Source organism: Thermobia domestica, chromosome 5, assembly GCF_964235325.1.
Source record: "Thermobia domestica chromosome 5, izTheDome1.hap1.1, whole genome shotgun sequence".
NCBI classification, from domain to species: Eukaryota; Metazoa; Arthropoda; class Insecta; order Zygentoma; family Lepismatidae; genus Thermobia; species Thermobia domestica.
This window is the reverse complement of record NC_137458.1, coordinates 251,194,515-251,338,693: the sequence shown is the minus strand read 5'-3', so window position 1 is coordinate 251,338,693 and position 144,179 is coordinate 251,194,515. Positions and strand designations below refer to the sequence as shown.

General features: G+C 36.6%; 1 protein-coding gene across 1 annotated transcript; it reads right to left on the bottom strand.

Moving 5' to 3' along the window:
- Positions 1-44,269: 44,269 nt before the first annotated feature.
- On the bottom strand, positions 44,270-134,560 carry LOC145686540 (endocuticle structural glycoprotein SgAbd-2-like). Its single transcript, XM_081759976.1, has 3 exons — positions 134,461-134,560; positions 91,560-91,741; positions 44,270-47,589 (listed from the first exon to the last, which is right to left on the bottom strand). Exons 1-3 carry the CDS (start codon positions 134,467-134,469, stop codon positions 47,292-47,294), a joined length of 489 nt encoding a protein of 162 aa, XP_081616102.1. The 5' UTR covers positions 134,470-134,560; the 3' UTR covers positions 44,270-47,291.
- Positions 134,561-144,179: the final 9,619 nt, after the last annotated feature.

The following is a 144,179-nucleotide window of genomic DNA, read 5'->3' as shown; positions in this document are numbered from 1 at the left end:
ATTATCATAATTCAAACTAAATATCGATCTAAATATATCTAACTAATACGGATACATCCAGAAAGTTTATTTACATATTATAAATCATACTATTGTAGCAAATCATACACGGAAGAGCAGACGAAAATGATTTCTTAACAGAGATATCTGACGGATGTTTCTGCACTATTACCATCAGGATTCTGAACGGCTACAACCAGGACTAAAATGAACTCGTCCAAAATTTCAAATTTGTCAAACTTCTCCTCTCTGATAGAAGTTCGTTGACCAAGCGATGCTTCCAGTAACTAGGACGCGAAAAAGGGGTGTGTCTTGAAAATATCACACTCTATTGTACCAGCAAATTCGTCACAGATACGCTAAAATTTTGCTTGCTCCGAAACTATTGTGCAGGCGGACTTGGTGTCTCCATAGTGTCAGTGTATGTCCCTAACTATAACTACACTAGAAAGTGAGACTAGCTCTGCAGATATGCGAAGAGTGGAGCTCATAGTTATTCTACCCAAATAAAGGTAGCTACATTGGCCCACTGTTTCTTTCCCACGCTGTGGAAGAACAAGGTTCCTTTAGAAAAGCAAGCTTTCTTAAAGTTTTTTTTTCTGAGGACTTCTCTGCCTCTACTGCAAGCAAAATAGCATATGTGAACTTCAGAATGTTCTGTCTTCTCCAATCTAATATTTAAATAATATTAAAATATCGCTGCACCAATATGACGTCCAGTTCTGTTGTTAATCTATGTTTAATTACATGCTCTAAATAAACAATATATATACATAAAATACCAATAAAAGTTATCTGCTCCCGCTGTTACGTATGCAAATCACTATAATAAATATGTAAATTCCCTAATTAAACGATTAAATATTCATAAATTGAAGCAAAAATGTAATATGCAAATATTATATAAACACAGTTCATGTGCTGTTCACATTGGTTTGTAAAAAGGATCGAAAACGATCGATGTTATATAAGGAAAAAAAATCAGAAACAAAAAATACAGTGCTTGGCTTCATATATCCATTGCTTTCTACTATAATAATTGCTGAAGCTTATGTTTATTATAGACCCCTATGGAGCGCTTACATCACAGGGCAATCAACCCATAAAGTTGTGAGAAAAATAGACATTAAATTTGTACTGTGAGCTTGGATTGTTTGGATTGTACGCATAATTATATGGAAAATTTTACATTTTTTTCCCTTTTACGTTGGTCTACTTACCTTGATTTGGAAGTTTCAAATTTCATCCTTTTTTCACTGAAAAGTATTGATAATTCAACAAGGAAATATTTATACTATAATAATTTAATTGAAATTCATCGTAATTTGACACATGGCAAACAGCAATGCGGTAATTGAAGGAGAAGAAGAAGAGTAATTCCCATTCACCTCTGAACACTTTCCAGGAACCTCGTTCCCTTTCATTTCTTATTTATAAACAAATAAGAAATCATCAGTTTATCAGGCTTTAATTGATAATTTATTCACAAGATTCTCTATCGAAGGCGTGGTAGATGAAGTTTCTGTTCTTCATGAGTCGACATTGCCAACTGACATGGTCGATATGGAAAATTTGTTGTATGGTGATAGAGAGATGATACTTCTTGCTGAGTACTTCAAAACTGACGAAGAAAAATCGTTATTAGACTTAAGTCTAACAAGCAGATTGTCGATGAGGAGTTGCAGAAATCGGGTAGAAGTATTATCAATTTCCACGACAGAGTGCGAACGGGGATTTCCCCTTATGAATTTACAGATGACTGATATTAGAAATAGACTAAGTGCTAAAACATTGTGAAACTTGTTCATCAATGTTAATGGCCCACCCTTAGACAAGCTTAAAGTAGACGAGCTAGTTATTTCTTGGCTGAAGCATGGACATCATTCCGTTGCGGATGATTTACCACGAAACGGTTCTGGAGGCCAACAGGAAATAAACCCGATTTCAAATTTATTTTAAGGTGGAAAATTACGAGTTATGGAAAATGTATACTTGTATTACTAATGGCTTATTTGTGTTATTCAACTTTGTACCTAATTTTTAGTAAGTCTCTTCTTTGCTTTAGGTAAAATACTTTGAATAAATTTTCATAATAATTGCAATTATGCGTATTTGTAACTTAAATTTAACATTGTGTTTTAGTGATTACACAAATTACAATTATGAGCATACTTTATGGAGATACTCTCACATTGGGTACCCGAGCACCTTTATACACTATGAAAAACTGATTTTTCAAGTCTTTTGTGAGAAAAATACTGTGAACTGAGAGAACCTTTTCCATATTGTAAAGGGGTATTTTCCTACGAATAGAAGTTTCTTTTGGAATGCGTTCAGAAATTGACACCTGCAAGAATACTCTCTTAGTACAAGTATATTTTAGGCACACACTAGTTTCCCCCCATCTCGAACTGTTTCAATTTCCTCACACCATTTTATATCGTGAAGGTCAGATCCACCGTTATTGTAACAGAGTGGTGCTTGAGCGATTGACTAGAAATTCAAACTCCGATTAGTGACAATTTCAGTCTTGATTTATTACAAGTGTAAACTCTTTAGTCAGTACAAAAGGGGCCATGGATCATGTTCAGAGTTGATGACGATGGATTTTGGTAAGTTAGATTTGATTTTTTGATTTTTTTTGTTTTGCGTCCCTTTCAGCAGCGAGGCTATATGAGACGTGGACCTACTGATTAACGTGGAATCCGAACCACATGAGCTCCCGCCGGGAATCGAACCCGGGTCTCTCACGCCAAAGGTGCGTACGCTAACCGCTTAGCCACGGAGGAGCTCTTTGGTAAGTTAGAGTAGGTCACAGTGGATGAGAGTGGTTCAGGGTGGGTGGTGGGTTACGGTGGGTCAGAGTGAGTCACGGTGGGTGGTGGGTCATGGTGGGTGGTGTGTCAGTGGGTCGTGGGTCACGATGGGTGGTGGGTCAGTGGGTCGTGGGTCAAGTTTTCATTGACCCACGCAAATTACGCACACACTTTGGAATTATTTTGAAACCGCAAAAGAATGAAATGATACACAACGTAAACCAGTTAAATACTGGTTTACACCAAAATACTGTGGAAACTGGAAACTTAAGGAACAACATAATTTTTCTAATATGAAATTTAGGTAAAAGGTTAAAGCTGCATAACTTCAGAGTTTCGTGGAGAACAAAAGATCCAAAAAGGTAGAAAATTTAACATGTCAATTAAACGAACTGTGCAAAGACGAACCGGAAACTTTTTTTTTGTGCCATACTAAATTTCGTGACGTAGATAGGACGACTACTGAGCGACTACATATTTAGTACCAATAGTTCTTGAAGATCGCCGCGAACGGAGATTGGCCTAAAACAACTTTAAACATACCGACCGATTTAGCCATTGTGGTGCAATATTCCATGTTTCTAATATTAATTTTGTACTGGTATCACTTCCAAAAATTCAACTAAATGTAATAAAACAGCACTTTACTTTCAAAAAAGCTGCACGGCAACTGAGTAAAATCCTGTTACTGCGTACCGTCTTTCTCCAATATTAGCAATGACGAAACCACTTCTGCTCTTCAAAGTAATGATGAGTCCAAAGTACATGGAGTTCTCGTATGAATGCTTGAATGACAATCTTCACTATTACTTGAGGAATATATATACACTTATACACTTTCCTCTAACTCGCTCTCTCTCTCTCTCTTTCTGTATAAACATATACCTTCTGTAAGTCAAAGCTCCAATCTCACCGTATAGATTACACAGCTCAATCTCGAGGAAACTAATCTGAATAATTTTTCGTAAATCCTGATCTGGTGAAATTGACCCTTTCCCAAAATTATCAACGCTTTAATCAGTTTCTATGACACGTCCAACAGGCACATAGCCAGGATTTCGTGAAAAGGGGGGGTCCGTGACATGAAATACTGTGGTCATCACAAAAGGGACTCGATCACTCTAAACTATTTTACTGGAACATTGGTTCGTTTAGCCAGGATTAAGTAACGGGGGGAGGGGGGGGTAGTCATGAAATTCTGAAGGCCCAGGAGCTCGATCAATCTAAACTACTTTACTATCAACATGTATTTGTTTCTTAGGACAATAAAATGAGGATATGTTGGCAAGTATTTTAATAACAAACTATGAAGAAATTTCGAGCAAAATAATTAAAAAAAAGTATTGAAAAAGATTTTGCAATATTTACGTCCTTCTCCTGTTTATTCAAATATTACAATTTTCCTTTCGTTATGACCTCAATTATTGTAAAAAGTACATACTGAATACTGTCTTGTAAACTATCTTCTAATATAAATAAAATAAAGAGTTTGTTTGTGTGTTTGTCTGTCTGTGTGCGGCCTGGGGACCAGACGAGTGGACCGAGAGTTACCAAATTTTGGTCAGGGGTGCCTTGGCCCAGGCCCCAGATCAAGACGAAGCGTTTTGTTTTCAAATTTCGAAACAGTGGGGTCTCAGGGGGGCGTTTACCGGAACCGGCTTGGGAACCAGACAAATTGACCGAGAGTTACCAAATTTTAGTCACTAATACCTTGGTCCAGGCTCCAGACCAGAGTTAAACGTTTTTGTCGAAATTCGAACCAGGAGGTCTCAGGGGGGCGTTTACCGGGACATGTAAAAGTAGTAGAAAATGTCCGATATTTATTTATTTATTTATTTAACAATCACCACATACAGCTCAGAGGCCATTTACATTGAATAACCAACAACATTAACAATGGAAATGATTTGGGAAGGTATCGGCCAGGGCCTGTTTAGTAGGTGCCATCCCGGCATTTGCCTGGTAGGACTGAGGGAAACCCTGGAAAACCTCAGTCAGGATGGTAGGCAGCGGGATTCGAAGCCACGACCTCCCGAATGCGAAGCCAACGCTCTACCACTTGAGCTATTAGTGTCGAATTCATATTTTCGCGGTCGCTGAAATCAATGGTGAAACTCCAGTCGCATTAACTTCCAAATTCACGCTATTCGGCTCCTGGCTGGGGGCCACCGTAGGGGGGGGGTATGATACCAAGACATATAAAAGTAATCCAAAATGACCGATATTAGTGTCAAATCCATAGTTTTCGCGGTCGTTGAAATCAATGGTGACACTTCCATTAGCGATGACTTGCAAGTATGCGGGCCGGGAGTCAGCGGGGGGTGGATATTGAGACATGTAAAAAATAGCCCAAAATGACCGATATTAGTATCAAATCCATAGTTTTCGCGGTCGCTGAGATTAATGGTGATACTCCCACAGGCGTTGACTTCCAAATACAGCCCCTGTGCGAAGCACGTGTATATTCAACTAGTTTTACAATATATGCGTTCCTTTCTCTGTTGAATCAAATGCTAACAGAAATTTCTTTCAACATAAGTTTTTGTTTTTATTATTCAGTCAACTACTGTCGGTTCCAAATGACAGGTTAAGGGAGCAACAGAAAATTGTCCTTGAAATAATTTGTTTGATACTGCAAGGATGCGATGATGAAAAGTTATGATTAAAAATGTCCACGCTGTTACACAACGGCACTTATGCTTTCGAAAGCTTGAAATCTCCCTGACTAGTAGCAGGAATTCTGAGAATTCCATAACTTTTCTTGCAATTTCAAATTCTCTGACTCTTCCAGAATACCTCGCTTACCACCATATTGCAAATCTCCTCATAAGAAAGAGTAAGCAAAAGCTTCCTGTAGTTTTCTTTTTAATTTTTAACGCTGATCCTTCTTTTTGTCATATCATTTTGTTTTATCCTTCCTTAATTTTTTCATTTCTGGTCTCGAAGGGGGGTCCGGATCCCCCGGACCCCCCCCTTGGCTACGTGCCTGCGTCCAAGACTTGAAGAACAAGCCTACTTCTGAGTTGGCAAGATGGTGGAGGGCAACCAAAACCCGACGCCAAACACAATTTCCATACATATATATATATTTTTTTTCAATTTACTGTTCTGAAGCGGCATATCAAGACGTTGCTTTTTTGATTAATGCTTTGGATGGCAGATTTACTTAAATCTCGGATTAGAAAGAAGAAAAAAAAAACTATAATTCTGCGCTTGATATTACCGTGCTTCCGCTTTGCAAAAAAGCTGACACTTGAATCCCTGAAGAAGCTGAAAGGAGAGATTTTAGCTCGGATGGCTTCTCCTCGGTGAAAGGGGGTAAAAATCTGCCTGATTAATAGAAAATTTTCCCTAACAGTCTAGCACTTTCACTATGCCTAAAATTAGTGTGGATGAGTCGACCGAAAAGGTAAATCTAGAGAAAAAGAAGACCAATATAATTCTAACATCACGAGAAGCATTTCCTGCAAAAGAAAAAGGACTTGAGATGGAAAGAAAGAAAATACAATTTCTTTTACATGTAGAAATAAAAATAAAATCAAAATCGTGAGCATATATCCGGCTATCTTTTATAAATTGATGCTTCAGCAATGAATTTACCATACCTAACCATTGCCAATTTGCCCAAATGAAATAGAAATCTTGAATGAAAAACAGAAAACGAAAGATGGCGTTTTCTAAAAGATTGTTTAATTTAGGTATAATCAAAGGCTTTTGGATGGATTTAAAGTATCGACATATTATTCCCAAAATTGTATAGAAAAAATTAACGAAGGTCAACAAATGTCCTAACCAGCAAAATTTAGAAAAATAGAAGAAATACGCCCCTCATATTTTTTTACGGACAGAATTTTAAAAATTATATGTACTAAACTAAGTGAAACCTTGTTAGCACCGAAATAATAAATGAATGGATCTTGATCGTCTTAAATGGGATAAAATATATATGCAATCTCCAATGCACTAGGACATCGACGTTCTTCTTAGCTGGTAATCCTATTCCGAAAGTCTGGACTTTTCTGCCCTTTAGAGAGAGGGAGGGGGGAGTTAATTGCTTACAAAGAGGCCAACTCCTACTTAAACATGTGTCAATTGATAAAAAAGAATCCGAGTTTTTGTTCCATTTTACTTAGTAATTTAGCTACTGTACAGGCCATATTACTGTATTAGAAACTGTTGACATCTAATAAAATATACTTTTTTCTTAAAAACGTGTGAGTACATATTTTCTTGAAATTAGACAAATTAAATGTAAATCATTTGTATTAGGTAAAGCTATTGAACCAAATTATTTTACTACTCCTAACGCTTATATAGCTATAATACGTCAATGCGATGTACTCGCGATTAGGAATTACTATAACTAAACCGTAATGCAAAACTGTAAAAATATTAGAGTATAAAAATCCGTTACGAGTGCAGAGTGAGGACAATAACAGTTGTTTCTCAATTGCCTCATGACGATGAATCAACACCGAAAAATTTTAGGATTTAGATTTCTGTGCTTTCACCATCAATGGCCATTTATGAGGGGTGACGCCCCTCGGCGAGCACACTATCCGGGGAAAGGGAAGGAAGAAAGGATTGGGGAAGGAAAAAAGCGGCCTGGGACCTATAAGTTAGGTACCACCCCGGCATTTGCCTGGTGTGAATGAGGAAAACCCAGGGAAACCTCATTCAGGGTGTCTTGCCTGAAAAAGCGGTTTACACTTTTTTGACCAAGTTCGCCACCGGGAATTGAACTCGGAGCCGCTCGCACCGAAAGCGAGAGCGTTGGCAACTACGCTACGCGAGGCCACACCGGAAATGTTAGTGTTTTCACATACGCGCATTAATACTGGTAACTTTCTGCTTTAATACATTCTACTCCAACTGCAGATGGTGAATTTTGAACCATAACTTAACGAGGAGTTTATAAAGACAAGGAGTACAGAATATATGGTTAACTAACTTGCTGAAACCTTATGTAATGCTAAATACTGTTCAAAGCTTTCCCAAAATGTTTTTAATAACGACGGTGTAATACTAGTTTTCTTGTGTCAAATTACACTGTTCAACAAATTTTGATCGAAAGTATGTAAATTCTTTGAAATTGAGATTTTTACATTCATTTAAGCATAATATGAAAGGAAATTATAATAGAAGAATTTTCTTAGCTCAGGTTGTAAAAAAAAACTCCCTTGTACAACAGTAGCTGTATATACAAATGTATTAATATTTATAGAACATTTAAGCAAATTCCTTGTAAAAACCTACATTTAACATTTTTTTTTCTATTTCACTGTGATGTGATAAGCTGGGGAGTTAAGAAGTACCCTAACCTACAACTTTCTATACCCTTGTACTTCCTTTTTAAAAATTGCGCAAATACCAGTTTCACAGCGATACAGAAAATAAAGTAACCGTGTTCAAGTTAAACATTAAAAATTCCGTAATAAAAATCAGTATTAACATCAAAACATGCAAAATATGTACAAATACCTTTTTGTGCAAGAACTACACTGCAATGTAGACAAAAGTTTCAAGTGATCCCTTGTACAGCATTATTTTTATTTTATTTTGAGCGTCTTCGCTTGGCTTGCCTTTTGTAGGTTACATCTGGAGCATCCCTTGTAATAGTCCAACAGTAGTCGGCCAATATGTTAGAACTCCACTTTCCCTCATATCTCTTCTCCATGGCTGCAATATCTTGATGGAAACGCTCACCATGTTCGTCACTTACTGCTCCACAATCTTCGGGAAAGAAGTCTAGATGTGAATGAAGAAAGTGGAGTTTCAGAGACATATTGCAACCAAGATTTTCGTAGCACAATAACAACTTTGCTACCAGTTGTTTGTAATTTGTTGCTCGGTGTCTTCCCATGAACTGTGAACAAACACTCTTCAAGCTTTCCCACGCAGCTTTCTCCTCACCTTGGAGAATTTCGTCGAACTTGTGATCTTTGAATAGTTGCTTAATCTGTGGCCCTATGAAAAGACCCTCTTTAACTTTGGCATCACTTAATCGAGGGAATTGTCCTCTTAGGTACTTATAGGCCTCATCCTCTTGGTTCATGCTCTTAACAAAACTTTTCATAAGACCTAATTTAATATGTAGAGGGGGAAGCAAAATTCGATTACGATCTACCAGTGGTTCATGCTGCACATTTTTCACTCCCGGCTAGAGTTTCTCTGGTACTCCAATCAGTTTTGCGGTAATGAGATCCACGATCTCTACTGTCCCATTCACATATAAAGCAACAATACTTTGGATACCCTAGGGATGCACGCGAGACGCGAGAAGTCTCGTCTCGTCTCGCATTTGCGAGACGAGACACGAGGCGAGACTCAAAATTTTATGCGAGACAAGAATAAACCATACGAGACGAGACGCGAGACGAGACTCGGTTAAGTCTCGCACGAGAAGTCTCGCGAGACTTCTCGCAGTCTCGCAACATTTATGAATCACATTTAATTGTATACTTAGTGACTTTACATTTATTGAGTACTCTAAGTTGAGCGTTAATGTCTCCAGTAACAAAAAAGTGACTGGGGCAATAGACATTTTATGAGATTTATTATTATTCAAGGTTGATTTTCAGAATTAAAGCCTTCTTTAGTTTCTAAACATCATTAAAAAAGAAAAGCTTTGTAAATTGGAAATTTATTACAGCATCGATTTAGGACTTTATTTTGCGACTCAAACACATACACGCGAGCGCGCACGAATACATGAACTTCTGTTTTTGGTCTGAAAAGCGAATAAGACTCCCTATTGCTGCAAAATGTGATATTTCTGTTGTTTCTGTCTTTTTCACATTACTGCTAGCGATTAATGTTGGGGGATGGCGGGGAAATCCCCTCTCGTGAAAGTTTATCCCCGGTCCGGCTCGTAGAAATAACATAATATTTTTACATGGAATAAATATTTTGTTCTATATATTTATCAAAAACATCCCCCTCTAGTTCGGAAGTTTAATTCAAACACTGGTTTGGTAGGATGGCCCTATAGGTTTGGTGGGAGATGGTAGGAATGGCCCTATATCTGTCAGTAATTTTATTTTCTAGATATGGCAATACTATATAAGTTGAAAGCGAAAGTTAATAAAATGCGATAATGCAACATTGCTATAAGCGCGAACGAACCAAAAGAATTGGGTCGTATTGTGTTGTGAGGAGTTCTTTTGTTATCTACAAGCGCTTTTGGTGGTATAAAAACATCTTTATAATGGAAAATCACCCTTCAAGGAAACGACCAAAATGAGTAAATGTTGATAGTGGCTACGATATTTTAGAAGAGCCAAATGGGGACCCAGTTGAAAGTGAAACGGATTCAGGTACTGTTTCTGCAAGTTCGAGTCTTGATCCATCCGAAACAGCAGGGCGTAAAAGTAAGTTCCAGGATTACTTTGAAATTGCGACGAATGCTGAGTTGGCTATTTGTAAATTATGTAAGCCTAAGAAGATAGAATTGAAAATGCATTCTCGTAACACAACGGGGCTGAAGAAACACTTGCAAAATATTCACAAGAAAGAGTACGCTATTCTCTACCCCGACAGCGACAAAGCTAAGAAGAGTAGCTGCAGGAAGGAGGATATAACAATATATTTCCCTCAGAAGAAGGAAACTAAGGTAAGTGCATAGCATACTTGACAGTGTCTAAAGTGTTGAAAATTAATTATTACTATTCCCCGCGGCGAGCCATTGATATAATTGTTATTAATATATAACATTATTATGTTTTATATCAGTTATTTAGGTTAGTATATTAGTATATGTTATCCACAAGTCCGTTCACACAAGTAATGTTATTCCTTGGTGGCTGGTGTAAAGGGAGAAAGGCGACAATATATGGCAGCACTGTTCTCCTAAACAAGTAACGTATTTTTATATTTTGTCTGCTGCTTCCACAAATTTAATGCTAGAGAGTTTAAACGTTCTGAAAAGAAAGTTAAAAACTATTCTAAGGGAACAATCCGTGTCAATTTTGGATATTGTGACGTTAGAGCATTCCTCGGACTAGAAGCAGGCAAAGACAAGGTTGAAATCCGGTTAAATAAAGACAAAGAAATTTAGATATAGATTACCACATTGCGCTTCGACAAAGCCGACTGGCCAGGATATCGAAATTACCTTAGTAGCATTTTTGCAAACTCTATCAGAAACGGAGGAAGATCTTCATAATTCTTTGGATAGAATAACTACAGCACTCCATGACGCTACCAGCCGTTTTATACCGACTAGTACATCCCATTGTTATCACCCAACGCTCCCACCCCATTATTTACCACTTATCAGACGTTCACAAGCACTCTACAGAGATTACAAACGTACAGGAAATCTAGAGTCATTGCATTTGCATCGTCAATTTCAACGCACAGTTCACAATTATGTTAAAGCATATAAATTCCGTCAATGGATAAAAGCTTGTAATAATTTGGGAGACGATGCACACCTATCCAGATACTGGAACCGTATCAACATGCTTACTGGTCGCAAGACCCACACTACCTATCCTCTCCTAGAAAATGAAAATCCTCTTCAGACAGATAAAGAAAAAGCAAACGCCTTCGCAACCTACTGGACTTTTATTCAAGCTTCTGTCTTTCTGTCTTCCTATCACGTACATCCGCTTCATCTTTAATTTTCTTTCAAACCGCCTGGCTTACATCTACATCAATGACAGTGTCTCTTATCCTGTTTTTCTTCATAGCGGCGTTCCGCAAGGCTCTGCCTTGTCCCCACTGCTGTATCTGCTTTATGTCGCTGACATGTCGTCCTTACCGCAAAACATTCATACTTTTCAGTACACCGATGGCACGGCTTTCCTGGCGTTAACAAAAACTATCTCTCAAATAAACAATGCGATGAATGAAGCTATCCGTCGCTTTAGCGATTGGTGTCGGACGTGGCACTTAACAATAAACGCTACCAAAACTCAGGCCATAGTCTTTATTCCACCAAAACGTCGATCACGAGTTCATCGAAACCCAGCTCGTCTTGCCCTTACCGTCAATGATACTGCCATACAGCACTCAAAGACAGTGAAATATTTGGCCATAACATTTGATCATCATCTTACATGGCGTCCACACCTCGCTACTGTTCTAAGCAAAGCCAAAAATAGATTAAATTTACTTAAATGTCTCATAGCTACAACGTGGGGTCTCCATTCTTCTACACTCATCAACACCTACAAAGTCTTCCTCCGTCCCGTTCTTACATATGGTTTTACCTCATGGGTATCAGCAAGCGCAAAACATTATGAAAAGCTGTTAATAATGGAACGACATGCTCTCCGCCTAGCACACCGCATTAAATTACCAAGTCCAACCCGTGAATTGTACGACCGCATCACATTTCCTCACCTTCTTTATCATATTGAAGCTCTTCGTATTAAATAGTGTATATAAGTCAACGATATGACAGCGAACACGCTTTATTTTTTGAAACCGTTTACAGTGACGCTTCCTACACTCACAGCCATCACCACACGTCTACACCTCTCTCACTGCTTTTCGCATTATATAAATATACCGTACCTCCAAATCATCTGGACTATAACATCATCAGTATCCTCAGCACATCACACGTACCGGCCCATATCTCACCTTCATATCATGCACAGTAAACCTGCTTGTTCCTACAGGACCTCCTCACGTACAACAAAAGTAAATAAATAAATAAAACTTATGGATGTTTAATAAAGTTAATAAATGTCTCTTTGCCCAACAGAAATTCATTTTTTTTCGCCATAATAATGTTAAATCTCTTTCCCAAATAGAGGGTGTAGCCCTCGCAATGGGTGCTAGCTACACCATAGCTAGCTAACTTTAAAAAAATACATATAGATATAGTAAAAGGATCCGGGTTTGGTTCAATGAGTTCAGAAAAACATATACGGAAACGTTATATTCTTTATATCCTAATTACATTGGCGACTTTTTTTTTCGGGGCAAAAATGTGCCCGCATGGCATACTGGAAAATGTTGCTGGAGAACTCTAAGCTGGAAAACAATGTTGGATTCAGCAAACAATTTATGCTGGTTTTGTTGTAAATTATGCTATGCGAAAATTAATGGTCCAGCAATCAAATTCCAGCACAACTTTTCTTTTAATTTGGAGCTGAGTGGACACAAGTTCGGATACCAAGTTGAACTCTAGGTTCCGTCTCCTTAGGATGTTATGAACATTCATCCCATGGAAAGCAATGGCAAACCACCATGGGTTCACCTTGCCAAGGGACTTTTAGGTCAAATATCTGCTTTCGGACAGAATGTTGCATCATCATTCATTAACAGCCATAGAATAAAACATTGCAAAATTTTAACCCAGAATATATGCGAGACTGCGAGACCATGCGAGAAAGTCTCGCGCGAGACGAGACTCAAAATTTTATGCGAGACGCAAGACGAGACTTCACATTTGCGAGACGAGACGAGACCAACATTTAAGGCTGCGAGACGAGACGAGACTTTCTATTTCTCGTCTCGTCTCGTCTCGCGTGCATCCCTAGTATACCCTAACTGCATACTTAGCAACAGTGCTATTACTTTAGGGTCACCACAAATGAGCCTCTGAAAATCGTAATATTTAATGGCTTAAATTAAATGTTTCAAGTTTTCATAAGATTCCTTCATATGAACTGCGTAGCCTACAGGAATTGAAGGAAGTTCATTTCCAATATGTAAAAGCACTGCCTTTAAAATCACCTTGGACGAATCTATAAAGAGCCTCCACTCCGTAGGTTCGTAATTAATTTTAAGTGCCCTCATGAGAGCATTTACATCTGTACATGGCACAAGTGTGTCTTCCATAGTAAAAATGAAGTGAACATCTTCCCCCTATTCCGATACACTGAAATATTTACTTTTTCCTGCAATAAATTCCATTACTTTAAGCGTGACGCTAAAATTTCGGCTTTGCTTTTCGAGAGGTCCAAGTCTCTGATTAGATCCCTTAGTTCCTCTTGAGTAAGTCTATGTGGTTCACATGGAGGTTCTTCTACAACAAACGTAAAGTCCTTCGAAGTACTTGATTCAGGAGCTTCAACTTCTTGATCATCATCAGAAAAAAGATCGTATTCTTTAGGTGGGTCAGGAACAGGTAGTCCTTCTCCATGTTGAACAGGGCGCGTTGCAGAAGGAATGTTAGGATAGATCAAGGCCCGCTTCTTGTTCGCGTAAATTACCTTCTTGACGGAAGGAACCATACAAAAATAACAGTATCTGATGTGGTCGCTTGGCTCCCTCCAAATCATGGGTACTGCAAAAGGCATTGAGCGCCCCTCCCAATTAATCCAATTTCTTAGGTTGCTGGCACAAGTGATACACAAAACATGGGGTGCCCAAGATTTATCTTGGTCTCCAATTTTACAACCAAAGTAATATTGATAGGCTTTTCTTATTAGTGGTGTTATAGTCTGTTTTTGTGAAGAAAATATCACTCCCCCACACACGTAGCAGAAGCTATCCGCACTGTTTACACAATTTCGCGGCCTTTTTGTTTATTGAAATCCTCAAAATGTCACTTGAAATAGTTCCGACAACTATTTAAAAATATACATTCGAAATACCAGTATTTTTGCGTACTTGTAGTTGTATTTTTATGTCCTGCACTACACAAATGTCACACCCAAAACGCTGATAACTGCACTAAACCTGTCTTTTCTAACAATAGCACTACTGAGATAAGGAACACAATGAAACCAAGCGTTCAAATAGTTTCTCCAGTGTTGCCGGATCAGTGTAACATTTTACCCCAAACGAAGCGAATATATTTATTTTTTAAGCGTTATTATTAGACATGCCTGTAAAACGAAAAGTAGAGCTAATATTCGAAAATAACTTTCAAATTCGTGATCAGCACCACAAAATCAATAAGAATTAGCTGATTTTGTTCAATTTACATTTTCGTTGTTGAACAGTGTTATTTAAAAGAATACGTCGGAATATCGGGATTACAAATAAAGCAAGCTGCATGTAGACAGAATCACTTTGTGTACCTTGTACTAAACTGGCGTTTCAACTCTTCAAAGCTGCACCGCCGTCTCTTTTCAATCAAACGAGTTCAAAAGTGGCACTAGAATCTTAGGATGAACTTCAATGATACCCACAGATTTAAAAGGATTCGAAGACTTTTTTTTTTTTTTTTTTTTTTGCTGGATTAGAAACTATAGTTTGTGGTACCCAGGACAAAGTATTTAACCTCTGACAAAAATTGAAGGTGCAGTGAAATTGAGAAACGTCACAGATAAAAGAAGAATATGTTAGTGGTCTGAAGAAATTAGGGACCGTTAACCAGGAAATAGAAAAGTAATTAAAGATTATCTCCGTCTTATGAAAATTGATGGTAGGTTCACTTCGTTGTAAAATGTTGATCCAAAGTTCGAGTTCCAACTGGATGTCAACACACTGTGTTACATTGCTAGGGCTTAATTGTAACAACTTCCAAAACAATCGCAGGAACCTGATAAAACTATTGAATACTAATAGTACTAATGCATAACAATTACATGAATAAAGTTTGGACCTCTGAATGTTACTCTAGTAAGCCTCTCGTAAGGACACCGACAAAAGGAATAGAAATATATATCTTCTTGATAAATATTGGTTTGTTCCAATTGCCTAGAGTCAAGTGGTACTTGGGGTCAAGAAGGAGCCAATTTTATCAATGAAACTGGCCATCGTATAACACTTAAATCGGGAGATAAACTATCTAAATCATTCCTAATTCAACGGATCAGTATCTCCGTACAACGGGAAACGTTTCAGCCATTTTGGATACGTTACCCGCCGGTAGAGAATTGGTGGAGATCTATCATATACGGAACCCCATAATTATTCAGAAGAATTCCTATTTTTTTAATTATTATATTATTATTTAGTGCAAAATGCATGGAACGTTAAATTTGAACAGGCAATAAGAAAAAAATCACTAATTATAAATTCGTTACCAGACATTTTAAATTGTTGTATGTCAATTATGTATTAACTAAATTATAACAAAATTTTATTGTTAAATATTCCCAAATGGAATGATATTTGAGCTATCAGGTTGTTTGCAAAAAAATAATGGTCGTTTTTATATAGCCTATGATTTTTATTTATTGATATTTTAATAAATATTATTTGATTCCTACTAAAAAAATCTCTGAACTCGCACTCCAAACATTTCAGCGTCTAAAGAGCTTCTCGACTTCATTGTGTAACGTAGAGATAAGAATAGGTTTTCCAATCTCATATTTTTAATCACCCTAGTTATAGGAGCTAAATACGCGGTTCTGATTGGTTGAAGTTATCCGTTTGTTCCCAAGTAGTGTATATAGAGCAGAAATCAAAGGCCTCTATCTGTTGGTCGATGTGGCTGGTCATGCTAGCGTAACGAGCTAGTAATGATAATCAGTTTTGGTGTGGGTTCAAATCCGACCCAAGGAAAGTTTTTCTTTATTTTCAGAACACTTTTATCATTCTTCATTTGCCCTTGTGCGTAGTGATTTATTTACGTTACGAAACATAGCTGAGCGAGCGGCAGCTAGCGAAAGGGGTTAGAAGCCCAGCAGGGCTCGTTTTGTTTCATCTTTACACCCATGATAATACTATGTGACATTACGTAACACTCGGATGATTCAACTTCGAATCTCATCCGCTTCCTTGTGACCAAAATGGATAGTTTTTTAAGGGCACTTGAAAAAAATATGCCTCATATTTTTACGAAATGTAACCCAAGCATAATTATATTTTTTTATTTTTTTTGAACACACAAATTGACAATTTTATTCTGTTACTATAATACACAATACGCGTACCAGAAAATTTGGACAATCGCAAACTACAACCAATCACAAACGTGTATTTAGGTCCCATGGCTAGAGTCGAGCGGGAAAAAAATATGCTTCCCAATCTGTGGAACGGCATCAACAATGACATAATCAACAGTAAGATTTTCAGTAATATGAATTTCTACGCCACAGAAGAGTACATGATCGAAGAAATCCTCATACACGACGAATATAGTGAATGATTTAAACAAATATTGGCTCGTAAAGTAAGTATGTATCCACGAATGCATGCACTACCCTAATACGAGAGAATTTCGTGATTAGATATTATAAATAGTAAGGTAGCATTAAAATTAATAATTTCCAGAGCACATCAATTTGCACGCATATTATCAATCTGCAGGCAATTATTTGGACATGTTCCCTGAGTAAAATAACTGCCCAGAACATCTAAGGGAATCACTTCAACAAGAAAAGTGAAAAAAAAAAAAAAAATTGACAAGCTATTCTTAATCTGCATCATTATTGTGTCTTCACTAGACAACTCGTAGCTGCTAATGTAATTCTTTTAATTATATAAGGCTAATCTTTTATAACATCACTTAATTAGTGAAAATTTATTCGACCTTAATTGATTGACTAATTCATTATTATCTTACATTGAAATAACTTTCTCTTCTTGTATGCAAAAATTAGCAGTTTCAGACGCAAAATAGAAGTTTAAATATCTCTTTAGATTTTATACAATTGGTTAAACTCTTTGGTAAATATTACAAAAATAACAGCAATATTTAGAATTTTATATTATTAATTCGGAATTCTTAATATTTCAAACAAAATTAATCTTTATGTCAGTCCCATCTATTAATAGATTGCGTTGACAAAGAGAAGAAGATAACAGAATTTTACATAATTATTTCGCGTATGGGAGATAGTTAAAGAGATGACAACTAACATTTTTAAAAATCACATGCAGAAATGGATAATTATTCCAACGGGACAAAACAGTCCGTTACAATCTGAATAGATGTTTCTATCCCACTCTCATTGGCAGATCTCCTCAATAGTAAGTTCTAGAGTGTTGTTTTTGCATTAGAGTTGGTGCTTTCGATCTCCTTCCGACAATCATATTTTCCTTGGCAGTAGATTATTTGTAGAACTTATTACTTGTATCATACGGTAATAACTTACTTAGCCAGGTATGATCAAAAAATACGTTCAATAATTTTATTAGAAATAAAGTAATAAGCTTACATGGAATTTGATTTAATCTCCTTCAAACTATTGTCCTTGGCTAACAATGCCCTTATCACAACGGTGAATCCATGATTGGTAGCATGTCTGGAATAGGGATGGCCACAAAGATCCGGTTCCGGTGGAACCGGTTCCGCGAGGAACCAGTTCTCGGAGATCCTTTTTTCAGAACCGGTTCCAGACTTGGATCCCAAAACCCGGTTCCAGAACCGGATCTTAGGAATCGGTTCCAGATCTGGCCTTGAAAACCCGGTTCCAGAACTGGATCTTAGGAACCGGTTCCAAACCTGCATCCGGAAGCCCCCAAAGACCCGTAAAGGAGGCACAAAGTTCATCTTCAATACACTGCAAAGAGGACCATGCGCTTGTGCCCTCCCCGCCCTGACCCGCTTGTGCCTCCAGAAAAAAAAATTTGATCCACCAATGGGTGTTTAGCCAATGAGTTTGCCAGTTACCCAGTTTATTTAGCCAAATGAGACAAGCGGCCGCCGCCTGGGCGCCTGCCTGTTGCTTCCACCATTTCATCTAGCACACTGTTCAGTCTGCCAGCAGCTCGGGTTTAGCGTAGGTATGGTCACAAAGTTTCGGTTCCAGCGGAACCGGTTCCTTGGAGATCCGGTTTTCAGAACCGATTCTGGAACCGGTTCCAGACCTGGATCCGAAGAACCGGTTCTAGACCTGGATCCGAAAAACCGGTTCCGGAATAGGATCTCTTGAACCGAATCCGTTCAGACCCGAAAACCGGTTCCACCAGGAAGGGTGTTCAGCTGCCCTTTCAAATGCCAGAAAGGGTATCAAAACGTTTACCTTTAAGCACGGTTTTAATTTTGGAGAAGAGCCAGAAGTCACATGGTGCTTTATCTGGAGAGCCCAGTGAATGTGGACAGACTGGAATATTTTTTCACCCAAAATCGCGCTGATCAAAAGCAAGGTGTGGCACGGCGCATTTTAGTGGTGAAGAAGGAAGTAATTTGCCAATTTAATCGGTGGTTGAAATGCTTTGCACGAACCCATACCAGATGCTTAGTTCTTCGGTAAGATCTTGAATAGTCATTCGCCTGTTTGAGCAAATCGTTTGTGCCACTTTGTGAGCGTTTTCATCTATTTTTGAGGACACAGGACGTCTCAATCCTTGCTTGTTTTCAAGCGACTCCTTGCAGCTTCTGAATCGCTCATACCGCTTGTAAACAGTCTTCAATGCCAACGCTTCATCGCATCCACTGATGTTGACATTTCTTGAGCTTTTTTCGCACTTTTTTGCAGCTTAGAACAAAACTTAATGTTGGTGCGCGATAGACACTGTTAACATGCCCTCACTCTTCTGCCTCTGAAAGCCAACTAACATGAACAACTTGTCCAAACTCGACACTGACTGTACCAAAGTCTTAGGCTACCGGGCTTACTAGTTAAAATGGACACACCATCAATAGATGGCATTATGCAACTACATTCACCGTTACGTTTTGATCACACCCAATGATGCCAACCCGTGGGGAAAAAATCCCATATTGTGGGATTTTTTGGCAATTATTTCTCGAAATGGGGTAAACGGATTTTAGTCAAAATGGGCACAATTTATGGGATTTTTTTATATATATCTACAGTATTCCATTGACACCAACAAAATTGTCAATGGACGAGCAGATAAATGTCTTCAATAACCCTTAAATTAATGCTATTTTTTAAACTATAAAAATGTATGATAGTGTTAAAGTGATTTGTACAGTGACTCATAAATCTAAAGAAAATAAGCATTAAGGAGCACCAATTGTACTCTGGTATTAAAAGAAAAAAGAAAAAACGAAAGAAAGAATAGAATCAACGGAAGAAGGTAAACGAGAAATATCAACTTCCAAACGTACTGTACGGACTGACTGAAGAATGAAGTTCGTCAACTTTTATTACCTTCAGTGGAAGATTATGACACAAAAGCATGATGGAAATAACACTAGTTAACAAATTTAAACTTTTTGTTTGTTACATGAGAAAAATCACCTGATCTTAAAGGAACTTTTTGCGCTGAATTCGAATATGCACTCGGTTTCTCTCCATCACGTACAGTTTTCCCGTAACAGAGGGATTTTCGGGAAATTCCCTCAAAAATTTCCCTTTTTCAGATATTTTATTCCCCTAGCTCCTGTCCCCTTACATATAGTAACATAGAAATTATACCTAAGTATACCTTGATTTATATTTAATAAACCCTAAAAGTTTCGTAAAAATCGCTTTGTTCTTTCTAGAGAAATAAATATATTTGTATGTATACTGTGTGCACTGTTTATTGCACCTAATAGTAATGCTTTCAGATCTCCTGAGTTGGGGTAAAAACGATTTGCTTTATTACTACAAACACAGACATAAAAATGAATATTTACAATAGTCAACAACACATTTGTATTGCTCTCTGTAAATTAGAAACGTGTATAAAAATAGAATGTACTTCCAACGTATATTTTTTTAAAACGTACAGTATATGTATATCTTAATACATATATATACAATTCTCCAAGTTTTTTCGTTTTGTTCATGAAATGGTTATCAATATTTGTTATCAAATGTTATGTTATGTTATCAAACATAATTTGTGCGTCGTGCTACGTCACTTTACTTGCATGGGCCAAAGGGAAACGGAGGTTCATGAAATTTGCTGTACCAATGGTGTGGAGAGAACCCACCAACCATCTGGATGATTGTTATTTTTGTCTCACAGTAGTTAAGGGACATTCTAAAAAAAGCAAATACACAATAAGTTATCCCAACGTTAAATCCGCAATTAGACCTATTCCGCACGGGGATGAACTTCCACTTCCCGAGCCCCCTACCAACTGGGAAGAGATATGACCAAAAGACTCTGATGATGATCATGACCTTGATGAACCATCGACATCAACATGTACATTTAAGGATCCAACGTTCATCCCTGACTGTTCGCGAGCCACATTTCATCCGGCAATGTGAACTTAATGACCTAGTCCGTGATTTGCACCTGACAAAACAAGAGGCGGAACTTCTGGGATCAAGGCTCCAGCAGTGGAACTTATTGGATGCAGAAACGAACATATCAGTGTACAGGAAAAGGCATGTTCAATTTTCAAGCTATTTCTCAATGCAAGATAATGTGTGCGTATGTACGGATATAAATGGGTTGATGGCGGAGCTAGGAATTCCTTACGTTCCAGAAGAATGGAGGTTATTTATCGACGCGTCAAAGGTCAGCCTTAAAGCTGTCCTTTTACATAATGGAAATAAAAAACCTTCTATACCACTTGCGCACTCAGTAAAGATTAAGGAATCCTATGACACCATGTCAACTTTGCTAAATCTTATAAATTACAAGGACCATTGTTGGCAAATATGTTGTGATCTCAAGGTAGTTGGTATTTTATTAGGACTGCAGTGCGGTTACACGAAGTACCAATGTTTTTTATGTTTATGTGATAGCCGAGCTGATGACAAACATTATGAAGTAAAGGAATGGGAACCTAGAGTGAATTACGTACCTGGAGAATGCAACGTCAAATACGCTCCTTTGGTAGATCCTAATAAGATATTACTACCGCCACTTCATATCAAGTTAGGACTTATGAAAAACTTTGTCAAAGCCATGGACACATCTGGCAGGGCCGTGCTGGGATACTAATGAGGGCGGTGGACAAGTCTACTAAAAGGGCGCCAATACAAACGGGAATATATATATATACAGGGGTTGGACGAAAATCTAAAACGTTTGCAAAAGTGTGAAAATCAGACCTAGAATAGTGTGGGGCCTCCTTTTGCGTCCAAAAGAGCTTGGATCTAACGTGGAATGGACGTATACAGCTCCTGAATCGTGGTGTGTGGAATTTTGTACCATTGTTCCTCCAAAACATACTCCAGTTCCTTAAGGGATGCTGGTGGAGGGTAATGAGACCGAACACGCCTTTCAAACTCAGACCAAAATGGCTCAATGATGTTCAGATCTCGTGATTGTGGGACCCTAGGGTGGTGTAATAGCTCCTGGTCATGATCCTCAAACCATGATTTCACCGTTTTTGCAGCGTAACAGGGTGCCAAATCATCTTGGTAGATGCCATCACCATCAGGGAACAATATTTGGGCCCCCTAAACGGCCCTAATTAGAACCTGGTCCCCCTAAATGGCCTCATACGCCTTAGCATTCATCATTCCATGCAGGGCTATGATGGACTTGCAGAAAACCACGATATCACTGCCCATACTGTAACAGAACCACAGTTAGGAACAGACAGTCTGTACATAGGCCTTCGACGGTGCTTTCCATACGTAAACACGACCGGTTGTTGGAAACAAGGTTAAGGTCAATTCATCGGACCCATTACGTTTTTCCACTGCTCATGAGTCCATGCCTTGTGGTCTTTGAACCACTGGATACGCCTCTTCGTATTTACTGCTGTGACCAGGGGTTTGGCGATAGCGGCCCTGCCATGAATTTTCATTTTATGAAGTTCCCGTCGTACTGTTTTCCATTAAACCGGGTTCTGTAGGCCGGGATTGAGTTTAGACGTAATTTTCATTGCAGTGGTCTTCTTTTTAGCTGCTACAATCCGTTTTAATACCCTCCGGTCCCTATCTGACAGGATTGTGTTTCGTCCACTGTTGTGCTTTGCAGACGTCGTTCGCCCATGAATTGTGTATGCCTTCGTGACATTGGACACAGTGCCTTTCGATACTCCCACAATGTTCGCCACTGTTGCCACTGAAGCTCCACCCAGACGGGCACAGGTCGCCCATTTTACCGCACCACTTTCACACCACGACACTCACACGTAAACTGATTACTGCTTACGGAAGAAGAAGGTCCACATGACACATTGAAAGCAACAAACGATCGGCAACCGCAACACGTGTTGTACAGTGGAGGGCCAAACTTACGAGACCTGTTTGAAGTGTTTGTAGATTTTTTGTATCCCCCTGTATATACAGTATATACTCTGAAAGAAAGTGTGGATGCCTTTCTATATCAAAATCACCACCAAATTTGTTTTGGTATTAACGTAAATAGCTAATTTGTGGACACCTTGAATCGAAAGCCTCTTTACTAGAGAAAAACATTTTAGTTCCCCTAATAACATTTCTGACAAATAAAAAGAAGCTAAATGTATCAACAACTTAATATAGCTCTATGGCCTATGGACACAGGAGGTTCAGTGCCGCGTTTACAAAAGCTCTCCATTGATTTCTGTCCTTAGCCTACTGGACCCAGTTTCTACTTTATATTTCAATCTCTGCGAAAACCATTTTCATATTGTCCTCACATCTGCGCCTCGGTCTTCCTAATTTTCGTTTTCCTATTTGGATTTCCAGTTAGAACTTTGAAAGCGTTTCTAATTTCTCCCATTCTGGCTACATAACTTGCCCATTTGAGCCTCCTAGACTTGATAACCCTAACAATGTTTTTGTAAACGGTATAAAGTTATGCAGTTCCTCGTTATGAAGTTTCCGCCATTCCCCATTCCAGTTTCTCTTGGAGTTCGAATACTGGTTTAAGAATGTTGTTTTCAAATACTTTGTCTGCGATTTTCCCTCAGGGTCTGCGATTTTCCCTCAGACCATGTTTCGCAACCATACAGCACAACAGGCATGATTATCATTTTAAATTTTAAGTTACAAATTCCTCAACAGAATTCGCGACAGCAAAAGATTTTCAACTGAATAATAACACGAAATCCCTGCTTTCAGTTGACATCAAATTTTTTAGTGATTATGGTTTTGGTCTGTTAATAATGATTCTAGATATTTGAAAGTATCCACTTTGTCGAAAGAAAATATTATTTGGTATTTTAACGCATCCATAAAATGCAGTATTACAATCCCGACAAACTTCCATTTATTTAGTTTTCTCTGCATTTACTTCTAAGCCCATATCCCTGCAAGCTTAACGTATTACGTATTCGTTTGTGAACGAAAAGCCCTGAACCTAGTTGGTAATTTTTAATTCGTTCCCTGTAAAAGAACGTAAAATTTCCCGACTTGACTCCTCCATTTCCTTTTTATCTAACTTCCTGATATGCCACTAGGTCCATCTTCTATTTCTAAACTCATTCGTTGCACATTTTAACGCGCCTGCTCTATAGAGACCTCTTATCTTCCATGTTCCAATTCTCATGTCGATTTTACTTTGCTGAGTTTCTGCCAAGTTATCAGTTCTGATCCGAGAATTCTGCGAATTTATCTGAACAAGCCTTTTTTTCTACAGGATGAGTTGTTAGCGCCACACCAAATCCCCAAGCTGGAGGATCACCCCTTGTCTGTTCGCGATTGCTTATTCAGTATATTCGCAGCTAACCTCTACATCTAGAGGCCTTCTCCTCGATCCACAACCTGAGGACGCGCCATGTCGTGGCGATAGGAAGACCACATTTCACAGAAATTAATATAGCTATATCTTAGAAATACAATAGGTGCTGATTATCCGAACACTGCTTTAAAACACACAGGAACAATCAATATACTCGGATATATGGATGTATATTAAGACTGTGAAAGCTTTGCTGCCGTAAAAACCGTAAATTAGAGACTAGGGTCAATGTAGTATTTCATGAATGCATTGTACTTTTGACTATCCGAACTATTCTTGAGGTATTACATTGTTTCGTTTCATAGCTACATAACTTTATAAAATTTTTCTAACTGATTATACTCTTTACCTGTTCTCTTCCAATAGCAACTGTATGAATTTATAATACAAAACTGGAATACAGAAGAATATTTTTAAAAAATGAAGGGTAAGGGAAAAAAACAAGGAATGTCACAAAACTGCATTTTTGAGAAAAAAGGCGTTTTAATATTGAAAACCGCGTAAAAAGAATAGGGTTAGTTAAATCTTTACCTCTTTTTACATGGACATTTCTACATCTACGCATGCATGGCATATACAGTCAAATAGTACCAAGAGTCATCAACAGATAGGGACCATGCACTCGGAAAAGCACATAGATGGACATTCCTTGTTTTTTCCCCAATGTGATATTTCCCAGGGCATCTCATGTAAAGGGCGCCTTGTATTCTTCACAGCTTCTTTATTAACAATCACTATTCGAATTTATTATACAAAGCTGGCACACAGGATAACTAAAACCACTTATCTATAATGTGATGTTTCGTAGGGCGCCTTATGTAGAAGGCGCACTGTATCTTTCACGGATTCTTTACCAATAGTAACTGTATGTATTTATTGTACAGAACTGTGGTATACAGAAGAGTAAATAAAATAGTTCATCTTTGCTGTTGTTTCGCAAGGGCGCCTAATGTAAAGGGCGCACTGCAACTTTCACGGGTTCTTTACCAATAACATTGTAAGAATTTATTACTAAATCTTGTACCTTTATTTATACTGTTATGTTTCTGAGGGCGCACCGGGACACGTCCCGGTGTCCCGGTGGGCCAGCACGGGCCTCACATCTGGTGAAGGTTTCAAGTATTTGCGAGATAAGTTCCCTAACCTGAGTGATACTAAGATTTCAGCGGGAGTGTTTATTGGTCCCCAAATTAGGAAAATAATGCTTGATGATAGCTTTGACAGCAAGTTAAACAGTGCTGAGCTAGCTGCCTTGACAGCATTTAAGTGTGTTGTGCGCAACTTTCTGGGCAATAACAAAGCTGAGAGTTACACAGAAATCGTACAGGACATGATACAGAAATACAAAGAGTTGGGTTGTAGGATGTCTTTAAAAATCCACTTTTTGCACTCCCACCTCAGCTGCTTTCCTGCTAACCTAGGTGCTCTCAGCGACGAACAGGGGGAAAGATTCCACCAAGATATAATGGCAATGGAGAAAAGGTACCAGGGACGATGGGATTCTTCAATGATGGGGGACTATTGTTGGGGTCTTGTTAGAGAATGCAACATTTCTTACAAAAGAAGGAAGTAGTGTACGTTTTTGTAACCCAATGGAAGTTTCATATATTGTGATAGTTTTGATTGTCTTTTCATGACCTTTTGGTACATTTGTATTATTGTTTATTGTAAATTGTCACACTTGTAAATTATATTGTATTATATTTTATATATGTGTTTGTGGTAATAAAGCAAAACGTTTTACCTCAACTTAAGAGATCTGAAAGCATTACTATAAGGTGCAATAAACAGTACACACAGTATACATACAAACATATTTATTTCTCTAGAAAGAATAAAGCGATTATTACGAAACTTGGAGGGTTTGTTGAATATGAATCAAAGTATACTTAGGTATAATTTCTATGTTAGTATATGCAAGGGGACAAGATCTTGGGGTGTAAAATAAACAAAAAGGGAAATTTTTGAGGGATTTTCCCGAAAATCCCTCTGTTACGGGAAAATCGTACGTGATGGAGAAAAACCGAGTGCATATTCGAATTCAGCGCAAAAAGTTCCTTTAAGAACAGGTATTTCCTTTTATGTAACAAAACCTTTGTTAACTAGTGTAATAGGCCCTAAACTCAGAACAAAATGCCCAAAATGATTGTCGCATACCTATAGCTGTTTTCCTGTAAGAATATAATTTGATAATGATTTTGCAGGATACTTTTAATACTGATACTATGTGTATAATTGGGAAATGTATATTTGTGGTAAATTTCATAGGAAAACAATTATAAATAAGAAAATTAGAATGAGTAAAACAAAATGTTCCAAAATGGACAAGAAAGTTTTATTTTCGTTTTATTGTTCTTATTTACTGCTCTTTTGACATGAAATTTGCCACATTCATGTCTTTGCCGATTATACACATACTAACATTATAAGAAGTACCGGGCGAATTCGTTATCAAATTATATTCCTACAACAACATATTTATAGACATGCGACAATAATTTTGAATATGAGTGTACCTATTCTCATCAGCATTTTTAATTGTCTCTTTCAATTAAGGAAAATACGTGTTCATAAGCTGTTTAATAAAGGTAGACGATCGGAATTTTTTAATAATTCACTCATATATTGAAGAAAATGAGTGATATGCATTAAATTAACTGTTCATGTTTTCTAAGTTTACATTCTTTTCTTTTCTTTTTTTAGTATAGCGCGGAAAATTCAAGAGCAAAATGGAAATGTCTGCCTCTTGAGATGGTATTTTATAACGTTTTAGGTTTACATCAGTGATCACATCTTGTAGTTGGTATTAGCGTATATAGTAAGTAAATTATAGATAACTCTTTTACTGTCTTTGTTTTACCTAAAATATTCCGTAGTACTGTTTTACATAAAGAAAACTCGTTTTCTTCCTTTCTCAAAATCGTATTCTATTAGGTGCAAAATTTGTTGTGGTTCGTTCGAAAAATCTTATTTTAACGTCATACCTATTATTTCAATAGAACTTTTCAGTCTTAGCACTGCACATATATATTTCTAGATATATTTTTTGCAGCTATCTGTGCATCAGCCCTTGATAAGGGTGTTCAAATTAAAAGAACCTTTCTCGGCATAATTTTCCGAATTTATGAATCCTGATTTAACAGTATGATTCCTTCCAAAGTCGTATGCACTACTAAATAAAGACTAATAGAAGCAGTACAGTGGCGTATTTACGATTTTATTTCGGGGAGGGCTTTGCTAACTTTCGAGGGGGCTTTGACTCAAAATGTGAAAATTCTGAAAGATATTTCATATACTTTACTATAGTAAGTAAGATTTCGGGGGGGGGGGGGACTTAAGCCCGGAAGCCCCCTAAATACGCCACTGAAGCAGTAGCTTCAGAATTGAAAGTTTATTATATCTATTAAACCACCGTAATTTTAAAACGTTTTCTAGATACATCTAGTCTTAATAAAATTGCATTTTCAGTTCCTACTGAAAATACTGAGTTGGCATTTCCTTAGACTCTCTTGGTTATTAACCTCTGAGTTTCGTCGTTCTATTAACATTTCTCGGTTTTTGGTGTAGATATTTCTTAAATTTCTACCTACTTTGGTATGATATATATGTCAATCTATATAGGTGCATGTCACAAGGGCTTAATTTTTAAAGCATAATTCTTTTCACATTATATGACGATAATCCCATGAAAAATAATGTAATCCTGGAGCGGATAACACCAATTTTAAATAACGTCGTGAAAGGTCCTCAGTTTGTATTATTTATATATAACTAAGGCTACTGAATTTACAAAATTCATTTTACACACTGCGTTATGATATTACCTTTTATTATGGTACGCAACTGTTAAACGTTTACACTCTTTAAAAATTGTACGTATAATAGTCTTCACAAGATGGATCCTCTGTTATATGACATTATTTTTTTCTCGTTGCTATGACAACTAAGTCTACATCGTCGAATCACTATTATAACAAAATATCATCGCATAACAACCGAAAAGTAATTTCATCTTTTCCTCTTTTCATATTCTTCTTCTTCCTTTTTACAACAGCTTGTGCATAATTTTTAACTACATTTTGCCCATAGATAGAAAATAAAGAGGTTAAAAATACAAATGGGAATGAAAGACATGTGAAAAAAAAGTATCGTTGTAATTAAAATTGTTTAACTAGCTTTTTTTTCTTGCCTATGCAACACGAAAGTGCAATACAGCACTCACAAAAACTCTCCTGGTCTTAGCCAACTGAATCTAGTTTCTACTTTGTATTCCTATTTTTGCGACATCCAATATTGTCCTCCCATCTGCAGCTACGTCTTCCTAAAGATTTTCGATTTGGTTTCCAGATCAGATCTTGAGAGCGTTCGTAATTTCTTTCAATATGGTTACATGATCTCCCTCCTAACATAACAATATTGTGAAAACGGTATCAGTTATTTATTTCTATTAGTACAAACAAATTGTTTAAGTAGTAAAAGTTGGCATGGGTGCCCGAAGCACGGTATAAATGCCACTCTGGATTTTCACAAGGAGTTCAATTCTTCGAAATACATGTTAAAACATATTAGATTTACTTACTCATTCACTACAGTAGTATTCAATATGTTTACTGTAATTAATAAAGTTATGCACTGTACGCCGATAATTATCATTTTACGTGAAGTATTTTGTGCATCAAAGTGCCTTTTCTTGTGTGTCTGTCTTTAGCCCCACCCTCTTCTAAAAAAATCCTGCAGGCGTCTTTGATTAGAACTATTACATCTACTATTGTTTAAACTTTCAGCAGGGGCGGATCCAGGACCGACTTCTGGGGGGGGGGCGGTGGGTTGTCATACTGCTTCTTTTAAGGGCTCCAAACTTTGGGATGGGTTTTATTTATATATAAAAAATAAGAAAATTTCCTCTTCTGGGGGGGGCGATCGCCCCCCTGGATCCGCCCCTGTCAAGGGGTAACAATTTGCAAAACAACATTGCTAGGGTATATGCAACTTGAATTACTAAGCTTCAGGAATGCAGTTTTGTTCAAAAAACCTAGCCACCTTTCCACATAAAGCTTTGTGCTTTGATCAAATCGAGAGTTAGCGAACCTTCTATAATTGAGCTCGATTGGCCTTTGTGTGTGCCTCCGCTCTACGATCACTTCCGTAAAACGTACCCGATTGAACGTTAACTTGGTTTTCAACTTAATTCCATATGCAGAAATCTTTCAATGACACATTTGAAACGGATCATATAATATATATATAAAAAAATCTCTAGGTAACTTACTTCGGGTAATAAGATAACATTATTGTGTATGAAGACATTGCTTTATCTGATTACAATAACTTGCAAAAGTTTCTATAATATAATTCTATAATTTCTATTGCTTACGGCTTTGTAGTCCAGTTAAACGATTATTAGTTTCACACATTTATATTCTTTCTAAGCTTCAAGTAAAATTATTTTATATTCTTGAAATAAAGGCTAAACATTTAATTTACAAAAACTTTCACGTTTTGTCTTAATGGTAATACATTTAATGTACTGGCGTTCCAGACATCTCTTGAGCAAAAAAAGAAATTAAATAATTTGTTAAAATCTGTTATTTAAGATCACAGAAAGTTGTACGGTATTTGTCGATGTCTCTCTCATCTTGTGTGTCTTTGTAATGTGAATGTTATGGCACCAATTACTTTCAAAATATTATAAATATGACAAATATGACACAATCTAAAGCAAATAAAAATGTATAATTTGAAATCAATTATCTCTTTTAAAAAAGGAGAAAGAAATTGTTTCAGAGGGATAGAAACCAACAAGAAAGGCGACAATAAGCCTGGAGGTGACCTATTGTTGGAACTCGACACATGCTTTTGAAGGTACAGAAGAATAATGGGTGTAAAATTATTTCTTCAATCAGAATTTTCACACACTTAGAAAACTTAGCATCTATTTACCCTTGCTGGCGCAACAAAGCTGGAAAATGTATACTAGCTTTTCAGACAGAAGAACCAGACGTGTTCTTCGAAATTAATGTGAAAAGTATATTTTGTCTCTTTCCACTACCCTCTCTCGTTGTTGCTTTTACAAGTAAAACATTGTCTTTTCGATATTTTTATTTTAAAGGAAACAAAGATTCTTTTGGCATCGGTGAACGAAGTTTTGCGAGCTTGCCTGCGAGAGCAGAAAAGCATCTACATAAGGCAAAGGAAACATTGTTTCTAACGTTTCTGGAGTACGACAACTCTCTCTCTCTCTCTCTCTCTATATATATATATATATATATATATATATATATATATATATATATATATATATATATATATATATATGGCGGTAATAATCACACAATCTCTTAGATATAGAGGTGGAAAGCATATGGAGCTCATGCATACAGGAATGTATATGAAGTAAAGATAGTAGAATACAACTTTGGCTCTACCGACACAAATTGAGAATTATTTATTTTATATTTTGACAATTAGAAATTTATTAGTAAGTTATGTTAATGAACTCAGACATTCCTGTAGGTAAGGGTTGGAGGGGAAGCAGTGCCGTAGCTAGAGGGAGGGGCGAGAGCGGCGGTTGCCGCGGGCGCTGAACGAGGAAGAAGAAAGGAAAAGTGTCGAAAAAGAGTTAACGATGTGGCACCCCGTAAAAGAATTGGCGTCCTATTAAATCAATATTGTTGTCAGTTTGCAAAGAAATACATTTGTTAAAAAAATATCTTCCTCGCTACACTCACAACCCAAAATTTTCAATAAGAGTCACAACAAATTCTTACTTATTACTTAAATGTTATTATGTTTTGTTAATGATGATGTGATATACAACGTGCCGAATAATGACTTATAGTGTACTCAGCAGCGTCCTCGAAATTGGAAACGGTCAAAGTCTGAAATACGTGTTCAGCGTTTTGATGGTGATGACTTTGCTGAGTTAATCCTAGTTTTCTACCCAATCGGATTAATCACGTTGGTGCGAATGAAGATGTGAAAATCAAAGGAGTGAAGAGACACACGCAAGCTGCTGTTTGCGTGAGATTATTAAAAATGAAGGTAAACAAGGGGAATATTAACATCTTAGAAATCATAGAGTAGGGGTTAAAACACGGAGAAAAATTCATAATCCAGTCGGCATGTAAGTGTGGATTTTACCAGGTTACGCGCGTCACCACATTAAGTAATGTTGTTTCATCCGTAGTACGATCTACACCACCTTCCAGTGAAAATTTTGTATTATATGACCACCATTTCAAATCTAGAATTAATGCCATACCCATTCCGACGGTGGTCACTTACGTATATAATGTTGATACTACCTTCCTACGACTGAATCCTCTTAGTTCTTTCTAAATCTGTGACTCCCTACCCTACGAGAGTAGTAACACATCATATCATTTTGTGAGGAGGAAAGAGAGGAAAGATGTTTTTAACACGACGCCGAACTCCAGACTTGGCATGGTGTTCCCACCTTCTGTACTTTTATACATGAAGTTACATTACTTAAGGAGCACACCCGCGTAAATACGATGTATCTACACGAAAATCCTATCCTTTTTTTCTTAGTGAAGGGTCAGAACGTAGTCCAACAAATTTCGTCTTTTCCAAAGACTAATCACTACCAGTGATTTTTTAAATTCCCTTGACATATGAAATGCTTCCAATTCAAATAAATTTTTTGGGATCATTTCTTCATCAACTAGTTGCAACGCCAGGATATCTTTTCTGTGCATAAGTGTTAGTCGTGCTGTTTTTTAATCTATCCACATACGAACAAAATATAAACTTCCTGAATTTCCGTTATATTTCACAAAGTATTTTTACCGTGAAAGAGCTAACTAACTAACTAGATGGCCTATAGAACCCGGAGGTTCAATGCCACGTTCATAAAACCTCTCCAATGACTTCTGTCGTTATCCAATTGAATCCAGTTTCTATTTTGTAATCCTATTTCTGCGAGATTCATCTTCATATTGTCCTCCCATCTGCGCCTAGGTTTTTCTAATGGACATTTTCCGGCTGGATTTCCAGTCAAAACTTTGAAAGCGTTCCTCCTTTCTTTCATTCTCGCTACATAATCTGCCCACCTCAGTCTCCTAGATTTGATGACTCTAACAATGTTTGATAAAGGGTATAAATTATGCAGTTCCTCGTTATGAAGTTTCCGCCATCCCCAATTGTCCTTCCTCTTGAGTCCGAATATTTGTTTCAGGATTTTATTCCCAAATACTTTCAGTTTACACTCTTCCCTTAAAGTAACCGGCTATGTTTCGCAACAATACAGAACAACAGGCATGATTACCCTTCTATATATATTGAGCTTCAAATTCCTCTATAGAATTCGCGACAACAAAATATTTTGAACTGAATAATGACACAAATTCCCTGCTTTGAGTCGGCATTTAATTTCTTCGTGGATATAATTTTGGTCAGTTAATATTGATCCTAGATACTTGAAAGTATCCACTTTATCGAAAGTATTATTTGAAACTTGGACGGATCCATAATTTGCAGTATTGCGATCCCAGTGAATTTCCAAGTATTTAATTTTTTCTGCATTAACTCTAATTCTGCAACCTTTTAATAATGTCTCTGCATTTCTTTCTATCGTTCCCCTATCATCGCCTATCAGATTTATATCATCAGCATACGCCATAACCTTGTGAATACCATTCAGCTCTAGACCCTGGTTGCTATCTTTGATTTTACTTATAGCGCACTCCAGAATAAAGTTGAAAAATAATGTCAATAACGTATCTCCTTGTTTCAGGCCATTCACGGCGAGAAAGCTCGTGGACAAGATTTTGCTTACTTGGACTTTAGTTTGGGATACGTTTAAACGCATCTTAATTAATCTAACTAGCTTTTTCGGCATTCCAAATTCTGAAGAATGTTTTACAATATTTATATCCTAATAGAATCGTAAGCCTTTCTAAAATCAAGAAATAGTTGATGTACTGGTGTATTGTATTCCCATTTCTTTTCGAGTGTTTGTCGAATGGTAAATATCTGATCCATAGTTGGTTGGTTTCGTCTAAATCTACACTGATAATCACCAATAATTACATCCGCGTATGGAATTAATCTTGCTAATAAAATGTTTGAAAGGATTTTATAGGATGTTGACATAAGAGAAATGCCTCGATAATTATTACAATCCTCTTTCTCGACTTTATTGTGAATTGGAACAATGATTGATTCTTTCCACTCTTCTGGCAATTTCATTTTGTTCCAGGTAAGCAGAATGAGTTTGTGTATCTTGTTCCACAATTTTCCCCTCTAGCTAAACTTAACTCAGCCAGAACTTTGTCTACACCCGGAGACTTGTGTTTCTTTAATTTCTTTATAGCAATTTCTACTTCTCTTCGTCTAGACTCTGAAATTTATGGTTCTGCTATGCATTCCCCTTTCCCCACGAACATTAGTTTTTGGATGCGTGTTAAGCAAGTTGTCAAAGATATCTTTCCATCTATTCAAGATGCTATCTGGATCCGTAAGAATTGTTCCATTCTCTGTCTTTATAATATACGCACGAGGTTGATACCCTTGATAACTAAATTTAGTGTAGTTATATCATTTCGATTTTGTAGCAACGGAGTTAGTTTGGTTCATTCCTGGTCGAACCATGATTTGTTGGTAGGTATCTCCGCTTGCCTTAATTTTTCTCTTCCTAAAATTTTTAATTATATATCTAATTTGAACCCAAGTATCCTCAATATTTGTGCTCTCAAAACTTTCTAAAAAGGAGAATTTATTTCACTTCAATCTGATATTCCCCACCCGCTTTTTTCTTCTCTTAATTCTTTAGACTAAACCCCTCCATTTTCAGATGTTTAATATTCTCTTTATTCAACGATAATCTCTCTCGGTTTCCACATTAATTAGTAGGTCCACGTCTCATATAGCCTCGTTGCTGAAGGGGTGTTAAACTCAAAATCAACTCAACTCAACTCAATCTCTCTTTCTTGTTATCACTGGTACCAGATAGTGATCAGTGTCACAGTCTGGTCATCTGAACGAGCGAACATGCTAGACTGTCTTACGTGATCAATTTGATTGTGTATTCTTCCATCTGGCCAGGTCCATGTGTATTTATGAACGTCACAATGTGGGAATTTTGTACTCTTCACCATAAGGTTTTTGGATGTTCAAAAGTTCACGAAAGTAACGCCGTTGTCATTACTTTCTTTATTCAGATTTTCTTCTCCTATAACCAGTTTGAAAATATTCTGCCACCCTACCTTCGCATTGAAATCCGCTAATAGTTTTCATATGGTATCACGGGACTTTGTCGAATTCCCGGGATATTTCTTCTTAAAGTGTCTTTTATACCGTCATCCTTATATTTTGTTGGAGCATGTATATTTAAAACAATAATATCACACTATCGACTCTTAAGAGTGATAAAAAAAATGACTATCATTAAGAAGTTTAACCCGTTTAATTGCTGATATTAAAAAAAATGGAAATTAAAATGGTATTTATGTGTTCACATGCAGAATAAAATTACAAAAGTTTACTGAAAATTAATGCTGTCATCCATTTCAAACATTTTAAAAGCACATAGTTTCTAATGTATTGAAATTTCATTTCTTATCGATACTATGAAACGTTACAAATACTTGTACTGTAAATTTCCATAATTGATCTCCAAGTGGATCTGTATACCAATCAAAGGTAGTTTTGTTAAGTTTAACAAAAAGTCCAAAATACGTCTCTTAAACAGGTCTTATTTGCAAAAGAATGCATAATGAGCGCTTTTGACTATTGCAATGGTCTGTCCAAGCAGCTTGATAAAGACATCAACATAGTATAACAACAAAAGCTGCTTCTTTTATATGAAAAAAAAATGGAAGGAAAAGCTTGGTGTTGGGGTCCGCCTAATTCTACTTCGCCCCGGGAGCCGAAATCTCTAGCTACGGATCTGAGAAAAGAGTTTACACCTGTTTTACATGTTTTTCACTCCCCTCAATAATTTTTCCTTTCAGCTCCTCACAAAAGTTTTGTTACCCAGGGAGGAAGGCTTCTTCTGCTTCATTCTCCATGTAAAGGACTCCATATTCTCCAATTAATATATATACAAGGTCGGATCCAGGATTTTCTGGGGGATGCACCAATAACTACCAGTACGTTTGAATTGAATTGGAATTTTAAAATGTCTTTAGGCATCTGTGGTGTGAATAAGGAAATGCTAAGTGTCTGTTCTCGGTGTATCCTTTTCTTCCAACTTTTAGAAAAATGACAAACTATCGATTTGGCAAAACTTCCTTTTGTTTTAAGCTCAAACGGAAACATAACAGCAGAAAGTTTCGGAAAGTAGTGCTATTTTCTCTGCTAAGCTTCTCGTTTTAGGTAGTGTATATTTATAACAAAGGGGGTGCACGTGCACCTTTGCATTCCCCCTAAATCCGGCCATGTCCCTATATATATATATATAGGGTTAACATGGTGACATAAGTTACATGAGCTGTAGGGTACATCTGGAAGTTTTTGTGGTACAACTACAGATGTTCTATGTGTGTTCTTTTGGTTACACGGTAAACATCTAGTTTGTAGTCCAATTCTTCCCAAACACGCATCAAAACCTGACCGTCCACCAATGCAACAGCATCTCTGATTCGTTCTTTCAGTTGCATCAGCCTCAGAGGGAGGGAGGAACATACGCTTTATCTTTTATGAAACCCCACAGAAAGTAATCACACAGTGTGAGGTCTGGACTTCGTGGTGGCCATTGAGTAATAGCCATGTTCTCATCAGTTGAACAGCCAATCCACCGTCTAGGAAGAACTTTGTTAAGGTAACCCCTTACATCGGAATACCAGTGTGGTGGGGCTTCATCCTGCACAAATATGAAATTGTCACTATCTTCTTCAAGTTGTGGCATCAACCAAAGTTGCAATATGTCCAGGTGTGTTCTTCCAGTAACGGTTTCTTCTTGGAAAAATAACTGTTCATACACCTTTTCGGGCGATACAGGGGAGTCCCTAATCTGCTCCACAACCTCGTGAGGGTTTTTACTTCCCCATATGCGCACGTTATGCTTGTTTACGACACCACTATTGTGAAAGGTTGATTTATCCCCAAATGTAAGCAGGTGAAGGAAGTCATCTTTTTCTTCACAAAGATTTTGTATGAACACAAAAAACTCTAAAAATTGTTGTTTGTCACTTTCACTGAGACTGCAGTAAGTGCAATCGATATGGATAAAACTTGAGACGTTTGCGTAGATTTCTCCAGGCAGTCTTTCGAGAGATACCAAGTTCCTTTCCTGTACGTGTTGTTGATTTCCTCGGGCGGCGAGCGTAGCTCGCGCACGAACGCGCTCAACTATTTCATTTAATACTGGAGGTCTTCCCGTGGATTCTTGTTACACAGACAAAATGTTTCTTCAAACTCATGCACGCAATCATAAATGGACTGCCGTGTGGGTGGTTGTTTCCCATACTTTCTCCTAAAATAACGTTGCACTACAGTAACTGAATTTGTCTTGGCATATTGCAGAACACAAAACGTCTTCTCAACTTGACTCGCCATATTCCTCCAAGCCACGCAAGGATCAAGTTCGAGGACAAGGCCGCTTACGTCACACACGCGGCACTGAAACAAAAAAAAAACTGTCAGCCTCAAAACTTCAAGTATGTACGCAGGTACCACAGGTAAAATCTTTTTGCTCAAAAAATACAGAACATTTAATACCTAGTATAACTTATATATATATAAAACATGTTTCCTCATCTTAACAACCCTAGATATACATATTCTGTTACACACATGTTGTTTTGAATTAAGCTCTTGAAAGTTTTATTCGCTTAAAGAAACAATTTAAGATGTAAATTTAATTCCAAATGGTCTAAACACTGATAAAATAGTAGCGTACATCTTTTGCCTCGATTGACGAAATGATAACACAAAAGTGTTCGTTTGATTCCGGTTATTAATGTTCTTAATTGTAGCTCCCAGTAAAAATTTGTTATCCATTGTTAAATGAAATAGCATTTCATAGCCTACATATAATTACTATAGCAATGAATTACTCATTACTATGCAATGACGACACAAAAGTTTTACTCTATCTGGTTGTTCTAGTCAAATATGAAGACCTCTATTGCGATTTCTGAGAAACTTTACAACTTACCAAAATGAAATTCAGTGTTTGGTAGTCATTTAGCACACTTGCCTACTTATTAGTGGAAGCAGACATAAAATGTATCGAGAACTTCAGAACTCTGTAACAGATATCAATCGAAGTATGAATTTCATAAAAATTGCAGTTTTGCAAAGAAAATACTCGTAAATGCCAGTCAAATGGAGTTGACGAAAGCGTTGAGTGGAACGGGCAAATCAATATTGGAAGAAATCTAAAAGCAGAAGAAACTAGCAGGTTGTGAAAGTGCTCTCAATGTTAGTCATTATAGTGCTATAACAATTCAGCAAATAAGGGAAAATTACGTTAATCAAGAATTTGGAGTGCACTCAAACTTACACGTGATTATGAGCCACGAAAGAGTGTCATGCATAGAAACTGAAGAAAGACAAAGATGATTAAATTACTTTGCAAATGTGATTCCTCATGAGAATACAGAAGATCGAGTTCACTTCCGGAAAGAGGAATTAGTGACCTACGACACCACCGTCCATAATTATTAAAAAGAGCATTTGTCGTTCTAGAAAATTTAGTGCGTTTGTATATATCCTAAAGAAGTCAATTTTCATGCCAAATTTTGGGAGTGCTCGAGTGAGCCACTGCAATGGTGCGAGAGAACTTGCCTTTGAGGAAGAGGATATTGGTCATGGGTATAGCCAGCAATAGTATCGCATTCTGCAATTTCTGCTAACTTTACTGAACTGAAAGCTGCTATTTAACTTATTTCCCACGAGGAGATTGTTGGTGACCTTTGAGGGTGTTAGCACTGGTAGCGTGTCGTCGATAGCTATGAACACTACCTATAAACATGACATCATTTCAATTTTGTAGCGTTTCCTTTTCATGTGCTTAAATAAATTCTTACGCATGTTAGGTGCGGGTAACCCAATATTTCTTCCTTATATATGCTATAGCAGGCATTATTCTTTTGTACTTATTTTATGGTATTATCAAATCAAAGAAATAATAGATGGATAAGAGATCAAACTGGTATACAAGATTTTGCTTTTATTATTTTTTGATGAATATTTATATACTTGAAACCGCAGGACACAAATCCGGCATCTATTTTTCTCCTAATGTCATATTTCGCAGTGATATCAGTATGTTTTGTTTTCCTTACACTTTAGGTTTTCCTAATGGAATTTTAATATATTTATTTTATACTCGCTAGATAAAAGAACATTTGTCGTTGACTAAACCTGAGTTAAAGCCGTAAATAGAGATCGCAGGTTTTGAAAATTTACATCAAAAGTGTAAATAGTTTAAATGTAACCTGAGCAATAATACAATTGTAGCAAATTCAGGAACCAGGTAGACTTACGCCATCAAATTTCCCGTAGTGATTTGTATGTGTTTCTTTTACAAGACTGATGGAATCTGCACATCCTTTTCAAAATAGAATATCTTGCTGTTTATTCACAATACTTCACGTCATCATTTGCAGTATATTATATGCTGTCTCATAACGTTATTATATTTAAATAAGGAGAACGTATGAATAAACAAACTAATAAATTGTGGATCAATCTCAAATTAATTTGGTGCCACTGGCCTAAGAGGAGGCGTTATCTTGGAAGTCCACCCATCTAAGGATAGAAGTTAAACTGCAGTTTTAAACATCTCGAACACCTCAGGCTCCGATACGTTACGAAGCTTTTCCAGACTAAACATTAGCTGCGCTTTGATATTATGTACCACGAAACCACTCTCCGCAAACCCTCTATTATTCTACAGTAATCTCCATTCTCCCTGCTGGTTACGTTGTACTATCCACCAAATAGTCCCGAATTTCAACTTCTTGAGGACTTCTTCATTGTAATCTCTCCACTATGCATCACTCCATTTTATATTGCACTGTAACCCTCCTATAATAATAAGTTTCCCTCATGTCCATTGCGCACAGAGCAACCCCTGGACAGAAGCTAATAAGCATTCACCACTCTAACACTCTTCCCTCCGTTGTGCTATGTTGTCAAGTGCACCTAATCATTTCATCTTAGCTACTGATCTACTATAACCGCTACACTGATTATGGTTAAAGGTTATAATGTCTTGAAATTATAATGATCTCTTATAATAAAATTATGTAAAATCTCCTTGCTCAACGATAATTCACCTGCATCCAAAGTTTCTACCAATTTCATATCACATAACATATTAAAGTACCATAACATAATAAAGTTATAATAAAGTAGATTCCCTTAGCCAAAACCTCCTTTCCCTTATATATTACTTTTTCCTTCATATCCTATCCTTGAAAGAAGGTGTAATCCTAGCTAGTCTATGGCTAGCATTTAAAAAATCTAACTTTATGATTGTATCTTTACGTATTTCTACTACATATATAAAATATATATAGTAATTCATTTGCTATACGTAAATGCAAAAGGTCAACGGATCGGAAGTTCAAATTGCGCGCGGACTCTTTCTGTTATGTGTGTGAATATTACCTTGTACCAAAGCAAGTGAAACATGACATTGTACCTGGAGTCAAATTTTCGTGTAACTTATAAAGTTTACTTTGAAATTGCTGTTGGTTATCTTGACAAAACATGGACATTCTTTCGGTCTACGCTCAAACATTGGTTGAGTGCAAATTGTAAAAGCATGTCGTTTGCCATTCTTCGAGTTTGGAAAGAACCTTCCAATCACCAAAATGATTGTTATGTTTGCATGATCGACTTGTCACACTTCAAGAAGGGCAAGAACAGATGATAGCTTTAATCTCCTGATATATTGCCCTTCCGTGCACCTGTTCCACACACAGAGAATCTCCCTAAAATTCAAACAGTATTCAAAGAAGAGAACACTGTTTCCGTCAGTTTTGACGAGTCTTTGTTCGCAGAAAATAGTAAGAAAACTCATTTTCTAAATCAAAAAGAACTAGATGATCTTTAAGAGATCTAGAATTGCCCAAAAATAAATCTGAACTTCTCGCATCGCGACTAAAGGAGTGAAATTTGCTACTACCTTTCTGTAAAATATCTAACTACAGAATCAGGCATCAACGACCATCAGGCTATTTTGCTGTGGAAGGTTCACTGTGCTGCTGTTGAGATACTGCTATATACTGTTCACACATACACGTTCGAGCACTTACCGTAGAGTGACACTAATTAATCTACAGTGTAGGAGAAAAGTAACACCCTATTTTGAATTGTGAATCTCTATTGATGTTATGTGTAGATAGCAATGGAAGTTATCTTGTTTTATAAACAAAGTATGCAATTTTGTTTTTTATTTTTCTGATCCTGTAAAGTTTTTATTGTTCTTTTGAAGCCACAGACATGCCAAGATGATTAACCATTGAGGAGAGAGTCGAAATTACAGCAGGATTTAAGATGTAACAGTCTGTAATTCAGATCCTACGGTGGTGGAAGGGACAACATGGGAGGCAAGCCGTTCTAGATGTAAAAACGATCAAAACTTGCCATAGAAAATTAATAACTACCGGAAGTGTTGTGGGCATTAAGAGATCTGGTAGACTCTCGATTTCGGTATAACAGGAAAAGGTGACCAAGTGAGAGAGATGTTCCAGAGAAACCTTTCAAAATTAACAAGGTAGGCTGCAAGAAATAGTAGTATTATACGTTATTCTGTGCTTACAATCCTCCGCATAGAGTTACATTACAAACAATGGGAGCTTCATTATTTCAAAAAGAATATCCAGATGATTACGATAGGCATGTTGAATTTTGTGAAATGATGCTCGCGTGGCAGAAGATCATCCACACTCATTTGAAAAAAAATCTGTGGAGTAATGAAGCTGTGTTTCATGTAGAAGGGTTCATTAATCGTTGTAATAGCCATTATTGGGTAGAAGGTAATCGCAAAGAGACCGTTGAAAAAATCCAGGGTAAACCGAAAGTGACATTGTGGTGAGGATTAACTACTTCTCGCATTACTGGACCTTTTCTGTTGAGGAACACTATGAATGCCGAAAGATACCTGGAAATGTTAGAAAATGTTATAAGTCATACAATTTCTGAATGGGACGAATCACATGAATTGTTATTTATGCAAGATGGAGCTTCCCCCTCATTACGCTTTGCCAGTAAGACAATATCTTGATGTACGCTTCGCAGGACGCTGCACAGGTCGCCAGGGTCCCACAGAATGACTAGCGCGTAGTCCACACCTCATCCCATGCGATTTCTTTTTATGGGGATGGGCTAAGGGAAAAAGTGTATTGTAGCAAATCACAAACTCTTGGCAAAATTGCGAATAAGATCCGTGAGGTCATAAATGGTGTTCCTGCTTAGGTTTTGAGGAATGTTGTAGAAAATGTACGTGTTCGTTTGAGAGAGTATCTAAAAATACTATAGCACACGTTGGGTAGTAACTTTTTTAAAGATAATGGTATATAATAAATTACATGTGTATAGAAAATTGAGTTTATGCCTACAATATTTTAGAAGGGAAAATATTAAAAAATAGAGAGTTACTTTCCGCCCATTCTGTATATCGTCATTGCATCCTGCTGCTGCGGAAAGTAGAGAACATTTTATATATATAGGACTCTCAGTCATTCCGATTTAGCCGGATTTACATAATCTCTACCAGAATTGTTCGGCATTCCAAATGTCCTTGTTTTCTTCCAAAACATAAGTGAATATCATTGGTGCAGTATATTTTTAAATACTCGCTCGTTTTAGTTATCAATGTTCAACTGATAGGAATAATCTACTCTTATATTAGTCACCGATACTACACTGATAGAAGGAATCTATTCTTTTAATAGTCATCAGTACTCAACTGATAGAAATAATCTATTCTTTTATTAGTCATCGATTTTGAACTGATAGGAATAACCTACTGTTTTATTAGTCATTGATACTCAACTGATAGGAATAATCTACTCGCTTATTAGTCATCGATACTTAACTGATAGGAATAATGTACTCGTTTATTAGTCATCAATACTGAACTGATAGGAAGAACCTACTCTTTTAATAGTCATTGATATTCAACAGATAGGAATAATCTACTCTTTCATTGGTCATCAATACTTAGCTGATAATAATAATTTACTTTTATTAGTCATCGATTTTCAACTGATAGGAAGAACCTACTGTTTTATTAGTCATTGATACTCAACTGATAGGAAAAATCTACTCTTTTATTAGTCATCAATACTGAACTGATAGGAATAGTCTATTCTTTTATTAGTCATCGATACTCAACTAATAGGAAAAATCTACTCTTTTATTAGTCATAAATACTTAACTGATAGGAATAATAAACTCCCTGTCACTCACTCTTGATGAGAGATCACCTTTTACTTAATTTATTCCGATATTTCAGCAAGAATCAAATGAATAAATATGAATATACTGTAAATTTTCATAGTATCCCAGTTTGTTAACCTAGAAATATAGGAGGCCTGTACATTGAAATCTACGAAGAAACTAGTAGGCCCATGATAAATTAAAAAGAAGCGAATCTTATGAATTTACAAGCAGAATTTCCTTCTTGAGGTATTTACTGTTTGACCCTGTGAAATCTATATCTTGGAGCTTATAATCACTTCAATTTCTGATATTGGTTTTAGCATATTGAAATGAATTCAAGAGAACATGGAGTGTTCAAAAATGCATGTTGAGAATGATATTATTTCTTATAGAAATTATGGGATAAGTTAAACGCTTCAGAGTAAAACAAGAGAAAAGGTTCATGAAATATATTTTATTGCGTAACAAAAAATGCAGTAAATATAGAAAATTGTATAGGCATAACTTCATAAAAAAATGTATACGAGAATATCACGTATAATGTTGTAGATACACATTCATTCTGCGATAATACATACAAGACAACATACTTACACGCATATATACACACAAACATGTTAGAAAAGGATATACAAAATGCATTTTGTACAACTTGGCACAAATCTAGTTTAAACTATGCAAGATCAACTTATGCTTTAATAAGAATTTGCTTCTTAGAAATAAGGTTATGTTTTTTTTTCCTGAGAATAGAAAACATACAAAAGCATAAATATTGCGTTATTAACAAAGCACAAACATTCGTATAAAAAATTATAATGTAAAAATATCACATTTTCCTTATTTCCGAGTGTTCAAGCAGGATAAAATATCTATCTACACAGTGCTGTTTGAAGATGTATTAATTCGTATTAATTATAGCTTACAAAGTACTTTACAGTACACAGAATCTTGTTCACATTAAACTGCAATAATACTGGCCACTCCACGCAACTGAGGTTGACCTTGTATTGTCAACACTTGTTAGAATAGATTAAAAATCAGTAGAAGTGAATACATATATTCATTTAAAGGTTTAAGTACTATATGTGTACAAATAAGAGCATAAATAAGTATATTTTATTATCAAATTTGTGTGGATCATATATTGAATATTCTGGTCCAGAGTGGACTGTCGTTGTACTTTTGATTACCTTAGAAGAAATGAGAGATCAAAGGTTAATTTTTGATTCAATACGTACATGAAAGATATTAATCTTAATTTTTTCATAGATGTGACCAATCAATTCAATAGTTTCTAGTCAATCAAAAATAATTAATAGAAAGATAAAATATTCAATTTCTAGTGAATCAAAAATAATTAATAGAAGGACAAAATATTCAATGTCACCGCCTGTCGTAATAAATACTGTACGATTTAATGGTCATAGTTAGTGACGAACACAAAGGTCTGTGTTTTAGCTATCACCAATTTAAGTGTTTTTAAATGTTTGTATCGTCATTCAAAATTGTTCAAAACTTTCGACTTTGTTTGTATGTGTAAGTTAATTTTTCAACGAGTCCTCTATGATCACAAAGAAAATAATCGTAATATTTTCCATAAGTAGAAGCTTTGCTTAGAATATAATTAAACACGAACAAACTATTTGCTGAGCAAAACAATATATTCACATTAAAAAACTACATACGTGTGACAGTTTCGCCAACGAACACTATAGCTTCATCAGACACTATCAGATAGTGTCTGATGAAGCCATAGTGTTAGTTGGCGAAACTGTCACACGTATGTAGTTTTTTAAATGTGAACATATTGTTTTGCTCACCAAATAGTTTGTTCGTGTTTAAAAATAATCGTGAAGGCAATCATCGAAGAAAGTTCAATGATAACTGATGTAGTTTATGAAGATTTTCTTTCTTCAAAGCTATGTAATTTTTGAATTGAATTTTATTTATAATTATTAAGTAATTGAAAGGAAGTCAAGGTCAGGCTTTTAAAGATAGCTCTTTTAAGGATGTCAAGAAAAGAAAATAACATTCGTGAGAAAGAAACAAGGATATTGGTCCTCTTTAAAGATTTATCTTTAAAGAAATAGTAAAATTAAGATGTAATAATCGTTGTTTTTTGCTCAAACATGCCTCGCAAATACTAGCTTTTCTGCGGACAAAGAAATAATTTTAGCAGGAAGAAATAGAGCGCTTTAAATTACTACTTTGAATTCAAACTATTTTAAGTTACAAGAAATTGGTTTCGTTTCTTTCTAATGGAAAAGAAATTAGCTATATGAAAAACAAAATTACATTTTACTTTTGAAAGTACCGGTACTTCCGAAGTGTTGTTACTTTATCAAAATCAACTCAACTCAAAATTCAAACACATAGAGAAATGTTAGCTGTTTACAGTACATGGGATTTTCTCATTTCACCAACTGAATTAATTTTTCTGTCAAGAATTAGATTTTGCATTTTACACATATTTCGTATTAAAACGTGTTGCATGCGTACGTAAGATATAATTTTGACTCCGTAATGGATAATGAATTAAAACAAAAAATACTACAAAGTTGCATTTCTTCATAATAAGTCTATATTTATACTTGATTGTCCTTTCGCTCTATTTGATCCATGGGCGAATCCACAGGGAAGGCAATAGGACAACTGCCTCTTCCACTACTCTTTTTTCGAAAACTTAGTTATTTAGCATGACATTACAGCTATTATAACATATCAAATATAAAAGCTGCAAACGAAAATACAATTAATAATGCTATAATTTGTTATCATGTATTGAAAACATGTAGGCCTATTTTACTTGCACTACATCGTACCGTTTTGAGATAAAACTACACATTTTGAATCCATGTTACCACTCAATGGAGGCAGTCCGCTCCCTCCTAATGATCCTTCTGAATCTACTAGTGACTCAGTCGTACTCGTTTGAAACGGACTGGTACAAAATTAGCCCCCTAACAATATGAATATCATAGAATACTAAGGATCCTTACTGATACACTATTGTGTGCCCAAATTATAATTTGAAATTATTGTTTGTAAAGTTTTATTAGAAAACAGATTCCTATCTGATTATTCAAAATTATAATAAAGCACAGACGCACCTATATGCACCATACAACATGTTTTAAGTGTATATTTTATCGTTATATACAATGTAGAGTATCATGCCTTTATATACAATGTAGCGTATTTTAAATTATATTGTGCTTATGAGATTCATAATAAACCAACTCTCTGCATATAACTTCCAATATTGCGGCGATATCTTGCCTATGTCACATCTCAAGCTCAGTATCAATATGGCATGTCAAAGTGTGGTTTCGAACATGTGAACAGCAAGACTGATGTTCCGTCTCAAATTGTAATGCAAAGAGGATGAATATCGAACGTCTCTTTTCAGGTATTCCTCTCTCATATAATTATGCGTCACTTTTTGGACACCTTGTAAGAAAGTTCCTATCACGTTTGCAAAAACTAACTAAACCAATGTTTACAGGTGTCCAGTTGTGTGTATTATTACGTAATATGCAATTCATCTATTTAAAAATAGACGAATCCTTCATTTCATCAAATCAATGCATCCCACATTTTGGGTGAAGGAATAAACTTTTGTTTGGGATAAACACATGAGGAATCTTCGCTTGGAAATATCACACAATTTTTAATTTTCTTCTTCTTTGTAGCTGTTTTAAACATGAACTATCACTCTCTCCTCCTCCATTCCAAAAGCGTTGATGGAAATATGTTGTAGATCTGTTTATTTCGTATACAGTGTATGCATGCTCTCAAATTTATTTAAATGTTAATTACTCATATTTAGTTTAGAAATTAAAATGACCAGTAATGGTTGTACAGATGTCAGTAGCCACTCTCGCATTTCAATTTAGACACATTTTTAAAATATTAAATTATCAAACTTGCTGATGAAGAAAATAAGTTAATACTTTATTCATTAAGAAAGAAAAATGTGCTATTTGTAAAAATACTTAAGTTGCCTGGCAATTGTACAGAAAAACATCTGGAAAAGGCTTATACTTTCATGAAATGTATAATTATAATTAGCACGTTAAATGGTTGAGTATGGGAAAAGTTTCATGGGGAGATTCATGGAATATAAAGTTCTTTTAAATTAATATAAATATATACATCTGATGATTCCCATGAACATCTGTCATGCAAACATCGCTGGCTAGGTAGAAAGATTAACGTGCGTAAACCGACCATTCTGTTTTCTGATATCCCATTAGAAAGAAGTGCTAGTAATAAGCTAGCAAATATTCAAATTTCCTAATTCGTTTCACAAGTTGAGGGAGTAACTCAATACGAAGGTACTATGGATAGACATCTTAATAAAGAATGAAATGAGATGCACTGCCAGCTCGAGTTTATCGATCCTAAGTCGATGCCAAATTATCATTTTTAAGATGCCTTGGCCATTATTTCTAGTTATTCATTACGTTGATTAACAGTTATTTTAAAGAATCCTTCATTTCAGATTTGAATTTTTAATTCAACAAACCTGAAATAAATTTTACTCTGAAGTAGGAGTATCATGCTTTGTATTCGCTATTCTTCCTTGAAATCAAGAGATTTCTTGTATCACTAAACTCAAAGACGTAATATCTGATCTTGAATTCGTCATAATTTTATTGTATTAAAATAGATTTTGTTTTACCTTAGTACGATTAGATAAAGCTTTAATTTCTTTCGGACAAGCCCTCAGTTACGTGGAGGAGTAATTATCTTTTAAATTCATTTATTTAAATTTATTTGTTAGTAATTATACGGCCTATTTGAACCTTGGTACCCTCCAGACTGACCGCTTCGACCTTGAGCCGCTGCAATCTGTTGCAATGCCCTCTGGATGGCCTCTGGTATTGGTGGCGGAGTTGGTAAATGGGCTCCTTCAGCTCTGAAACCATTTTCATCAGCAATGTAAGTAACGGTTATCGGCGTACCATCAGGTGCAGTATAAGAATATGAGCCTTGTGCAACTTGAGCTTCATAATCTGTTCCAGGATTCTTCAAGTAGCCCTCTTCTTGTGCAGCAATACCATTACCAGTTTCGTAACTGCATCAAAAAAGAACAAGAAGACGTCACATTTTAAAGGGACAAGGAAAAAGTATTACAAAAACATACTTTTTTTTCTTTAACGGCACAAGCAATTATTGTATGCATGTAACATCCTGTTTACAAAGAAAGTGAGTGTAAATATGTTTGTCGAAATTAAATGAATACAAATATTTTTTTCCTTTTTATTATACATAATGTCCGAGATATGTTCGTAAATTATGAAAGGCACATACATTATGTGTGAAGAGAAACTTTCAAATTAGAATACCTTTAAGACCTTCTTTACTGTTATTATTATTCATATCGTATAGATTGAATACAAGTTGGCCTTTGTCCTACAATAAAACTGTTCCAGGGCATCATAAAATACCAGTATTAAAACGAATGCAGTTAAAGAATATTTTCCTCAAGAAGATGCAAGACAATTCTCAAACCACTCATACAACAACGGACATATTACAAGTTACTTACTTTCTTTTCGAAATATCTTTATATTCTATTAAAAGTTGTGTACGTTGTGTAATAGTCTATTGGAGGAGTGTGAGTAAGTATTTGGTTGTTAGATGCTTCGCATGTCCTTCGTGTTGCTTCACTATATGGGACGGAAACTTACATCTTAATGTACAGGGTTATTATAATTAAAGTCTCGCTTTCAAAATGCTGTAAAACAAATGCTGGTCAGAATGACTTCAAATTTGAACTGAATATACTTGAAGAAAGGAGAAACGGTATGGCATAAGAACAAAAAGTTCTAAAGTGCATCAATAGATTGTACTGTAAGGGATCTACAGGCGGTTTTTGACATAAGGATAATAAAACAGAATAATTATATGCTTTCTATCAGGGTGGATTGATTTAAATCAGTCTGATTTAAATCACGATTTTAATCAAGATTTAAATCACTTGATTTTTTTCATAAAAATCGTTGATTTAAATCAAATTTCGAAATGAATTAATTTAAAGTGAAAGTAAGTAAAACCCCGTTTCTCTTCTGTTATTTCGATTATGGAAGATAATAATCATAATACAATGAGACTCAAATGTATGTAAGCACAGTATGAAAACGAGTATTATGTAGGGAACGATCAGGGAAAATCCCGTTTGAACGGGTTACGGGTGAACCCTGCTTTCTTCCCTTTGTAACACAGGGTTTTAAAATTTCTATTCCAACGGGGAATCACCATGGACATTTAAGATGAAAGCTCTTTTATGTCCACGTCTATTTGTTTGTTTCCAGATAATAGGGGCGTATTTAGAGGGGTCCGATCCCCTCTCCTAAACAAAAACAACAAAAAAAAAACGATTTTAAAATTTTGGGCGAAATTTATGTACTAAATACATAGAAGTTCCTCGGGATAGTAATACGACAAATTTTGGATGCGTTAAAATATCGAATAATACTTTTGATAAAGTGGATACTTGACCCCATTGCAGAACATTCCGCGATCTGCGATGTGATCGCAGAAAATTTGCCGCGCCTGTGCAGGAAAAATTGTCAGAGGAAATAAAATAGCCAACAGAAAAGTATAAAAACGTGCCTGCTATGTATAGATGTCTTAAATGCATTTGAACTGTTTTTCACGTCACATAAAGCATATTTTTAACAACCACAAGTGTTTCTTCTGCTGGAACTGATCTTCTTGATTTTTTTTTATTTTGGAATTCCTGCAGAAAATTTTTGACTTACAAAAGCTCATCGCACAAAGACAAAGAAAGTTCTGCCATCGGCTAATGTATAGGATCAGAAAACGATATTCACGAAGAAATTAAATATCGACTAAAAGCAGGGAATTCGTGTTATTATTCAGTTCAAAATCTCTTATCGTCGCGAATTCTGTCGAGGAATTTGAAGCTTTAAAATATATAAAACGATAATTATGCCAGTTGTGCTGTATGGTTGTGAAACATGGTCGCTTACGCTGAGGAAAGAATGCAGATTGAAAGTATTTGAGAATAAAATCCTGAAACGAATATTCGGAACCAAAAGGAACGGAAATGAGGAATGGCGAAAACTTCATGATAAGGAACTGCATAATTTATACCATTCACCAAACATTGTTAGGGTCATCAAATCTTGGAGGCTCAGGTGAGCAGGACATGTAGCGAGAATGGAAGAAAGTAGGAACGCTTTCAAAGTTTTAACTGGAAGTCCAATCGGAAAACGACCATTAGGAAGACCTAGGCTCAGATGGGAGGACAATATTAAGATGTATCTCGCAGAAATAAGAATATAAAATAGAAACTGGATTCAGTTGACTAAGGATAGAAGTCAGGAGAGCTTTTGTGAACATGGCAATGAACCTCCGGGTTTCATAGATCATAGAGTGAGTTAGTTAATTTTAGGCGAAATTTATGTACTTTATATGTATTTCGTGCCGCTAGCTAGTTCCAATTGTTTAAAAATATGTCCCTGCCAAATATCAGTAACTTTCGTGAAAAGAAAAGTGTCATGTTGATATACATTGCTGTACTTTTTCCTTAATGCTTAAGAAACATTATTTGGGATTGAAATAGGTTAACGATTGGGAATTAATTCAAAATTAAAACCCAATACTTTCACTTAAATGGCATAATTAACATTTAATACTAATTCCTAATGTTTTTTCTTCAGTTCTCGACTTGTATTATACGAAGAAAAAGATTTGATTTAAATCAAAAAAATCGATTTAAATCAAAAAAATCAACAAAAATGATTTTTTTGAAAAAAATCATGATTTTTTTCCACCCTGCTTTCTATGCAGTTTTTGGCCGAAGGACAACTAAAACTCAAATCATTATGTGATTTTTATGCGAGGTTTTTGGCAAAAGGATAATTAAAAACCGATTCTTTTATCCAATGTGGTACGACCTTGCCATGATAGATGGGCTTTTCACTACAGTGCCACAGTTATTGAATGACTTAGAAGTATTTTTTTTTCGTTACAAAATCGAAACAATCATGCACATTGAATAGTACACTTGGTTTCATGTGCAACTCATGCCAAAGACACCGTATTTCGATTCAAAATGTCTCTTGTAGCCGAATTCACTTCCGTTATGCCTCTTACAGCGCTATCTATTGACACACTTTGGAACTTTTTTCTTATGCCATACCGTTTCCTCCTCCTTCAAGTATATTCAGTTCAATTTGGTAGTCATTCTGACCAGTGGTTCTTTTCTTTTAACCCCATTTTGAATGTGAGACTTTAACTATAATCACCCTGTATAATCTGAAAAAAAACATGCTCAAATTGCGAACCGTAAAAAGTTTGAAAAAGTAATATTCTTCAGAACGAAGTTTTCTAAGTTTGTTCCTATCCCAAAAATAATGGTATTTTACTGTGCGATAATTAAAAATAAACTAATTTCTTTAACTTTGTTTATATTTTAGAAATTAAAATTTCATTAACAATTTTTAAAAAAATTAAATTACTCTTGGTGGTAAGTTCTTTTCGGCATTTCGGGCATTTCTTTCTAAAACAACTCAGATCATTTGGTTCATATTTTTTATATATAAATAATTTATTATCATCGTTATAATATGTCATAAATCATTTTTCGTGAAATAATTAACATGGAGGTAGATTACGTCTGATTTTCTTTTCGAAAGATTTTCCTCGATAAACGACTCAGGTAATTTTGGTCATATTTCATAAATAAATAGTTGAACAATAATGCAGCACGACATGATTTAGTCGAATAAATGGGGACGAGAAACTTTAGCAAGATGATACGTACCTCTTACCTTTCATTATGACTTAACTGAAAAATACTTTTTTATGGAATATTAAGTATTTATTATCCAGGTGCAACTATTATCCTCATTCCCTGGATTTAATTTGCTCAGGAACAAGGACGAGTCTACTTTTCGTATAAAAAATGACCCACAGTAAGTTATTTGTTTTTATTTGTTTTTCGTTGACCACAATCCATGATTTCTGCGAGATAAGAACTATTCTTTATTGTTGAGGTTGAATTTTGCCAGGGGCAAAGAGAGGAATTCAGTGCGAATTTAAGCAAGAAATTCCAGGTAACTTCATGGGAGAAAAGAAGTAAAAGAATCGTATATTGATGAAAGATTGCATGTATTTCGTTTGGGCTCAAGAATTCCCCTTACACGTTTGAATTGAAATATCTCTAATTAAATATACAGACGGTCTATCAAAATAGACCGAAGAGATGAGATATCGAAAAGCTCTGGTGCATTATACGTAGAAATAGGGTATAACTTTTCGTAGTGGCTCTTTTCCATGCTGAGTTTTGGTACGTACGCATTGTGAAATACTGTCGGGAGAATGGGTTAACAATCTGGGTGATTACGGCGGAAGCTAGTATGGCCTGTTTCAAATAACAGGCTCTCCTTGCGAAACATTTATCTACGAAAACCGCCAGGAGAAGGGTTGCAAGCAAAATGAAACTCGTAGTGCTCAGGAGGACTCGTCGATTGGCGTGCCAAGGAACTTCCCCGACGCAACGTAGTATGGGTCACAGATTCCATCTCGCACAGTCAACTGTGAACTAAACAATTCACAAGCGTCTCAGGTTGAAGTGTATGAAGCAGGCCTATGTACACCACTTCCTACCTCGTCACATTGCCTAATGTAAGACGTACTGCAGGAAACCGTATAAAAAGGACGTGGCGGGTTCCAAGTGGTAGAATGTTGTCACAATGAGTAAATCATACATCAATCTCACTGCTGGCGGTCACATTCCAGCGATTATATATCGCGACACTAACGGCAAGGGGCGCAGCAACTTTGTTCGTCATTGAAGGGAAAGTTGCCCTCGTGGCTTTACGGGATTCGGATTTGAGGGTAAGTTGATGATACGCAAGGTGGAGAAAAACATGAAGATGAATGCAAGATACTTCCAAGAGTTCATTCGGACAACTATCTATCGGAAAGACATCCCGCAATTGTATGAAATGGACGCGAACTAGTTGATGAGCCATATGGAGAAGGCTTCCAGTCATACTGTCAGAACATCCTTTTTTAAATCTGAGAATGGCAGAAGAATTAAGAATTCGTGTCATTGCTGTGAAAAACCCAAATGCCAGTCCAATGGATTTTTGCGCATTTGGACTGTTGAAATAACGTCTTTAACATCGCCAACCGTGCACCCTGGATGGTCTATGGAAAGCGTGCAGGGAGAAGTGGCACAAAATTCCTATGCCTGTCCTGCGCTAGAGCTAGCTGCAACGAAACTATGATGCCGTGTGATAGTCCACGATGCTGGAAGTCCAATTGAACATGAACGGTGGCGGAGGCGGGTCGGATATAAATAACTTTCTGTACGTCACCTTTTCTTTGTGTAAAATATGTTCAAGTAAGCAATATGTGACACAAATTATACTTTGCTGTTTAAATGGTATTCTCTTCATTTGTTTTTTTTAGACTTATCAAACTATGACAAAAGTATGGGAAGTCTATATAACAGCTATGCCCGTTCCTCCGTCTTTAGGTATGAGAGCAAAAACAGTCAGACAGTGAGGATAAGATTTTCGGAATCAAAACTTTATATTTTTACTAAGCCAAAAGGTGGCAGAAATTTCAATATTGATCTCCATAAAAAAATGATGAGATAATGAGAATAGTTTTTTTTTCGTATGGATTCAGTGTCACGAAAATAAGTTTCCTTTCGACTTGAATCTCTCTATTTAAATTTAAAATAACAGAAACCTACGATTTTGGGTTTCAACAGTGATTGTCGTAGTCAAACAACTGTAATAATAAGAATACGTACTTTTGAAATCGATCGAGGGCCAAAACAATAGATTCTGTCTCCTGTTTGTATAATCGAACATGCTAAAATTTACTACTAGTTCAGGTTTCAATGTTAATTGTGATTAAACGAAAACGGTGTTCATAAATTATCTTTACAGCCTTAGACTGTACTAGACAGTAACAAACGGTTTTCAGCAAGTGACTTGATAATTCATACAGTTATTATTATCCAGGTGACACATCTTTGACAAAAATGTGGACGCCACAGGAGAAAACTCAATGTGTGGCATGGTTCATAGAGACGAAGTTCGATGTCCAAATGCAACGAAACTTACGGAGACAATATGGAAGAGAACTGTCGTCACGAACCAACTATTCGGTCTTGGCATACATCATTTACGGAAACAGGTAGTGTTCTCCATAAAATACTGCTTGTCTCTCATCTCTTTCAGATGGCGGGCGTTTGCAAGAAGTCCGTCGAAATCATTACGAATTGTGACTAGAGAGTTGGAAATACCACGATCGACAGTGCACAAAGTCTTGGATATGATGTTATGTCTTTATGCGTACAAGATGCAGCTACTTCAAGCACTAAAACCTACGGACAAACTTCAGCACGAACAGTTTGCGCTGGATAAGTTAGCAAAGATTGACGCAAACAATGACATTTTGGAAAAGATTTGTTTCTCTGATGAGTCAACTTCTCACGTATTCGGTAAACTGAATCGCCATGAGGTTCGCACATGGGGATCAGAGAGCGTCCTCATGTTACACGTAGTATGGAGAAAGACAAGGTAATATTGTGGTGTGGACTTATGCACAATTGCATAATTGGTCCGTTTTTTCAGCGAGTCTACCGTCTAAAATGTTGAACATGTTACATAGTTTGCCACATTGGAACACCTGCATCCTGACATCACATTTTAACAGAATGAGACACAATATCACTGGTCCCTAAATATTCGTAAATCCCTGGATGAAAAGGTTAAGGATGGGTGGATTAGACAAGATGGTCCAATTCGATGGTTGCTAGGATCACCTGACGTCACATATCTAGACTTCTCCTTATGGAGTTGGTAAAGGAACAGGTTACAACAGTATGTTGTATACTTGTATTCTCTTTTATCTTCGAGTAATATTTGGTTTATAAATATGTACAAGCCAGTTTATTTTATAGAAGAAGAAAAAGATAAAATAATATAAGATTATATATAGATATTTAATATGTATAATTGAATACTTATATGTAACTAAGAACGACGAACTGAAGGTTGTTATAGAAACAACAAACAAGTTATAATGTAATATAATGTAATGGACTCGCTGTTATGTTGAATATGAGTTAACGTTTTACGAAGCTTCAAAAGATAATAAAAGGTTTAACAAAGTAATTTAAAGTCGGCCAATTTTACTATTTACGAACCAGTGGGTTTGTTGTGTCAGTTATATAGCGATATATTTGTTATATTAAATGGTGCTGAAACGTCGGGAAACTGTCATATAGATTAGAAGAATAGTGAATCTTTATCATCATTGACCGACACGTAAATTTTACTTTGCTTCGTAGTGGAACTAAAATATACAGGAGCGTAAAAATGAGTGTCCTGAGTAATGACTCTATTGTGAATACAGAAATATGGAAAATGAAACGAATACTTCTGAGAATGTGATTAATATAAAGCCACAAGAAACAACCCAACCGAACGTTACCTTGGAAGTAATCCTTCAACAGATGAAAGTAATACAAAAACAATATAATCGACGATTGGACCAGATGCAACAACGAAGTGATGAACGGTGGGAACAAATGCAACAACAAAATAATCACATGAACCAACGATTGGACCAGATGCAGCAGCGAATTAAGGATCGGTGGAAACAAATGCAACTGCAAAATAAAGACGATTTAAAGCAATTATCTGAATAAATTGACAGTAAACTAGAATCTATGAATCAGCAATTTAGTGCGAAAATGGAGTTGAATTAACGGAAGGTAGAGCAAACATCATGTAAGTTCACGGTAGTGCAAAACTCAGTAGAAGTTATGGAAACAGTCGTTAACGAACATTCTACTCAAATCAGAGAGCTACAGGAGGAAGTTAATACACTGAAGGAAAAATGCATCCCAACTCTCATGGAACATAATATTCAATTCAAGAAAGGTATTACATCTTCTAATGGAGAACAGTTACCATTCACGGTAAGGACGACAGAGGAAAATACCAACTCTTCAGGATATAGTGAAGCTAGCTCTGACTGTCAAGAAAAGATGGTCCGTACTTCACGACATCGAAAAGTGGTACGTATGGGATGTGAAAATAGGAAAGCTACGAGTAAAGGTAAGCCTTTGCGGGTCAGTGAGATTTGTTCTCTTACAAAATTTAGTGGAATGTCCGAAGATATTTCTCCGAGTGTATTTCTGGAAAAACTTGAGGATGAGTGTGCTTTGATGGGGATTGAAGAAACGCAATTTCTAAGAATCTTACCGCATGTATTAGTATTACCGAATGCTTAACATGGTTTAAAGCTATCCGCCATAATTTGCATAAATACTCTGATTTTAAGAATATGTTATTAGCTAACTACGAGAACGACTTCATGCTAGCTAACAGAGACGCGTTGATCCGATCGAGACACTTCAACCCCAAGGTCCACAAGAATATTACTGATTTTGTAGTATAGACATATAATGAATTAAAATCTATTAACCCATTCCATCCAGAGTCTCGAATTATCGCATCCATTCGTATATTACTGCCATTCAGATTACAACAAATATTGATGTCGGTGCAATGTATTACTTTTAATCACCTAATCATAATTGTGCAGAATTTTGAAAGCCCGTCTTTAATGCAAAGCAATAATAGAGGACCGGACAGAGGACAGAGTAATTATACCCGTAATCCTGTCAATCATGCTTCCATTCATAATGTAAATATACAGTCTGAAGATATTTCAAATTCTAGGTGTAATAGTGGAGCAAACGGGATGAATCCTACCGACCAACGAACCGAACATAATAGTAGAGGCAATTACAGTAACTTCAGAAATAGAAATAGAAATTATAGAAATAATAATCGTGGTGTTTTTGTATGAAATCAATTCACAGGTGGTAGGAATTACAGTAGTAGAAATCACAATATGATAACATCATATGGCAGACAAGAAAGTACTCAAGATTGCGGTATACAATGCGATATAATAGAATGCACAGACCGACGTAATTTAAACTAGATCCGGCTGACGTGAAGGGGCCAAATCCACGTCAGCGTTAAATGTACTTGAATCATCTTCTGACTCAGAAACTACTCTTAAGACACTGGTTGCTTATTCCTTTTGGATGTTTGATGATGATATGCAAGAGATAGATACTTCTGAAGATTTCGTTTTTCTGAAAACATATTTTACAGCTAGAATACACATTAAAATAAATGAAATCCTTCTTCAATCATTAATAGATACAGGTGCTACAGTGTCACTTCTGTCATTCTTTTTGGGGTGAATTAACTAAAGGATATTCCAACCCTAGATTACAAAAAGTTGATAATTTGATCTTAGTTGATTATACTGGAAAACACAGGAAAAGAGTAATAAAATACAAATTGTAGTTACTATACAAAATTATGAAATTATACTTCCTATCTTGGTCATTAATGAATTAAGTGAAAAGGTATTAACTGGGCTAGATTTCTTGACACAATTACGTGCTATTTTAGATTTTGAAAACAAAACGTTTGCTATCTACACGATAGATGACACAATAATTCAAAAGTTAATTCCAGCCAACATACATAATGGAACTGATTTTATAAAACCAATTGAACAGCATTTTGGGGTCCGACTTCAACTTAATGATAATAATGAATTAAATTATTCATACCTAGTGAGTATGGTGCATTTTCGCAGGATGCACAAATTTAACACTCGAAATCAGAAAAGTGAAGAGTAGGAATTAGGCGGAACTAAAGTTCAAGTTCATGATTTGTTTTTTTGTAAAACTTCGCCCACAGAGCGCTGCATCCTGAAAAGAATTTATAAATTCTGTGATTTATTCGCGGGACCCTATGTATGTGTGAAGCAAATCAATCCTAAGGTTTTTCAATTAATGGACGTAAAAACTGGGAAAAATTTTGGGACTACGTAATGTTGATGAGATGAAGCTTTTGCGTCCTTCAAAAGATTCTAGAAATCGATGGATGGAAATAGTTAAAACTTTCATTCCATCGGAGATTCTGACTAAGGTTAATATAGATGATGTATGACAGAGAATACCCAATCTCAAAAGGAATATATGGATGACGTATGACAGAGGATAAAGGAAAACGAAGAGCATTATTGCTATATACAGTATATTATGTTGAGTTTTAATTTGTAACATTTTGATCTATAAATTCATATTTTGATGTGACGTTTTCTTTGTTTATGGCAGTGTGTTCTAATATTGCTTTTATTTTCTATATTATCAGTATTTCGTCTTTGTTTTGAATTTGTTTTGTATATTTATGCTATGATTATTCCTTGCTGTTGAAAATAATGATAACTTGTGAATGTTTGTTACATAACATTGAAGCTGTAACAAATGCATTAGACAATTGTAATTTAAAAGAACAAATAGCTTAGCATAGTGTCTAAAATTTACTAAACCAAAGTACAACTCAAACCTCTTTTTGATTTTGCTCGAACAATCTTGATTTGTTAATTATCTTTATGGCTTAAAAACGGACCTAAAATAATTTACAAACTGGACTTCTGATGTGCCCTATCGACGATATAAAATGTAAGAGTATAATTAATTTTGAAATTGATATAAATACAATAATAATATTGATAGAAAATAAATATAATGAATAATAACTATATGAAATATAATTTGTATATACAAGGGTCGTCTAAAATTTGTGAAAGTTAAACGTCTAGAATTCTTTTTCTTTTAATTGATAAACTAATAAAAGAAAAGTTCGTCGAGCGTCATATACAACAGTATGTTGTATACTTGTATTTTTTATTGTATACTTGTATTCTCTTTTATCTTCGAGTAATATTTGGTTTATAAATTTGTACAAGCCAGTTTATTTTATAGAAGAAGAAAAGATAAAATAAGATTATGTATATTTTAATATATATAATTGAATATTTATATGTAACTCAGAACGACGAATTGAAGATTGTTATAGAAACAACAAAGAAGTTGTAATATAGAGGAAAGTCGGGTATTGTGGAATACCGTTTTTATTTTCAATGATACAAGAGACATGAATGAAGTCACAATAACGAGATTTATGCTAAAATGCACTGTGATGTATGTTCTTTAAGAAAACAATACTGAAGAAGCTACACACGTTATATTCTCTGTTTGACAAGCATTTTCAAAAAATGACAGAATTTGAGGTCATGCAAAAGTGGTATCCTCCACCTGTTCCAAATAACTGTTGACATTACATTCTATATTTTCATAACTACTGAAATAGATAATCGACAAAGAAAGTATGGAACGTCAACTGGTACGTTTCTTCAATTTAAGGAGTGCAAATGAGTATACAATGTAAAACTAGAGCTTGAAAAATGCAAACAATACGCAAAATAATGAACGAATTGTGAATAACACGTACTGCATGGTGTGTGAAATTTACGAGCAGTCATCAGTCATCACAAATGAAGTCCACCCTGTATCCTCCAGCGCTCTCAGTATGACACCATTGATTACACGAGAGACAACGATTCCATTGTTCACGTGAATTGTCTTCGGAATTTTTCCTATAGCAGTGGGGGCACTGAGCATTTGTCCTTTCTGTAGCATCACTGTCATAACAGTCATCGGGTTCTTCATTTTGAGTTGTAAATGAGACTTCTCGCTGTTCGGATGTAGATAAAAGTTTGCTCTTCAACGGACGTTTTGTATGCTTAAGACTAGTCTGCAGTTTCTTTCTGAAAGGTGATGATATTATCACAGCTGCTGCTGACTTTGGTCTGGCTCGAGTCGAGCTGCGTCTCGTTAATGAGGATACCGGTGAACTAGCTTTAGGCGAAACTGAGAGAACTTGCTTGGATGTGTCTGAGTGTGTGTTGACGCAGAAGAACTGTATGAAATGGGAGGATGATTTGTTAGTGACATAGCTGAAATGGCAGGGGAACCTGTTCCTAAAGTAGATGGAATGGCCCCAGAAACTATTGTCGGAAGCTGGCGGGAATCTTCGACGGCTGTTTTGCCACACTTTCAAGGATCATCTGAGTTATTTGTGAGTGTGTCGCCGTTGATAAACTATCACTAAAGAAAGCTTCCGTTTATTTACTTAAAGAACAATGAAACAAATCATGTAGATAATGAAAAGGTCGAACATTTGCTCCCGGTGCTGAAAGGAATAACTGACGGGTAATGTGGAATAGTATTCCACATTATCCTTCCTACAAGTATTCCACTTTATCCGCCATCCGCCACACTGGTATTTTAACCCCTCACTTTCAACTGATTGGCAGAATCCACATCAAACATTGTTCCTTTCTCTATGTCACACTTTTGTTACTTAGCGCCATAATTATAACGTCCACTCATTCAAAAAAAAAAGTTACATTACGTAAGTGAAATATATAAACCTTCAAAAGTTTAGCATTTCTCACAAATTAGATTTTCTTCTCGCACTGCGACGCTTGCAACATCATCAAGCTCATATTTTCATGGAAGCCTATATTGCCCTTGGCAGGGCAGCACAGGACACTTTCGCTGGGCATCACCCACTACCACCACTGAAACACTGGTATTCCATATTACCCGAGGTATTCCACAATACCCGACTTTCCTCTAATGTAATGGACTCGCTCTTATGTTGAATGTGAGTTAACGTTTTACGAAGCTTCAAAAGATAATAAAAGGTTTAACAAAGTAATTTCAAGTCGGTCAATTTTACTTTTTACGAAACAGTGAGTTTGTTGTGTCAGTTATATAGTGATATGTTTGTTATAAGGTATACCGAATTAAGGTTACAGACCTACAGATCTGGAATATACACATTCGTAATACATGTGAACAGGTCATTATGGAGTGCCCAGGAAGTAAAAGGAGAGAAATTGAATACCGAATGGACGTTGTTTGTATCACTACGGATTTACAGAATGACGTGTATGAGGAAACAACCTTTATGAGATATCTTGTCACGTGTTGAAAACTGTTTGTTATCTAGTACAGTTTGAAAGTTATTAAAGTCTACAGTTGTAAAAATAATTGTAGACTGAACATAAAATCTGTGGTGAGTGCCATAAATGGAAAAGTTTGGTTTAATATCAAGAAGAGGCCTATGTGCCTAACACTGCTCACGAGGAAACGGTCTTAAGTGTAAACAACCAATTTGGCTGGGGTCCGGATATGTGTTACAGGAGACCAAAGTAAGAGACACGTATTTTGGCGTTTGGGAACATACGCAGAAATTTCCGAAATACGGGGCCCGAAATTGGCCCTATATGCTATAACTAGGAAGCGAATGATGTTAGTTGTACACAACCGATTTGGCTGGGGTCCGGATATGTATTTCGGAAATTTCTGCGTATGGGCCCAAACGGCAAAATACGTGTCTCTTACTTTGGTCTCGTGTAACACATATCCGGACCCCAGCCAAATCGGTTGTTTACACTTAAGACCGTTTCCTCGTCAGTAAACAACGGGCTATTTAGTATTCACTGTGGAAGTAGTTCAAATAATCACCAGAAGAATGCGCGTGGTTATATGTCCCAAAAGTTCTGAAGTAACATCTGAGCTTTTCGCTCAACATTTTCATTTTGGTACTTAGCACGGATATTATATTCAGTCTACAATTTATGGATACAGGGTCTGGAAAGTCGCGCACGGCGCTCCAGTCATCAAGAGCGCTTCCACCACGAGCAGGTTTTAGTAGTGTGGGTCTTATCTAACAAATGCTACCCTGATCAGTCGCTTCCGAGCTTTTGGTACAGTAAGGATTGCTCATCGTGCGAACCGTGTTTAAAAAGACGTCAAGGTTTTTGGAAGCACAAAATGCAGTGTTCACTTGAGTAACGATACGCCAATAAATTTCACTTGAAGTTTGGAGAAACCGCTTTATAAGCGTTTACAATGATTAAAGAAGCCTACCATGACCAAACCCTTTCAAGACAAAATGTTTTCCGTTGATATGGAGATTTCGAAAGTGGACGAGAAATCGTAGAGGACAACGAACGCCCTTCGAAGAGTCGTGGAACGAAAATTTGGTCGAAGTGAAGGCACACTTGGACCGTTTGTGTGTGGCAATGATAGCCGAAGAACTGTATCTACCAAAGTAGTAGTACACAAAATTGTTAATGGAAACTTGAACGTTTTCAAAAATTTGTGCGAAGTTGGTGTCAAAATTGGTGGATAACGGACAAAAGAAAAAAATAAAACAACTTGGCATTTGCTGTTCCAAGACATACACTAAGGAGTTTTCACGTCTAAAAAAGGCAAACATGTCCAAATGCAGGATCAAGATGCTACTCATTATTTTGTTTGACAAGAAAAGGGTGGTATACAAATAATTTCTGCCTAAAGAGAAGACTGTCAACGCGGTTTACAACATGGAGGTCCTCAAGCACCTGGGAGACACAGTCAATCAGGTCCGACTGGAGATTGCCAAATGTTGGAGGCTTCATCACGGTAAGGCACCGCATTAGTTGTGTTGTTATTACAAGCTAGAATAGGAGTTACCATTGCCGCAGCCAGCGTAGTCCTGACATGAGCTTAGTGCATTGTTTTCTCTTCCCGAAGCTCAGAAGAAGTTTGAAATGTAGCCATTTTGAGTATTTTTTGACCATCCATGCAGCAATGACGGGTGTTCTGAAGGGGTTGTGACCCATTCTCATTCCTTGTCGGACAAACTATATATATATATATATATATATATATATATATATATATATATATATATATATATATATATATATATATATAAAGAGAGAGAGAGACGGTGTGGGTATAGTGGAACCGGCAGCTAAAGTATACCCTCTATTTTTCACCGGAAGAAGTAGATCCATGAGTTGGTAATACTGTCAGAAAGTGTCACTCTCGTCCCCACTGATCTGTAAACTTTCAATAAGGAAGCCATTGAAATCGAGTCATGAGGTATTATTATATGTGTGAAGAAGATTCTAACATTTGGCAAAGGTGTGTTTGTTTACTGTTTACTTCTTATAATCTGTACATGCAGGATCATATAAATAATGTTGTATCAAGAATGAAATATCGTTGTATGTTACATTATCTTGATGTGACCTTAAAATGAATTCCATGTAATTAATTCAAGGAACATGTAACATCACTGTTGTCGATTAAAGTGAACTCCAACATGCGGCTAAACTGAAGTAGGGTCCACTTTGCTCGACCTTTTCAGTGTTTTATTGTTTGTGTTACTATTTATTACACGAATAGTCACATTTATGAAGTTCTTATCAGTATATACCCATTTTGCACATCATAGTAAAACATAGAAACAATATTTAAGTTAAAGATCATGAATTTGTATTATAAATAATACCAGATAATAACAATATTTTAACCAATATTCGTCAGATGCACAAATACAGATCTTGGACTGCAGTTACTGAAACTTTATTTACTGATACGGATTATCATCTTTAGATACAATTTTAATTATGCCCAGGGCTTTAGCTACATTTTTGGTAGACCCAGGGTAACTGATTGTGGAGCCCCATCAATTTTTGTTTGATGTTTTAAAACAAATTTGTCCTTTTTCGCCCTGCCTCCCCGTCTTCGGGCTTCCCCTGTAGTAGTAATGGCCTTGTTTATGCCTTTTAGATAATTAAGGCTCTGGCAAGATATCACAGGATTACGGATTTGAGAAAGTTTGTAGAACACCACCGACTATTTGTAAGGCACCATCGCCTTAAACACGTGGTATGACTGAGGAAAAATTCTGGAAAAATCTTAGTCAGAACGACCCACCGCTTGGATCGACCTCTCAAATGCTAACCCATCCCTATATACACATTGAAATCCCTTGTTCTTCAATCTTTTGACCAAAGATATAACAGTCATTAAGTACGAGGTTCTTAACTATTAGCCTAATGAGTGACGCACCGAGATTGTTTTAGGAGGGGGTTCGGAAAGATTAAAGAGTTTCATTATGTCATTTTGTGTATCTGCGCCCAAAACATAAAATTGTTATAAACAAATATAATCTTTGGAAAGGGTCCGGAGCCCCAATACCACTTCCTGCGGACGTCACTGAGCCTAATAAGAGAGAAATTTAACCCGACAAAGAATACTTCCTAATACAATCTCTTAAATTTGACTTCTAAACCCTGTTTCGGTAATTTTATCACAATCTTTATTATTATTGTTGTTGTTTTATAGATGCCCAAGAAATGGAGCACCTTAAAACTTTGGCCCCTTAAGCCATGTTAGAAGCTGTTAGCGCTGTTGGAGAAAAGAAGATGGGGTTCAACAATGCTCAGAAAGTATGCAATGTGCCAAAAACTCCGCTAAAAAATATGTAAAATCGTAGACAAGACTCCGGAGGATGCCATCAAGATGAAAGTAGGAAGATGGCCAGTCTTCAATGTCACAATGAAACAAGAATTAGTGGATTATTTACTTAGAATAAATAAAATGTTTTACGGACTAAAACGTCAGGATGTTCGAATCGTAGGATTCCAACTTGCAAGTAAGAATAAGATTGCAAATAGATTTTCGGTGCTGAAAGTTACTGCTGGAAAAGGTTGATTGCATGGTTTTGTGACGCGCCATAAAGATAAGCTTTCACTTAAGTTCCCTACTGGAATATCTCTGGCCAGACGAAAGGATTTTAGCAAAGAAACAGTAGATACGTTCTTTAATATATTAAATGAGGTATTCGGCAAGCATAACTTCAGTACAAATAGAATATTCAAAGTGGACGAAACAGGTCTATCGATTGTGCAGTCAAAATTACCTAAGTTTTTCCTTTAAGGGGTAAGAGGCAATTGGATTGTGTCACTTCAGATGAAAGAGGTTCTGTAGTTACAGTTGTCCTTTGCATGAGAGCGGGGAGTACATAGTCCCTCCAATGGTGCCTTTTCCAAGAAAACATTTCAGTCATCTGCTTGAAAAAAGGTGTTCCTCCTGGAAGCTTATTTTACTGCCAACAATCTGGATGGGTAACTAGTAAAACCTTTTGCATTTTTTCAACTTTGATAATTTATCAGCTTGTTAAACCCAAGAAAGTGACCCAGTTTTGCTTCTCTTAAATTGACATTGTACTCATACTAGAAACTTACAATTACCGATAGAGATCGAGAAAATCATGTAGTAATATGTATGTTTACCACCTCATTCCAGCCACAAACTGCAGCCGCTAGGCAAAACATTCATTGGAGCATGAAACATTAGGGGAGAGGTGGAAACATTAGGGGAGCATGAAACATTAGGGGAGAAACATTTTTTTATACACTGCACCTTCGAAAGACAGAAACGTCAACTGAATGTTTTATTGACGTTTTTTTTCAAAGACACGTCACAGACATATCCAATTGGTGAGTCCACAACAGTACAGTCAGCATGCATCCACGATTCACAATGGTTTCACCGATACCAAAGTTACAGTATTTGACTCAAGTAGGTATATTACCTATCTTAGGTCCAGCCTCTTTTATAATTTTTGGCTAGAGAAGTATTCCAAATGTTTGTATGGAATGACAATCACCATGATGGTAAACCGATTACGTTGATCGGCATTCCCAACATTGCGCCATTTTGAAAATTGAGCTGGTTATACTGTAAAACGTAGTTTATTTGAAATATAACTATGTGTCGTGCATTAGACGTAAATATAACCTTTTATCAATCTTAGTAACTTCAAGATCTTACAACTAATTTTTTTTTCTTTTTAAGATTCATAAACATGTTACGTAATTACACTGTACAATACAGATTTTTGACAAGCAAACTACAACTGTAATACACCCTTCAACACGGAAAAAATCTTCATCACACGTTAATATACATACTTTTTCAGGAACTTTTAAAGAAACAGTAAATAATGTTGTCCAGGGTTTTGGTACAAATATTCCTCTGTGCGTCTTTTAGTAGTAACACATGCAAATTTTAACAGCGATAGAAAAACAGTAAAACAGTAAGCAAAACAGCAAAAAATAAGGAACCAGACATGAACAATTTTACGCACAGAACCCACTTTGCATTCAGTCCGCTGGCAAAACTACAAAAGATTACATTCCTTGAACAGTGTACAATTTACATTTTACAGAATATCAAATATAATTATCCACTAATACACGTTATTGTGATAAGCTTCGCAAAAGCATCCTCAAACCTTCGCCGAGATTACAGACAAAAGATCTCCTCCAGATCCTTGCCAGAGGGTAGCGTTCCCAAAACTGATGCAACGTTCCCTCTTTGTAGTGCCATACTGATGCGTTGCAGTAGAAAAGAGGTTGCTCTAGCGTCTCCTGACGATAAATAAATGCGGTGACCAACTTCTTTTATAAAGTTAATGCCTTCGGGACCCCATGAACCACCCGATTCGACAGCTATAGCGACAAAATTATATTTGTCGAGTAAATTGCTATACTTCCTGCGCTTTTCTGTTTCCCGGCGAGCAGCCACGTTGCCAGCTTGTGCTGAGGAAGAATGCAGATTTGAAGGGGCGAAGGTGTCAGAACAAGTAAAATCCCATAGAAGTGCTTTTCCTTTCTTCCACGGTATTAGGGTCATGTATCGTGAGTTGAAATATGCCAATCCTTATAAGAAAATGCAACAAAAGCAAGTCTCAGCACGCTGTAGACTTCAGTCTTCTCTGACAACTTCCTCGACAATACACAAGAAACCTTGCTACAAGAGGCAGATGGAAGCACTAGTTTGACTTCTCACCGGGTCACGCAAGAGGGCAAAGTGGGCTGATCGTCATTCCCTTCCTCTCCCCTACTACAGCCAAGAAGTCAGAACCTACCTTAGAGCTACAGGGAGTCCTGTAACTCATTACGAGTTGGCAGAACTCTTTGGCAAAGCATACTTGAAGTCACAAACGGGAGAAATAGCGGGGAATAGATTTCGTGCCACAGGAATCTATCCTATCAACATATAAGTGTTTTCAGATAGAGACTTTGCTTATGAAGATGAAGATTCAGGGAATTTGATGTGTTCCAGCACATGTCCTATGGATCCGGATACATTATGTCAACCTTCCATGTTATCAAACTCCGGATTTCGAGTTCCTCCTTCCCAAGTCTTGCTACCAATATCACCATGTCTTCCATCTGCCACACATGGTGGACGTGTCAGACCTACGGGGACTGCAAGTTTCGTTACGTCCAGCCCTTTTAGACAACAAGTTTAGCAGCATCAACGAAACGTTTAAAATCATATCAATGTTTAAATTCTGTTCATGGTTCAGATACGACGAAAGAAGCGAATAGTCGTTCCTCTCATAGATCCTACTAATTATGATCAACCTGAAAGTAATGATGCGTCTTGCGTTCTTTGTAGTATAAAATTCAGCGAAGATTGTGGTGGTGAGAAGTGGGTGCAGTGCGAATAGTGTTTTGATTTGTGGCATGAAACTTGCTCTGAATTAGATATTGTTGAGCGTTATGTTTGTGATTTGTCTAGTTTAGCTCGGGATAACTAGGTAGTGCATAAATAATTCTGAATTGTTAATTGTTCTGACATAAAAGTAAATGAAAAACGCGTAATACATTTTTATTTTAGTTATCGTTGGTCTATTTTTATTTCTTGTTTTTGTGATAGGTCTAACTAGTGATTTTCTGTGGTTACATGTCAGAATAGTGAAACAACATATTATCTTTGGTAATAGTTGAAATTTCAAGTTTAAAGTGGACCCGGGGGTCCACTCTATCCGGCAATTTGTAAATGAAATTGTTGTGTTCAAACATTGTTACAAATAATCAAAGATTTTTTTTTTCTTTGGACTAAGGAAGAAATTGGTCAAGTGCTATAGATGGAGCATTGGACTTTATGGTTCAGAGATTTGGACATAACGGAAGTTAGAAAAGAAATATTTATAAAGCTTGGAAATGTGGTGTTGGAGGAAGATGGAGAAGATAAATTGGACAGAAATAGTATCAAACAAAGACGTTTTAAAACGAATAGGAAAGAAGAGGACGCTTCTAGCCACCATCCTTCGTAGAAAGGCCAATTGGATTGGGCATATCTTGCGAGGAAATTGTCTTCTTCATACCGCCATAGAAGGAAAGATGGAAGGAAAGCGAGGAGTAGGGAGAAGAAGAACACGACTGATCAATGACTTGAAAATTAGAAAAAGATATTGGGACTTGAAAGAGGAAGCTGAAAATCGAAAAACGTAGAAGAAACATTTCCAGGTCCAAACTGAAATTTAAGAAGAAGAAGAAAAACTCATTAGTCACAGGACCTGCCAATGGGCATAATAATAATAATAATAATAATAATAATAATAATAATAATAATAATAATAATAATAATAATAATAATAATAATATCGGCATTGAGCTTCCGGGTTCCATAGGCCATAGAGTTAGTTAGTTAGTTAATAATAGTATTCAATACATTTGTATATTGACAAATTTCTGTTTAAAAGTAAAAATAGGGGCTCCATATGATCCGCACTTTCTCTCTTTATATATATATATGAGTAAACTCAGGATTCCAAGAATAGATTTCACCATATCTCTTATTTTTTTATTGAGAATACAAAACGTAATAAAAACACACACAAATCCCACTTTCAATATCGATTTTTATATAATAATAATAATAGTAAGAGGTGCTGCAAATACTGAATGTAATTGTAAGAGATATAAACTGTATTCGATATAGTTTCAGATACGATCAATTTCCATCTTTGATGTTATCCCTCTATTCCGACGGGATGATGCAGATTTATTACTTCAGGCTTTTTTATTGAATTCATATACCTTGGGAGCCTACCGTACTTTCAAAATATGAAACGAATTTCATTTGTTTTAAACTTCAGTCATATAATTGTGAATAAAAGGAGTGACAGTAAAATTACCAGTAATAGAAATTAGGGATGCCCAGAACCGGTTCCTGGAACCGGTTTTCGGGTCTGAGCGGATCTGGTTCTAGAAGATCCGGTTCCGGAACCGGTTCTTCGGATCCAGGACTGGAACCGGTTCTTCGGATCCAGGTCTAGAACCGGTTCTTCGGATCCAGGTCTGGAACCGGTTCTGAAAACCGGATCTCCAAGAACCGGTTCCACCCGCTGGAACCGAAACTTTGTGATCATACCTACGCTAAACCCGAGCTGCTGGCAGGCTGTGAACAGTATGCTAGATGAAATGGTGGAAGCGATAGGCAGGCGCCCAGTCGGCGGTAACTTGTCTCATTTGGCTAAATAAACTGGGTAACTGGCAAACTCATTGGCTAAACAGGCAAACAGGCCAACTCATTTGGCTAAACACCCACTGGTGGACCAAAATTTTTTTCTGGGGGCACAAGCGCATGGTCCTCTTTGCATTTTTTTGAAGGTGAACTTTGTGTCTTCTTTACGGGTCTTTGGGGGCTTTCGGATCCAGGTCTGGAACCGGGTTTTCAGATCCAGATCTGGAACCGGTTTCTAAGATCCGGATCTGGAACCGGGTTTTCGGATCCAGGTCTGGAACCGGATTTCTGAGAACCGATTCTTCGCGGAACGGGTTCCGCCGGAACCGGAACTTTGTGGCCATCCCGAATACAAATTACATATCACCGGCTCAAGCTCTGCTCGAAATAAATTTGTTAGTTTTTCGCATTCTACGTACAACAATAACCTTCTTACCATCTCTAAGAATTTTATTGACTTTCTTATGCTATTTGTTCAGAAATAATACTTTATTTGTGAAATTCCATCCATGTAAGAACTAGGCCTACATTCTTTTTGCTTCTTTCTTTTGTCCATTCTACTTTTCTGTTTCTTTTCCTTAGTTGTTTCTTTCGTTTTTTCTATCATACTTTCGACCGTTGTTAGTTGTAATTCAAGTCGGCCATTGCGTCGTTAGTAACACTAAAACTAAGAGAAGCTGATAAGCGAAACTGATGTTCCACACCAACTTGTACGGAAACCAACATAATGGGACTTTAATTATTATAGCAAATGAATATTTACATCTTTTAGTTATAAAGAAAGGTAAATGTTTGAATTAAAGAAAATCAAGAGGGGAGAATAAGTAACCCGGGAAATTAGGTAGGCCAAGAAGATGCTTCCTTTTTCTGATATGAATAGAATAAAAGGTTAGATTCACTGCTAAATTTTTGTAATTAAAACTGCAATCAGTATATTTCAACTTCAACTTGTCTCAACATTTTCTTTCAGGTAAAAACGTATTTCTATACAGATAAAACTTAATATTTCCGTTTTCTCTAAAATGAAACCAGTTAAGTTGAAAATGAGATTACAAATATTCAACCTGTGTTTGCAGGAGCGTCATTTCAGATTTGAATGGGGGGGAAAGATCCTTCACCAACATTCGAGTTTCACGTTTTTTCCTATAGTAGACAACCGATTAAAATATATTTAATTCTCAAACTCAGGTCGACAATCCCCCTGCTTTCCCAATGACGCCATTAAGTATTTGGGTTTTAAAGGGTGAAAAAGAAAAAATATAAGTGCTTATTCACATGTTGTGCATACCCCTCCCGAAACGAAATCTAAATACGCCACTGCATATTACTAATGCTAATTAAATATATTGATAGACAGTCTGTGCGAAACCCACATCGATTGATTATTCAAGAAACTGAACAAAACTTTGTGAAGTATTTGAGACCGTGTAGAAAAGAAATTAAAATTATACTTGTAAAGATAATCACATTTAAATCTGTACTTCTGAAGTACAAACATGTAATTATATCTGCTTACTAGATGTGACTTTGTTGAGTAAGACACAAATCGAGAAAATTTTCTACAATTTCCAATAAACGCCTCATGTTTGTTCCAAAAAAGTTTTTACAAAATTTAAGCTTTGTTAAAACGCTTGAGAAATATGTTAGAAGTATAATATGTTTAAAGTAATTGTTAAGTTGTAATTAAAACACATCCCACATATGTTTGAAGTATCCTTAATAAGTTAGCAGAAAACTACTGATTCTTACAAGTTGTCAAAAAATCTCTTATACCAACTATATTATAAACAATATACACTATATAAATTTCACTACCAGATAAAGGGCATCAGATGAAATTCCATAATGGAACTCCTGAAGATTTTTGTAAGTTTCCGTTGTTGCAACAACCTTTTGGCTGTTAGCAGATGTGTCTTTTGTGTGTCAGGGTGAATGAAGCAAACTTGATCAAACTGTACTCCAACGCGGCCTCGCTCAGTGGGAGCTGAGATGCAAGGTAATAGCTAATAGGTAGATCCTACACCTTGAACATACCCTATAGCAAGGTTGGTTGGTCCACCCTTGGGGATTGAGTGGGATTTGGTGGGTGATAGTCAGTGCGAGCCTATAGCGGAAAAACTTGCATTGGCCCAACGTTGGTTAAATTTGTGGTTGGCCAACCAACTATGCTACCGACCTTCATTCAACGATACTACAATTGACTGTTTTCCTAACCAAGAAATACATTACTTCATATTTGGTTAAATGTCGGGGAATCGCTCTTTTGGTTGGAAAGTGGGTGGGAAATTGTAGCCAAAGTGCCGAAACCTGACGTTGGGCCACCGTTGGTATGTTGCATTGCCACCATTTTCCCAACGTTGAGCCAACCGATTCAGCTAGTAAGGGTGCTAAATTCGTTACATAAACCTGAAATAACCCTTTGCATATTGTATGCACATTTCCTTCATAATTGCAATAGAACAAAGAATAACCTCTACATTACAACAAATGCCTATGCATTCTATGCAAATAAAGAAAAATAAGCTGTGTCGGAAAAGATGATTCCAATAATTCCAAAAAGAATTTGTGGAATGAAAGTATGAAAGGAAACAGGAGTATTCCGAGAAAGCCCATGGATACGATGTTGTCTACCAGAAGCTTATTTGGACAAAAGCATTCGACTTTGTAAAAGTAAAGGAGTAAAGTTAACTGTAACTTGAAAATTTGTGATTTGTAACGTGAGAACGACAGTTCTGGAGATTCCTCGTCGTTGTGCGTTTTGCATTGGCAGCTAGGGTTCGGCATACTCAGATTTGAATGTAAGAGGAAGCTCATGTGATTCGAAACTGTAGATTTCCTTATTATATAGCCTCGATGTTTAAAACGTTGGTAACTTCATAAAGCCAAACAAAATGGTAACCAACCCAGCCAAACAATTCCTAATGATAACTTATGTTTACATTACTTGATTTTGATTATACAGTATATATATATATATATATATATATATATATATATATATATATTTCGAAAGTAGTATGGTCAATAGTTTTATAAATTAATACAGTTATGAACACCATTAATATAATTTCAGAAGTATGGTAGCTTCCGTGCTTAAAATATTTTCCTCCACAATGAGTGCCACTTTTGGAAAAATTGACATTAGCTGACATGAAAATACTGTATCTGCATTACTCGATAAAGGAAACTGAGCTATACCTTGCTACAGCTTTGTGATATAGAAGAGAACCGACATTAGAGATGCGTGATTTACCATTGTACATTTCACATGTTATGATGACATGCTGCGACCATTCGAACTACTTTGTAGATTGCACCTTTAAAAATTCAGTCTGTTTCTCCGCTATACTTGAACACCAGTTTTCTGGACAGACTGCACCTTGCAGGTGAGTCCCTCGATCTTTGCACGCTTAAGTGTATAACCCCAGTTTTCCAGGGAGTGGGATATGTCCACTGCACAGCCCGTTCAAAGTCCTGAGTGTGTACCAGTTTATTCAACTGGTCGAGTCAGCCCTGTTAGCGTGTCAGGTCTTCCATGCCCTGCAGACATGGCGCCCGAGCGTTAATAGGCAACCTCGTCTTCCGCCAGTGCAAACACTAGCTACAGCATCCCAGGGTTATTTCCCTGTCTGGTAGAATCCAACCCAATACAGGACCTGTCATGCTCGAGGGTCTTGATCATTCACGGACCCGCCTACTTTTATCGTTGAATGGCAACTACCTTCCGCGTAGAGGTTCCGCGAACACGTTGAAATACTTCGGCCAGTTGGGGTGAGATCTCATCCCCGATCCAATGGTACGTGGTAACGTTAGGTCCTCATTTTGGGTTTCATTCCAGTCCCTTATTATGAAGATGTTCCTCCCTTTCCCTGCAATACTAAACGTTTATCCAGAAATCTGGGATCGAAACATTTCTCCAATCGTCGTTCAGGCCCCTTCCAAGCGGTAGACTGACATCTCACCCGCAAAGATCGTCCAAGCAATTCGGAATCTCTAAGTATGGTAGAGATACACCGTACATAACCATAGCTAATGACTGATGTAGACCGCCTGCGAACAAACATGATCACTTCGGATCTTCAGGAAATTCCTCTGGCAGGATTGTATATACAACCAATATGGGGCTGCCTGTCTTATTATATGTTTAAATATAGCGTACATATTGTAACTTAGTTCCCTTTCAACCCGAATGGTATGGGTCATCCACCATTTAAGAGGCTCCCTTAGTAGGGTCGATCAAGAAATATGAACTTCCTCTAATTACAGTTGAAGTTTCCGTACATTACCAGCCCCAAAGGCTGATGTAGATTGTATTCTTTTAAAAACAATAGCCAGTTTTTATTGGTGGCTCTCCTGATAGGACTGTGGACCCTGAATAGTAAACACTGAAAAACCTGAGACGAATGATTGATGCCACTACTCCTAGAGAGTGTATTAGTATACAAGTATTCCATTCCGCACCCAAGAACATGAACTCGCTCATTAACAGCTGTACATCATCAGCTCTGTAGAGATTCGATTCGCTCCACTGGGCACACCATTACCCTTCTTTCACAAGTATCGGGGTACCAAGTAGTTTTACCTCCCGAAGTCACGACTTACTTGTGCATTTCGGAGGCAGAGTATGAACTTTCACTTTCTCCGGTAGGGGCGACAGTTAACGCAAGTGTTCTATCTACTTCCATGAGACCGTAACGAGGCAGCAGATTCAATGGTATGAGTTAGTCGAATTTTGGACACACGCCCAAAGCCTTCATTCCCCGGCAAGTTGTCTTCCAAATAATCTAAACTGTCCAGAAATGGGACAACGTTGGAGGAGCCTTCACCGTATATACAGAGAGTAACATTTTCGCACGCACTTCACGAGTTCCAATCACCCCATGCAGAACAACAAGAACACACAAATGAGTGTGTCCGACTAATATTGATGGAGTAATTTAGCAAGGCATTTATGAAGGGAAAAAACGAAAAGGAAAGAAGGAAAGAAAGAAACAAACACACAGTGATATGCCAGGTAAAAACGGTGGATAGATATACAAAAAAAATCGTTGTGACAAATCATTTAGCTAACCCAGATTGAAGAAGTACAGATCGATATGCCGACTGTTATGGTGTGACAGAAGTGACTATTCTTGTTGGATAAACTCCATAAGAAAAATTTATAAACCGTTAAAATAGAATAATTTATAAACAGTTAAATTTTGAGCATCCAGCATGATTTTTTCTTTCAAACCTGTTCAGGTGCAGGACGACGAGCACGTTATTTTGACATCACTGGGAACAGATGTAAATGTAGTTATGATGAAGTACGTGGTAACAGACCGGAACATTACCTCAGTGAAAGATCTATAATGATAACGCAGATGAAATGAATAAATTGAAACATATTTTTAGAGATAATATTAATGAATGAAAAACGAAGTCCAGAAGGAAATAAAAAGGAAATGAATGACTGGAAAAGGAAGTTATTATGTATTCTGACATTTTAAGTTTCATGTAGTCACTGAGCAGAAACTATTCTTGCACAAAGATATTTATTGATAGATGCTGGAAGAAGAAGTTTGCTCGATCCTCTGGCAGTTCGAGAAGAGGAAATACTTGACACTGAACGTACATTTTATAAGAATACTTCATATCGAATTGCTGAAGTTACTGGTTCTTGTAGGAAGGCCGAAAATAGTACAAAAATACGTCGCTACCGATTCAAAGAAATTGTCACAAATTACTGATGAACATTTTACCTTATTGTTTATTTTTAAATGTTACTTAACACTGTGTTATACTGTTAATGGTATATGGATACAATTTGCAGTTATGATTCTTTTTAATGTCGTTTTATTGTGTGTCTAATTAACAACAAAAATAGTAAGAACGATATTATGGCTGACGCAATTGGTGAGGTGTAACGAAACACGAAGAAGTCGACATATAACGGTGTTCCGGATGATGATAGTAAACGATGTGAGAATGGCAGTATTATTCATTTACTTATACAGTAGAAGAAATGCACGTTCTTTGCACGAAGATGATAGGTTTATAGAAAACAAGAAATTACGTCAATTATGGATATGTTATTTTTTACCCCTTGTCACGCTACGGGGTGATAGAAGCTGCACTTGTACCTAAATGACATTGAGAGGGACATTATTCATCTCATTGATTCTGAAAACTATGAACTACACACTAATATTGGTCGTTTATGATTATTTTAACATCGTCCCTTCTCTCCTTCAGTTTCCAAAAATATTGTGTGAACCTAAGGTAGCCCAGGTTCGATTCGTGTACTAAAAATCATTAAAATCGATGGAATGGTCTAAAAGGAACTAGCCATCAAATATCGTCACATAAATAACTAACTAACTCTATGGCCTATGGAACCCGGAGGTTCAATGCCGCGTTCACAAAAGCTCTCCACTAACTTCTATCCTTGGCTAACTACATCCAGTTTCTACTTTGGATTCCAATCTCTGCGAGATCCATCTTAATATTGTCCTCCCATCTGCACCTAGGTCTTCCTAATGATCGATTTCCGATTGGTCTCCCATTCAAGACTTTGAAAGCGTTTCTCCTTCTTCCATTCTACCTACATGACCTGCCCACCTAAGCCTTCTAGACTTGACGACCCTAACAATGTTGAGTAAACCGTATAAATTATGTAGTTCCTCGTTATGAAGTTTTCTCCATTCCCCATTCCCGTTCCTCTTGGGTCCGAATATTCATCTCAGGATTTTGTTCTCAAATACTTTCAGTCTATGTTCTTCCCTTAATGTAAGCGACCATGTTTCGCATCCATATAGACCAACAGACATGATTATCGATTTATATATTTTAAGCTTCAAATTCCAAGACAGAATTCGCGATGACAAGAGATTTTGAACTGAATAGTAACACGAATTCCCTGCTTTTAGTCGACATTTAATTTCCTTGTGGATAAGATTTTCCTCTGTTAATATAGATCCTAGATATTTGAAACTATCCACTTTATCAAAAGTATTATTTAATATTTTAACGCATCTATAATTTGCTGTATTACGGTTCCGACGCACTCCCATGTATTTAGTTTTTTCTGCATTTACTTCTAAACCCATGTCCCTGCAAGCATTCAATAAGATCTCTGCATTTCTTTCTATTGTTCTACTATCATCCCCTATTAAATTTACATAATCAGAATATGCCATAACCTGGTGAATACCGTTCAACTCTAGGCCCTGGTTGTTATCTTTGATTTTCCTTATAGCGTATTCCAGAACAAGGTTAAATAATAATGGCGACAACGCATCTCCTTGTTTCAGGCCAATTTCGACGTGAAAGCTCGTGAACAAAAATTTTTCTACCCGGACTTTACTTTGGGATTCATTTAAACATATCTTAGTTGAGTTGATTTTAGTTTAGCGTCCCTTTCAGCAGCGAGGCTATATGAGACGTGGACCTACTGCTTAACGTGGAATCCGAACCACATGAGCTCCCGCCGGGAATCGAACCCGGGTCTCCCACGCCAAAGGCGCGTATGCTAACCGCTTAGCCACGGAGGAGCTCTAAACATATCTTAATTAATCTAATTAGCTTTCTCGGTATTCCAAGTTCTGTAAGAACGTTGTATAATGTTTCACTCCTAACCGAGTCTTACGCCTTTCTAAAATCAATAAATAGTTGATATACCGGGGTATTGTATTCCCACTTTTTTTCGAGTATTTGGCGAATGGTAAATATTTGGTCGATAGTTGATCGATTTCCTCTAAGTCCACACTGATAATGTGCAATAATTTCATCTGTGTATGGGGTCAATTTTGCTAATAGAATATTTGAAAGGATTCTATATGGTGTTGACAAAAGAGAAATGTCTCGATAATTATTACAGTCTGTTTTATCGTCTTTCTTGTGAATTGGAACAATGATTGATCCTTTCCATTGTTGTGGCAATTCTTCCTTGTTCCAGATAAGGAGAATGAGTGTGTGTGTGTGTTGTTCCACAATTTTTCGTCTCGAGCTAAAATTAACTCAGCCGGAATTTCATTTACACCCGGAGATTTGTGTTTCCTTAATTTCTTTATAGCGGTTTCTACTTCTATTCGGTTGGGTTTGGAATATATGGTTCTGCGGTGTGTATCTCCTTTTCTCTACGCACACTAGTTTTTGGTTGCTTGTTAAGCAAATCGTCAAAGAAATTTTTTAGATTCTATCCGTATCAGTGAGAACTGTACCGTCAAATTTCTTTAATATATAAGCGTCAAATATATACCATCAAATTTCTTTAATTCTTTAATATATTCAATATTCTTTAATATCGTTAAATTCCTTTTTTATTTCTAAAGATCAACAGTGGAAAAGAGTGGAACCTGTCATAGTAGTCCAGAAGTTGTCGGTTTTCGGATTTTAAGATGATTTTGAAAGAGACAGTCAGTCTATAAAGCTTATATATTTAAGAAAGAAGGTACTTACCACTGCGTTGCATATAACACTATCGATAATAAATTGGAATTGTTATGATATTGATTTACATATCCTACGTATCCTCACATATACTTCTGGTTATCCTTTCGTGCATTTTCTGGCTTTAATGCTTAGTATTATAATTTTTTACACTACCTCACTTGCTTCTTGGTTAAAACATTACTTCAGTTCTCAAATGTATCAAATCGATGAGAAAATAGAGTATCAATTATGCATTATATGACGTTCTACGAAATTCTACAGAACTGTGTTTTTAAAATTTGAATTTTCCGATATAAAATAACCTAAATAAATAGAGGTAGTTATCAGAATAATGCCAACACCTAAAAGAAACTTGAAATTATTCTATTAGTATAGACCATTATCGTCTCACCTTAGAACACCTTGAATGCGTCATGAAATGGAGTTAAACAGGCCGTGATTTGTAGCAAGTTGGGTATTAAACCATTTCGCGTGCAGAGCATCACTGGTTCGATGAGAGACGATAGAGAAGGAAATCTGCACCGGATTTGTGTTTCCAAAATGAACCAAAATGGTTCAGTTATGTTCGACAGGTATTGGGCGGTCAAAGAAGAAGTGTAACTTTATTCCAATTTTTGTCAAACCACGCCGCAACAATTCCAGCTATGTAAATGGACGCATTTTTATCCTGGAATATGGCGTAATTGCCTGAAAATATTTGGATCATAGAATACAAATGGTTCCCCTAAAATAGCAACATTATCAAGGACAAGGATAAGACCGTTAAGCGTCAGCATCCACTGAAAATCAGGATATTTCCTGTTTGCCTCCCAAAGCAATACACAGCAACTGCTATCGGAGTTGGGCGAAGGTGCCGCGAATCATACTTTCTTTAGGCTTCCGCCACGCACAAACACGGCCGTGATTTGAAATAAGGTGAAAAATGACTCGTCCAACCATATTACACATTTTTCAAGTCATCAGCGGTCCGTATTGCATGTTTATGGCACTTTATAAGCACCCTCCCAATCCCACTCCATGTGTCCATATTATGTTTCTAGCAATGAACTATGATGATGTGGATATAAGACACAAATTCCTCAATCACTTCCACCGCAGTACAATGACGGTTTTGAATAAAAATCCGCTTTAAGCTCGGCAGGACTTACGAATCAGAATTTTCTTCCGCTGATGTGGTTTTGTAGCTCGTCATCATATGGACATTGTCCTGTTGAAACACTCAACACCCTTGTCACATTTGAGTGTCATTTGCTCTTTTTCGGAAGCGGAGAAGCCGAACATTTTACACTATCAGTTTCTGCTCAGTTTACAACGCTCTGCCGTTCTAATGCTTCACCCGTAATACATTGTTCCCCCCCCAAAAAAAAAAAAAAAAAAAAAAACAATCCTGCACTGCAATCGCTACCCGGTCGTTCCCAACAAAGATTTCTGACATATTTCCAACTTCAGTTTTGTTTTGTTTTTTAAAATTATTTTCATAACCATCTGTATATCTTAATTTAAGACTTAAGACACCCGCTTAATCTTCATACACATGATATAAAAGATTGGTTAAATATAACTCTCAATGCCTAATCATTATGCTTTAGCATAAACAACAAGCTGGTTGAAGAAACATTAACAAGTTTTGAATTATAACCATTATTATCTTTGGGTTAAGTTTAGAGTTACCCCTCCGCTTTTTATAAAAATCAGGAAAATTTACAGGAGAAATGAGGTAAGAAATGATAATTTGAAGTTTTTATTTGATGTTTAGGAATGTAACTTCGGCAGGAGAGTTATGTTTAGTACGAGAAAAGATATGGGGAAGTTAGTACTATTTGCCGGATGCGGAAGCATTCGCGGAAGGTTTCAGCAGCATGGTAGTTGTAAAATATGGCGAACAGGTGTAACGGATGTGCAAAAATAATGAAGAAAACCTTTTAAATTTTTGTGAAGCCCACGGAGTACCGAAGTTAAGTGAAATGTACCAATTTTTAATACTTTAAGCAGTTTTTTGTATGTTGCAAAGTCCAAGGGCAACTCTGAACTGGAGGGGCAACTCTAAACTTAAGCCTTATTTTTCCCTACTGCAACTATAAATGTGAGTTGATAAAAAGAAACCTGCGATGGTTAATTTAAACGACTAATCTGGCTTAAATGACAATAATATCATGCTGTCACAAAATTTATTCTGTAATGTTTTAGTAACATTAATTAAATATATATTCTTAGTTATAGCTTTAAATACTTTTCATGTCTCTTTTCAAAGATGTCATTTTTCCAACTCTAGATTTTGTTTCATTTTCATTTAACATTTTCAATTTAATAAACTTATATCTAAAATTAAATAACAGAAACACACTGCCATCTAACAGCCTTCACTATGAAAATTTAGGGTTAAGTTAAAAAGTTGATAATCCATTTCTAGCAAAATTTTGAAAATTTACAGGGAAGAGATGAATAATTTGCTTTTTATGTGCTTGATAATGTATAAAGAGAGCGAGAGTTGTGTTTATTTTCTTATATAAGTGGTTCTAAACATGGGACTATTTGGCAAGCGGAGAGAACTACTTGGCGCAAGGTTACTGAATGGTAGGATCATGGGAATGTAATGAGCGCAGTGTTGCCAATCCGGGAGAAAAGTCGCTAAATCTAGGGGATTCGACTTCCAGAATAGCGACGAAAAATACCATTTCTGATTAGCGATTTTTTTTGGTGATTTTTAAATGACGATTTGGGGACTTATTTACAAATCTAGCATTTTTTGTGAGGTGAACAAATAAAGCACTATTAGTGAAAAACAGTTTTGATATGTTTGTTTTACTTTTACTTAATTGAATTAGTCCAAGCGTCAATGAGTTTAGCTAATATACAGCCCATATAGCTTGTGATATCTCCAGAATCTCACTTTGTTTTCTGATAGGCTACGTCTTATCATTTAACGGAAAACAATAATAAACTTCCATGTCATTAGCTTGCAGAGTTTCCATTGAAAGGCAGAAATAATACAGTATTCTAAAAATTCGAGTAAACTGTGAAGGGGTGTAAGTTTTTTCTCTGTAAAGGTTTAAATTTCATGTGTTTTTTTTTTCCTAGAGAGCTTTCATGAACGCGGAATTGAACCTCTATATGGCATGGGGTTGATTTTAAGTTTAACATCCCGTTCAGCAGCAAGGCTATATGACACGTGGACTTACTGACATGGAATCCGAACCACGTGAGCTCCCACCGGGGATCGAAGCCGGGTCACCCGCTCCAAAAGCGGATACGCTAACCCCTTTGCATGGAGTTATATATATACTCACCTCCCACTTAGCGACTTTTCGTGTCAACATTTTGGCAACTCTGAATGAGCGTTTGTTTAGTAAACATGGCAGCCCTGGATATGAGGTAACATTATTACATTTTGTGCAACAATAAGGTTATACTTTTCAATGTGACGGTGACATAACCAACAGGGCGGCAAGGTTCTAGAACGCAGGTCCCCCTTCCCATTTAGCTGTAATAAAGACAGAAAACAACGTGCCCTGCAGGGTTCTACTGCGCCTTCGCTCGCTAACGCTCGCGCGGCACTACTATATGAACTAAATATTAAACTTTAGTACAGAAAGGAACCAATTATCACGCTTTCAGCCGGAAACTAGGCGGACGACTAACTTCGGAATAAATGACAAAATTTACACTACACCACTATCTTTCACATTCTAATACAGAGTAAATTAGTTATTATATTACAGTAAAAACTCGTTAATCCGCACGCACGGTACTCCGAAGGCCGAGCTACTCCGAACGGCCTTCAGTCGTCGTCGGTGCAAGGGAATCATTTCAGACTTTGCTTGAGGGAGACAAGAGTACCACCAACATAAGACTTTCACGTTTTGTACTAGTATATTAGTAAACAATCGATTGAAGTATATGTATTCATCAAACTCTTGGGGGGCCGTTGCCCCCCTCCTGCACCCCCTCTGGACTGTATATACGTACTGTATTTTTGGATCAAAAAACAGATGAAACATGATCAAAGTTTCAAATAACTCTTGTTTACATAAAGTTACTGTACTGTAGTATTTAAAGAAGAGTAACATAGTTTCATATTGTAGTAGGTCTTTATTGTGTAATTTTTCATTTTATAGCATTAAGTGCATACTGTTAGTAAATATGTGAGTATTTTAAACTTCTTTCGGGCGGTTTTCTTTAAGCATTGCTTAGTAATCCGAACTTTTTGATAATCCGAACAGCTCGAGGAAACATATATTCGAATTAACGAGGTTATACTGCATTTTTGGTAGTTGTAGTTTGTATAGGCCTATACAATAGAAATGATAGTACAATTGTAATTATTTCCTTAAATATTAGAAAATTAAATGCAATCTCTTGGGATTCACGGTTACGCCTTGTAGCGTTGAATAGATGGACGAAAGATAATGATTTTGGAAGACCGATTGTGGTGGACCGATGATGTGGGAGGAAATGAAAGAATTCGAGAAAACCTACCGGCCCGACGTTGTCCACTACATACTCACAAGGCTTGTGATCGAACTAAAGACCTCTCACACCAGAGCTGAACGCTTTAGCACAGAGCCACCTATTAGAAAATCGTTACGTAATATGACTATAGCATAATTTTATCATCAAGAATTAACTCCATGTTTTTCTTGAATTAATTCCATGTCACATTGTAAATATAACAATTGAAGTATTCAAGCTATTAGGATTCATAATTAGAACGGGAAAAGAATTTAAGAACTGTTCAATATTACAGAAGTTGTACAATGCATATGTTCGCTCAAAGTTAGAGTATGCTTTTACTATTTGGAATCCGACTCACATAAAACATCGTAATTAATTAGAAAGAATACAGACATTTTTTTTTTTAAATTCTAACATATAAAGAAACTCACATTTATCCTACTTATGACAGCTGTAAAACCATACTTGCTAACTTTAATCTTCCTACACTAGAACAAAGGCGACATATGATTGACTTATTATTCATTCAAAAAGTAGCGCAAAATATTTTGGATTGTCCTGATTTAGTTTCTTTATTGAATTTTCATGTTCCCACATTAAAAGTACGTAGAAACACTGGTCTTTATTACTGCAAGAAATCAAGAACTAATATAATGATGAAATCACCAATCTGGAGGACAACAGCTTTGTATAATAGAATGTGTTCAAATAACAATGAAATTGATATATGTGATATGTCGCCTAAGAAATTTAGAAATGCCATTATCATCAGTTATCAAAAGTTATGAACTCAAGTTATGTTATCAAGAGTTATGAACATGTCATTGCGTTATTTACAACACTGTAATTGGGCTATAGCCTGTTGTGTTGACAATAAATAAATAAATAAATTTTTACAGGATACTCCTAGATTTTTTTAATGATACCTTAAACACTACCGGTATTTTAAAGTAACTGATAATATATTCACCAGAACGCGGTCATAAGGTACACGGTAAAATGGACTAGTATACATTTATCCTACTTGAAGAAAGTGGTTTGCTTTCGAACATTATAGTTTTCCTGCCTAGTGGACCATGTTAACCTCTGATAAGTAGGCCTATATAGAGTTCATTCTGCTGTGAGACAGAAAGGTTACACCCAGGATCCAGTACTGTGTTTTAATTTCTTACGTTTTCTCTTCTCCACCTGTAAGTGAGATTATTGACCAATGATGATTGTTGCAGAGTCAATCTCCTTCACAAGGAGATAATTTGTTTATACAAAGAGTAGTAGATTGACCGTTCTTCGCATGGGGAGAATATGTTTTATTTTGCATATAAAGGGCAATGGGGGCTGAATTTGGATTTAAAAGGCATCGGAAGTGTCACTGTTCATCTCAGTGACCACGAAACCTATGAATTCGACACTAATATCTGTCATTTTCGATCATTTTTAAACATTCCCTTCCCCTTCCCTTAAGTTGACTCGTTAAAGTGAAATGATAAAAATCCATTCCAAGCCCGAACATCATCTATGTTGAAAATTTGATCGATATCGGTCTGATGGTTCAAGAGTCACAAACATAGTCACTCAATTTTATATAGTATTAGATTATATTGTAGGGTTTAAGTGCTATATCACCGGACCGGGTCAATTGGAGAATTTATTTAAGTTTGTGAGGAAGAATGAGTGGAAGTCAGGAATGCAGTGCATTTTCGTACTTTTTTTGATTTTCAAATTGGTCCGGCGATACAGCACTAATGCCATATTGTATGTAAAAGATGTAAGTAAATCCTTTTGAATATAGTAGATTAACATCAAGCTACATTAGCTATTTGATGATATGCTGATTACTTTTTCCACAATGAAATTGGAAAGAAATAAAAGGAATACAATATCTAGTTTTACAATTATCTCATTAGATGTCAAAATATGTTTTGAATTCTTAAACATAGAATATTATTTAGGTATATAGATTTTTGTATAATCTTGTAAAAAAAAAATGCACCAACCGTACTTCAGGATACAACGATGACACTCAGATATTTTCCTTTCTAATCGATTCATGTACTTGCTTCAGTACGTATAAATACTCGCATAAAGTGCGGTAGAATTTCTACCCTTCTTGAAGGTTTTGTTGCCAAGCGTCAGTTTCGTATATTCATATGTATTTTTACTGTTTCATTTGTACAATACTTGTAATAGTATACGAGTGTGGTCTGAAAAAGCAGATATGCAATGTGTCAGTTACTTCTTTCGATGGCTGAGTTGATTTTGCGTTTAACGTCCCGTTCGGCAGCGAAGCTATATGAGACATTGACCTACTGATTAACTTGGAGTCCAAACCAGATGAGCTCCGGCCAGGAATCGAACCCAGGTCTCCCACGCCAAACGCGCGTACGCTAACTGCTTAGTTACGAAGGAGCTCATTTCCTTCGATGCAAAAGATTACAAAACTTGTAACGTACAGCGATTATTATCGATTTACCTTCTAAGAAAATATGAAATTTAATACAATATTCTCCAATTCCCTTTAAACTAACTATTTTTAGAAGTTATTTTATAGTATACCATAGAAAATCACTGGAAATTCAAGGTTTGAGGAGATACCGCTTTGCCCTTGAATCTTCCTCTTCTTTGACTCTACCAATGCCTGTCGCTACTTCATCCCTCCTTATCAGGGAAAATGGAAGTTATGCCATAGCCGTCGTTTTGGGAGTATCTTGGAATTGTTTCTGACATCTTGATTAGTTAGTAGTCTAAGCGTTCTTTATTAGCTACTGCAGTTTCGATTGGAAAATGGATTGCCCCTCCTCGTACAGCTTCCATTTACTCTGTCAGTTACTGGGTCCATATTATATGTACCCTTAATGGAGCTTAGAAAAGACAAGACTTTGAGATAAATTGTGGTAGAATTTTCTTTAATGTACACTCATGTCCAAAATTATTGTTGCATGTTTATAAATATGTTGTTCTAGGAATATAATTTGATAACGAATTCGCCCGCTATTTCTTATAATGTTAGTATGTGTATAATTGGCAAAGACATGTATGTGGAAAATTTCATGTCAAAAGAGCAGTAAATAAGAACAATAAAACGAAAATAAAACTTTCTTCTCCATTTTGCAAGATTTTGCTTTACTCATTCTAATTTTCGTAATTATAATTCTTTCCCTATGGAATTTACCACAAATATGCATTTTCCGATTATACACATTGTATCAGTATTAAAAGTGCACTGCAACTCATTATCAAATTATATCCTTACAAGAAGACAGTTGTAGACATGCGACAATCATTTTAGACATGAGTGTACCTGGAATAACAGCCAGGAGCATGGCCGGATCTCTGGAAAAATTCAAGGACATCGGGGAGTGTAGGATGTCAGTCCAAACAGCACCCCAAAATACATGAGTCATAGTGCAGAAATCAGTCCTGTTGAAAATACCATAGAGAACTATACGTGGAACAAGCTTGGAATTGAGCTACTTCGTGGCTAACCGGTTAGCGTACGCACCTTTGTCATGAGAGATCCAGATTCTATTCCCGGCGGGATCTCATGTGGTTTGGTTTCCATGTTAATTAGTAGTTCCAGTCTCATATACCTTCGCTCCTGAAGGAGATATTAAACTCAAAATCAACTCAACAAGCTTGGAATTTGCCTTTCCCGTATCTTTTGTTTACCACATACTAGAGTAATATAAATTTCACCTATACAAGGATAAAAGTGCTGTACCACATGATAAGGACCCAATCCAGAACGACAATTTCATGATGTTTTCTGGAGAAGCTAGGAGGAAATGCAGAACTATTATCTGCAGCAGGGCTGGTTAAAACTTTGATGTTTGAAGGGTACTTTTAATTTGAGGAAGGAATTACTTATGATCTACATATCTGCTCACTAGCCTACACGAGGACACCATAGAACAATAAAAGTGATCAATGTAGACAGTATGACACAGGCTTCCATGTGCTACCTCTCACGACTTGATGGTCAACTAGTAGGTCGCGGCCACGCATTGGTCACTAATGGTCTATAAACATGTTGTCAGACAAATCTGACTTTTATTTAAACAATGAAATATGCGCTAGTCTACATAGAATATTAGTTGGCTTTTGCATACTAAGCAACCAGGTATCATGTGGTTTGTTCAAGAACCGAATTCTAAGTTTCGTTATTCAAAGAAATAGGTACACAGAGAAAAATCCGTTCTCCGGACAGCGGTATATGGTACAAGTATACGGTATCGTCTTGCTTACTATAGAAATCAGTACGGAGCATAAGTTACCCGTATGCTACATAGGGACATTCCCTTAGATGTTACATCATGCCGTTCAGGATGTCTGACATCAAACAGTTTTCCGTATATCACATACATATACTTATGTTACCTTCGTCAGCTATATGTTATACACATCCATTTGTATGAGATCCTGACCGCCTACATTGTTTCATACAGAAAGTACGTATAGATGGAACACTTATACAGAAAGTATTATAAAACATGCGTTTTCAGTTATATATCTGCTGTACGTTGTCCACAAACTACAGGAATTACGCATGTAACCTATCTTTTTAAGTACGCCACCTACAATTTTTTTTTCTCAGTGTACCTTTTTTAAATCTTTAGTTTACGGTTCCACGGTTTTGTTCTTTATGATAGATAATCTAAATTATTGCTAAAGCGGTGTGCTATTTTTAGCCGGATTTTATTCCAAGGATTTAATTTAGGGTTGACATTCGTACCGGAAAATCCGTGCTCGTCACGGGATCGAGATCTGCATCCTGGAAAATATTTCTCGGGACGCTTAAATGTCCCGGATTTCAGCAAAGCAGAAAGGAAAGGAATATTATAGTTTGCTTTTTCACAGAATTAGGTATATAATTATTCTCTTTAACTTCTGAGTATTTCAATACAACAGTTGTAAAAAACTTGTATACATAAAACATGAGTTTAATTAAGTTCACGATTTAACTACCTTGACATTGAAGGAAGCATTCGTTTCATTGGACCAGGGACAAAAGGTTTTATTGTTCAATCTTATTGTTATCTGTTTCAATCTGCATCTGCATATTATTATTATTATTATTATTATTATTATTATTATTATTATTATTATTATTATTATTATTATTATTATTATTATTAACCTGACCAGCGGGGAAGGGGTAAATCAACTGCTTACGTTTGCTTAACTAGGGAGCAGAAGGTCTACTAAAACGACTAAAAACGTGATTACGTAATACTTGAACAACTCGATCTAATGGAAGAAAGTAAATTAGCATATAACATTTCTTTTCATTTTATGCATTTCAAAGATTCTCGTAATTTTGTAGCTTCCCGGATTTTTATTTTTGAAATATGGCAACCCTGATTTAATTTTAGAAATTTCTGAATGATTGTCACCTAATTGAAATGAAAATTTCAGAGGAATTCACAATGTTCTTTACCAAAAATTCATAGAAATTGAGCATATACAAATGCTTGAGTTTAGGTTGATTGTCATTGTAATGAAATGAAATCTGCCAGTTTTACGTCCCGCGGTTATGCCGGTTAGGCTAAAGGAGATGGTGATTATGAGGAATGAAGAAAGTGGGAGTAAACGGGAGAACCCCGAGAAAACCCACGAGCACGGTGTTTTTCCACCACAAAGTCCACACGGCGCGTGCTGGGATCGAACCAGGGACCCCAAGCACCGGAGGTGAACGCTCTACCACTGAGCCACCGCGCTCCCTATTATCATTGTAGTTCATTCATAACGGAATAAGTGATTATGATATGCAAGTACATCGTGGTCAAGATGGTAATTTCACGCTCCCAGAATATCTGATTAAATTCAATTAATTTTTCTGCATGGAGCTATCTGCAATCTGAATAGAACGATCACAGACGGGAATGATCGGCATGAATGAATTGCTGGTAAATGCAGAAGCTTGAACTGCAATGCAGCTGAGTATGGATTCGATTTAACATGATTTCATGAAATCATTTACTGTAGCTTATGCAGTGGTGCCCACCCCCCTTATGTCCATGACGCACCCCCCCCAATTGTCTATCCATAGGTGTTCTTCCATGAAAAAAAATCTTTTCGATTAGTTTTTACACCCCCTCAAAATATTTACATGGATTTTTAACCCCCCCAAATATTTCAATGACGCAGTTTGCGTTATAGCCCCCCCCCCTTGTGGGCACCCCTGGCTTATACACTTCTCAACATTTCAATTGACCGTTGAGTTGAGTTGAGTTGATTTTGAGTTTAACGTCCCGTTCAGCAGCGAGGCTATAGGAGACGTCTACCTACTGATTAACGTGCAATCCGAATCACATGAGCTCCCGCCGGTAATCGAACCCGGGCCTCCCACTTCTTTCTAGATGGCCTTACCCAACACTCATTCTGGGATCCACTGTAATATATTGTATACCTATAGTTCTGCGGAACATGCTCACAATTTTGGCTTTAAACTATCATTCACATGAGTGGTAGATCTAGCCCGGGTCTGAGGGACCTAGGTCATCTCAATTTTTTAGTGACAAAAGTAACTACGCTGTAACTAAGCTACTATTTATATATTTTTGGAAGTTTATAGTAATTGCATGATATACCTACCATAGTCTGGACTCTGGCTATCCCTCCCCCCAGTTTTCACTTCTAGATCCGCCTCTGACTCGCATTAAACATAAATTTAGCAATTGATACGCGATTTTTGAGATGCCTTATTACATGATGATTGATAAGTTGCTGCTTCATCTTTCAAATGAAAATTTTTGATAAGAGTGTTAAATCGTCATTGATACCTCAAAAGGTACATTTTATTTTAATAGTTTACCACACTAATCCGCCAGTGACTTCAATTATATCAAACCAAGAATTAACACACATATATCGTTTGCTTAAGCAATATGAGATATATTGTGGTTCAATAGTTAACTTTAAAAGTGCGTTTTTTTTTCTATTTTATTTGCAGGTTATAAAGGTAATTTCCATAATGTTTGATAGATAGCGAAACAGTGTCATCCAGTATTCAGTTAATTACTTTTTGTGAATATTCTCTCACGAGTCACAATGAGATTTTTCTTTTAACACTGGATACAACTATGTTACAACGTACTCATAAATCAGAAGAACAGCAATGCAAAAGCAAAAAGGAAAGACGAAAATGAACAAGGTCTAGCCCTAATTCTGTGATCCTCTTTCATAAATAAAATCCTAACTTATGTAACATTTATTATTTGATACAATGTAACACAAAATTCTGCTATCTAAGCTTGAGGAATGTAGCTATTTAAGTAACATGAAATATACTGTCCAAAATTGGAAACTTTCGAAGTGAATGCCACAAGGAACGGTCCTAGGGCCAATTACATTTTAAATATTTTAAATATATGAAAATGGTTGATTCTTCCTCTAGTAGCAATTGCGAGAGTTTGGTGAGAGGAGAGTGATTACAAAAGGAAGATTTCGTCCAAAGATTCTGCCGTGGGGAGAGTTTTCAGCATCGCTGCTACGTTCCCTCTTTCCACAGCCATACTTATTCTTTGTATAAGATAGGATGAAGCTCGGGTGTCGCCTGTGTTAAGAGTTATGTGGTGTCCAACTTCATTAATGAAGTTTAGACCTTCCTGACCCCAGGAGCCACAAGTTTCAATGGCTATGGTGACGAAGTGGTATTTGTCCAAGAGGTTGTTATATTTTCGTCTCTTTTCATATTCTCTGCGAGTTGCAACCGTCCTAGCTTTTGTGGAAGATGAAAGAAGATTAGAGGGGGCTAGGGTATCGGTACAAATGAAATTCCATATTAAAGCCTTCCCTCGTTTCCAAGGCACCAAAGACATTCCGTCAGGTCTCTTGCCATCAGAGCGACTACACCCCATTGGCTCTCTCAGGGAAGGCGTTCCAGAGAAGATGAGGGCTCTCATAATGAGATCGTTAACAGTGGAGTGTCGAGAGTCTGTGGACACATGATAGGCCATGTATACCTTTCTTATCCACTAAACTTCCACAAGCAGGGCACTGGTGTTCTTCACAGACATCTGCTCCCAAACGTAACGCAACATCTCTAAAAGTAGGTAAAATTTATAGAAAAGTACTAATTTGGGGGGAGGTCCTCTGGGAAGCCAGGACCTATATCCTATGTATGTCTCTGCTGTTCTGAATTATCATAAGCGACTCTTCAAGTGTGTAAGACACAAAATGTGAATATAACAAATAACCCAACTGACTATCTCGGCCGTGATCATTAAGGTAGTCAATCCGTTAATGTCTTAACGGGTAACAGTGGCTATCGATATCTCATTCATAGAAGTATTTTGCATTATCTTCTCTGATGTCTATGGTAGAGTATATTTCTTTATGATATTTTCATTAAAACTTTAATATGCCTATGAAGCTTCCATTGGTACCGCTAAATTAAAATAACTGTTCTTTAAGTTGAAATATTGTGCTATTTTCCAAGATAATAACAATAATTTTAAACAATCCCCGTAGTCCCGCGATATATTTTTTGAAAAGTGTTTATAGTTCATGTTCAATCGAGGTCTTAATCTATCCATATTCGCTGTCTTCATCCCAGGTTCCTCTTAATAAGAAACTTGAGACACAAGTCATGGTGAAAGCAGTATCATGATTAGTACAATGTACTGCTCTTAACGTTGTTCTACGTCATTCCCTACCGACTATTACTCTGGTACCAAGGGATCTTCTTCATGAGTAAGCGTTTAGCGTATGCACCTTTGGTATGGTAGACTAGGGTTCAATTCCCGACTGGAGCTCATGTGGTTTGGATTCCATGTTAATGAATAGGTCCACGTCTCATATAGCCTCGCTGCTGAAAGGTACGTTAAACTCAGAATTAGCTCAATTCTACTACGCAACATTCTAGTTATTTACTTTAGAATTTATCGATTACTTCAGTAACCAGTTAGAAATCGACCATGAAGACAAAGAGGTTAGTGAAAGATCGTGGAGCATGGAAGCTTCTCAGTTCCAGCAAGTCACCTGCCAATAATGACAGAATACCTATGTTGATGATGATCAGTAACCAGCTGGTGAAATTCATATATTAGATATTGTGCAAAACTTAGCACTCCAATACACTGACGTAGTCAGGAGCATAGCCGGAAATGTTTGTTTTTGAGTGGACCAAAGTCGAAAATACGGACTAGGTGGAGTCCTCCGTGACGACATCCCTGGTGCAGACAAGACATAAATTTATTTTTTAAAAAATAATTATGAAGTTTTAGAGATGTATCCACATGGGTGCCTTATTGAATTTAGGTCTACCTCGTACATAATAACCCATGCTTCTAACGTATATGCATTCTTTGCGAGTGTTCCTATGTTCTATTCCCGGCGAGAGTGTTTGGCTCAAATACAAACCCGAGTAGTAGTTTGTAATCCATTTTAAACATTAAATCTTGTTGAAAATATCAAATGACCTCGGTGCTGAAAAAAGGACATTAAACCAACCAGCCTTCAAAATTTAAAAGTAACTAATTGGAGATTGCATTCATCAACTTTGATGAATTATGTTTTCTCCTTACTAACTTCCAAGTGTTACTTTCTTGGGTTGATTTAATTAATTTAGCGTCCCTTTCCACATCGAAGGTATATTCAACGTGGACCTAGAGGTTAACGTGAGGTCCCAACCACATGAATTCCCGTCAGAAATCGAACCCGGGTCTCCCACTCCAAAGACGAATACAGTAATCATACAGCCACAAGGAACCTCGGTGGTTTATATGTTTTGTACGGTATATTAAGAAGTCAAGGCGCGGCTCGGTAACAAACGGTTGATTTCTGTTAACAAGACGCTCTCGTTTGATCTCGAACAATGTGGGATAGTTGTTGACGTCCGTGGGATTTCTCGGAATTTCTCTTGTGTTCCTCTCACCATATACAGTGTATCGGTTGTTTCACAATCACTCACTAGTTTTTAAGTTTAGCTGATGTGGTTTAAAGATAGAACTTAATGTTGTACCATATGTAATCTACAGCTGGAATGCAACATTTTTATGTTACACGTATTTTACCAGTGCTAGTTATGATAGTTTAAGTTACACTCTCACCTGTAGCTGTAAGATCCATCTGGATTGTGAATATTAGAGTAGCTGAGAATAGGGATTGGTGGCTGTTGGGAAATCCCGCCACCCCCACCTCCAAATCCTCCTCCACCACCTGATCTTCCTCCGAAGCCTCCATACTGAGGGCGTGCCAGCACAGCAGACAGCAGGGCGGAGGTCACCAGGAACTGAAAGTACACAAACAACATGCATGATGACCAAAGCGTGAAGAAGAATCGTGTCCGTTCATTCTTTATTTTAGTTGCGTTTTCTTTATTACTCTTCTTGCCGTCGTAACATCATATTTTTAAATATATGATTGCTATTTAACGATATACGCCATTTTCACACATGAGTAGCAGTTCAGTCTGTTGACAAGCCGTAACAAGAAAATACATATATAGTAGGCCTATATTAGATACAGTTTTTTTTTTATAAAGGTCCATAAAGATGTGGGCTTCTAGAATGTGCTCAAAAAATATATGTCAATAACCTGTTATATAATAATCAATTTCACATTAAACTATGAGTAGTAGTAGGTGTTAACGATCTTCCTTTGGATTTCTCTATTAATCTTTCTTCTTTTAAGTCTTTCTTTCTTTCATGCAGTGGCGGCTCTAGAGGGAACTTATTTCGGTACGAAATTAAACTTTATTGCTAAGGAAAGAAAGTGTATTTAATGAAGTAATTCTTGTATATAGCTTTCTGAAACGTTCCTTTCTTAGCTTGTACTCATAACACATACATACACACACACACATATATTTATATATAGGGGAGACCGGTGTATTCACGAACACTTAAGCTTTGATTATAAATAACTCTTTCGTTTTTAGAGATGAAATTAAGATTTCTTGTAGATAGAAAGCTTGGAGTTTTTCGTGTTTACTAAAATGCAGAGGAAAGTCGAAAGTAACACATTCCAACAAATCAGTGAGATGTTTTTAAAATGTACCTATGCTCGGGATTGTACCGGTAGTCGGGGTAATCCCGAACATAATGTTTACTTTAGACTTTCATTTACGAAAGAAGAGAAATGCATTAAAACACATTAAAATTATACTGTAATTTAGTGTTTAAATATTTAATAAGAATAATAATTGCAAACATAACTCAAGTTAGTGAGAAACATGATCAGACCTCATCATCTTTGAAACTATTACAAATGAAAGCTAGCAGGTAATAGGCTAAACAAATATACTGTTATGAAACAAATTCAGAAATAACGGGTGCAGTAAATAAAATATTCAGTCAAATGAAAACATTATTTGGAATTGTAGAAATCACAGATATACGCATTAATGTTTTGCTTCCAAAAGCTGTATTCTTTATTCGTCCAATTTTCAAATGCGGTCAACAAAACTGGCTAACTGCTAATGGACGCTACTAAGCTAAATAAATTTGTAAAACATTCCGTGAATCACACACAGAAAAAATTGCAACCTATGATGAAGGATCAGATATCTAAAATAGGGTTACTGACTATAGAATAATGAAATAAGCTACTAATGGCTTAAAACAATAAATATAGCAAACTATTCTAATTAATAAAGCTAATAACTCTTATTACCAAGACATGATCTATTTCCCAAACCAATTTAATTAACTTATTACTTACTTTTTAATTAAAAAAATATTAAAAAGTGATAATTTATTTCACACCATGGGGCAATCCCAAACACTCCGGGGTAATGGCAAACATTCTATCTGGCATTTCTTCATGAGACGCCATTTTATTGTCAAAGTTGAAACTAATTATTGACTGCATACACGCTAGTAAGATTGCAAAGAACTAATACTCAAATATAGGGGAATATATAGCCTTATCTGTAACAATATAGATAAGATAAAAGCCATCTTAACTTGCCCAGATTGTTGAATCAGTGTTATAAGTGAATCGACAAAAACAACAAAATGTCTTCTTCCTGGCAATCCACTCAACTGACTGTCACCAAATTTATGGTACACCTTCCAGGTTTCTCCGCTAGCATGCAGCAAAATCTTCTGTTTTCTATCAAGCTTCCTTGGGAGTAAACTTGAGTGTTCGGCATTACCCCAGTGTTCGCGAATACCCGGTCTCCGATATATATATATATATATATATATATAGAGAGAGAGAGAGAGAGAGACATTTAAAGATGTGTTTCCCTCAATAGCGATCACTGTTTTCATATATTCATTCTACATATACATTTTTTTAGCCTACAAGCCAGAGAATTACTGAAAATATTACCATGGACTCCGATGGAACCAACTAGGCTCTACTGATCAAGACCCAACCAACTTAACACTTCTGTACTACAAGTCGTCAAGGTAAAAGGGGATATACACGCAAGGTCAAACTTTTAGAACTGACTAGGTATGATTCCATATCGGGACCAGGTACCTGGATAAAACCTATATATTATCTGAAAGCTCTTGTCATGAGAAGTACGAAAGCGTTTTCAAATCACGGGCAAACCCATAACTTCACCCTACAAGAGGCCAGTTGGTGTTTGTGATCCTATGTATGGCATATTCGACAGAAGTAAAAATGAATGTTACGACCCATTACACGTAAGCATCTGAGACCATTATGTTTCCTTTTGGCTAGTTGCTAGAAAGTTGCTCCGGCAAGGGTTTGGTAATTTCACTTTGCACCCAGACGTACCCATTTGATCATTGTTGCCAACGAATTGTAAATATAATGTGGCAAATGGTCCATCTACCACTGGACGTAAATCCATGTAACGTGGAATAAACATCATTCCTCACTAGAGAAAATGTAATGTGGACGTATTCCTCTCTGAAACACCTCAGTTTGTCAGTGTTGCCAACCAATTGTAAAAAAGATGTGTAATACAGGTTCGTATGATGAAAAATTTATACACCAATCTTGGTAGAAACATTACACGATCACACGAAACATCACATCATATATCAAAAAGACGTTGAGTGTGACCATTTCCCAAATATTTTAGGTTGTCAGTGTTGCCAACCAAATGTGAACATTACGATATTGCAAGTGGCGTGCTTGCAATTGATCAATATATAACAAATGTGACATAAGCAACATTGTACAACGGAAAACCTAGCATGGGTCAGAGTCTATTTATATTTGCCAATGCTGTAGACTTCATGCAATAATCTTGAATCTTCGCATTAGTTGGCAACACTGCTAAACTGGGGTGCTTGAGAGACGGGGACACTCACACTATGTTTTTCATTATCCAATGCTGCTTTTGTCACATTTGTTTTATATTCGTTCCATCGCACGCACGCCATTTGCATCGTTGTGAATTTTACACTTGGTTGGCAACACTGACAACCTAGAATGGTTGGAAGATGATCACACTCAATGCCTTTGTGCTATAGTATCGTGTGATATTTCTACCAAGCTTGGCGTGTAAACGTCTTATCGTACGGAACCTGTTTTACACTTTCTCGTTTTTATAATTTGTTGACAACACTGAAAAGCTGGAGTCTTTGAGAGAGGAATACGTTGAAAGAAAACGTAAAAAAAAAGCAGAATGTAATTTTCAGGATATATTAATTTTGGGTCACTTGACCTAACTGTACATCCATATGGGCTGTGAATTATACCTTCTAGGTTTTATTTCGAAAAGAAAGGTCAATTTCATGGAAACTAAATCACTAAGAACGTCGACATACGAATGGCGGTTAGTACTGACTTTTGACACTAGGGGCTAGCGACGATATAATCAACCCTTGAACAACTGAATGTGACCTTGTACACGGAATTATTGTACTATATTACGTTCACTTTTAAATATTGTGTATGAGTTCACTTAATGACGGAATAATAAAAAAAATTATCGCATAGCAAATACTACACTGTCCATATTTAATTATCTCACACACTCTTTCATCACTTAACTACCACTACCACTGATACTACATTACAAATATACACATACTACTTAAACTACAAGACACATCATGCCAATACACACCAATCATCACTATCATTAATACATGTTATACTAATAAATATACACAGACAACATTCAGATTTTACCATTTTAAATCGGCTCGAAAGGAAAGGGAAAGAAAGGAACAGGGCCAACTGGCCCTTGTATTTACTAAATCACATTCTTAAAATCAACCTGTTTAATCAATGCCCCGAGGGGACATATCGAAGTGTTGACTAACAATAGGACCCCTGCCCTGAAGGGGCAGGAACCCGGAACAAACTACATGTTCAACTCATCCCGCTGGAAGCCGTACTCCCAATTTGGGAGTCAGATAGGAGCCCTTACTGTAAATTTACACGTGCATTATGATTACTATCCTAACTATAAAGAAATTAAATACCGCCATATATGTTAAAAAAAAGAATCACTCGCTACCTACATAAACAAATCTATATATGGACAGGTCTTATAACCCTCAATTAGCAGGAAAATTGGAAGGTGAAAATATGAGGGGAAACACTGATCTTCAGAACCGGTTTTAGGAAAAGAAAAACGGAAATCACACTACTTCTGAATCCTGTCCATAGCGATCGGTAGATGAAATCATGGCGTCACTATATTGCACTTCCTATTTCAGCTTTTTAGTCCAGTTTTTACTATGAAATTTAATAGTTTATGGCTTCTTGAGACCTCCAGCGATTTTACATGTTAATAAAATCCAAATGTTACCTTTATTTGCAGCTTTTCTAGCTCATTTTCGACTTTCTGAGCTAGAAGATCCGAATCTGGCGTCCTCAGTGAAACTTCCCGGCATGGAATGGAATAATCGCGCTCTAATATCATAGCGTGGGTTTATCCTCCAATCAAAACAAAGCATTTTGGCGGTGGGGCTTTGAAACGAATAAAATTTGGTAAAATCTGGATTAAACTAGATTTTAGAAGGACCTAGGTATCTAAAAGAGAGGTGAGGGGTGGTCCTGAAAATTCTGTCTAATTTTAGATTGGTTATTTGATCTGAAAAGTTCCGTCCAATAGTGGACCTATGTTTTCAGATAGCACTGACACCGTAAGAATTGTAATAATCCATTTACACATCCATATACAAGACTTATAACTAATTTAAAATATAAATAAAGGTATTGACTCCCAAAACTATAATTCCTAATAATTTTTTTTTACAGTTTTCCATGTTAACTTGAAATAGAATAACAAACAAAATTACGAATTATATGAACAGCCAGAAATTTTTTGTTAAACGTCAAGTACAGTCGGTGCAAAAAATGTCGGGCACCCTCCTATTAAAACATCATCACATTAGACTGTAATGGCATATTACAGTTCCCCGGCGTCGTTAAAAAAAATTTGTTTGAATAACAAAATTTTGTTGAATAGAATTAACATGTATTAATACTAATAAACTAACTACTCACTCATACACTCATACACTCAAATGAGACAGTGTAACATTCACTTTGGGTATTGAGATAGAAGTTCCCTTTTTTTGTCCTCGGTACAGTTGAAAAGCTTAAGATTCTGGAAATTGTGAGTTCACCTTTTAGGTCGCAGGAAAACACGTGGTAGTCCGTTGGTGATATTCCCATCAAACGTGGGAAAACGTTCGATGTCCCTCAGTGAAACCTTGGAACCCATGCTATCATAAGCAGGGGAATAGTTAGTGGGAATTAACATATTATCCTGCACAATCGGAGTAGTCACCGGATTTACCACTGACGACGTCGTGGCGGTGTTATAATTACCCATGTAATTAAAAGGGATTCTGTTGGTCGTATTGAATATGTTGGGCTCCATCCCCGGACCAATCGCACCCGTGAACAACGACTCAGAATGGTACCGATCTCCTCTTCCCGGCAACACGCTATGTGATTGTATACCTCAATGTAAGGAGGGAGCACTCACGCTAGTGACCGTAGTCGTCACAACACTCGACTGATTCGGCACACTATTGGAATTAAACCATGACTTTGGTTCTGACCGATGCATGGGGTAGTGCGTCGCAATATCCCGTGCATCAACTGACATTAAATTTTCCTTTCCTGCGCAACAGGTAGTTGTTATCACTAGCGGATCCAGAAGAATCGTTTGGGAGGGGCGGTTCGCTTCCTGGAAGATGAACGTAGCCTCAAGGTGACCAGAATTCTTATTTGCAAGAAAGGGACGCATATGAATCCGGGGCTGGAGGGGGGTGTAAACTTGATTCCCAGATGCCATATTGTGACCCGAACTTGTATTGCTTTTATATGAAAGTACATGCTTTCTGTAAATTTAAATTAAATACGCATTTCCGTTTTGGAAGCGAGGCGGTGACATGATTCACTTCACACATAGTCGCTGCAATATATCAAATGCACTGTCTTGCACAGCACTTGCATAAAAGAAAATTCTGTATTGACGATGGCCTTCATTTTAACGAAAGAGTACAATTTGATCTAATAATTTATATTTTGAATAACAATTGCGGGACAACAGTTGAAAAAAAAAAGGAAGGCTCAGTCTACGCAAAAGTAGATAACAAAAGTATACATGCATAAATAATGTTACAAAATTCATCTATCTCTATATTTGTGGGGTCCACGAAACACTATAATTATAGCTATGCCTACAACAAAAATACAATTATATTATACTAGCCTTCGCCCAGGGGGGGGCTTTGCCCTGAGACCCTCAATTTGCTCGGCATACAGCCTCGCACAATATAGCAAATTCTCACTGGCGCAAATCCGGGGGGATGAGGAGGACGCCCCTTCAATCTTGGAACTGGGGGACTGCCCCCCAATAATCCGATTTGAAATGTATCTTTTGGGGAGAAATGTGATGATTTGTGTCCGATTGACACAAAGGAAAGTGAGATGAAATTAATGTTTGCCCAGAATAAGCCTCAAATATGCATGCCTCCCAATGTTCAAGAAAACTTTGCTCTCCAGAACCCTGCACAGCATTGTTTTGCAACTTCATAAATATTTTGAATATCGCTTTTAAAAAAATATGGGAACGGTCTTACCCGTTTCCCCCAATGTTGAAGACAGATTTGCGCCGCTGCAAATGCTCCTACGTGATACTGTGGCACAATATTTCGCGTTCTTCCTCCTGTGTTTTTCATATACAATTGAATTGAGCTAAAACTCTGTCACGAAATTCAAACATCTCGTAAGACATTTTAGTCACCCACCTCCACCTCTTTTCCTTCCCTTCTACGTTAAGTGGCGAACAAACCCGCTCAAATACATTTTGAACTATTTTAAATAAAAAATCAAATTACCAACTTTCATATTTCTAACCATAAGGGATCCTGAGATATGGACATCTTATAATAATATTTCCCATCCCTTTTCTTCCCTTTTAGATAAAATATCAGAAGCGCTGAAATATATGTTGAATTATTTTAAGTGGGAAGTCCATATACGAAATTCCCTGTTTCTAACTTTCAAAGATTCTTAGATATTGATATCTTACTATGATGATTGCAATCCGCGTCCCTTTCTCTCCCACCTCTTATTTTCTCCATTTTACTAAAGTATCAAAAAACGTTGAAACGCTTGAAATATTATTTTAAATAAGAAATCCAAATACCAAATTTCAAGTCTCTAACGAAAGGATTTGGAGAGATGGCCATCTTAGTAAAATAATTTCCACACCATTCCCCCTTCCTTTCTTCGAATTTCAAAAAAATCCTTCCTTAATGATACCCTACGTCACAAATCTTAACTACTGTTCGAATTTCAAGTTCTAGCTTAAGCAGTTTGGCCTGTGCGATGATAAGTTATTCACTTAGGACTTCGTCTTTTATATATGAATTGCAATAACAGCTTGTGTCATTTCCCAAGAAAAGATGAAATGCAATTAAAAGTCACAATGAATCCCTGGTCTCTTCCTAATGTTTCCGCGTTGAACCCCAAAAATCACGGCCTTCTTTGTTGATCTAGTAGCTAGCGAACGTACCTTTGATCTTTGATGTATGAGGTTCTGTGGTCAGTGCCGTGCCGTGGAAAATCAGCGCCTGGGGCGTTAGTATACAACGGTGCCCCCGTACATATAAGTGAGGTCGATAGACTAGCCGCGAAGCGCCACCAAGGTTGGCGCGAGGCATAAGAAAATTTTCAAAAATAAAACCTGCTTTTTCTTGTTTTTAAGCATTTTTATTACTTCTCTTCCTTTCATTTTATATATGTGCACAAGTATAAATCTGACCTCGGTGAAATTAAATATTAGATTGAAAAATATTGATGTTGATCTAAAATATTCCAAGTAAGTTTTCCTCAATTTTTCCTTCTTTTCTTTTTCTTCCCGAATTTTGCGCCCCCTTACTTCGGCACCAGGGACCGTCGCCCTGCTCGGCCCCCAACAGCACGGCACTGTCTGTGGTTTGATTCCGGGTGAGTGAGCATCGAATGCACTACAGTGGTTCAGATCCAACTTTAAACACTAGTTCTGTAAAGCATCGCTTTTGATAAACGACATAAATACATATCAATCAATCAACCAAAAGAAAAATCTCGGATTCAGAGAGCTTTCGGTAAGGAGCGCTGACGATTCTATGTTTCTCTTTATTCAAGGTGAAGGTACTTGAAGTTTCAGGACCCGAATTCCATTTCCATATCCTTTTTCTAGGACACAATGTTAAAATATACCTTTTTACCCTCTTTCCTACAGCTGTTCGTTCAACCTCTGAATCATAAACTCGCTCCTTTGGGGCTTATGGTGACCGTCTCAAGGAACTAGGGACAGAAGTAGTCACACTTCATATATGTCTGTATTAAGTACTTTAAGTACCACACATTTTGATTTGACTGTGGTAGGCTTGTCCCACAGTTTGGATATGTCGGGAAAAGACCTTCCCAATGGTAAATGCTGGAAGTAAATTTTTAAAAACCTTTGGAGGGGGCGGTCGCCCCCTCCGCCCTCCCCGTGGATCCGCCAGTGGTTGTTATAGCAGGTAATATTTCTGAGGAATCGCTACCGGGGAAAGGATAGGTTACCTCTGATTTTTCGCGACTAGGTTTCGTTATTTCTTATTGAATATTTACTATTTCGTTCTGAATTTTCGAAATTTTTTGGTCAGTTACTTCCAGTTTGGTTTCCAGTGATAAATCTGACAAGGTTGACTTTAAATTATCAATTTCGGCCTGCTGTGTTTCTAGTTTATTGTTGATCTTATGCAATTTGGTATCTATTTGTTTAAATTCGGAATTTACATGATCAAATTTACCCTCAGTCTCCTGCTGAAGTTGCTTTAGGGATTGCTGAGCCTCGCATCTGACCAAATCAATTTCAGTAGACATTTGCTCCCTCAATGTGGTTATTGAGGAAGCAAAGTCCGAACATATGTTGTCGATTTTCTTGGTTAGTACCTCAAATCGAGATTCGGTTTCTCGGTTCGAGGTGTCAAATTTTTCATTTATTTCGCGTCTCATCTCCAGGCTATTTTCATTTATTTCGCGTCTCATCTCCAGGCTATTTTCATTTATTTCGCGTCTCATCTCCAGGCTATTATTATCTATTTTTTCATTTATTTCATACCTCATCTGTTGATTATCCCGATCTATTTTTTGTAGCATTTGTTGCAATGAAAGGAGGAGAGCGTCATTATTAGATGACACAGTCTTCCTTTGCTCTTCTTTGGTTTTATCACCAATTGAATCCCCATTTCTTTCATCATCATCGAGGTCAGATATCTCCACTGGAGATATTTGGCCTCGGTTCTTCGGGGTACTATACCCTCGCTCACCGTCTGAATCGGGATGTTCATTTTCTTTCTCAGAGGATAAACTCATGGGTTCACGCGACTGGTGGAGCTTCCCCTCACATTCTTTACAGTATTTAACTATCTCACCAGCCCGGACCTTTTCTGCATTTTCAGCAGTATCCTCTAAATTGGTACAACTGAAATGAGTCCATTTCAGCCCACACTCGTGACACCTCACTAGCCTACGGGAGACGCGAGCTCTTTTCTCATTACTTTCTAATGTACATTGTGTACATGAGACTTCCGCGTTCTCGTGTGATACAACTTCTCTATTGGTTGCCATAGCTTCCATACAAAAAGACACAATATAAACACATGCAATTATATACTTATAGACTAACAATACTTATTATTCAGGTACTGTTCATAAATTAAAGGACTCCTATCTAATTCCCTCCTTGGGTCAACTTCCAGCATTTTCAAATTTTAGAATTCACTTTGACAAATTCCTTCATTTCCCCCTTTCTACAGAGAGAGACAAAGATAGCAGAACAGCCAATGACTATAATTATTTAGTCTCACTGTGACTTTTTTCTTTTTAATTATTCACCTTTTGTGGCCAAGTCAATATGTGCTCGATCCTAAACAGTGTTTAATAAATAATTTCAGATCCGTTACCAGGGAAAACAATTGTTTCCATGGTAACTGTCCGATGTCAACGGTCGCCAATTGAAAGAAAACGTAAAAGAAAAGCAGAATGTTGTAATTTTCAGGATATATTAATTTTGGGTCACTTGACCTAACTGTACATCCATATGGGCTGTGAATTATACCTTCTAGGTTTTATTTCGAAAAGAAAGGTCAATTTCATGGAAACTAAATCACTAAGAACATCGACATACGAATGGCGGTTAGTACTGACTTTTGACACTAGGGGCTAGCGACGATATAATCAACCCTTGAACAACTGAATGTGACCTTGTACACGGAATTATTGTACTATATTACGTTCACTTTTAAATATTGTGTATGAGTTCACTTAATGACGGAATAATAAAAAAAATTATCGCATAGCAAATACTACACTGTCCATATTTAATTATCTCACACACTCTTTCATCACTTAACTACCACTACCACTGATACAACATTACAAATATACACATACTACTTAAACTACAAGACACATCATGCCAATACACACCAATCATTACTATCATTAATACATGTTATACTAATAAATATACACGGACAACATTCAGATTTTACCATTTTAAATCGGCTCGAAAGGAAAGGGAAAGAAAGGAACAGGGCCAACTGGCCCTTGTATTTACTAAATCACATTCTTAAAATCAACCTGTTTAATCAATGCCCGAGGGGACATATCGAAGTGTTGATTAACAATAGGACCCCTGCCCTGAAGGGGCAGGAACCCGGAACAAACTACATGTTCAACTCATCCCGCTGGAAGCCGTACTCCCAATTTGGGAGTCAGATAGGAACCCTTACTGTAAATTTACACGTGCATTATGATTACTATCCTAACTATAAAGAAATTAAATACCGCCATATATGTTAAAAAAAAGAATCACTCGCTACCTACATAAACAAATCTATATATGGACAGGTCTTATAACCCTCAATTAGCAGGAAAATTGGAAGGTGAAAATATGAGGGGAAACACTGATCTTCAGAACCGGTTTTAGGAAAAGAAAAACGGAAATCACACTACTTCTGAATCCTGTCCATAGCGATCGGTAGATGAAATCATGGCGTCACTATATTGCACTTCCTATTTCAGCTTTTTAGTCCAGTTTTTACTATGAAATTTAATAGTTTATGGCTCCTTGAGACCTCCAGCGATTTTACATGTTAATAAAATCCAAATGTTACCTTTATTTGCAGCTTTTCTAGCTCATTTTCGACTTTCTGAGCTAGAAGATCCGAATCTGGCGTCCTCAGTGAAACTTCCCGGCATGGAATGGAATAATCGCGCTCTAATATCATAGCGTGGGTTTATCCTCTAATCAAAACAAAGCATTTTGGCGGTGGGGCTTTGAAACGAATAAAATTTGGTAAAATCTGGATTAAACTAGATTTTAGAAGGACCTAGGTATCTAAAAGAGAGGTGAGGGGTGGTCCTGAAAATTCTGTCTAATTTTAGATTGGTTATTTGATCTGAAAAGTTCCGTCCAATAGTGGACCTATGTTTTCAGATAGCACTGACACCGTAAGAATTGTAATAATCCATTTACACATCCATATACAAGACTTATAACTAATTTAAAATATAAATAAAGGTATTGACTCCCAAAACTATAATTCCTAATAAATTTTTTTACAGTTTTCCATGTTAACTTGAAATAGAATAACAAACAAAATTACGAATTATATGAACAGCCAGAAATTTTTTGTTAAACGTCAAGTACAGTCGGTGCAAAAAATTTCGGGCACCCTCCTATTAAAACATCATCACATTAGACTGTAATGGCATATTACAACGTCTCCAGTATATTTTATCTAGTGACGAATGATGTTTATGCTACGTTACATGGATATACGTCCAGTTGTAGAGAAACCATTTGCCACATTATATTTACAATTCGTTGGCAACAATGACCAAATGGGTACGTCTGGGTGCAAAGCGATATACCAAACTCTTGAGAGAGTCACGTTCTAACAATGAGTTAAAAAGGATCATGATGGACTCAGGCAATTACTCGTGATGCATCGTAACATTCATTTTTACTTCTGTCGAATATGCCATACATAGGGTCGCAAACACCAACAATCTGGCTCCTTATAGGGTCAGGTTGTGTTTTGCCCGTGATTCGAAAACGGTTTCGTACTTCTCATGGCAAGAGCTTTCAAACGATATATAGGTTTCATCCAGGTACTTGGTCCCGGTAAGGAATCATCCCTAGTGAGTGAATATTTCAACTGTGGGGTTTGTAGCTTCGAATTCCGTTGAAAGATTTGATTCTTTAGTGCAATTAGGCCAATATATAAGTCCTTAGGATCTAGGACAAAATTAGAACCACTTGATGGACATTCTTCCTGAGGTGACGATTCACTAAATGTGTGTAAATCATATAGATTTTCTGAATGTTCGTGTAACCCTGGTTATTTTATTCCTTGTTTCAAGTTGCGTAGGCATATTAGACCCTCAGCTATGATCATTTTAAAGTAACTACATGAAATTTGCATTTAAAAAAAGCTGCTTGATACTATCGGCCTTATCATACAGAATGAGCCTGGCAACCAAAAGAAACCTGGTAATTTTCATAGTTAAAAGTCAACTATTCACGTATGTTGTGATTTACAGCTACCGTCTTCTTGTTACGCACATAGTTAAAAAGAAACGAACAAATACAGATTATTTGTTTTTATGCATGGGCCAGATGCAGCTCAGGGGCTGCCATTTGGTCATCACTTTCTCAGAGTATTAGTTGCTTGACTGGTATTCTAGAACTCCTTCCAAAAAAGTTTTTGCCCTGATTTTTGTGGCACCTTCGACTGAATGATCAGCACTGGTGCAAATTCCGGGGACGACGGGGACATGTCCTGTCTAATCTTGAAACTTGGGGGACTGTCCACCCAATAATTTGATTTGAAATGTTTTTTTTTTTTTTTTTTTGGGGATGTGATGATTTGTGTTCGACTGTCATAAAGGAAAGTGAGATGAAATTGATGTCTCTTGCTGTATAATATACAACAGGTTCACCTCAGAAATTAGATTCAACTACCGTAATATGAGTCATATCTCCCTCCTCCACCCTCAGGATTAAGCCTCAAATCTGCCCACCTTCCAATGTTGAAGACAACTCTGTTCCCCTGATTCTCCACAGCACTGTTTCACAACGTCATAAATATTTTGAATATTGTTTTTTAAAAAAATATGGGAATAGTCTTACCCATCCCCCCAATTTTGAAGACAGATTTGCGCCTATGATCACCAGGTTGGAGAAAGTCCATTGATTGTCCATCGTTCAATTTACCTTCCAAGCTGCAAATGATTGAGAATAGAGCGGATCGAAAATCTATGGATTCAGAAATAGCAATCTATTTTACTTATATGAAATTGAATTGAGTAATAAGAAAGTTTGGAAAAGACAACGGACAATCTGAACATTTTTAGCAAATGTCCAGTTTCCACAAAGACGTCTCCTGTCACTGGCAATGAAATGCTATGAATGCATAGACTTTTAAAGAATCTTCCCACAAGTATGACTACTTTGGATGTCATGAATACTGTCATCAGATGACAAGCAATAAAAATAGAGGTATATTATATATAATGCCAGATTTCCTCCGGAGTAGAATTTCAACACACTCGAGGTGAAAAGTAACAATACGAAAATATTGGGAATCTTTATATATTGAGGACGGATCTATATGGTGCCGAGGAATTTCATGAGTCCGAGGGTGGAGGATTTTCCGATGGGTCACGCTCTGAAATCATTACTGAATGAAATGTTTCTCTTACGAAAAGACAATGAGAACACATATGCTAACCACACATCACCTAACTTACGAAAGCCTAGCTGACTATTACTGAATCGTTCTTGCATCTTCAGAAATGTTCTCCGTGTAACAGATCTCGTTATTCCTGGAATTATAGAAACATAATTCTGACTTTATGTGCAACTTTGTTGAGTTATGATATCATCGTTGTCCCCTATTCTCGGGCGATCAAATTTGCCAGCAATGTACGAATGTAAGACAAAGAAGATGGAAATCGCTTAGGAAGAAATATTTGGTTTCAAAAATACAAAGATTGAGTTTCTTGGAAACACGGACGTAATATTGGTTTTACATCTTCTTTATATGTAGTTTAATACGTTCATAGCTACTTTTCGAATCTTACATTATCTTATTATAGAAACTTGCACAAATATCTGTAAAGCTTCTTAAATGCAATTCGTCTATAGGATGTCCAAGAAATCCCCTAACCCGTACGTTTGAGTATCACAGAGAAGAGTGCCAGTGTAATTTTAGTTGTTCTGGTATTGGTAACACTGCTTTGTATGCCATGAATCGTTTATGGGTACAACACGAAAGACTCCACCCCATTTTGCCCTTAAAACACATGATTTGCTTAAAGAATAATTACCAGGCTGCTGATTTGGGCGTGGTCGTGTAACATCTTCATGCGCATTGAAATGGCCCTCATGAAGCTCGGACCTTACAACACCAGCAATGCGTTGGGGAAAATAATCAAGTCACATATGTCTGGTACAGGACAGACGAAGAATTGCTCGAAAGTGTGGAGGAAGCTTTAAGTACAATAACTCCTCAGTTAGTCATTAACACTTCAAGAAGACCATGTAAATGCATACTACGCGTATACGGTACATTACATATACAGGGTGTCTATCGGTCACGAAAGTCGCGAATGTCACGAAAAAGTTACGAAATCAGAAAATGGTCATGAAAGTCACGAAAAAGTCACGGAATTTAGCTTGTGGGTCATGATTTTTTTTAATTGTTCAAATGTAAGTACATATTGGAAAATTTTGTTCTATAAAACGTCAAAATTCACCACCAAAAATTTCTATGGTCGCCTTTAGACGCTACCAAATCGCAAGCAAAGTACGTTTTAATCGCATGGATGAAAAGTCGGCCTATTTCGCATCGAAATTCGCTCTTGAAAAGATTAGATAATTTTATGATTTGGTAAAGAAAAGGTCATGAAAAAGTCACGAAATTTCATTTTGAAATTTTAGTAAACACCCTGATATAGATAGGTCCATTGGATACGTATGTTTGTAATATGTATATGTAAGTACTCTGCTAGAAGAAAATGTCAGATTATGGGTATCTTCTGCAAATTTCAAATTGTGACCAAATAGATAGGTTGAAAATTACTAAATTTTAAAATATATATTCAATATTACATCAATTATTAATACCTGGGTTTTCGTAGCAATAAATAAAGGATGAAAAAAGATAGAAAGCAAACCCCTGAAGTGCTAAATTTTTACCTTAACGAAAAATTGGTTCCTAATTTTGAAAGTAGAGGGTTCCTAAATTAGAAATAGGTACAAAACTTGAAGAAAAAAGTCTGAACTTTGTATCTAATTTACTTACTGATATATAAAAAATAACGGTTAACACAGAAGCATGCTTACTCTTAGCATTGTACTGTGTAGTGCTGTACTCTAAAGCCATTACATCCAAATGTTGAACTCACTATTAAAATTACTGTTAAAAACTGATAATTTGAAGCCTGATAATAATTTCGCATTGCCAGATAGGTCCCTGTAAAATAATTTCATCATTCTGTAAGAAGAATAAATAAACTAGAGGCTAATATTCATTCGCCCGTCATTGAGCCTTTCTGATTGTGTTACCGAAGACGTCATTGTAGTGTTCTATCAAAACTGTCCAAACACACTTCTCGAGGAGGTTTACGTAGATAGACGATGAGTGAAGTGCATCGTTAAAGCAACTACTATTTGAGGCTAGGAACGTCTTCATGAAAACCGGGAGTTGAGACTTTCGAGATTTCATCACCACAGATACGACCCATAAAACGAAGTCCATTCAGATGTCATTTTAAAGTTGAACTACGACCGTCCATTCGTTGTTCCTTGCAGATTTGACGAAATATGAAATCCAGTCAAGTTCAGCATTGGTTCTATTACACCTACCCCTGGAATTTATACATCGGATAGTCATCTCACTATTTGGAACAGCTTTAGCATCGCGTAGAGCAAAGAATAATTAAGGCAAATACTAATTTCCTATCCTAGTAGTAAAATTCTTACTCTTCTCTTCTCTCTTTTACCTTCCACCTAATCTAGCCGTTATTTCATCATTTGAAACTCTTGAGTTTCATTTATGCATTGAAGCATCACCTCTCACAATTTAAGTTGTGGGTAAATTATAAGACAGTCGTCTCCATTGACATCTCTTTGAGTAATTTTACGATTATTTGCAAGTTATTCATAAGTCAATTTCTAAACTGATCGAACTCACGTTCAACAGCTGCACAGGAGACTTGTACAAACTTTTCTTACTCAGGTGATTTAGTTCCTACGGATGCAAAGTTGGCCCTTCAAATTACGCTACATATCATTCTCAACACCAGCGCATAACTCATGCGCCCAACGGTGACATATAGTGCATTTAATCCACGTGTTCGCGGACCTGCCCGTTGCCAAGAGAGTATCTTTCTACTCTTTCATCTTTTCCTGTTGCAGTTTCTTTGTACCAAGTTACTTAATCACATCAGATGATGTAGACGGTGCATCAAACAAAGTACCTACAACAATAGGTTTACAAAGCAATGATGCTTTCTTTCCTTTCACTGTCGAAATGATCTTCTTCTTCTTCCGATCTTTTGCAAGGAGTATCCGTGAAAGCATTTCTAAATTAAGATAACGTCAACACAGCTGCCCTCCTGAGCTTCTTGTAGTTTGTAAAGATGGTAGCACGAGTGTGAACTTATTTAAAAGACGGAAAGTGTTAAACTCATTTTCATGATCGTTATTGGTTTGTAGGTGGCAGGTTAGGTCAGACGATGTAGAATTATCAACAGGTGGAAAAGTATAAGATGAAATTACTACGGAGTCAAATAGACAGATCACACGCATTTTAAATCTATTAGCGGCATTTCTAGTATAGCAGCTCGAAGATAAATCTATTCTATCAGTGGACCAATGTTCATATTCCTAAGAGGTTAGAAAGGAAGTGGAATAAGCCAGTTTTCAACCATGAAGGACACGTCGAGAGGCTGTAGACGATGACTGTTATGTGAAATAGATGTACGAAGGTGACTCCTATCTCACGAGTACGATCAATTATCTCGATGTTTGTCCCATGTGAGTGATGTCTGTCAAAGATTAGATGCACTAGATCATCTAGTTTGATTAACTTTGTCAATCAAGTGTTCGAATTACTTCGTGAAATTCAGAGTTTCATCAAACGAGATTTGTGACACGTGATAACTGATCCATTAGAGCTCCATATTTAAAGTTATATTCCCTATTCTTTAGAGTGCATATTATAAATGGTGGTGCGAAATGATCAGTTGGACCCATACATATTACGAGAGTGACAAGAGTTTCACGTCCAGCGGTAGATGTTTGTGAGACGCACCGTTTTTTCCTCTTTAGACAGATAACATTACAGCGCTTTATCTCAACGATTGTGATTCCAGTCTCATAGCAGTTGGAAATCCTATGTGGAGCGAATTCCAAGAATTTTGCTTCGTCCCTCATCATTTTAAAAGATGTATCTACTATTTCTTAAGCGAAACCTTTTGCTCTGGCAACTGATATTTTTTCTGGTGTCCGAAATATGAGATCAGGATGTCGTTTCAGGAAACCTCTCAGCCATTATTTTTACAAGCAGCTTTATTCTTACTAAAATAGTTAGGTATATTGCTTAGTAGTGCAAAATGGAACGCAACGGAATTAATTTCCCTAGTTCGGAGACTGCAGTACTTTTCATGCACAACTCTAAAATAATGTGTTAATTAATTTTCCATTTTTTCTTAAAGACTGGCTTCCTACAGATGCTCTGATTCACAACTTCGTTTACACTTATATTTGTTTCCCTACATTTCTCGACGTAGTCCTCCAAGATCGTTTGCGGCACTGCACGTTTGTTGTTGTTTTAAAATAGATTATTCCTTACTCAAGACAGCATCAACAGCCCATTTGATTGCAGCCTGATTCCAGACACGTCTAAGGATAGTATATTCCTAAGAGAAACAACACAGTTTTCGTTATAGTAATAGTAATTAAATTTCAGGCAAGAGAAGTTCGGAAATTAGTAATATCTGAAATTAAGACCCATTACCTCGTTTATTTTTAAGGCATACTGTATTCAACTGGTCTCTTTGTAGCATCCAAACACTACACAAAATAAAGCATACTGCAAACTAATGTATTACTTTCTACGTTTCACTTTGCAAACAAGTTTTTCAATCAAACATAACACTCAACTTGATGATGCAACTTCTGCAGACGAATGACACCAAATTCACAATGGCGGCTAGGAGCATTCTTCTTCGCATGTTAGTAGTCACTCATGCAGAAAACAGCAAGAAAAACCAAATAGCTGACTACACGGAATTAGGACACTACCCGAAATTCGAGCACTTTATTCTATAGTATGTACTACGAAAATAACTAAAATTACACTGACATTGCCCTCTGTGATACTCAAAAACTAAAGATAAGGGACCTCTTGGACATCCTGTAGTATATGTAAGGACAATACATTTTACTATTAACACGTGTACTTTTCTTAAACAAAAATATTTATATACCAATAACTAAATTAGAAATTTAAAATCGGCCTATGTAGATCATAATTAAAAGTAACCGAATGGGAACCAACAAAACTGAATATGGCATGTTAATCTGGAAACCAAAGCAAATATGTTATTATATGAGAAGAAATATTCAAGATTTTTTCATAGCTGCAGAGCAAAGTAGAGAAACAAAATCGCTTGTTGTCAACTGTAACACATTATTTTTTTTCCCACTTTGATAAGCCTTTACAGAAATACTCAACGATACATTACAAGGTAAGCCGAATAATAATTCTCAATTTTTCTCTACGAAAACAACTGTACTTTGGAGAAAGGCAACAAATGCTTTATTGAAAATATGCACCATATCTAGCTATACATTTTGCCCATCCATCCTTCAAATTATGGATACTCTCCCAGAAAAAATATTCAAAGTTTTAGGTGATTGTTCAAGTGCTGTTGCTGGTAAAGTGCTTGAGACATCGATAAAAACAAGTAGTAGTCTGAAGGGGCCAAGTTTTATAAGTACGGCGGGTGGTGAAAGAGTTCCAAACTAACTGCAGAAATGGTGTCAATTACGTCTTTCACTGTGTGTGTGATGAAGCGTTATTTTGCTGCAAAATTACCTTTCCATGTCTTGTAGCCCAATCTGGGATTTTTTAAAACCTATGCATGGTTCAGATTGATCAGGTATTGACGGTAAAGAATACTATTCACTATTTCATCTGGTTTCAGAAGCTGATCGTATACCACACCCTTCTGATCTCATCAAATTCAGACCATTGTCTTTCTTCAGAAGCAATTCGGTTTTGCGGTCGATGTGGATGGTTATCCTGGGTCAATCCATGACATTTTGCGTTTTAGGTTTTCGAAGTAGAGCCATTTTTCGTCTGCAAACACTATCCAAAGGAAGACTTTCATGCCAAGAAAGCAACACTTCACACACCGCTTTTCGGTTTTTCATTTGTCTATCGTTCAGATGATGTGGTACCCATCTCTTTTGCCTTCTGGGTCTTTCCCATGACATGAAATATGATCAGATAAGGTTTGGCGACCAACATTTAACTTCTGTGCTGTTTGTTGTTGAGTTTGGATATTGTCTTCATCCAACAATGCTTGCAATTCCGTGTCTTGGATTGTTTTCAGCTAGCCTGGATGATCTTTGTCTTTCAGGTAGAAATCACCTCTTTTGAATCATTTAAATCAACGCACACACGCATCACTGTAAGTTTCTACAAAGGTACGACGGTTTTCATTTACATATTTCTTTTGATTGAGCAAGAACGACACTACATGCTGCGCATGTTGTTTCTTTGGTTTCAAACCAGACACGTTTACCTCACAAACACAACATCAACTTAACTCAACTCGGCTGTTCATCAATGGCGTTTTGACAGAGTCCTAGCAACAATCTGACATAACAATTGAGACTGTGAACCATCCCTTCCTTCCATCCCCATGAAGCGAAGAAATTAAGAATTATTAACTGGCACAGCCGGTATTGTCGTTTAAGAGGAAAAATTTTTGTCCAAAGGTGGGATATATTCTAATCAATAACTGTCATTGTACTGAACAAAATTATACGGGTAGTGTAAATTCTCCTATGTCATTCTAAATTCTTCCACAAAAAGAGTCTTAGAAAATCTATAAGTTAGGCTTATTCCTAAACTCACCTCCAGTTTAAAATACATCTATTGAACAACTTAAAAATAATTAATAATATCAGAAATATAAAAAATGAGCCAGGTACCGTAGTACGTGGAAAAAGATGATATGATATAATCGTATGATATATTTTTTTAAACATTGTTTGTAATGAATAAACATTTATTACGGTAGGAAGTGTTGCCAGAGCATTGTATTACAATTTATTCTGAGAACGTTTCGTCGTATATTCATGCTTTTCTGTCTGGATTTTAGTCTTTCCAGTAAACTCATTAAATAATAGACGGAGCAATGTGATGTCGACGCACTATGGGCAGGCATTCATAAACGTATATATATTCTTGCAGCTATATTACTCGTGGATTACTGACGATCCATATATACTCTCTGGCTGAGCTCGTGTAAAGTTGATCCGGAATCTTCGAGTTTTTCTTGAATAGAAGTTGAAGTAGGTGTCGTCCGGGAAGGATAAATCGGCATTACTCAAGTAACTGGACTGAGTGGTGGAAGGTCTTTTTCCTGGGGAACTTTTGGTTGTCTCGGTTAATTGGCTGATATTTTAAGTCCCTTTTCAGACCGACATGTAAGGTTTAAAATGGAATCCGAACCACTTGGCTTCCCTTCAAATTTTATAACTCCTTCACCGAGATTAGAGTCCGGAACCCTGTGTACCAAAAGTTCATGCGCTAGTCTCAACACACGACGGCGAGAGCTGACGCACATGACGAATCGGACCATGGATCAAATGCAGTAGCCACCTGACCGACTTAATTAACGTTAGGTCCAGCAGTAAAATATAACGCAATACAGTAGACCTACTTGCACAATGCAGTACATACATACATTATATTAGCCTATGTATTATAATGATGGGGCTAGAGAGAGTGGGGCAAAAACTAAAAAAAGATATTAAAATTAAGTATTTTAAATTTATATTTTTGGACTAATTGGCTGTGAATATGAGTTGGTTACTACTTTGGGTCATCAGTATTCAAGTTTCAGAAGTATATGTTGATTACAGGACCTTGGGGAATCATTGTAGTACTAAATATCGCAGGAAAATTATAAAGTATTTAGTAAATTTTCACTTAAATATATTTTATTATTGTCTTTATTAAATATGAGTTAAAATGTTTTGGAGTGACCAAAGAATATTATTAGAATTGAGAAGAAAGTTTCTTGAACATTTAAAATCAGAAGTAAAAAAGTCAGAACCGAAAAATAGCCGAATTTCTAAGCTACAGAAGCTTCGATTCCACCTCTCGCAAGTGAACTTTGTGGTAGACAAACACCGTTGTGGGGGGTTTTCTCGAGGTTCTCTCATTTCCTCTCACTTTCGTCATTCCACCATTTCATTTATTCTAATCATCACCGTTTTTAGCCTACACTGCATAATAACAGGACGTAAAACTGATTCCCCCCCCATTCATTCTTCAAATTTTGTGTCCCGTTCGTACCAAGATTAAATCACATTGAGTAGGTGTTCATAAAGAGCTTCTGCTACGATTAGGTGCATAAACTGGCACACTGTGGACATAAGCCTCCACCGTGATTAGGTGATTAGGTCCATAGCACACTAAGAACCTAGACACTGAAATATCTTGCAAACTCCAGCTAGTCCGTTCGCGTACCCCTATGGAAGTAATAGAGCGAATCGTCAGCAGTTGAAGATGAGGATGATGACGCCGAAGATTTGCTACATAATGCCGAAGCAGTGAGCAGAGCTGCGTTTGATCTAATGGAGATTGATTAGTGCTAATAAGTATTTTAGTAACTATGTTCATATTTTTAAAATTATAGTTTTGACAAAATCGCTTTCGTTTGAATATGTGATTTAATTATTGTGAAATTTTTGTTGTAATATCTGTGAGTAGGTATTTATGATTTGATTTTAAAATAAAAGTGTATTCTTTTGTTTTTCAAGTGATTATATTACTTAATATTTATTTGGTATCATGAACATGTTCATCAGGAAAATATGTTTTGGTAGGCAGTGTTTTCTTCAATTTCAATATACATTTGAGGTGTTGCAGCACAACCTAGAGTGCTAATTTTGAAATATAGTCCGCGCACAAACAAAACGAACCTTTTCCCTTGAAGATCATCTACAGTTGACACTGTTTAACTGAAGAATAGACAAATATTCTTGAACCTCCTGGGGATAATGTGGCTGTGGCTGACCCATTGTAACTGTGGGAACAATTGACTCATTGACAGTGTTGAATTCAGACATTTTCACCCTGGGAGAATGTAAACTCCTCGGGGAAGTTTTTTTTTTTTTTTTTTGTATTTTTGCAAGAAAGCAGCATATTTAACAATTCCATTCACATGCACATCTTAGCTAAATTGAGACTAATTGCTGATAAATATTCAATGAGAGATTATATTTAAAAAAACAATCGTTTAATTTTACCTAAAACATTAAAGATTGGCAAAATTTTTTTTTACTAAACTTTAACTGCTATTTACAGTAGCTATTTGTTATTATTTCCTATATTCAGTAGTTACTGTTTGTTACTAATGTAGAAGTTTTTAAAAAGATTTAAATTAACTCAAATATTTTTTGCCCTGAAACAAACATACATAGGAATATCTTTTCTTTTTTTTTTAAAAAAAAAAAAAGTAATCATTCTTTCTCACACTTCTGATTCTAAATCAAGTATATTAGCCTTGGTTTCTTTACTGCATACACCTCAATAGTTTAGTTTACGAAATCTTCAGTAGGATTAGTGCCGTATCGTGGAAAGTCAGCGCTTGGGGCGAGAGTATACGACGGCACCCCCGTACATATGAGTGAGGTCCACAGACCAGCTGCGAAAGGTGAGAAAATTTTAGAAAGTAAACCCTGCTTTTCCTTGATTTTGAGCACTTTTTATTACTTTTTTACTTTCATTTTATATATGTGCACATGCCCACATGTACACATGTGTTTCATTCCTCTCTTTTTTATTTCCTTCTTTTCTTTTTATTTTCCCTCCCGAATCGGGCGCCCCTTACTTCGGTGTCCGGGGCCGTCGCCCTGTTTGCCCCTCCTTCGTCACCTTCAATAGCAATCTTTCACTTATATACTACTATTATATTGATAAATTCTATATAAGTCTCTAACCCAGGAGGGATAACTGTTCCTCTCTGACCTCTCTAAATGACGCCCTCTGAATCTCACCCTTTAACTGACTTATTTTTAGTTACAGAAAGGTGTGTTTACTTTAACAATCGTAAAACACATTTACGTCTGTTACTTCCGATGCGAGAAATGGGATTTAGGCGCTCTATTTCAAATAATGCAAGAAATGTACATTTTTAAGAACTGAAGTCTGCTGACATCAGAGATCATACGGAATGACCGAAAGATCTTCTCTATCTTTCCTTTCCTATCTTAATCTGTGCTAGTGCTACCTACTAATATATAATATAGGGCGAGAGTATAGTACCTACTAAAATACAAACCTTTCTTCAACAGTTGACAATTTCATGTTCTGCCAAACTCGGTCATAGCGTTAAGAAATACAGGTTTTATTGACTATTTGGTATTCTATCTTAGATGTTACATGTTTAATATTTATATAGAATGGGTCTGCGTCATTTATATGTATATTGAGAGATCGGATTTCGTCTGCACGTGCAGGGAAAGAAATACAAATAATTGGGTGAGGTAATTTCTACATTTTGTGACTGAAATTTTGGGAGTTTCTCCGTGGGGGATGGATTTTCTTTGGGGGGAGATTCCCCCCGGGACCTCCTGAATTCATTCCTGCTCATTGACAGCCCACATGTGATCTTAGTACTCTTTTCAGAGTTTCACTGTTGATAAGAAGAGTTGGTTTAGTTTGTAATTCTACTATAAATGTCGATTTTCATTGTTTTCACACGACCGTTTTATTATATTTTTCAATCTTATAATTTGATCAAACTGATTTCGCCGACTAGATAATTTATCCTCTGGGTGAAACTAAAATGCAAATTTTTAAGATTCCAGCTCATTTTTTTTTTCAAAACTTATTTTGTGTCGAACACTCTTTTGCGTTTATGCTCCTTTGTGTAACAGCTCTGCATCACTCAAAACTCTTGCTGTTGAAGCTGATTTGAAGTGCATTGTCTATATTGCAGTTTGAAACAAAGTATGCAAAATAATGGACAAATACAGGGCAGTATTTTAATCATCACGAAGCTATACAAAACGAATCATCATCATCATCATAGGTATTTTGCCATTATTGGCAGGTCACTTGCTGCAACTGAAAAGCTTTCTTGCTCTACGATCTTCCGTTAGCCTCTTCGTTTTCACGTTCGATTTTTCTGTTTTAATATCATCCACCAATTGTAGCCTCCATCTCCTCCTTCTCTTTCCTGTCACCATTTTCTCTAGCACGTTACTCATGATACAGCTCCTTCTTAGTCAATGTTCCAATCAGTTTCTGTTCCTCTTCTCGGAAATATCTATAATTAATCTCTTCTCCCCCACCCATTTCTAACACCCTCCCATTCGTTTTTGCTAGACCTAGAAAATTGGGATTATTAAATTATATATATATATATATATATATATATATATATATATATATATATATATATATATATATATATGTCTGTCTGAACTTAGCGAAGTCCGGCTTATCGAAGATATGCTTTTACGATTCCTGCCGGCATCGTGAAGCAATCTAAGGTAAAACCCAGTTATGACGGATTCAAATCCAGCTTAGGTATTACGTATTAGTATTACGAGTACTCCATCATAATTCACTTCTTTTACCATCATCCATTTATCAACATCTTTAGCTTAAACGGATATGGTACACAATACTAGTACAAATAGTAATAATAAAATTACCAAAAAATAAAGGTACAAAGTGTCCATCAGCAAAGTACACTACATATTCAGACAAGCAGAAATCAGAGTATAAGTTAAGTCTATTTTAAATGTATTAAATTGATTATAGGTCATTATAGTAAATTGCCTGGCTGAATGTTTGGCAAATAATAATAATAATAATAATAATAATAATAATAATAATAATAATAATAATAATAATAATAATAATAATAATCTTAGGACTCAGAAATAAGGGATAATTCGAAGCCAACATTCGCAATAACTGACAAGAGATGGGGACAAAATTGTTTTCTAAATTTTCTAAAGGAAGAATGTAATTGTTCTATTAAAATAGTTAAATTCGTGTATACTTTTTTCGTATTTTTACTTGTTCTGAGGTAAGTATTATGATTTTTTAATAGTGAATAACGTTTGAAGATAATAATTTATACTAGAGAATGGCTGTAGATGAATTTGTTAGTTATATAAATATCACTTCAAGCAAAACATTGAAGTACAAATGTTTTATAACTGTAGTTATGAGATTAAACAAATGAAAAATTTCTATTGTTTTTTTACAGAAGTCTTCTAAAATACTTATCTTCGAATCAGTGAAGCCATATCTGGCATCTTGGTGCTAGATCTAGCATAATTCACATGCATTTAGCATCTAGCATCTTAACTTTAACATCTTGGCCAAATCTAGCATAATTTCATTCTTCGCTCTGATGAACAGAAAAAGAACGAAAATTTAGATGGTTCATGGACCGTCGGGAATTATTCTTCTTAGCTGAAGCGATGGTTGGAACAATGAGACCAGGCAGTATTTCCGCGGTTGTAATGTATTGTTGAATTCAGAGAAATGTTCAAAAATAGCAAAACGTGACTCTACAAAACATATTTACTTAACCATAGTTTTATTACTGTCAACTGAAACCTGAATGTTTGGTTATCTGGGATGTTTCTGTCCCTTTCAATTTACAACTTGAGAGGGAAGGGATATGAGCGTCAGGGGACAGCTAGTAATATACTAAAAGAAATGCTTCAGGCCTGTGTCGGAAGCGGCATGTTGTGTATATATATTTCTTAAAATGTTATCCACTCGTAAAACATAAATTCGACCTTCCTCCCCTATAATGTGCCATTTACCAATTTATTTCATTATCATTCCTGACAGCGTCATATTAGCTTTGTACATAAATACAGTTGAAACACTTCATTAAAATAATGAAGATAAGTAGGGGGCGGGTCTTTAAAATTAGTTAGGAAAGATAATTTGAAAATCTGGCATAATTTATAAAAATCTAGCATAATTCAGACCCGTGTTTGGCATCATCGCGAGTCTCGAGTGTGGCAACCCTGCTTCGAATGATAATTCATCTCGAGTCAAATACAGCATGCATTAAAAATGCTATTTCACAATCCGACTGAAATTCTGGACATAGCCCAACCGAACAACTAATTAAACATTGGATGTATAGAGTCTGCAGCAAAAAATGAAAGTAACGATTAAATCTGTCAAAAACGTCTAACATAAAAAAAACCTACAAATTAATGCTAGAATTGCTTTACACATATGAGGCGCGCATACTCTACGGTGAATTCTTCATAGGGACATATAGTTTGGATTCCTGCTCCTAACAAATTTTCTTAGCAGCCATTATAGCTATTTTACTTGAAGTAAATGACCTCCAAATAGCCTATCAAGTCCATCCACGAAATTTTATTCATCTTCATACCCTTCTTGAATGTGTATAAGGATCATCAATGTCTACCATAATACCAAGTTTGGTCAAGATCGGATGAATTTTATTTAAAAGATTTAACGAGATTTCTTCATCTCATTAATTCCATAACCAAATTTAAAGGTCAACAATTGAAGAGCGAACGCTATGCAATTTTGGCCAAGATCAGAAGAATTTCATAATTACATAAAAATCTATCACCATCCCAATGTTGCTCAAGATCAGAGAAGTTCAATAATTACATAAAAGTCTATCACATCTCAATTTTGGTCAAGATTAGAGGACTACCGTAATTACGTCTATTGCCATCCCAATTTTTTGGTCAAGATCAGAAGAATTTCATAATTACATAAAAGTATATCACTATCCCAATTTTGGTCAAGATCAGAGGAATTTCATAATTACATAAAAGTCTATCACTATCCCAATTTTGGTCAAGATCAGAGGTATTCCGCCAATCGCGTGCAATATAGATATATACCATCCTTGTAATTGACTTTTTAAAAAAAAATGAAAGAAAAATCAATGAAAAACGTTGTAGTTTGCAATTAAAAACTCGGGTGATCTAGTATTGGCCATAATCGTGAAGTTTTTCGTCTCGTCTCGAAAAAAACATTACGTCACATTTACAAGATGAGACAAGAAATTTGTTATTTCGTGAACAACAGATTCATTACATCCCTGATTCCAGGTAATAGCAAATGCAATTCAGATCGAGTTATGTGCCTCAGTATAGTCTTGTTACTGTAGAAGAACGTAAACTACAAATAAACAAAAATTACTACAATAGCTTTCAGTTAAATGTTTGAAAATATATCTTTTAGTTAGAGGACGCAGAATGAAGTAAGGTGTAAATCGAACATTTAGTAGCTCTTGTCTTTTAAATATACTACACTAGTTTAGGTGAAAAATATAGATAATCCAATTCGTTCTTTGGATCAATGTGAAACATGTTTTTAATGAAAACTTAACAACAGTATTTTCAATCAATTCTAAGTATTGGAAAATAAACTTTTTATCTTTTTTTAAAAAAATAAATAAAAATTTCAAAAATAAGTAAGAACGATATTCTCAAATTTAGGAACTTTTTTGATTCTTCTTTCATGGGTAGTCACATCAGGAGCACCATTTGGGTTCCAAGGGGTCAATTGCACCCTTCCCTTGAATTTCACATTTGCATACATTTTAATCCATGGATACCAATGAAAAACCTGAAAATCCACTGACATTTAGGATTTCAACCCTCCTTTCCCCCTTCCGTTTCCCAAGCAAAGTCTCAAATGACGCTGCCCAGTTACATTTACAGAACATATCAGGTAAACAATTTATTAGAATAAAAATCAGAGAGGGCAAACAATTTCAATATTCGGGCATACTATTCAATCTCACAATGTTGAAAATTTGTGACATTGAATAGTAGCGCAGGAGTTAAAAAATATATCAAAGTCGTTACGGATAATCTTTAATCGAACAAACTTTTGAATACGCTTTTCCTGAAAACTCGAACAAAGTGTAGTTCACTGAATCTTACTCTTTTAGAATAAAGAATAGAGTTAATAAAAGCTGTAGTTAGTGAATGCTGTTTTTCGCCTGTTCATTTAGTGGTGCAGGAAGACACGAAGAGGAAATTTGTAAGATCGTTCAAAGCACTTGTTTTTATAACCGACTACAATATGTCACCGTAATCAAGGATAACACTGAGGTCATCACAGACGCCTGCACCTATACAAAAATTAATTACCTATAAGATGCTTTCAAAATCCACGGATGACACAGAGAAAGCTTCCATTCCAAACACTAAACTTAAGAAGGATGAGAAAATAGATGATATGAACACTACCTCAGACGTAATCAAAACTTGGACATACATATATGATTGCCCTCCTACCCAGGACTAATAAATTATAACAAGTAATAACTAAAGATTGCAGCAAAAATTTGCTTTACTATTCATGAAAGGATACACAAAAACTAAGTACGAGCTTCCGGACGATTACAAAGTATGCAGAATATCTGTTCCCACCAACAGCTACAATATGGCACCGAAAACTGAGAAAGTCAAAGCAGTTATTCGCCACCTTGCAACCGATACCAACCCTGAAGTCATCACAACAGCACTCAAAAAGAAGGATTACACATTACTCTCCGTTTCACAAATACGAACCCAGAATTGTGAAGGCGGGAAAGGGGAAGTCCCCATATTCCACTATTCTTGATTACATTGAAGAAGACTCTACAAGCTACCAGAATCTTCAAAGAAAACTTGTTACTACACATGAAAGTTTGCATAGAGTCCTACAAGAGAAATACTACTTGCAATGCTTCACATGCTAAAGATTTGGGCACTCAGAAGCAACTTGCCAAGCTCTGCAAAAAGGAAAACACCACTAGCAAGCACATTCTCACAATTAGCACCTCTTCAAGACCCCATTGCTACACCCGCTTCAAGACCTGTGCTTACAATATCACACACTATCGCAGCTTCAACACCGAAAACGTCTCCTGATGATAATTCATCTTCTGGAAACATCATCCAAAATATTAAAGAACTTCTTCAACTTCTGAAGGATTTAAACCTGACCAACGTAGTGCACCTACGCACCTACATGCCAAACCTGAAAGCCGTCCCAGATCTATTCAGCAAATTCATTATCCTCACGGATTTCTTCTCTGAACTATTATGGTAGAATCAAGAAGCCTTTTTAGCACTTTGGCGCTTCATTACTTATTGTAGGAAGCATTTTTCTTGTATTATTTGTATTGTTCTGTATTATTGTATTTTGTAATTTTGTATTGTAAACGGCTAAAATCTATAAATGAATAAATCCTCCTAACCATGTCCCAATGAAAACTAGAAATAAATAAATGTTCATGGCCTAAGAGAAGGCGTTACCTTCTGTGGCCCACCTTTTTTCAGATGGGAATTAAATTACACTTAAAAAGGAAAAGTAGGTTGCTATTATGATGCGTTTTCTAGATACGTAATTCTCTTTTATAAATCTTAAATTTTCTTTCAACTCCAAATACACCCAAAAAGAGTAGAGGAAATGTAGAGCAATGCAAATCTCATTTAGAAATTTTCACTCATTACGAGCGTCAAACTGAAGAGTTCTTAAACTTGTTATCGTGGACTGACAACTTTGAATTAAAATCCTAGATGTAACTCGTTTGATCTGTCTGTGCACTAATGCATAGACCATGCGTCACCGATTCACAGACTTTCATGTGCTCTTGCGTCATGATGTTAAGTATTTTATTTCATAACACAGATATAACCTGAATTGCAGGGGAGACAGATAGCAAACAAGTCTCATTATTCTTACTTTTATTTATAGGATTTAGATTTCTGGTCTTTCGGCATCTAAGGCCATTCAGCCCTTCACGATTTGAGGGATGACGTCCCTCGGCGAGCAAACAGTCCGGAGAAAGAGAAGGAAGAAAGGATTGGAGAAGGAAGGAAGCGGCCTGGGAGCTATAAGTTAGGTACCACCGCGGCATTTGCCTGGTGTGAATGAGGAAAACCTCATTCAGGGTGGCTGGACTGAAAAAGCGTGTTACACTTTTTCGACCGAGTGACCCCACCGGGAATCGAGCCCTCCTTTTATTTATAGTCATTGAAATATTAATTTAATTACTTAGAAAACTTCCTCAACTCAGTCCTGCTACAATCGAAGGGCTATGGAAACATAGATGTAGCACGGTCAACACGGTGATGCCCGGTCAGTGCGTCAGCTCTCAGGTGTCGCTATATCTGACTTACTAGACCTGAGTTCACTACTTCTTAATAAACGTAGTTCCCCAATTGCCTCATGATGATGAAAAAAATTAAATAAATTATTTCAGTTTTATGACACACGATTATGTCTTGAAGGCTAAGGGAGATTGTAATAAACAAAATGGGGGGGGGGGATAAAGGAATTGGAAGAAACCAGAAGAACACGTGAAAACCCTAGCAATGATGGTGTCCACCACAAAACCCACTAGGTGCGACCTGGGATCAAACCAGACACAACGCACTAGAATGAAACCACACATTTACCACTGAGCCACCACAGACCTTCATGATAACGAGTCAACACCAGAAAATGTTAATTGTCCAATTGGAAGTAGAATCAGGGACACTCGCTACGAAGTCGCTTGAGCTAAAATTCGCCTAAGCAAGTCGACAAAATTAAATAACAATTGAGTGACCTGTTACTTTTTAACGCTCTTACTCGCATCAGCAGACGATACATTTTGATGCTTATACTAACGAGAAAGAACCCCTTCTTCCCAAAAGTAGAAGAGCTCAGTTCACGTTGAAATCTTATGTAAGGTTAAATGGAAGCAAGCTTTGTTTCTGTCATGACCAGAGATAAAAGTGAGGGGGAACGCGGGGGGACGCCGTCTTCCCACCTCCAAAAATGTAAGAAATGTCCCCCAGTTCCTAAAGTATTTCAATGGGCAAAGATAGCCAGGGGTACGGCGTGACGTCATGCCGCTACCTACCGTCCCTTTACCTTTTCAGACCCACTTTTATCCCTGGTGACTATACAATACTTCTGATAAATTATAACAAAGGTAATATTAAGGGAATAACAAATTAATATACTGCACGTTAGCAGAATCAAATTTGGATATCACTATACTAAGGGAAGGTAGGCTTAATAGCGCATCAACCCCTTCTCTACGCTACTGGTCTACAATGTGGATTTATGCATATTCTTTCAATAGTATATTTGAATAAAATATACCAATTTTAGTAACAGTTCTCACATTTGTGTCTATCGCGCACGTTTCGAGTTTTGTTCTTTTATCAAATGCAATGTGAATCCATTTTTTACTATTTTCTACGGTTTTAATATTTTATATGTAGTTCTTCTAATATCGGAATGCATTACTTAGTGTGGTTATTTTTCTTGCTTCTACTTTTTATTTGAAATCATAACGATCATTTTAACCATATTACAACATAATAAACCACGCATTGACTTTTAGTGCTCGTATGTTCTGTTCACACTGTGAAATGCAGAAAAGCACTAATACTTCCGCTCCCGACAACTCTTTAAACCAGTAACAGCATATAAGCACACGACAGCGACTTCCCAAAACAAACACAAATTTGTCCGATGGAGATCTATGTCACCTCAGTTATTTTTGTATCGCGGAGTAACATATGAAAATGGTCGAAAACGACCGATATTAATTTCGAATCCATACTTTTTTGAGGGTGGCTGAAATGAATAGAGACGTCCAAGTTCATCCCCATTTGTCGAGAGTGATTTGAAAAATAAAATGTTCACTGAGAAAAATTCATTATTCGAATAACGGTATGTTGTACAAATATAGGGAATCCTTAAGTTTACTACAGAAATCAGTACGAAGCATACGTTATCCATATACTACATACGGCCTGCCCTTAGACTTTACATCATGCCGTTGCAGGATGTCTGACATCCAACAATCTTCCATATATTACTTATGTATAAGTATGTTACATGCGTCAGTTATATGTTACATGCGTGTATATGACATCCTGACCGCCTACGTACTGTACAATTCTTTCGTCGTAGTGAAAGGACGTTTGTTCGGAACACTTTTATGGAAAGTACGTGTAAAATCTACCTTTTCAGTTATACGTTTGCTGTACGTTAAGTCCAAAAACTACAGGATTTACACACGTAACCTAGGTTTTTACATACACCACATAAGTCTTTTTTTTTTTTCTCACGAGGGAACCTACCCAAGTGTAACTCTGACTTCGAATCGAGACTATGGGCGTTGGATACCTTATCCCAAAAGAACATAACACGAAAAGGGATACATCCTCGATCGCAACCGTTACAGAGATATAAGCGTGAAAAGTTAGAAATTGAGCTCCATACTATACATTACAAAGTCAGATTCCGGGTCAGATTTTTTGGAAACGGTCAGGTAAGGAAACTCAGCGAATACATATCAAATTAGTGTGGGGAGCTCAGAACCTTTTGAATGTAGAATTTGTGTCCCCGGGGCACTCGCAGGGTCCCAGGCAGGGTCCAACTCAAAATTTGCAAATGTAACCGGGAGTCAAGTAGCATATTGTATGAAAGCTATTGTTAAATAAAAGAAGATAGAACAATTCTCAACTCTCTACGATAACTGTGCAAACGGGTAACTGGTCAAAACGTCAATACAACCTATATCAGAAAATCTATAACCACGCTTCTAAATCCGTTAAGTTGCGACAATAACAAAACATAAAAACACGTTTAAAAGTGCAAGGTATTGAAGTAAAGCAAATTGCTGCAGAGTCTCTCTCTCAAAAGCATCCTCCGATATATTTTATTTCTGCACCATTATTTCAGGTCTCTCCAACCCCACTCCTCTCCAAGTTGCCTCACAGTTTCAAGGTCGCTCCTATTCGTCTTTACCATCATGTTTCTCGTTCAGCAAATCCTCTGATAGAAATTTCACGGTGCAATCTGTGAATCTGGGGTCCCGATCCGCGACGGATATACCGTTGCCTTTTGACCTTCTCACCCTCCACGACGATTGCGATTGACAATGTATCTTTTCTCTTCTAGAACACGAAATCCAATGGTCATGGTTATTCTATTGTCCATTGGTCATTCAAAAGTCACACTTATACTTGGATAAGGTTCGTTGAGCGACTCTGTGAGGACTCTGCAGCAATTTGCTTTACTTCAATACCTTGAACTTTCAAACGTGTTTTTTTTTTTTTTTTTTTTGTTTTGTTTTGTTTTGTTATTGTCGCAACTTAACGGATTTAGGAGCGTGGGCATAGATTTTCTAATGCAGGTTGTATTGACATTTTGACCAATTGCCCGTTTGCACAGGGTTATCGTAGAGAGTTGAGATAGCTTTCATACAATATGCTACTTGACCCTCGGTTACATTTGCAAATTTTGAGTTGGACCCCGCCTGGAACCCTGCGAGTGCCCCGGGGACACAAATTTTTCATTCAAAAGGTTCTGAGCTCCCCACACTAATTTGATATGTATTCGCTGAGTTTCCTTACTCGACCGTTTCCGAAAAATCTGACCCGGAATCTGACTTTGTAATGTATAGTATGGAGCTCAATTTCTAACTTTTCACGCTTATATTTCCGCAACGGTTGCGATCGAGGATGTATCCCTTTTCGTGTTATATTCTTTAGGGACAAGGTATACAACGGCCATAGTCTCGACTCGAAGTCAGAGTTACACTTGGATAGGTTCCCTCGTCAGTGTAAAAAATGAAGATTATGTCGAATTGTTAGTTTTCTGGGTCGGGGAAACGTCTGATCCATTTGAAATGACTTGGAAGATAGATACTACCCACTTCAAGCTGAACCAATGGAGAGTCGCATAATATTATTGAGAACTAATTCTAGAAATCAAATAATTTCTTCTCTTGTGCAGAGATCTCTTAAGTATATAGTTCCTTTCTATTACATTTTTTATTATAGATTTATTGTATTATAGCATCTGTATTCAATCGTAATAATAGGCAAGTGCTTCTTCTATAAATAACATTTAACAGTTTAAAAACTGATCATTTATAAAATATGTCAGGCATATCTTAGTTTTTGCCTTTTTTGATTTCCGTTACAGTAAGTATTAAGAGGGAAAAGTGGTAATATATATATAAAAAAAAGTGGATGGCAAATTATTCATGATTCTCTCTCGAAAGCAATATTGAGATCTGGTTCTGCTCTATTTTGTTCAGTACTATAATAGTATATGAAGCAAAGGACCTGTAGCAAAAATAACCCCCGTCGAATTATTACATGATTTGCCCTTAGAACTCAATTTTTAAGCCCCGATGCCTAGACAATATACACTATGTGATCAAAAGTATCCGGACACCTGGCTGAAAATGATTTACAATTTCGTGGCGCCCTCCATCGGTACTGCTTGAATTCAATATGGTGTTGGCCCACCCTTAGCCTTGATGACAGCTTCCATTCCCGCAGGCATACTTTCAACCAGGTGTTGGAAGGTTTCTTGGGGAATGGCAACCCATTCTTGACGGAGTGCTGAACTGAGGAGAGGTATCGATGTAGGTCGGTGAGGCCGACACGAAGTCGGCGTTCCAAAATATCCCAAAAATGTTAATCAAGCCAGGACTCTGTGGAGGCCAGTCCATTACAGGGATGTTATGGTCGTGTAACCACTCCGCCACAGACAGTGCAATATGAACAGGCACTCGATCGTGTTGAAAGATGCAATCGCCATCCCTGAATTGCTCTTTAACAGTGGGAAGCAAGAAGGTGCTTAAAACATCAATGTAGGCCTGCGCTGTGAGAATGCCACGCAAAACAACAAGAGGTGCAAGCCCCCTCTAAGAAAAACATGACCACACCATAACAACACCACCTCCGAATTTTACTTTTCGCACTACACACGCTGACAGATGACGTTCACCGGGCATTCGCCGTACCCACACCCTGATATCGGATAGCCACATTGTGTACCGTGATACGTCACTCCACACAACGTTTTTCCACTGTTCAATCGTCCAATGTGTACGCTCCTTACACCTGCGTGATGTGTGGCTTATGAGCAGCCGTTCGACCATGAAATCCAAGATTTTTCACCTTACGCCATAGTACTTGAAGTGGATCCTGATGCAGTTTGGAATTCCTGTGTGATGATCTGGATAGATGTCTGCCTATTACACTTTACAATCCTCTTCAACTGTCGGTGGTCTCTGTCAGTCAACAGACGAGGTCGGCCTGTACGCTTCTGTGCTTTATTTGTTCCTTCACGTTTCCACTTCACTATCACATCAGACAGTGGACCTAGGGATGTTTAGGAGTGTGGAAATCTCGCGTACAGACTTGTGACACAAGTAACACCCAATCACCTGACCACGTTCAAAGTCCGTGAGTTCCGCGGAGCACCCCATTCTGCTTTCTCTTGATGTCTGATGACTACTGAGTTCGCTGATATTGAGTACCTGGCAGTAGGTGGCAACACAATGCACCTAATATGAAAAATGTATGTTTTGGGGGGTGTCCGGATACTTTTGATCACATAGCGTAGTTGTACTATACTGTCCAATCTGACGGAGTAAAATATTTGGTACTTTGTAAATTTACACTATAAGACAGTAAAAATCAACATTTTCGTTTAAAATAAGAACTTACGGACTGATTTAGTAGCCACAGATTATGTCCATTGCTTAGGGTTGCCATTCGTTCCGGAAAATCCGGAACCGTCGGGGAATCGAGATCTGCTTTCCGGCGTCCCGAAAATATTTCTCGGGACGTTTAAATGTCCTTGGATTTCAGGAAAGAAGAAAGCAAGAGAATATTATAGTTTGCTTTTTCATATGATTAGGTATATATAATTATTCTCTTAAGAGAAATAAAGTAAAAAAATCAACGAAAAAAGTTCTTTGAAGATAACAAATGCTGCCAGAACATATTGTTAATGAATTAACTGTTCTAAAAAAATAAAATAAAATAAAGGATTTAACACGAACAGACGAAACTTGTGAAAGGAAATATCATACCTTGAATGAGCTGAAATACTCTGAAAGACACGAAACGTAACAGATCCTAACAAGTTTAAAAGAAAGAAAGAAAAAAAAAAAGCTTACCGGAGGGAACGGGTAAATTATCTGCTTACGCTTGCTTATACTCAAAATCATCATCTTAATTACTGAGAAGGTCTACTAAAATTATTAAAAATGTGATTACGTAATACTTGAATAACTCTATCTAATGGAAGAAAGCAAATTAGTATATAACACTTCGTTTCATTTTAAGCATTTCAAAAATTCTCGTAATTTAGTAGCGTCCCGGATTTTTATTTTTGAAATATGGCAGCCCTACCATTGCTCCCAAAGTCCATTAAATCAAGGATGGTTAATTGTCGGATGAGTGTAGATGGCCATCCCTAGTAGGACTTGTGCCGTAATTGTAGGATCCAGCTCTTGGAAACGAGATAGTATGAAATGAGGCACGGTCTACACAGAGAGGCTTAAATTTGCATGATGGTCTATGCATCTGCCAAATGTGCACCGGGTTCAAGATTCAAGAAATGTTCAGAACCCAACTTAATAGTTGGGCCGTGTCTTCATAACCTCGCTATTGTATAAGGTTGCAAAAACCAAAACTCAAATCAAACTGTATGGCCATCAGTAGAAGAGGTCAAATAATGGGAAGAACAAAGACATTTTCCTGCAGTGTTGCCACAGTCTTAGCTCCGGAGTGGGCTGAAAAATAGTACCAAATTGGAACAAAAAGGGCTGAATTCATTATTTTATATCAGTGTAATATATGGCTATGTAACACGAAACTGAAAGAGGTAAAGTTCTAGAACCGCCCCTTTCCCTCTCTTCCAAGAGTAGAAATCAAGAAAGTACTCTTTAAAAAAAAAGAAAAGAAAACACTTTTTAAAAACGTCCAAAGGAGGACCCCGAACAACCATGAAAGTAGATGAAACTTTTACTACGACACGTAAATTATAAATTTACTTGAGCACACGTTGATCTTCTTTAGAATATTCAACACTTGGTTTGTGCTTCTTCTTTTAATATTTCAAACAAATTTCCATCACACTGCTTCCTTCTCGTCTCCTTCATGCGCGGCGCAAATGCGCCTATCTAGCGTCATTTCTTTCCCGGCACAGTTTGAATTACGAATTTTCCACACAAAGTTCGTAGCGTTATGCGGTGCAACATCACAGAATTATTATTCAACAGCATTTTTTAAGAGTCCAACACACAGTATGAGTAACGTAAGATGTAAAAAAAAAAAAAAAAAAAAAAAAAAGTCTTACTGACACTTTTGGAATGTGACAAGTATTTGTTAAATGATGCTGAATTGGGTAGAATTGTACCAACTTTTTCACAAAAGGGGCTGAAAATGTCAGCGTGGTACCAACAGGCCGATTAATGACAAAAAGGACTGAATTTGGTACAACTGTACCAAGTGTGGCAACACTGTTTTCCGGCAAAAGTAATGAAAATTCAGTGAAAACGATTCTTGGTGACACATTAGAGTTCCTGTAGTTAAAACCAAAAAAGAATGAAAGAATACTTCAGGCATACTACAGTGTGAATATATGTAGACAAATAACAGTTAATTAGTTTTCCACAATAAAATCACTACAAATTAATGTGGAAACAAAATCCTGTGATTTAATGTTTTATCAGTATCTATTAACCTTCATTAACATCATGCTTTTACATATTTCATGAAACTTGAATGTATGCTACGGTAGATGTGAGAAAGTACAATTAAGTTAATTCCAAGCGAAATTAGTTTTTCAAATATTTATAAAATTATCACATTTGTACTGAAAGAAAAAATATTGTTTTGTAATTATTATTATTATCATTGTTTAGTGACTTGAAATTAAGTATAAGAAGGACATCTGTAACTTCTGCCCTCTACTGGACTTACGTTTCACTTCGGAGGAGATAAAGAAGTAGTGATAATATTTAAATATGGCAGTCATAAAATGGTTCATCAATAGTTTGGGAGAGACAATAGTTCTACGTTATTTTGTGCAATGCAATGACAAATTGGTCCAATATAAACCAGTGGTGGTTTCGAATGTGCTTATTACCAAATGAGTACATGTTTGCTGTTTATAAGTTGAACAGTAAATAGTGTCTTCCAGGCCCGTATCCAGGGGTGGTCTAGAGGTGATGCCCCACCCCCCTAAATTTTTGCTCCCCCCCAAAAAAATTACTGTAGGCTTGCAAATGAACTATAATATGGTAATAAACTATAATATAGTTGGATCGCCCTTCCCTAACTTCAGCCAGCCCCCCCCCCCCTAAATTTTGGGGTTGGCTAGCGGCCTAGGTCTTCTAATCGAAATTCTGACGATATTGTTTGTTTCATTCCTACAAATATTAATAGTTAAACTGACAAGAAGATAATGTTGTAGAATCCATAAATGAAGACAATGTTGCTCAAAGATCACCACTAGTAACTTTTTCCTTTGTTAGATGTTTAATAGGTAGTTGAGAATATTAAAGAAAATTAACAATTTCCAATTTAATAAGCCTTATGCTATTAACGCAATTTCAGAATCTACTAACAGTGGGGGCACGGTGCATCAGTGGTAGTTTGCTTACCTCTGGTGTGTTGGGTCCCTAGTTCGATCCCCAGACAACTAAGTTGGGGTGTACAACATGGTTTCCATGGGTTTTCTCGGAGTATTTCCTTTTCTTCCCACTTTCGCATTTCACCAGTTCATCCATCACCATTCACTTGGTTTCATCATCGTCTCCTTTAGCCTAAAGGACACAACCGTGGGACGTTAAACCGAAATATTATTCGGAGGAATTATACGCAGTAGGCAGGAGGATAAATTATGTTAAAATTTGTAAAACTAACTCGTAAAATTGAACTGAATTTACAGAAAATTCGGGATTTCGAAGGAGGGGTTCTGCCCGCCAAGCCCACTCCCTACGTACGTTCATGATAAAAAAAACAACGGTCCAAATTTACTACATTGCTTGCTGACATTCAGTTACAGGAATTAGCTATTCCATCTGAGTTTTCAGCACGTTGTACGCTGTAAATTAAAATTATGCTAAATTACAATCTTATTTTAGTTTGTCCAGAATTAACTCCAAATTTCACATCATGTTTCACATCACGAACTTTGTTACACAGGCAAACAATAGCGCAGATATCGACATATCAGGCAAGGATACATATTACCGTAACTGTCTGTTATTAGAATAAGCTTGACGAACAGACGAAGACGTTTATTATTAAAATGCTTCCATTATCGCTGTTTATAATATGATGACAAAATTCCAATTATTATGCTTCAGATTCGAGTTATCGCGGTTGCGAAATGTGACGTACTACATATGCAACCAGAATTACATTTAATTTGAATCCCCACTCTCCGTTATGTCTTTGTTTTTATCCTATGAACAGCAGTACGAGTTAAATTTAAAGTACGTAGCCCTATACAGATAAAGGTTAAAGGCAGAATCTCCTGCAAAATCTTTTCTGAGAAAGAGGGACAAAAGAACAACATAATGCGAATTCGCAAGTATACATTCCCTAATGGAAATAAGATGCAAATTGAGAATGGTCCGTCAAATTGAAAGATCATTTATCTTTCACTTTATTGCTTTAAATGAATCCCTAAGACGTTCTGAATAGTTATTATTCTGTCGGATACCCAAATAAATGTGTACAGATTGATAATATGAGTGCAAAGTAATGTGTTCTATAAGTGATTAGGGATTATCCTGTTACCTGCTATCCCATTACATACAATTACTTAATCATGAAATGCACTCGTTGTGCCTTAGAAATTCTTGGGTTGCATTCATGGGAGCAGATTCACTTTGTGAGGGCTACTCTTACGGGCATAAATGTCATAGAAACGACTGTGCAAAAAACACAAAGCAACTTGTGCTAGCTGGTCACTAAAAGCAAGAATGCTAGGAACTCAGCAGGGGGTCCACGTAGTAGCGTGGGGGTGTGTCCACAGGGAGCAAGCTCGTCAGCGACGAAGGGTATGCCAATAAGCGAGAATAGTAAAAGAAACACTTGACATCGCATAAAATCACATAGTTAGGTTAGAGCAGGGGTGCCCACAAAGGGGGCTATGACGCAAACTGCGTCATTGAAATATTTGGAGGGGGGTTAAAATCTATATAAATATGTTTGATGAGGGGGTAAAATTAATCGAAAAGAAGATTTTTTCATGGAAGAACACCTACGGATAGACAATTGGGGGGGTGCGTCATAGACCTAAGGGGGGGTGGGCACCACTGGGTTAGAGTACTTGTAATGGTTTTACACTTGTAACTATATACTTGTAAACATAAAATAATAGTTTCCTACATTGTGCAGAAATATTCCACCGGTGGAAATTAGTATGTTATACAGTCATCTTTGATATACACTACATATTTACAGTAAGTAGTCCTTGTAATGATTAGACACTTGTAGCATTACACTTGTAAACATGAAATACTGGTTTCATACATCGTAGAAAATTCCTCCAACAGTAGAATTTATCCAACAGTACACAACCATCTTTCATATGCACACTCACTCACTTTAACTGTAAAATTACATTTTTTATGATGAACTATTTTTAGTCAGTACCGCGCATAATAGGTGTATTTCATGTATAACAGTTATTATTGACTCACATTGAATAACTTGATTAATTGCAGTAAATATTTTAAATACTGTAGTGGATAAGTAAGCAATTTAATGTGTTTTGACATGTATTTCGATGAACTGAATTTTTTTGGAATATTCATGGGAGGGCAATTGTATTCCTTGCCAAGGGCTCCTATGTTGTGATTTCCAGGGGGGGGGCAAGTATAAGCGACGTTTCAAATATAGTTTCAAATTTTGCTGTAACTAATGTAAAAATTCTATTGGGTTTTCGATATTCCCAAGTACAATTTCCTCTAGGAGGGGTGAGCGCCCTTGTTTCTTGCCCTTCATTTCCTCCTGTTGCGGGCGCCCATGGTTAAAGAATAATTTTGTTTTTGTAAGTGAACCTTCATTTCACTTAACTCATAGTTTAACACATTTCTTTTTTCACCTCATTTACAAAGTTTCATTAATATAGTAGAAAAAAATTCTTGGCAACGACATCTACTGTTTATCTCCGTTATCGTGGTAACAGTAACTGCGGAAATAGACGTATTCTTGTATTTACAAAAATAAGAAAGAATAAAAAAAAAGAGAGAAAAGTATGTTTAAAAGTCTCATGTAAATCCATAAATAATGAGAAAATGTGACCGATTGAGTGAATGGACATCAAACTTTGTAATAATTGTGTGTAGATGGCATGGAGGGATATATCAATTTTCTCTAGCACTTTACAACAACAATTGCTAATTACTCTATTACATTTGTTTCCAATCTCGTTCGTCTGGCGCTCCCGTTTGTAAATCCTCCATGTTTCTCATCCCTATCCCTCCTTCTAATAACAAAGACAAAATTTCAAGCATGTACGTTCTATAAAGCTCGCCGAAGCTAAATTAACCCTGCGTTAGGCGCGTATGATTTTGTTGCACGATTAGGCGCGTGGGTGACAGGTGTCACCCACCTATTAAAACATACTGCTGCAGAGATAATTTATTTTTTACGAACTGTAGACAGGGAACAGAAGTATGCTACTGCCGCCACATCAAACACTAACAATTAACGTTCAGCTACTGAAATGTGCGACTCCGAACACCATCACAAAGTGTTGCCAGCGTGAGACAAAAATCACTGGGGGACACCTGTCACCCACGCGCCTAATCTAGGGTTAAAATGGTCAATAAAATTTATGCTTTTAAAATTAATTTTCATTTTACAGTTTGTCAGTAGTTTGCGGCCCCTAGCTCTCTTAATGGACACAGTACCTTAACATTCTACGATAAGTATCATTCCATTAACGTATTATAAGGCTATTAAAAGCAAATCGTAAGGACAAAATTACGCTTGCAAGGGCACAATATTTTACTGAAATAAATGAACTAAAACTAATTTAATGTTGTCCCATTTTAAAGACAATGACAGAAAAATTATTGCCGTTATGAAGGCCCACTATAAGAAAGATGTTTGAAGCATTTTTTTTTTTAAATTAACTTCTATTTTAATGTAAGAACTGATTTCAAAAATTAAGTCTAAAACAGCATTTCGTATGATGAACAGTGACACAGTTTTACAACATATCAGTCCCCTTCGCAAACCCTACATGACGATATCATTATATTCCAATTAATGCATTTCACTTGATGCACTCGCACTAATAAATCTAACAATAGTTTTTTATTATTAACACAAAATTCATACCACAATAAAACAATAAAGAAGATCGAAATTAAAAAAAGGAATCCTACCAGTTTCATGATTCCTATGTGTAATTCAAACAAAGAAAGATATTGCGATATCGTATATTCCTTCCTTATATCCGGGAGAAGTAGGTTTTCGCCACTAAAACCATCAAATAAGCATATGCGAAAGTTTCTTTGCGGTTTCATTATATTTATACCAAGCTCATCTGGATTGGTTCATTGCTGTTGGTCCAATTAGAATCAGCAAGGTGACCTCTTGGGGTTACCAGAAAAATAAGGCGGTGCTCGAGAAAAAATATTATGCTGTAAAAGAAGCAGCAAAGATGGAGAAGAAGGGGAGGGGATATTGTGAAGTTTAGACATGACGGTGTTTAAATAGATAGAGAGAAAGAAAAGAGTGAGAAACACTACGTGAAGATAAAGAAAGAAAAAGAAAAAAAAAAGCTCCTTTTAGCTATTTTGTTTGGTTCATGGTAAAGTATGTCACCTTGCAGCAGAAGCGACGCTCGTTAAAAAATTAAAAAAAGAAAAGAAAGAAAACAGATATAAACATAAAGAACTAAAGAAAAGAAGGCGCGCGCGGGAGTTTCCGCATGAAGCCCGCCCAAAAAGCAAAAGTTTCCGTTGACGTAACACTTGGTTCTCTTGAGACTCGAATGATTGGAAGAGAAGCATTCAGATTCTCAGCAGGAACAAGGGAGGGGTTCATAAAGAAAATATATTGACGTATTATTCTTCATAAAGTAATTGATCATATAACAGTTGAGAACATCTCATGGCGTGAGTAGATTGCTCTTGTTTTAAGCCCTCAAGAGATACGTTGTCCATAAGGCGAACAATCACAGGTCACGACAGTGAAAGTTAGGTTCATTTTTGCAGAAAGAAGCCGTCCTTAACAGTACTTACTCTTCTGGGAAAGAAATATCCTACGAGAACATTAAGAGAAAAAATGAAGAAGGAGAGATGCTGGTAGGAGGTGCTTAGCAACATAATATGTGAAAATTTTTTAGCAGCCGGAAGTTACGTAAACAAATTACGAAGACGAGGCAGGTATGATTCCTCAAATGTATTTTAGCATTCATGACGAGCCAGAAGCTATGAACGGTCAATTGTGAGTTCACATAGCGATTAATCATCACCCAAGTTTAAGAAAAAAGTTTTTTTTTTTAAATGAATGATTATTGTTATATAGTATTCTATTATCCTTAGGATCAAGGAGATTTCTTAAGAATATTTTTACTGGTTTTAGTGCTACACAATATTTATCTACCTTTGTTTCACAAACGCTTACAGATAATTTGAAGTTCGTTAGGATGAAAATCTCAATTCTGAAGAATACTACGTTTTACACACGTATTCATTACACGAAAGGAAAAAATCGTGAATATATACATTTTTTTTTTCGTACTCTAATAAACACCTTGGAAGTTGTTTTACCATTTATAAGTCTCCTGAAATAGTTCTAATGAACGCGAAAAAAGAAGCTAAATGTGCGTCTCAAGATGAAAAATGCCAATTATTCTCATTATGAACTAAGAAAGAGCAGGTATCCGGAATATAGTTCGAAAGGTCATATGAAAAAAAAATAGTCGGTGTAGGTCTACTATTCTTGACCACGTCAAGGACTTCGCATTGTAAAAGAACGTGTATGTGTGTGTGTATATACATATACTGTACATGCATTTAGATTGCGTCTACCGGATAATTAGTTTCTTGCTTTGAAACTTAATAGGGGGAAATTATCTCGTCTTCAGTGATTCAGAAACCTCGCGATCGTTACCTATACAATTGAAAAGCGCAGATGGTAGTACAATATATAGAGTACATATGAGAAAAATTTAAATATCATACTTAAAATTGTACGGTTGCGAAACAATTAAGTGGTCGCTTATTTTAAGGGAAGAACACAGGCTAAAAGTGTTGAAAATTAAATCCTAGAAGTGAATATTCGGGTCCAAGACGGACGGGAATGAAAACTGGCGGATACTTCTTAACATTGTCAGGTTCATTATTTGAACCTGTTCTTGGGACGCTGAATTCACATTAAAAAATGTATTTGGTATACTCGTACCCTAAGGATATTTTTTATCTGTATTGAAAGTGGATATTGAACTATTTTTTAGTACTTTTTCTTTCTCTTTTTCCTTTTTTCCAAAATTTAGGTCTACTCTATTGTTCACATTCTCACCAATTATCTTGTTAGAGAAGACTGCAATAGAGTATTCTTAATCAACTAAATAAGTAACTTTTGTTCCATACTGTGAAACTGTGATATACTTTCAAATTTCACGAATTCAATATAGAAACCGAAATTGATTGATTTATCCTTACTGGCTTCAATGGATGGATAAAGTCAGAGGTTGAACCTGTTCTTGGGACGCTGAACCTACATTAAAAAGGTTATATGATATACTCATATCTTAAGGATTTTGTAAATCTATATTGAAACCAGATATTAATCTATTTGTTATTATTTCCAATCTCAATAAATAAGAGTAGAAGCCGAAGCTGTTCTTCGGACACAGAATCCATAAAAAAAAGAACCACTTTGTTAGAAAGGAACTTTAAAACCAAAACAATTTAGGTTAAGTCTAAGCCAATCTTTTTTAGTTTTCGAGAGAGGAACGGATAATCTAGAACTGTGCCACAAATTACTCTTAACTTGTATTCACAACTGAGTACCTCCACATTCATAAGAGTACGCTTTTAAGCACTGAGTAGGCATCCGTACAAAACTAAACATCAACACACTATTTACTCAAGAGGTATTTATTACTCTCTACTACCACTTTTCTTAAATCTGATTCTAATGGTGCTCCAACTATTTCTCATATAACAGTATTAACATACTGAGAGAAATAGATTCCGCTACATGAGAGAACATACGAGACTCCAAGAGTCCTAATCAATCTTGATCTGATTGTAATCCAACATGTTCTGTATGCACAAAATCTATTCTAACAACCAATATTCAATTTAGAGAGATGTTGAGGCAAGTATCAGTATTCCGTAAAGTTGCGTATCCATAGTCGTGTAGCCTTATTCCCAACAAATTTCTTGATATGTGTTTCTTATTTTTCGCTATGAAGACTACTATAAAAAATTAAGTGGCGGTAGATTTTGACAACTCCTAGTTTCAGTACAGAGACAGGAATAAGGATCGAAACCATCTTTTGAACGCCAATACCATGTCAAAAAATTCTTGTTATCCCTTATCGTTTCTGATTTGCGGGGTTTAGTATTGAAGCTGTAAGTGGTTGTAGATTTATGCTACTTCCGGTTTTGGTAGAGATACGGACAAAGACAGGGCCTATAAAAGGGACGCTAAATCTATTTCTTTTAATCGGTTCTCGCTATATTTTACCATTCTTGCTCTTTAAGTGATGAACGTTGAAACCAGAAATGGTTAACGTCTATCACTTTCGGTTTGAACATAGGATTAAAGGGAGAAAATGGGTCCTATTCATAGGACACCACATCCATTCTATTTTCCTTATTCCATATCAAAAACCGAATTATCGCTATCTCTTACCATTGGCATAGGCGGCGCTACAGTGGGTGCAGTGGGTGCAGCTGCACCCACATTAACTTTGATCTTCAGATTTCCTAGAATAATCCATACTATTTTGTATATTTATCGTTTCCTATGTTTGGATATTTTTGAGTGACTTCTTAAGTATCTCATAAGTTACTTGCTATCATACAGTATTTTTCTACTTTTTTCTTTCTTTTCTTTCTTTTTTTAGTAAAAGTTAGGAATTATTTTTGAGATCTTAAGGCTCAATAGTGCTGCAGAGAGTTCTCGCAACAATGTTAGAATGTATTGTCCCTTCCCAACCTGCACTCACATTACCAAAATCCTGGCGCCGCCCATGACCATTAGTGCTGTAATACGAACAAAAGGTTGGGCCTATCCATTCCGTAAGACTTTTTGAACTTGTGCATAGCATACTTTGGGAGTTTAAAATCTCAAGATTATACTAGAAAAAGAGAACAAGGTAGTATTTCAAACAAACAGTGACTAAGTATACGGTTAACCCTTTACGCACTCGGTAGTTCGGTAAGTTGTAATGCTGTCAGTACAATTTATACAATAAATGATGAGAACGAGCACCTTCAATTTCCAACAGAACGTCCCTAAACGATTTTGACAGTAAACGCTGAAACTACGATAGACTTCCCAACTAGCAAAGATCTATTATCGCTTGCAATAGAGGAATAATTGGAACCAATTTATCGGATGCTGAATGCACACTAAAAACAATTTCTCACTATATCTTACGATTATCACTATATAGGAACGAAGTAGATCTATTAGACTTTGGCTTAAATAGAGGGCTAAAGCAAGATACACAGAATCTATTCATCGGAGGTGCGGGTCATAAGGTAAGTCGCAATGGCTAAAACCAAAGTTCTGCCGCTAGAAACTGACGAAATGAAGGTTATATAATATATTAATTGTTAGCCCTATATATAACAATTGCTACGTTAAAAAAATATCGTTTTAGTTACGAGAAACATTATTTTTTTTAATGGTGTCGTTTCTTTCTCCAGTTGTCTCTGTCGGACAGTGAATCTACATGAAAAGAGATTTCCTACTATCTCCTTTCCAATGATAATTATGTAAGAATCAATACTGAAACCAGAACTTTTACTAGCTCGTTCTACTTCCAGATCTATTCTTGGGATTTGAAATACATACCAAAGGCAGTATGTCTCCTTTTATTGTCATTTTCGATCTCTATGGTCAGTGGCGTATTTACGATTTTGTTTCGGGGTGTCTTTCCTAACTTTATTCCCGAAAATGTGAAAATTCTGCAAGATGTTTCATTTACTTTATAATAGTAAATAAAATTTCGGGAAGGCTTAAACGCGGAATAAATACGCCACTGTCTATGGTAAATGAAATCTTTCAGTTTAACGTATCACGATTCTCCTCTTTCGGGTAAGAGAGACAGATGATTAAGGTAATTGAATAATGAATGAATAATTAGTGGAATGAGAATATGGGAGGGAACGGAAGTATCCCGAACCCCCCCCCGGACACAATGTTGTCTATTACAAGCTCAGATTTGCTCGCGGATCGAACTGGACACCCCACACACTAGAGGTAAACACTCTACCCATGATACATCGTGTCCCATTTTTTCTTCTATGAAAACCAATATTAGATCTGGAAATGGTGATTGATTTTTACCACATTTGGTTCTAATAGGTGGATAAGGTCGAAAGGTAACCTATTCTTGCGGTACTGAATAGGGTGCAGCGTTTTACCACTTTTTTCTCGGAATCCAAAGTGGCCAATCCACATGGACATTTCAGGTATAGATTTTTTTTTAAATCAGATAATATCTTCTGTGAGAACTATTGCCTCAAAATTTCAAAATTTACCTGAAAATTACAAAAAATACCAAAGTTGTTCATTAATTTTAGTTATGTTAAAGTAAACATATTTTTAGTTAAATACATGTCAGTTGCTATGAAAACTGACATTCAAGTATAAAAATGCCTGTTATATGCCCTTGGGGGGGAATAGGGGTGCCTCCTCTAGGGCCAGAAAAAGGGGCAAATTCAGTACAGTTAAGCGGTTGTGCAGCTCCTCGCTCACCTGGCAATATAGCCTGGCCAAGTGACCCAGAGCCCATCATGTAGAGATGGCTGCACCTAGGGCTCCTCTGCTAGGCCTATCGAATCAACCAACCATATGTTAGGCCGGATGAACTGATCCGATTAGTCACTGTCAGGAAAAATTGTCACAAATTGGGATTTTGATTGGAATTTAGACGCAGCTTGCCTAGAAAGTAAGGTTGACCTGATTATTCCGCCTCTAGCATCCCTGGCACATACTCGGGAGGCTTCTTCAGTGACAAATTCACTATCCGTTCTACTGCCACCGTGTGGCACGGATGGACGGTGAAGGACCATTCTGGCACAGTGTTGTCAGGAAGTGAAAGTTTGACCATGCGTTGTTTGTTTGGTACCGTCCATAGAACTTACTGGTAGTACAGTTATTGAAACATCAGTGCTTTTCCAAAAGACCATTGCAGTGTAATCGTTTGCCTCAAGATTCAGTCTGGGAATGATGTTATATCTAATGGAGTTATGGAGATTCCCTGCTTCGTATTCTCGAGCACTAAGAATCTTATGTAATGCATCTTGTCGGACAGCAAGTCGACTATCAGTCATCATGGCGAGAAGAAATTTTCTGGGAGTGCAAAGAATGCATTCGTCTGAATGGATGAACGGATTATAGCCTGGTATTCCCTTGGTAAGTATCTAGACCTTGAATGGCCTCAAAGACGTGAGAGGACCACCAGCAATGGAAGGCTATGTTCTGACACGGCATTGCATAACCACACAAACTCGAATTATGAATGTCGCAACTTCTATTAATTTCTTGATAGTTTTTTTGTTGCAATATACAATGTTAAAATTCTTTTTGCACTAGTCAACCAGCTAGCTTTGTTTAGTTTGCCAGGGAACATAGAAACAAGCTCTTCCGGGCATGATCTGGAGTCAAATACTTGAGATATCTGGAACAAGCATCTCAGGTCCTTACTGAGTTTTCTGTGCTCTTCTGGACTATGATGAGGTAAGTCACATTTTATTGGTTTAAATAGCGACACTGAAAGCTTTTCACAGTTAGATAGTTTTGAAACTATGGGACGTGTGTAAGAATAGGGGCGTGAATAAGCGCCGTGAATATGCGTGAAGAGAGCTCGGAACAGCAGTTCATTAAAATGCAAGAGACAAATAGCCCATTGCATTTGTTTCCTGTTAGTTCCTCTAATTTTCGAAGAACAACTCCATTCCAAGCATGTTAGTGTATGTTCCATCACACCCAAGAACCTCAACTTTATCAAAGCCAACTCTAAGTTGGTGTATTCGAAAATAGCTCTGGTCTCGTCATGCGCAGAGCCAGAGGATGGTGTCACGTGACCAACGTATTGAGAGTTACGTTCAGCCACAAGTGATGAGTGCTCTTCTCTAACGATGCCTGTGTATGTTTTAGTGTCATCCTTTCTATCATCAAAGTATAGGATTTTAATGGGATCATCATTTCTAGAACTTTCTTTTAAATTGCGAGCAAGTTTAAGTTTCGCACGCCTTATTTTGTTCCTGTCTACACTTAAAGCAGACGTTATGTCGCTAGATTTTTGAGAAGTTATAATTCCATCCTTTGAAGCTGCCTGAAGCACAGTTGTTATATGTGCCGCAGCCCTCTCGCTTATATTGTATCTCTGAGCAATCATAACAGTTTCAGTAAAATCTACGAAAGTCGTTCTCAAAGTAATGCATCCTTTTTTTATGGAAACTAATGGAAAACATAACTAACAACAGCACAGTTAAATCGAGCAATATTTCAGCTACAGACTCATTTTTCCACATAGTTCTCACCATTTGTTATACACTTTTGCCAACGATGAACCAGAGCCTGAATGTCGCGCTTGTAAAAATCGGCATTCTATGGACTGTCTTCTGGATTCCGGCTCGTAGTGATAACACCACGTATCATCTTCAGTGACGATGCTATCCAAAAAATTGTCACGTTCATCTTCATATTGGTCCAGCAGGTCCCGAAGGAAAAGGCAAGGGCGAAAAAAGTTGTAGAAACGCTGAATTGTACTGAATTTATCCTCTTTTCCGGCCCCAGAGGAGGCACTCCTATACCCCCCAAGTGCGTATAACTGGCATTTTTATACTTGAATGTCAGTTTTCATAGCATCTGGCATGTATAAACCCAAAAATATGTTTACTTTAACATAACAAAATAATGAACAATTTTGGTATTTTTTGCAATTTTCAGCGAAATTTTAAAACTTTGAGGCAATAGTTCTCACAGAAGATATTATCTTATTTGAAAAAAAAATCTATACCTGAAATGTTCATGTGAATTGGCCACTTTTGCCAGGTATTACATTTCGTTCCGAAGAAAAAGTGGCAAAACGACCCACCCTAGTATTGAATTAATTTTAAAAAAAAACTGTTTCTAGGTATCTATTACCATTTTCCACTATGACCATCAGTCTTGAAAGAAGAAATTAGATTACCAATAATTTCAATTTACATAGAACTAGTTTTACGACTCCCAGTTTTATTAAAGATAGACGGGTGAAAATATCTTCATTTGAGACCCAGAATTGATTTCAAAATACCGCTTGTCTTTATCTCGTATCTTTTAGGGCCTATGACAAATAACATTAAAACCGAAAAAGGCTATTTTCTACCATTTTCGGTTTGGATAGAGAATTAACGGAGGATATGGATTCTATTGTTGGGACACTGAATCGATTCCTAGCTAGCTCTAACGTTTTAGCTCTATGGATATTAATATTAAAACCCGAAGCATAAGTAAATTTCTACCAGTTGTCGTATTAGTAGAGAAATGAACGTGAAGATGGTATACTTACTTGATCTGATTAATAAATTAAAAACTACAGCTTGTTCTGTTGTTATATGCTGTTACTGTATTTTTATTCTATAGCGATCAACGTCGAAACTGGAACTAGATTATTGTCTACCATTCTTAATTTGAATAGAGGATCAATGGATGAGACGGAATCTGCCTTGGCATTCTTGGGCAAAAAACACACAAATTGACTTATCTTACCGTTTTAGCTTTGATATCTATGACAAATTGCATTCAAATTATGCCAAGTATTGTATATTCATAAATACAATATGGGGGCCCATATGTGCGCTTGTGGGCCCTCGGTCCCCCTAGGATCGGCGCCCTTGCAGAACACAAAAAATTGAACTAATAATGGTGGTTTGGACTCTACTTTAAATTATAGGTCCACCTCTCACACAGACTCGGTGCTGAAAAGAGACACCCAACTTCAACAATAAACAAAGAAATATGTGAGAAATTATTATCCAGTTTCGTTTTGTCCTTGCATCACATTCGTGGAAATTTAGTGCATGCATGCAGAAGATTATGCCTATAGGAATGGCGTTTTGTTCTTGGCAAAAAGAAATATTTGTAGTGGCATAAAAGGTCGGATAAGCATAGGGAATTCCAATGTTTTTGTTAAGCTTAGTCTGAAAGCTGGTTTAAGCGTGTTTAAACATAATTACTGTTAATAGAAAGTTACCTAACCTTCTCTATTATAAAAAGTAACTTACGCTTTACTTAGCTTAATAAATCTGTACTTAGCTAGCCGACCTAAGCTAAATTAATCAAATATTGTATAATACAAGCTGTCTTCATTATATTTTTCTTTCTATAATTGCACATCTAAAAATTTAAAAAAAATACTATGAAATAATCTGACAGCTTATCATAAAGTTTTAGTGTATTCCTGGAAAAATATCCAGATACAAGAAGTCTTCCATAAAACCATTATAGAAATCTTTTGTCTCAATATTTGGTTACAAATTCTTACTAAGAACTTCATATTCATCTACCTAGGTATAGATCTAGATCAGCGTTTCCCAACCGGTGTGCCGTGAATGAGCCGCTGTGTGCCGCGAGGAAATCGAAACAAAATTAATAGCTATCAAATTGCAAGTCATAAGGAAAAATGTATATTCGTATTTCACATTACTATGAATCTACAATTTTAAGTTTCATACCGTGTTACTTTTCTGTACATTTTTAATGTTGAAAAAAGTATTTATCATTTTTATGGCTATTATTGCTTCTTTATTGTTGCAGACTATTTCGTAACTTGAAATTTTAAGATATCATTCAATTCTTTCGACAAAGCAAACCTGTATACAAATTACCTACATTTGTGTTCTAAAAGTACAAGACATTTATT

What these genes read in the sequence shown, in the direction of transcription:
- LOC145686540 (XM_081759976.1), bottom strand. An exon ending in GATGGATCTTACAGCTACAG is followed by an intron (nt 47,590 to 91,559) that starts GTGAGAGTGTAA and finishes TTTTTGATGCAG; the next exon opens with TTACGAAACTGGTAATGGTA.